Genomic DNA, 121896 nt, shown 5'->3' with positions numbered 1-121896 from the left:
GAATTATAGAGAAGCTGCAATTATCCTTATAATAAAGTAACAGGAAGTCTATCTGTTTTTCTATTTGTACCAAAGGATCTCGCTAACCACTAAACCGATTTGGTTCTCCTTTACATGGTAGCATCTCATAAGTCCTGGGAAGGTATATAAATTTTTGGGGAAGGGTAACACCATCATTAAAAGAGAAATCGGCCCTAGATGAATTGACCACCCCCCCACCCCAAAAAAAAAAATTAGGGGCGTAACCGCTAGTAAAAGACAATTTATTATTTAAGAGGGAGGGACAAAAAAGGGTGTTTAAATTCTACATACAAATTTGAGGGTGCCATTTTTTGGTAAAAAAACATTTTTATAAAAAAATCAGGAAAATTTTGGACATAAAACACCCAAAATGTTGGTTTTACTCCGCCAAATAAAAATTTCACCAGACATTAATGTTATACGTCTGACAAACCAGCAGTATGAACCATTTTAATCGTAATTAGCTTCAGTGTTGTGCCCCGGTTCGAAATCATCACTTACCCGACAACAGGCGGATCATGCGCTACAGTTTTCTTTTCGGGTTTACCTTTGAATATGTAAATATTGATTTGATGAGTCTTGCAAATGTCTTCATAATGCCATTAACCAATCCTTTAACACTAAACACAACAAGAATTAATACGTTCATGGGTGGCGCAGCAAAAATAAGCTCAACTAAAGCGTGTTTGAGGGGGTGTAACTGGTGCTCACATTTCCCCTTGGGGGTAAATTTACTCCCAAAGGGGTGTATACTTATACGTATACGCTACCTTAATAACTAATTTCAATTTGAAACCAACTTGGATTTTGCACACCCCCTTAACACATAAAATACACCCCTTTCCTCCTCTTAAAAATGTGGTTTTCAAACACCTATGACATAAAATTACATGAAAGCTTTTTTAAAAATAATAGTTATTTCTCGCATCGTATTATAAAAGGAACGGTCTAAAAAACTGGATATAATACGATGCTAGACATTTTGTATGAATGAGAACCGGTTCTAATCCACCGGATATACCATCGGTTTCGAATAAATACGAGAAAATGAATGTATATTTTTATATGCGTAGAAAACTGGATATAATACGATGCTAGACATAGTTTTTTTTGTATGAATGAGAACCTGTTCTATTTCACCGGATATCAATCGGTTTCAAATGAATACGAGAAAAAATCTTATTTGAAATATGAAATCTAAACTTTGAAAACCAGTTAAAATATTCTAATATATTATTGCATGCATTTAGAAAAAGTATGATGTACGCGATTCTTTAAAAAAACATATGTAAAATGACAATAATACCCTAAAAACACCGAACTTAACTATTGTTATCGGACGGTCAAACGACCCTACATACTTGGTACATAGAGTGACTGGAATGGATATGGGATATATGTGGATAATGATATATTGACAGAATAAAAATTGTAGTCTATTTAGCTTCATAATATGAACCTCATTTATTGATCAGTTCGTTCAACCACCAGGAGAGTGGGATGGGATAAAGAGGAAGGATCGTTAATTTAGCCAGCTGCAAGCATTACTTTATCAGAGTAAACGAAAATCTGGTGCAACTTCCAAATATCGATTGTGGTTGCGCTACTTACGTTACGTTGCAGACAATGACCCCAATGGAAACATATTCTTGGGAGGGGGGAGCAGCCATCCCAGCAGATATCAGCTCACTTCTCACCAGCTAGATACATAGATTAAATTAAAAACTTACATAAGTATTAAAATATTAATTTAGATTGGCATTAAAAATTGTTCCTTAGACCAAAATGTGCATTCGTCAAATGCCAAATGTTAATTTAACCCTCTTAACTAGACAGACATGTAAAAAGTTTGAAGTATTTACTGAACTGATAGAGTTCTCCATTCTAGGTCCCCAAATGGTTTTAAGCTATTTAATTTTTAGATGTAAGTCATGGGATGTTTTTAAGATATGTTTTTGTTCCCCTCCCCCTTGAATAGAGTGCCCTTAGTTGCTAGGGGTGCATCCACTAGTTATCAATAGAAAGATAGAAATGAACATATACGGATAGAAAGACTAGATGGATAGATACATATAATACCTTCTTTCTTAGATCATTTTCTTCCAGTGTTATATTTCTATAATTCTGTTTTATCTAAAAAGCATAAATTTATATATTATAAAAAGGTATCTAAAGGGATACAATTAAACAATGGCCTATAAATTGATGTATATTTCCAATGATGATACACAAAATTACTCCTCTTCTGGAAGGAGTAACTAGCGGTTGAAACGTTTGGACACTCAACTTAACGAGTAAAAAAATTAAGGGCTCTATTTTTAAAAATAGATTTGAAATCTTAATTTGTTGTTCAAGGCATTTATTTATTCCGTAGAGTTTACCCCTTACTTTTATAAATCTTTTCATTAGGGTAGTTTTTTTTCTATGTCTATCCCGCGCGGGACTCTAACCCTACAGAGCCTTTACTTTCGGTGCCATAAACCGGTGCAGGGCTACCCAGTACTCAATGTAACCTAACTTTAACAAACCTAAGTTAATAAACAAACTATTTAAAACTGCCCTTTCTTAGGGGGATGGGGTGAAGTTTCTTTGCTTTTTAGACGCCCAGCTGTTTAATATCATGGAATTGACCCCCCCCCCTTCCGGTATAGGGTTAACTTGCTGCAATATTACCTGATTTTCAAAGTCTATGTTTTTCGTGGAAGCTTCATTATTGTATTCAATATTTTGACAAGTTTCCCTCAAACATGTTTCATTTTCTTTGGGTTTTACAGATAATATTGCGTTAAATGATAAAATAATTGAGAAAATAAACAAGTTTATATACATTCTCATTTTTTACATCTAAATTATTGATCTCATTAGTTTAATGATTTATGTGTGTTGTTATAAAATCAACATAAGATTTTAGTTTTAGTATCATTAGAATGGATTTATTATTACTTGGATCTTAAACCAAATTATCATGTACTCTATTAAAGTGAAACTTGTAGTGGGTTAAAATGACGATACCCTCATCCCCTCACCTTTACCCCATCCCCTCCACTATTACTGGATAAACGAACTGACCAATGAATAATATGGGAAATAGTAACCTAAATTGATGACAATTTTCCCCCTCTGTCATAATATCCAAGTATATCCTACATCCATTATTATTAGAATAATTTTATATTGGTAATATGTCAGCAGCAAAGACGTAAAGGATTTTTTTCTGGGGAAGGAGCGCGGGGGTATGGATGGGCACCAATTTTCAATAAGGGGGATAATTTAAATTCGAGGGGATAATATGGTGCGCAATAATTCTAATCCCTCCCCCCAACCCCTAAAAAACCCCAGTAATATTTTTTATTTGGGGGCCGGGGGGGGGGGGGAGGAAAAAATGCATAAGAAATGTAAAAAATCCCGGTCAATAAATCCCCCCTCTCCATATAAAAAACAAATGGAATCTCTTTACAGTTCCTATAAAAATGTCATATTATATTTAATAGTCCATTAAATCTACACACTTTTGGCCCAAAAATTCCGAATTACGTAATATTATAATAATGGACTACTGTAATATGACGTCAATTTCTATAGGCACTAAAAGAGCTTCATTTAAGTGTAAATTTTGTTTGGACTCTGAATAGTGGGGTAAGGTTATCACCCCCATCATAAAACTAAATTGACATAAACCAGTTGCAAATTTATACAACCAAATTTTTGACAAGGAAGAATTTTTAGAAGCGAAGCTACTCTATCAGTGTCCATGTCTGGACTGACCTTCTGTCTGCTTTTTCTTACCAGCCTTTTTACAAATAAACATTTCAAAAAAATTTTGCTGATAATTTTAAATTGTTTGGCTGTTATTGAAGAAATCAACAACTCTGGATAATAATGGTGAGGTTAATACCAGCTCATACCAATAACGAAATTAATTCGGAAGAAAATCACAAAACCTATACATGTTTTTCAGCTGTCATTGGGGGGCAACACATCGTAAAATTGACGACCTCTCCATAAACTTTTGTGCTATATTTTACATGAATTATTTTTCCAGTATGGCTTCGATGGGATGGGATGGGAGACCAGTTACGTGCACGCCGTCCATCCTGCACCGTGCATCAATGATCCTAGGAGCTACACCAGAAGAGCCCTACTGTGCTGGAAAGGTCCTAGGGTAGATGCCAGACTGAATTCTGGTCACTTCCCCCAGTTCAGGGGGTTTGGGTGGGGCTAACAATCCTTCCCTAGAAAAAAACCTGCTCACGTTCAATCTGCACAAAGTAAAGACCAATTTAACTTTGGGCTCGGGAACGAAGTAGAGGTTGGAAACAACAATATGATGTTTGGCTGGGAAACCTCTAAAGGACTAGTCAGGCGGATGATTCTGAATTCCCGCAGACCAGCAAAAATTTGCACCTGGAATGTTCGGACAATGTTTCAGTCAGGCCAGACAGAAAACATTTGCCGAGAAATGCTTAAAGCCAGGGTTGATATCCTGGCTATCACCGAATCAAGGTGGACAAATAATGGAGAGTTTAAACATCATTCTGGCTTGAAAATACTTTACTCAGGCCATATGAATGAGGATCTAGGCCATAATCAAGGGGTGGCTCTTATACTGACCAAGCAAGCAGAGCAGGCCATGATCAGTTGGCAACCCCATGGTCCAAGAATAATGGAGGCTTACTTCAAATCCTCAGATAAAAACATCAATCTGAGAATAATAGTAGCATATGCTCCTACAGAACAAGCAGATACAGAGGTCAAAAACGAATTTTATGACCAGTTTGACTCTGTATTTAAGAATGGTCATAAAGAGAAGGACCTGACCATGCTCCTAGGAGATTTCAATGCTCAAGTGGGGAGTAATAATGAGAATTTAGAAGAAGTCATGGGCAGATATGGCCTAGGCTTAAGTAATGGCAAGGAAAATGACAATGGTGATAGACTTGTAAGTTTTTGTACTGAAAACAAACTTGTCATTGGTGGAACCACCTTTAAACACAAGAAGATTCATACTGCCACCTGGAGATCAGCAGATCAAAGAACCTTTAATCAGATAGACCACATCTGTATATCTAGACGTTTTAAAGGGTCTCTCCTTGATGTCAGGGTTGAAAGAGGACCTGATGTTAATTCAGACCATTATCTTCTATCTTCTTAAGTTCGGCTTAGATTTAAAAAGCAGGACACAAAGCCTAACCCCAGGAAAAAAAATATAACTTAACAACCCTTCAAAACTCTGAAAAGCTACAAGAGTTTAAGCTCACTCTAAAGAACAGATTTGAGTTGTTGACTCTTCAAGAGGATGATGGAGTTGAAGATATTTGGCAAGGTATCAAAAAAGTTTATAATGATACTAGCCAAGAAAAATTAGGTTTCAAAAAGGCTAACCAAAAGCCGTGGATCACTCAAAGATCCATTGATCTCATGGATCAAAGAAGAGAGGTAAGACAAAAGACACTCTCTAGAAACTCTCCAGAAGATAAAGACCTGTATAAGATGCTTAGCAGGGAAATCCAAAGAAGTGTCAGAATTGACAAAAAAGAACACTTGGAAAACCTTGCTATGCAAGCAGAAAATGCTGCTAATCAAAATAGAATGAAAGATGTCTATGAGATTACTAAGAGAATTGCAGGTAAAGTACACAAATCAGGATCACACATCAGGGACAAGGATGGTTCACTCCTTAAAACTGATGAAGATATTCTAAATAGATGGGCAGAGCACTTCACTGAACTGCTGAATCTTCCAGTTCCAGAGGAAGAAACTGAGATTCCACCCTCAGATGCACTTGACATTGACTGTCGAGCGCCAAATCTATTGGAAATCAAGGAGGCCATTAAAAGTTTGAAAAATAACAAGGCCGCTGGACCTGATAACATCCCAGCTGAGGTCATAAAAGCAGACCTAGATACTTCTGCTGAGGCATTCCTACCTTTGATCACAAAGATATGGAATTATGAGTTATGCCCAGAGGACTGGAAGAATGGACATATCTCAATACTAGCCAAAAAAGGAGACTTGACCCAATGTGGAAACTACAGAGGGATAATGCTCCTTTCAGTACCTGGCCGTATCCTTAGTAAGATTCTTCTTAATAGAATAAAGAAGAAGGTCAATGAAAAGCTAAGACCTAATCAGGCTGGATTTAGACCAAACCTTTCCACTATTGATCAGATAACCTCTCTAAGAATCATCATAGAGCAATCCAAGGAATGGAACTCTGAGCTTTTTGTAAACTTCATTGATTACAAAAAAGCATTTGATTCTTTAGACAGAAGATCTCTCTGGAAAATCTGCCGACACTATGGCATTCCAGAAAAGATAATCAATAACATTAAAGCTATCTATCATAAAGGAGGTGGAAATGTATAAAGGTAAACTATCAACCTTTTTTGAGATTGTAACAGGCGTCAGACAAGGATGCCTTCTTTCTCCCTTCCTTTTCCTCCTTGCCATTGACTGGATCATGAAGAACTGTGAAAGTAATGATGGCATTCGCTGGGAGCTATTTGGCAATCCCAAATATTTAGGAGATCTGGACTTTGCTGATGATATTGCTTTGTTAACAAGCAACAGAAGTCAAATGCAAAGAAGGACTAACAGGATAGCTGAAACTTCCAAGAAAATTGGACTAGAAATAAATGTTCCTAAAACCAAAATACTCAGATTAAATGCAAATTCCCAAGAACCAATTACTATTGGAGACAAATTCTTGAGGATGTAGATTGTTTTGAGTATCTTGGAAGTAAAATTGATGAAGCTGGAGGCACTTTAACAGATGTTAAAGCTAGAATTAACAAATCTAGGACAGCCTTTGCCAGCCTGAACAAAATTTGGAATTCCAACAACATCTCCATAAAGACTAAGTTAAGACTGTTCAAGTCAAATGTTCTCTCTGTTTTGCTGTATGGGGCTGAAACTTGGTTCCTAAACACAGCAGTGGTCTCCAAGCTACAGACATATGTCAATAAATGTCTCAGGAGAATCCACAAGATCTTTTGGCCAAATAAGATCACAAATGCTGAGCTTCTAGAGCGCAGTGATATGTCAGACATTAAACTGACAATAAAACAGAGAAAATGGAGATGGTTGGGGCACACTCTAAGGAAAGGGCATGATGATATAACCAATCAAGCCTTGACTTGGAACCCCCACATAGGAAAGAGGAAACCAGGTAGACCAAAAACAACCTGGAGGAGGGAACTCTTAAGTGAACTGAAAGAAAAGAAAATTCCATCTTTCAGCAATGCCTCAAAACGTGCCGAAACAAAGGAAGATTGGAGAACCATTGTGCATGGCCTACGTTCTGCCGAGAACTAAAAGGCAATGATGATGATGGCTTCGATTATATCCGCTAGATTAGAACCAGTTCAAATCCATACTAAAAAATCATATATCGTATCGTATTATATCCAGTTTTCTACAAATATAAAAATGTACAATCATAAGATTAAAACCGTGCCTTCAGTATCTCGAGGCCAACAAAACTGGTTTTAATCTTATAATTGTTATATCCGCAGAAAGCTGTTTATATAACGATAAATAACTATTCTGAATTAAGTAACATAGACTTTTTATAAAACTAGCGGCTTCGCCCCTAGCCTCTAGGGGATTTTTTTCCCCCAAGAGGTAATTTTTAAAAAAAAATTGGAGATGCATCCACTTATTTTGAACTTATTCTAAAAAAATAACATATTTTGGTGCTGCGAACCATAATTTATGGGTTCCCCATAACGCTTTCTTTTCAATCTTTTAATAATTTTCGGTTCAGTGGTTACCGAGATCGTAAGGGACAGACGGACAGACGGACGGAAGGACGGACGGACGGACAGATAGACAGACAGAAACACAGACAGACATCATTCTACTTTGTATTATAGATTTACTTTTAATATATCACTAAAAATATATTTTTTTAAATTTTATCAATTAACACTTTTTACTAAAAAAAAAAAAAACTAAAGCTTTGTCACTTTCTAAAAATAAAAAAACTTTCTCTTAACAACTGCTAATTTTATCCATGTAATACCAGGTCAAATTTTTGTGAACTGTTTCTTCCCATCGTATCGTAGACCCCTATGAGTATAATTGAGTAGAATAAGTTTCCGACAACTAGATTACTAGGACGAGTTTACACATGTGTAGCGGAGATGTTCGAAATTGTAAGCTAATCAGAGAAAAAAAAGGGAAAGAAAAAGTGACAGAGGGAGAAAGAAAGAAAGAGAGAGAGAGAGAGAGAGAGAGAGAGATATGAGATATATAGATAGATAGATAGCTAGATAGATAGACAGATAGATATATATATAGATAGATAGATAGATAGATAGATAGAGATAGATAGATATATAGATACACTGTTAAAAATAATTTTTTTTTAGCATCAGATAAACTATATATTCTTCACATTAATGTATAGTATCAATCCATACGTTATAGGAAAAAAACCTTATTACGATACAAGGAAGATTCCAATACTGTATTGAGTAATACTTAGTGTTCTATGGAGTTACATGTAGTACTAAATAATGTATTTGTCTGTATATTATTATCCAATACGCTCTTTGGAATAATATTCAATACGGTAGAAGTAAGTTTTTAATACTCTCCTTTGCAATTTTTGATACTCTGTAGAGTATGAAACTATTTTACTTTGGATGAAAGATCAGTTTATAATATATGATTATTATATGTACATATACATTTTGTTATATCAACAAACATACCAAGCAGAGCAATAAAACATTAATTTAAATGTAAATTTAGTAAAAAAAATGACTTTAAAGATGTTTAGGACTAAACATGATCCTTAAAAATAAAAACTATGGTCAGTCATAATTACAAAAATCAAAACTATAAATCTGAGCATAAATAGTAACATTTCATCTTTGTCCAAAACGACCAAGCAGAAACACTTCCATGAGAGGTGTGCATGAATGGTGTCTGTTTCAATTATTCTTTACAGTACAGATTCGTAGCCTAGAAGGTATGAATAGTTACTATTTTAATAAACCATTCTCTTGCGTATTGTCTGATACTCTACAGCGTATGAAATAGTACTAAATTAAAAAACATTTCTACAGCGTTTTTTCCAGTACACTAGAGTGTATCAAATAGTACTATTTTAATAAACATTTCTGTAGCGTATTTTCCAGTATTCTAGAGCGTATCAATCGATACTAAAAAAATGTATGGGTTCTGTATAGTAATAATTATTGTGTTATATAGTACTACATAGTGTTATATATTAATTATATAGTTGTAGCGTACTTACAGTTCCAATACTCTCCAGAGTATCAATTGATACTAAATAAAAAAATTATTTTTAACAGTGTAGATATATACATAGACGTCCAAGGGGGGGGGGGGGTAATGGGGCGATTACCCCCCCCCCCCCCCCATTTAAAATTTACCCCCCCCAAACAATTTTCGTGGGGTAAATACCCCCCAAAACAAAAAATCTCTAATAAAAAAAATTTTTGCGCGCTTTGTGCGCATTTTTAATACTATATACTCGGTGTTTAAAAAAAAAACTGCGTTTTCCGGTTTTGAGAAACAACCAGAAGGAATATGAAAAAAAGGATAATAGGTCCATATTCTATGTAAAAATGTACATCAGATTTACTTAAGGTGTTTTTTGATATCTCTAAAAATGCGGCTGTACTGATTGGTACATGTAGGGGAAAAATGCTTGATGTTGAATATGAGATATCAATTAGATTGAAATAACTTGTATATTTTGCAACATATTGTTTCAAAAGTACAACATCAAAGTAGTAAAAGCTTAAATCAATGTCCCCATATGAAATTTTTTTACATATTTTCTTTTTTGGCTCCATGCAAAGACCTTTTTAGGTTCTTCAGAATTTAGTTTTTTCTATTTCCCTATGACAAAGTTATTTTTAGAAAAAAAATCTCTATTTATACTGTGTGCATTGACAAATAAAACAAGTCACTTTTTTTTTCATTTCAATATCTTTAAAAATAAGCAAGTTATCATGGTTTGAAATTGTTCGTAAAAAGTGCGTTTTCATTAATTACTCATGTTTTATAAGATGATCTCTTATAATCTGTCAATCAAATTAAGATATTAAGAGATTAAGGGGGGAGGGGCGAGGAACGAATATGAACAATTTTAATACTAAGAATTAAAATCCAAGCAAAAAGAATATTGATTTTTTATTTTAAAAAAGGCATTTTAAATTAAGTTTTAAATGTAATTATTAGATTATTTTGAAGTTTATGTTATAATGTTGTTTTCAAGTAAAAAAAAGGATTAAATTCAACGTTATAGCATAAAATTATTAAGAATACAATAACACACACACATTTCTAATTCTTTGGGCTCTAAAATGCGCTGTTGTTTTAAGAGATATTAAAAAACGCCTGTAACAAATTCGATGCATATTTTTATAGAGAATATGGACATATAATTATTTTTTTTTGTACTCCTAATGGTTGTTTCCCAAATCTGGAAAACGCAGTTTTTTTTTAAACGCCCTGTATTTAATAAAATTTAAATTACCCCCCCCAAAAATTTTACCCCGGGGGTAAATTTTGGGGGGGTAAACTAAATTTACCCCTGCCAACAGATTTTAGGGGGGGGTAATTACCCCCCCAAAGCAATTTTTACCCCCGGGGTAAAAATTTTGGGGGGGGTAAAAAAAATTTGCGGCGCGCTTCGCGCGCCATTTTACCCCCCCCCCCTTAAAATTTTTTTACCCCACCCAAAATAAAAAGCTTGGTCGCCCCTGGATATATAGATAGATAGATAGAGAGAGAGAGAGAAAGAGAGAGAGAATGAGAGAGAAAAAGAGAGAGTGATAAAAATGAAAGAAAGAGAGACAGAGAGAGGAAGAAATAACGAAAAAAGAGTAAGAAAGAAAGATATAGAGAGAGATTTAAAGAGCGAAAGAAAAGGAAAAGACTTGAAAAGAGAAAGACAGAGAGAGAGAGAGAGAGAAAGAGAGAGAGAGAGAGAGAGAGAGAGAGAGAGAGAGAGAGAGAGAGAGAGAGAGAGAGAGAGAAAGATAGAGAGAGAGAGAGAGAGAAAGATAGAGAGAGAGAGAGAGAGAGTCATATGAAGAAAGAAATATATAAATGAAGGGAAAAGAGAAAAAGATAGAGAAAAAGAGAAAAAAAGAAAGATAATTTGGTGATAAAAAGCACAAGTAACTTAAGGGAAAAGACAATGGACGATAAATTGACATACTTACACAATAAGGAGTCCGTTTTTTTCAATTTTCAACTCCTCAAGAAAGTTACCCGAAGGTTATTGGTTGAAAAGTTTGGACACTCTTAGTTTAGTTCCAACCAATCAAATTCAATAAAAGTACCCAAAGTTTTTAAGCCAATGAATACGATAAAGTAGTTATAAAACTTTGGGTGGAAATGTAATTAACAGCCCAATGTCCCCACCCTCCCTGAAATAAACCAGAATATTACTGCTAAGTAAATGAAGGAAACTCATGTGACTTTTCTTACGTACGCAAATATTTGTGTTGATTTTATCCTGGATTTTTTGGACATAATTTAAAGAAGATTAGTTTTTATGATAACTTATGCCTCTTTGAAATGAAAAAAAGATAACTGTTATTTCTGTATCTATTATAAATCGTTTAATTTCTGGTGGAATAGAACTGGTTTTCAGCCAAACTAAAAAATATGTCTATTGTCTAGCATTGTATAATATCCATTTGAATATGAATATTTAAAATATACAGTCATAAGATTTAAACCATTTTTATCTTAAGATTTAAACCCGTTTTTATCTTATAATTGTACATTTTATAACCATGGAAAGCTGTTCATTAAGTGCAGTCAATTTTCACTAAAACCAATAAAATTTTTGAAATATAAGTGCAGCTGTAACCTTTTATAATATAAATAAGGATTTTGATTGCCTTTTATCTGAAAAGTGTATTTTCTACATAGGAAACGTCTAACGTCGGGTTTTTAAAACTAATAATTTTTGTAATAAGTTGTACTGAACAGTAGCTTTTAGTCTTATTAGAATACAAATGACGAAAAACTGCAACAAATCTACGGTTAAAGACATAAAACAGGAAAAAGTGTTTGAATAAATTTTATGTCTCAACAGACATTATCGTCAATAAAGAAAAAAATGTTTAAAAAAAAAATAAAGGTAAAAAAGTGTCTTAATTTCTTCTCATATTCAACAACTTTCATAAAAATGATAATAAATACAAAAAAATAATACGCAAAAAATAGTATTAAATATTGAATATTGTTTATGGATGAACCAGGAATAAAGACTGATTAAATCTAAAAAAAAATTTAATTTAGTGATTTTGTAGTATGAATTAGCTTTCCTTAAATATTGTAATCTTACAGAAATATATTTTAATTCTTTTTTCTTCATACATTTATTCCTGTTATTTTATATTTTATTCTATTATTTACCAAAGTAGCAGACAAAAAGAAAAATACTTTCCTTTTTAAGTTGAATTATTCTTTCTTATTTGGGGAAGAAAAGATGAAAAAGAAAGTGCGATTCCTATCAATTTAATATGATAAGATGATTTTTTAATTATGAATTATTATTTAGCTATCTTTTATAAAGTAACTACAATATCATTAAAAGGAAAAAAAAATATTGACTGCACTTACTGTTCATAATACAATACAAGAAATAACTACTACGCCATGAAATTCAACAAAATCGAAGCTTATTATAGTGCCTATAAAAAATGATGTTATAATGGCCTACCATTGGTCAAAATAATGTATACTAGCCTACTATCAGTACATTAGACTGTGTATTTGCCTAACATTGGTCAGTTGTATTGTATGATAACATTTTTTTTTATAGCTACTATAGAAGCTTCAATATGAAACATTAGAGTAAAACACTAGAGGGAGAAAGGGTTAAGTAACTGTATCTCCCCATCGCAACCACCTTGTGCAACCTTTCTATTGGGTAATTTAAAATCAACCAATTGTGTCGCTTATTATCAAATGTCCTTCCCTTGATGTTAAAAGTATTTTGAATATCAAGACTTGTAAACTAGCATTGATGCTTTAAAAATCCTAGATTAAAGCAAACAAAAATATCAGTATTGAGAATACCTTAGTTTTTATGACAATAAAACCATTTAAGACGCAGTCGACCTATAGTTCTTATATTAACAAGGAACTTAGTAAGGATCTGGTATAGTTCACGATAATATGTTACTGGGGACGATTATCTTTAAAATGGCTGCTAGCGACAATATGACGAATGAGCGTATATGTTATGTTAGCACATGAAACAGTGATAGTGATCAATAAAATAATGAAGTCATACAATACAAATAACCAATGATAGGCCAGTATACATTGTAAATGCCAAATTGTAAATTGTTAACTGGCCTTTGTTGGTCGTTTGTATTGAATGACGTCTTTTTTTATTTGACACTATATGCTGTTTTATTAGCACATCTTACAAAAGAAGGCCTACAAATAATCTAAAATAACAATTACTTAATAATGTTTTCTCGCAGCGCACATAAATGCGCAAAAAGACATGCTTTAAGCATATTTACTTTAGTCAAGCACTATCCTAGACTATTTATATGCTTTGTAATGCCGCTTTTTTAGACGTGCTGGCATTACATGTACGTTCAGCCGTTTGGCAGCTAAAATCCAAAATAAAAAATGGTATAAGTCAATATTTTATATTTTTTAGAAAATACAAAAATGAGAAGAGCTGTTTTTACGCTTTTGGGGCCGAGGTACGCATTTTATTTTTTGTCCTTTTTTTGCAATAAAAAATCATTTGTTGTTTATTTTTTGTTAAAAATTTTGTGAATTTTCGTTATCAACTTCTAAACATCCGCTCTATAACTCACTTTGTACGTTTGTCAATCAATGATTATTGTTTGCTTTTCTTCTTATTTATATTGTCATCCCTGTTTTTTTTCTAATATAGATCCTCTACTAAACAATTGGTGAAATCTGTCGCTTCCCTTCAATCAAGAACAGTTTCTACCAAAGTTAAGGTAAGTTTTATGTATCATGTTTGGTGCGCAATTTTAAGGGTTTATGTCGTCGACTTTTGTGAAGAAAGGTCCTAGGTGACATAATAAAGATTAGTTATTTATTGTATCGTATTATAGACAGCTTTCCACGGATATTAAAAATAGATTATACAATTAAAAACTTTGCATCCTCGGGTCTAACAAAACTGGTTTTAATCTTATGTTTTTTGTTTTAAAATTTTAAGAAAATTTTCTGTAATACAATGCTGAACATGATTTTTGAGAATTGCTAAGATTAAATTCCCAAGGTTATGGGGGGGGGGGGGCTATCCTCACCAAAAACTTGTTTGGGAGCTATATAAAGCTTCCTAGTAAAATCTTAGCTGGACACTACTTTTATTTTATATGTATCCTAGGAGGGAGGGGACATTCGACTGTGAATAACACTCGTACCCAAAGTTTTAAACCATCTTATTCCTTTGGGTACTTTAATTAAGTTTTACTTTTTCGATCAATGATTTTAACTAACAGAAGGGATAATTTTGTTTATAGTCCATTGTCTTATCCCTTAAGAATCCCTGGCCATATCTACCTAGGACGAGATAAAGAGATGGGATGTGAGTATCCCCGTTGAGAGGGCGAGTACTCCACCCTCCTCCTGGTTCCTGGACCCAGAAATTTATCAGCTGGAGCGTAGTGCCGTTTTTGCCAAGTAAGATTTGTTATAAAGGGTTGCTTCCACTTTACCACTTGCAAAAATACAGCCACTGTGTTTTTGACAAAAGTACATTACATCTCACTACTGTCATAAACACTGTTTTACTCTCATTTTTACACCCATGAAATTCAATGAGATTGTCAAATTCACGTTATTATTATTTACCTATTACCTAATTAGGGCGGGATTCTCCTTCGATTTCGAGTGATCATTTAGAGAACCCAAGGGCGTCATCCACTTTTAATCCGCTGCAGATATTAGGTTAAGTAACATCCAACAGACAACAAACCCTTTGAATGCACTACCTTTATCTGAGAAGTTCTAACTGTGCATGGTAATGCGTTGCGCCTGTTTATGGGCCAAGGCATTATCCCTACTCTAAACTATTTATGTCGCGCAACTGACATAGCCAAAGTAGAAACCATTTTTATCGTCTTTAGTTATGACGCTGTGTCGGGCGGAGATTCGAACCTATCACCTTTCCGACGATTTTTTTATATTTTATACGGACGTACGGACTTTGTGGCAACTATTATAGAGTTGCTACGCTTTCTAATTCGTACCTAACTGTTATAGGAATCATTATGCAAAGTTAGGACAATTATAACATGTCCAAATTAACGAAAAGAGCTAATTAAAGAGAAGCCATCGCTTTTAAAAATATTGATGGTAATATTATTTAAGTTTTAAAAAAAATAGGAATTGGATTTGTGTCGGACGTAAGGACCAGGTTGCACAAAATGGCCAATATTTTTCAGGTATATACTTCTTTTTTAAGGAGCCGGCTCCGAGAGCCAGTTTGCTCCGAAAAAATAAAAACATAGTGAGTGTACTATTGTAAACTTTATCCTGTTATATAAAGCAGTAAGCTTTTATTTTGTCTGTAGTGAAAGATCTCGACATCCGCAGAACCAATATGGTTCTTCTTTACAGTGAAGCTTCTTATAGCTGTTAGGTATGGATTTAGGCCCTTCAATATCATTCCGAATATAGAGCCTCTAGATGCTAGGGGCACATCTGTAGTTTAATAATTAATTAAACCATGTTTTCAATCATATGCTTTTAGTTTTTGTCAGAGCCAGCTTGGAAAAAAAAAGAATTTTGGCTAAATCTGCACTATGATTTAAAGTAATTGGAATTTAGGGATTTTCATATGTTTTGTTCTATGTCAAATATTTTATGCTTTTATTAAGGGGATATTTTTTATTTCTTTAGGTCAGGTTTGGTTATATTCATAAAGCACCATTCATTTTTAAAAGCGAAGCTTTTCTATAATTAGGGTCGGCCCGTCCGTCCGTCCGTAACGGATAGCTTTTTTCGTTAATTTAGGCATGTTAGAATTGTCCTATTGATTTCAAATTTTGCATAGGGATTCCTTTATTAGTTAGGTACGATTTAGAGAGCGTAGCAACTCTATAATCATTACCAGAATGTCCGTACGTCCGTTTTAAACATGTCGATTTTTTTACTTTTTTAACAACAAATTTTCATGTGATCTAATCATCCGATTGGTCTGATTTTTGGTATATTAATTCCTGGGACAACAAAGTATAATGTTATAAGCGAAGCAACTCTATAATCAAGTCCCAAAAATGTAAGTATGTCCATAAACAATATCCTGTCTCCAGCAGTTTTTCAACAAATTAACTTTCAATTTTGGTTCGACTCTTATACATTTATATTCTGATTATTCAGTTCTGACAATATACAAATGTTAATGTTCGTTTGTCCTACCGTTTCAGTGCTTCGCTTTTATGGATATTGTCTTCCTTGTTTTTGTAGGAATGGTGGCAGGAGAACCTTACATAGTTGTTCGTGACGGAGATACTCTCAGGTTTGTTCATGGAATAGCTTTACTCCTTTTACTTTTTGACTGAGTGTCTGTTAAAGTGACCACCCTTCAATTACCTCTGGCAGGGAGACTGCTGTCCATGACACTTTTACGCCATGCAGGTCCTGCACAAACAACCGGGATATTTGGTTAAGTAACACTAACATCTAACAAGGCATTAAGAGGAATCGTTTGTAACTCTTTTGAGACGTAATAAGAACCCATAACCTCTTCGACTAATAAACAACAAGGATAATACCCAATAGGGATAAAGACCTGTAGGGTTAGTTAAAGTTTAGATTTGAAAAAAATGGTGTGAGGGGGGGGGGATTCAGAAGAAGGTTTTAGTGAAAACCCCGAGAATGGATATTTTACATTTATTTAAATTTTAGGGGATTTTTCAATGTTTGTCGTCACCATGCCGCTCAATTAACTCCTTTATGTGGTCAGGGCTGTACAGATAAGTAGGTTTAGATAGATAGATAGATAGATTGGCCATTTAACACCTGTCTGATTAACGTTAGATTGATATATTGTATGATAAATGAGAGAATAATAAACGAGTAAAAATTTAAAAAATAGAAAGATTATTTTTTTTTGATAGATAGGCGATTAAAGTAATGTTTTTCAATGTTTCTCAATGTTTTTTTTTTTAATATTTTAAAAACAGTGAAGGTTAAAAAATCTTCAAACTGAAAAACTTTGAGGAAAAATCCTCCAATAATGTATATGCAAATATTTCTAGTGCTCTGTGTAAAAATGCTTAATTTATGGATAAGTAGATTGAAATATAATGACCATTGTTAGGTTTGTCTGTCCTTATCATGGATGGACTTATGCTCTAAATGGACGATTGACAAAGGTAAGAAGTTTTAAATTATTAAAGTTTTTAATATACTTAAAGAATTTTTTTTCTTCATATAAGTTATAATTATTCTTTAAAAGCATCTTAAAGTCCCAAAAATGTGAGTATGTTCCTTGTAATCAAGCACTTTTAAATCAAATTCGTATGCAATTTTAAGTAGACTTTTATATAAATCAATATTCTGCTTATTAAGTTATGACACTCTACAAGTGTTTATGCTTATATGTCTTTTCATCTCATTTTAGAGCTTCGCTTTTATGGATGTTGTCATTCTTGTTTTCATATAAGTTATAAGTAATATTATAAGCAAAGCATCTTTAAGTCCTAAAAAAGTGAGTATTTCCCTAAACAGTATCCTGTAATTAAACATTTTTGCAACAAATTCATATACAGTTTACTATAGACTTATATATTAATCAATGTCCTACTTATAAGTTCTGACACTCTACAAGTGTTGTTGTTCGTTGGTCTTGCCGTCTGATTATAGGGCTTCGCTTTTATGGATGTTGTCGTCCTTGTTTTCATATAAGTTATATGTAATATTATAAGCAAAGCATCTTTAAGTCCTATAAATGTGAGTATGTCTCTTAACAGTTTCCTGTAATTAAGCACTTTTGCAACAAAATCATATACAGTTTACTATAGACTTTTATATTAATCATGTACTCTTAATCTTATGTTCTGACACTACAAGTGTTGATGTTTGTTTGTCTTGCCGTCTGATTATAGGGCTTCGCTTTAATGGATGTTGTCATCCTCGTTTTCATATAAGTTATAAGAAATATTATAAGCAAAGCATCTTTAAATCCTAAAAATGTAAATATGTCCTTAAACAGTATCCTGTAATTAAGCACTTTTGCAAAAAATTCATATACAATTTATTATTGACTTTTATATTATTGTAAATGTTCGTTTGTCTTACCATCTTTTAGATTTCAGAGCTTCGCTTTCATGGATGTTGTTATTTTTGATTCGCCATTTTTTGGGGGAAGGGATAGTTAGTTTTTTACTTATGAATTTAAAATTTTATTAAGGCAATGAGACTAAAAGGAATCCAAGATTTCAAGGCAAAAGACTTTGGTCTCAAACCCATCCAGGTAATTATTCTACAATGGAAAAGTTATTTATTGCTTCGTATTATAGATAGCTTTCCGCGGATATTAAAATAAAAAAAGGCAGGGCTAGCAAAAGTTATATTAATTTTATAGTTAAAATGGCATAAACCAGGCACAATTCATTACTATGCACAATTTTTACTCCCAGACAAATGACGTGCAATAAAATGGTTGGTTGTCTGAAGGGTGTTTTACCATATAATGATGCACATCATTAAGCAAGATCTCTATATCAGAAATAACAAGAACATGTTTGGTTTAGGTTGGCGAGCTAGGACCTCTAATATTTATCAATCTATCAGGTAATCATCAAATTTATAGGGGTTTTATCTCTAAGTGCCTGTCGATCCCAAATAACCTTTCCCCCCATTTTTTCACATGAAATAAAGATATAGGGGGAATGGTGTTTAAATTTTGTTTTTTGTTTATTAAATTAGATTAGGTTAGGGTTTGGGCTGTGTACGCAGGGGTTAAGCTTAGGGGGGAAATTAACCCATTTATTTCCAAAATAATTTTCTGGTTATTTTAAATAGAAGAATGGGTTTTTCAGTGCTTAACTAGTGAGAGAGCACCAACATAATAACTAACTGTAAAGATAAAAAAAAATGGTGCTACATAAATACTTGGTAGGGATAGAGCAACTAATATTAAAAAAGCTACTATTAAAAGCTGATTTTCTATCGCAAAAAACTAAAAGAAAATTTCTATATATGTACATTATATAATTACAAAAGCATGCTGCAATTAAAGCAAATAATCTTATTAATTTAGATCTCGGACGGACGTACGGACGGACCGACCCTAATTATAGAAAACCTTTGCTTTTAAAAAGATTGTATATACAATAGCTTCGCTTCCAAATGAATATATTTTAGAAGATACAGTAGACGGCGTAGAGACTGTGTTTCAAACTCCCCATGTCAGGCTACAAGAGAAGGGATATTTGGTAAGTACAAAAGAGGGAGAGAGAGAGAGAGAGAGAGAGAGAGAGAGAGAGAGAGAGAGAGAGAGAGAGAGAGAGAGAGAGAGAGAAGAGAGAGAGAGAGAGAGAGAGAGAGATAAAGAGAGAAGAGAGAGAGAGAGAGAGAGAGAGAGAGAGAGAGAGAGAGAGAGAGAGAGAGATTTTTGTGTTTCCTACATTTACATCTACATTAACCACTATATTTAGCAACTTATGTCTTTGGTTAAATTACTTTTTTCTTAAACAAGGATTACAACATCCATAAAAGCTCTGAAACGGTAGGAAAAACGGACATTAACACTTGTATAGTGTCAGAACTGAATAATCAGAATATAAATGATTAAAAGTCAAAGCAAAATTGTACTTTGTTGTCTCAGGAATCAGTATACCAAAAATCAAAACAATCAGATTATTAGATCACACAAAAAAATTGTTGTTTAAAAAGTAAAAAATCAACATGTTTTGTTTAAAATGGACGTACGGACATTGCTGCGTTTTCTAAATCGTACCTAACTACTACAGGATTCATCGTGCAAATTGTGAAATCGATAGGATAATTCTAACATGCCTAAATTAACGAAAAAAGCTATCCCTCTCGGACGGACGGACGTACTGACGGACCGACCCTAATTATAGAAAAGCTTCGCTTTTAAAACTAAAATCAGCTTGTGATGGTTTATATGTTTTTTTTTCTGACGCCTATTTCCTTGAATACAGAACTACTACATAGATGCCAGGGGCGCAGACACTAGCAGTCTATTGCTGTACTAGTAAAAATTTCAATTTAGAATTTTTTAGGATCTATCATGGGTGAAAAGAGTAGAATATCCAATGAAATGTAATTGGAAGGTTTTTGTTGACAACTACTTGGATGGAGGGTGAGTTGATTTTTTTTGGCATGAAACGCCTCTTTTAAAAGCATAGCTTTTTCAAGTTAGAAACTTAATTTATATCTTATTAATCATTACAAAAAACAAGGATGACATCATACATAAGTAGCGAAGCATAAAATATCGTGGATGAAAATACGGACAAAGCAATTTAAACAGCATAAATCAAGAATAAATTCATTGGGCAAAAATCACAAAACCTTTCACATTTGTTTAATACATATTTAGATATTTTAATATTAAAATTTTTATATCCTTTTTTATATACTATTTAGTTGCTAAATGGTGTAGCAAATCTTTACAAAAAAAATTATGCATTCTATTTAGAATAGTAGCCAAGAAAATTACATTTATCCATAGCGTTCAGGACGTATGGATAGACGACCATATAAAGTGAAATATAGACTCTCTAATATAACCGAACATTATGAAAGCTTATTAAAACAAAATAAAGTTTTAATTGACATGATGAAAATAGGCAGTTTCCCTCGTAGTTCCTATTTGAGCACATATGTTTGTATTTTACTTTAGATTAGGTTAGGTTATATTGTGTACAGGACACTAGGTTAGGGTCCCCTGCAGGGGTTAAGCACAGAGAAAAAACTACCCCATCTTATCTTAGTTTTATGTAAAAAATAAATTGGGTGTTCATTAAGGTACTTGAGGGAAAGCACCTATTTTTCAAAGCAATGAAATATTTTTGCAGTTATCATGTAGAGTATCTACATCCAGCCCTGACTTCTAACCTAGACATCAGCACATACAAGACTACAGTCACTGATATGTACAGCATCCAGGTACAGTACACCAGGTAATATGTAAAGTACCTACATCCAGCCCTCACCTCTAACCTGGACATCAGCACACACAAAACTAGAGTCACTGATATGTACAGTATCCAGGTATAAAACACCAGGTACACTACACCAGGTATCATGTAGAGTATCTACATCCAGCCCTGAACTCTAACCTGGACACCAGCACATACAAGACTAAAGTCACTGACATGTACAGCATCCAGGTATGTAGGACACCAGATAAAGTACATCCAGGTTTAGTCATAAGAAAAAAGAATAAGAGGTTTAACACTCACTCCCATTTCAATTTGAAATATTACATCCCCATCTTAAATCTTAGAAGCAGACTAGGTATAGTACACCCAGGTACAGTACACAAGGTATAGTACACCAGGTTTTATAAAAAGAAATTTCATTGAAAAAGTAAAAATACTAAATCTATGTTTTATTTTTGATCCTGTATATGGTTTAATTTTCTTATCCGCTGACAATTACAATACTAATACTAAATACCAATGCAATAAATTAAACCAGATGTGATAAGTGTAAATATGAATTTAATATTCTAGGAAGCAAAGGGTAATGATCAGAGTGATAAGAGGATTGGTCAAAGTTCCCTGTATATCTACATGTATCCATCTGTTATGATTAACAAGTATGGACCTTGGATGGACACTAATATGGTTATTCCAACAGGTTTGTATGTCTATCTGTATATTAACATGTATCCATCTGATATGATTAACAAGTATGGACCTTGGATGGACACTAATATGGTTATTCCAACAGGTGTGTATGTCTATCTATGTAATTCAGTGAATGGACAATATTTGGACAAAGTGATGTACATAAAGTTTCATTTGTGTTTTTAAATTGATTTTTTTTGTAGTCTTACAAAAGACAGTAAATTATATACTAGTGGATACTACTTAGTTTAGAGAATCATCAACAAAAATTTTGATTTCTAACTTGAATAGCAGCTTAGAAATTAAAGTTACCCCCATTTTGTTTCCTACAGAATGGGAAGATCTTTAATTTCAACGGATCAACATTTAGAATTATAGAGTAGCTTCGCTACTAAAATTTTACAACAGGAAATGGATTACTCATATCTAGAACAACCGTCCATAATGATATCAAAATGGATATATTATTACTTGGGTGTTATATCAGATTTTCATGTTCTTCAATAAGTTGAAACTCGACGTTGGCTAAAATAACTATATCCCCCATCCACAAAAATTTACCCCATCCCCTTCCCTACTACTGGATGAACAAACTGACAAATAAATGAGTACCATGTTAACTACCAAAACTGACGACAATCGTTTCCTCTGTTACTACAATATCCACGTATATTCTATATCCAATAATATTAATGGTAGGAGCTAACAGTTGTACAGTTGTGTACGACTACTTCCTGGAGAATGAGATGATAAACAACATGTCAGATGCTGACCTACAGCTCTTCATCACTGAAAGTTTGAAAGCCAGTGATCAGGTTTTTCTTAATAAATAAATTTGAATTTTAAATTTTCTAATGGGATCTAAAGGGATAAGACAATGGCTAATGAATTGATGTATAATTATAACCATAATATTGGTACATATTATAATTAACCCGTGCTGTTGGTTACAATTAGTGGTTAAAACGTTTGGACACTTTAATTAATAAAACTACTAATCAAAATTCATTACAAGTCCCCAAAGTTGTTAAGCAAATGAAGAAGTAAACGTTATTATAAAACTTTGGTGTCTAAGGGGGGAGGGGTCATTTTACGCTCCCCCTTTTTCTAAAGTCCCCATGGAGACCTTTAGTGGCGTAGCCACCAGAAATTCATATTTCCAAGCTCTTCATAGTACCTATAAAAAATACAATACAAGTGACCCATTATAGGCCAATACTCAGACCAATGGCAGCAGGCCAGTAAACATATTGATTAACCAATTGTAGGCCATTATGACGTCATTTTTTAAAGGCACTATAAAAGCATCTCATATTTTGAAGGTACAACAAGAGGACAACATGATCTGCGAGTCCGTACAAACTGGTTTGGAAAGTTCTGCTTATGATGTCGGAAGGTTATTATTGTGTTTTTTAATCTTAAGATTGTACAATTTTTATATTCGTAGAAAACTGGATATACAAGATGCTACGCATATTTTTTTCATATGGATGAGAAACGGTTCTAATCCACCGGATATCAATAGGTTTCGAATAAATCATAAATTGATTATATCTTCAGCACTTGTTAGATTTGCCGCTAAAATGAACCAATAACGTGTCTCCTGTTCAAAAGAACAACCAATAATTCGCTAGCATTATGAGAAGGAGAAACGTGATTGGTTTCTGGTAGCGGCAAGTTTAGAATTTCAAAGTTTTGTCTTTGTAAGCCTGTGTGTATTATTGAGTGTTTGAATATGGTAAAGAATGCATGTGCTAAGAATGACTGCATAGAAACTATATTTATAGTGACCCTAAATGAACTAAATAAATGAATGAATGTGTGGTAAGACTCAAGATAATAGAGTATCTGCTCTACTTCTGCATTTATTGATAATTTTAGGATTAGAGTAAAACAATACAGAAGGAAGGGGTTAAATTACTATTTCACCTGTGTCGACTTTCAATTGGGTCTTTAGAAAATCAACCAATTGGGAATATTAACACAGCCAAATCACTACAAAAGAGTAGAAAGCAATTTGCTAGCAGACGAATAAGGTTATCAACAGGGGAATTCCCAGATAGTTGTCTGGTTATTCATTAGGGCGGGTTCATATCGGAATTAGACAAAGAGGGGATATGCAACAGATAAAATTAACCTTAAAAACATTTCTGACCGAAAAAGAATTTTAAAAAATTTTGTTTTAGAACGCGACCACTAAAAAATATATTTAATTACTTATTAATATACAAAGACGACATTCAAAAAAATTTTTTGAATCAGAACTATGGCTTCATGGTGCTCCCTGGAAAGGCCTTGAGGAGCTGAATTAGGAACTTTTGTCTGTTTCAAAATATCTCGTTCCTAGCCTTAGAAATCACTAAAAACCACAATTTTTTAAGGTTTATTGAGAATTGTCTAATTTGTAGAGGTTTTTTAGATTTTCTCATGCTAGGAATGAGATTTTTTGAAAGGGTCAAAAGTTCCTGATTCCACTCCTCAATGCCTTTCCTGGGAGCACCATGAAGCCATAGTGCTGATTCAAAAAAAATTTGACTCCCATTTACAAATAGCTATACAATTGAATGTCTGGTCGCCAGCGGTTTTAAGACTTAGGATAAATTTTAAATCATCTAGAGGTGTATTATACTCATACAAATTATTTGCAGATCCCCGCTTTGGCCTCAGAAAAAAATGTCCAAAATCAACCCACCCTATTATTCATCTATACTTATAGGTTTATTATTTTAGATACGCCCCTGGAGTAGAAATGGCTGATCATGCCTTCCATAGAACTCTTGCGAAGCAGCTTCAAGCTCATGTTTAACCCTATTTATCTGCGAAGGGTGAGGGGGTTGATACACCCCCATTCCTCCATAAAGTTAAATAAATTGTATTTAATCATATTATTTATTAAGCGAATTAGTCAAATATTTATAATAGAATCTGAATATCAATAAAGAAAACCTAAAAAATTATTTGAGCATTTCTCTGAAAAAATCACCCAACCTTTTCATTATAATATTTTGCAAATCTTCGAAAATATATTTTATAATTTATATTGCAATATTTTCCATTGGAATCCAGCCGATTTTCCACAATATTATAGACAGTTATCAGCGGTTACAAAAATAAACAAGGGTAATTACTTCCCATAGCAGAGAAGCTTTTAGAATAGACATAATAATGAAGAATTGAAAATGAAAGAAGGAAAGGGGATGAAAGAAAAAGAAATTGTTAGAAAATAAAAACGTTCCATTACTGAAGGTGGGTAGTCACAAACACTTTTAGATTAGCTTTGCCACTAAAAGATGACACTTTTCGTTGGCTTATAATTAGATATTGATTAATAAGGTGTTTCATCTTTTTGAGATTTCTTAAAAAGGAGAGTCATATTTTTTCCAGGGGTTATAGAACTGTTATATAGCTTCCATGAAAAGCTACATTGTGAAACAGAACCATATCGGTTCATATCGGTTTGTGAGATGGCTCCTAAATAACATACAATCATACAAAGAAAAAGTTGTCAGTAAAAATGTTTGTAGAATATACGAGGATATTATGACAGGGGGGGAAATTGTCGTTAATTTAGCTAGCTAACATAGAAATCTCTTGTTGGCCAGTTCGTTCACCCAGTAGGAGAGAAGGGGATGGGATAGGGGTTATTGTTATTTTAGCCCGCTGTAGGTTTTAATTATTAGAAAACATGAAGATCTGGTGTAAGATCTAAGTAATAATACATGCATTTCTGTCTTAATGATCAGATTATGTTTATACCGCTATTTCAAATATTAGCTAAGATGCAGAAACATCCCATGCTAAGGGCAGGTGCAAATTACGGTGTTTCTTCATCTTTACAAACTAAAGTAATAATAATAGCTAAATAATAAGGAGTTAAAATCCTTTCTTTTATTGATGTTATGAAAACATATCAATAGTATATGCAGAATATTTTTTGCATAACAGAAAAAATATTTTGCATGGGTCATTTTTTTTGCATGAATCAACCATATTTTGGTTGGGGGCCAAATTTTCTAATCCGGGACACTATAATGTATATACACATACAGATAACTAACTGCCTCTCTTACAATGACCTTTTTCGTCTGCTAGCAAATTGTTTTCTGCTCCTTGGCTGTATTAATATTCCCGACACCATTGATTGATTTTCAAATACCCAATTGAGAGTAGGCACAAGGTCCTTGAGGAACCTAGTTATAGTGTCTAACTTTTTATCTTTGTGACGTAACAAAAATCCATCTCTTTTTTAAGGGTTTCCTTTCCCTCCTCCCCTCTCATCCTTCGATTTTTGTTACGTCACAAAGATAAAAAGTTAGACACTATTACTAGGTTCGTCCTTGAGATGTGGACATACAGTTATTTAACTCTTTATCCCTTTAGTGTTTTACTCTAATGTTATGAAGCTAATAAAATATTTCAAGCCACTTGCATGCAATTTGTTCTAATCCTGTGTGAAACTGTATCAATACAAAATAATTATTTTATTCTTTGAATTGGGCATTTTATATCCGCGGAAAGCTGTTTATAATACGATGCGTGAAACAACTATTCCAGTATAACTTCTAATAAACTGATAAATATCCGCTGAATTAAAACCGGTTCTTAGCTAAACTAAAAATCATGTTTAACGTCATATTACAGACAATTTTTTACGAATAATAAGATAAAATTCGTAAAACTAATACCAGCTAGTTAGACGAACCTTTGGAGCTATCAAATCTGTTTTTAATCTTATATTTTTTTATTTAAATATCCGCGGAAAGCTTTCTATAATACGATGCGATAAATAATTATTAGGATTACAATCACTGGTTTAAGAATTTTTGTTTTTCTTCAATTTTAAAATGTGTAATATTTTTGCTAAATTTCAGCGCATTTGTACGAATACTATTGGTCGCTATGCAACGCGACGCAGCTACGACGTAAGCGCGCCGCGCTAATAGCAAATACGCTGATCAACAATGCTCAGTTCAACCATGGCTTTTAGTAAGGTAACACGAACATATTTCATACAGAAATTAAGGGCGGTGAATGGTGAAGAAATTAGCCTTTGATTTGCCAATATTGTAAGAAATATTGGTTTGCAAATAATTCACATGTCTTGTTAAATCCTGTTAAGATATTAGTTTTTTTTTATGTGTAGTGAGTCAAAAAAAATTAAGCAACATTAGATCAGAATATTACCCAAAAATGTTGAGCTGGTGATTTCGTATACAGACAGTTTTCCGTGGATAATAGAATTATCCTAGCTTTGTCGGTCCCAAGAGGTCTAAGGCCTATGTTCAAAGAGCTTAATTTTATATTTTGTATGGAAATATGTCTATGAAATACGAAACGATACAGTATGGCCCGGAACCAGTTTCAGCACGGCGGAAATAAATTGGATTCAGAGCCTTACTGAAAAAAAATATTCCATATTAAATAGAAAATCTTCAAAATTAAGTAATGTATTTGAAATCTTTGTTTTAGTTTTATCATAAGTTATTTTTGATTATTAAAGTAAAGAAAATTACATCCAAGAAGTTAGGTGTATTTAAAGATAGGTATATAGTTCCCGCAGGTTTTTTTAGTTAGATTAAGGTTATCTTATGTTGTAGTACTAATGTTTCCAAATAGAAAACACTTATTACTGTATTACCGTTTATTGTTATAGCTTAATCCTACTTAAAATGGAATATGCTTTTTTGTGAATCACTCTTAAATTTTAAAATCAAGCTTAAATTAATTATAATGAAATGATGATTATTAAAATGAGACAATTATTGACATAATAAATGTTTAACTATAGATGTATAATCCAGACAACTATCTGAGACCCTTCTCGTCTGCTAGCATATTGATTTTTGTTCTTTGATATGACTCGCAGTTTTTTGTTTCTGACGCTATTAGCTGATTTCAAAGACCCATTACTAAATCGGGACAGGATTTCCGCCCCGTGGATAGAGTTACATATGTTTAGCTCTGTTGTTTTACTTTAATTTAAACATGCTATTTTATTCTATGTTTAGATTTGTTTTAAATTTTATGTATGTCTGTATGGCTGTCTGTCCTTGTCTTTGTCTGTATGTATATCGACATACATTAATATATTTATCAGTCGGTAAGTCTGTTTGTCCGTAGATTTGTCTGTTTTGATGTCTTTTTAAAAAATATCTATAAGTACAAAAATTGCTGTGAATTTTTGGCTTGAAAAAAAAAATAGATGAATAGGTTAGAAAAAGTAAAAGCCCTCCAAGGTTATTGCCTCTCAGGTACTTAGAGTTTATATAAAGTAAAGGGGGGGGGGGGTCAGAGGGTCCAGATGTCTGTTAGAAGAAATATACCATTGAATTTTTTTTCTCGCTTAATCAATAATTGACAGACATTAAGCTAAAGACCTAAATAACAAATAAGATAAAGGAATTATGACTAACAAATTTTCTTAAAAATAGTTTTTTAAAAATCTTCAATGATTCTAAAAATGGATGTAGAATCAATTTAGGTTGCTATTTTCCCAGTCATTTATTGATCAGTTCGTTAATCAAGTATGAGTGGAGGGGATGGGGTAAAGGGGGGGTATGGGGTTGATTGGTATTTTAGCCCGCTACAAGTAATTTACTTTATTAGAGTACATGATAATCTGGTGTAAGATCCAATAAACCTATTATTATAAAGATCATCTAACATTCTAAAATTTTGATTTATTTTTTCTCATTTGTACTATCCCTGACAATTCAGGGGCGTCCAAGCTTTTTTATTTGGGGGGGGGGGGGTAATCTACGGCACCCCCAAGCTCATTTTTTTTTTGGGGGGGGGGTAATCTTTATTTCATAGAGGTATTTTTTTTATTTGGGGGGTTAAAAATTTAAAATCCCTAGATTCATTTGGGGGGGGGGGGGGGAATTACCCCTTTACCCCCCCCCCCTTGGACGTCTATGCCTGACATCCGTGATTTTAAACAAATTCTAAAGAGGTTTCCTATCCCTGTATCCTTGACTATGAATGGGGTTTCTCCAGGGATCTAAAGGGATAAGACAATGGCCGATAAATTGATGTATATCCCAATGATGATACACAACAAAATTATCCTTTCTGTAGATTACAGTTAATGGTTGACCCATTTGAACACTCAACCTTATAATCAAACCAATTAAAATTCAATAAAAGTCCCCAAACCTTAGTATAGAACTTTGGGGACTACTGCATTAAACAGTCCAATCTCCCCCTCCTCCCTGGGTTTTTCCACTCCCTATTCCATTAAAAAAAAGCATGACTAAAAGGGGGTGCGTATTCAACTCCGCATTTTGTTATAAATGTAAGTGTATCAAAATCGCACATAAGGGATAAGGCCTTGCAGTGTTTGAGTCCCTACAATGTTAGATACTTGTATTTTTATCATTATGAATAGATAAAGTGTTTCGTTTGGCCCATATTTAATTTTGAGTGATTGTACCAAAAAAACATAAAGTCATAATATGTCATTATTAGAATACTGTTCAAGAAATAAAAGTTCAAGGTGTCGTCAACATATTTACACTGAAAAAATTTTAAATTGTGGTAATCGATATATTATTACTTGGATGTTGCACCAGATTATCATGTACTTTAATAAAGTGATACTTTTAGCTGGCTAGCCGCTAAATAACGATACAATTAACCACCCCCTTTATCCCATCCCTCCCTTCTACTATATGAACTAACAGATGTTTAAATTAGGTCCATGTGAGCAACCTAAACTGACGACAAATTTCCCTCTGTCTATATATCCAAGTATATTATGTATTTCTGATTTTTAACAGTAATACCCTTGCATGGACAAAATCGTCTTTTAAAATTGCAATTTTCATTGTAGTTAAAAAAAATCATAACAAAGATAATTATGTATAGAAGAAGCGAAGTTTTTAGATAAATTACTTCCATAGGAAGTTAAATAAGTATATATAATAGTTAATTATCTCTTCGTATTATAGACAGCTTTACGCGGATATTAAAATGAAAAAAATTAAGATTAAATCAGTTTTGTTAGACCAAAAGGGACCAAAGGCACGAGTTCAAGAAGAACTGGTATTACTTTTATAATTTGTATTCGCGGAATATTGTCTGTAATATGATGTTAAACATGGTTTAGAATGTTGCGGTTCTGATCCAGCCGACATTAATCGGTTTCGAAGCCATAGTGGAATATCTTTATAACCACTGCACTGTTTTAAATAAGTACAAAAAAACGATAATAGACAATGGGGACAAGACAGGGAGGGAGGGGACATTGGACTGTAAATTATACTAGTACCCAATATTCATTAGCCTCGTTATCTTATTAGTTTAAGTGCTTTTATTGAATTACAATTGGTTGGTTCCCTATATGAGTGTCCAAACTTTTTAACCATTAAGATATGAAAAAATGGTACAGGCAAAGGGGGATAGGGTAAGGAAGATGGACTGAAGTGCAGGACGGACACACAAACAGACCAAGTATTATTTATAGAGTAGCTTTGCTACTAAAAATTAAAATAATGCACCACGACATGGGATCTTAAGGGATAAGACAATGGCCGATAAATTGATGTACAATGTACATCCCCAATAATGATACACAAAAATCCCTTCTGTAGATTACAAATAGTTGTTGAGACGTTTGAACACTCATCTTAATGTATCAACCAATCAAAAATACAATACAGTCCCCAATGTTGTTAAGCAGAAGAAAAAGATATTATTAAACTTTGTGGACTAGCGTCATAAACAGCCCATTGTCCTTTCCCTCCCCGAGAATGCACCACGACATGGGATGTTTTGTTTAATCCATCTTATTTTAATAGCTTTGGGAAGTTACTTAACATCATAAAAAAAGAAATACAATTTTTATATGACAAGGAAAACATTTAGTACAGTAATAATAATGTAAATCATCCAATTATATAAAGTAGAAAGCTTTTTTCGTATGTAGCAAAGAATCTCGCTTACAGCTGAACTGGTATGGTTCTCCTTCACAGTGAAGCTTCTTATAGGTTCAGGGAAGGTTATTAAACTATTTTTGGGTAGGTTATCTCCCTCCTCTTTTTAAAAATTTCCTTCCCACCCAGATTTTTTTCTTCTTAAAACTTAAATTAAAAATGGGGGTGGTGGGTTTCACCCCTCCCACCCCATCCCTTCCTCCTAACTTTATTTGCCCCTAGATGCTTCTAAAGGCATAGCGTTGAAAAAAAAAACAGTTTTATATTTTAGAATATTTACAAAATTTGCACTTTCCTTCACAGCGCTTTTACAAACAATTCGATTTATAGCAATCGTAACACTTATAGTAATAATTCTTATAAAATTACATATAATAACAAAGTTGTATCGCAGCGAATCAACCATCCGTTTGTGTTAATTTGTCTGTCCGTAATTGTTGTGATTTTCTCTGCTGATAAGTATTTAAGATAGATGGTTGTTTTTTGTGAAGATTCCCTATGTCAATGAGCATACTTTTTTCAATATACTCGGTCCGTTAGTCTGTAAGTCCTGCTTCAAAAATATAAACGTTGAAACAATATTAAACATATGAAAGGTTACATAATTTTCTTTAAAATTATATAAGATTTCTGATCATTGCCGATATCTGAGGTGGGTTCTTAAAAAGAATTAAGAACCCACCTCTGCTCTATAACTCACTTTGTCCGTTTATCCATTCTTAATCTTTTGTGCTTCGCTACTTATGAATGATGTCATCCTTGTTTAATTAAAGAGCTGATGAGTTTAAATTAAATAAATTGGTGTTCGTTTTGCTTCATAATTCTTATGTATACTTTTTTATTAGCGAAGCTACTTAATTATTTGATATGTGCGTCGGTCTTTCCATCTGTAAGAAAAGATATGGGGGATACTTGATTTTCTCGGCTGCCATTCAATAAAGACAACTCATTTTCGTGGTTATATACTCTACTTGATCCGCCGAATTTTCAGTTATGCAAAAAGGTTTTGTGATTATGTTTTTAACGGCGGAAAAGTGTGCGGTATGGGACATAATCGTGCTTATTTTAAACCTGTTTAATTTTGAATGATGCTAATAATGCTCTTTTTGAACTGGCAATGCGTAAAATCGGCGCACCCTTACTTTTTTTTTACTCGGATAAGAGATAAATAGTCTTAAAAATTGGAGTTACTATTTGAACATATTTATGTTGTCATAATGTCATTAAAATATTGTTCTGTCGATAGTATGTTAGTCATGGCCAATTTTATATGATTCTAATTGAATAATATTAATCCTTATAATAAAGTAACAGGATGTGTGTTTGTGTGTTTGTTTGTACCGAAGGATCTCGCTAACCGCTGACCGATCGGGTTCTCCGTAACAGGGTAGCTTCTCATTGGTCCTGGGAAGGTTTATAACTATTTTCTTTGAGGGTGGGACACCCCCAACTTCCCCAAAAAATGAAAAATCCCCCCCCTAAAATTTTTTTTTTTCATTTTTTAAACTAAAATTTAAAATGAGGAAGGGGGCATCCCCTCCCCCCCCAAAAAAAATTTTTTTTTTACTTTTTCTTTTAAAACCTAAAATAAGAAGTTGAATTATTAAATTTGACTTTCTTCTTCTCAAGTGCCCCTAGAGGCTTATAGGGGCGTAGCTGCTAGTAACAAATATAGGACCATTATATCATTGTTATATCATAAATGTACTAGGAATCACAATGTCAAAAATTAAGGTATCAGAATAAAATTCATCATACAATAATAGGAATGAAATAGTCCCTTTCGTGGCAACTCCTCTTCAGGGACCTTTCGTCGTATTTTGACAGACGCTTTACAGATAGGTTGGGTTAGGTCAAGTTGGGTTAGGTGATTCCCAGGAGGGTTAGGCCCCCCCGTATGGGCTAGTAATAGGGAAAAGGCTATTGTGAAAATACAACGAAAAGTCCCTTAAGAGGCGTTGCCACGAAAGGGAATATACTCGAAAATAAATCAACATGGAATTGTAGACTTACGGTAATGGCTATAGAGCTGCTACTAATTACAACAATGTTCAAATTAATAGAAGCATATTAGCCTTCTTAAGTACCGTCAACAAGCACACCGTAATTGTAGAAAAGTTTACCGAAATAAAACGTACATTATGCTGGTTTGTTATAGATTTACGGATAGATATATATTTTTTGAAGTGTATAAACTCATAAGATGTTGATTTAAAAAATAGTCCATTCATAAAAAATAATTTTATAAACATGTATTTTAAACTATGGCCTTTTTTATTTAAAAGAGTTTTCATAAACAGTTGAATTGTTGTTATATATTCAAACAAATTCCACTAAGGTTTAAAATCACTTTTCCCCTGATATAATGCAGTTTAGCATTGCAAAATGTCCAAAGTGTTTTCTACAAACAACATAAAAAATATTAAAATTAAATTATGAAATGTTCGTTACTATAAAACTAATGAATAAAAACTTAATTAATGGAATTTAATCATGAAGCTTTAAATTAATATACCCCACCTAAAAATAGCCTTAAACTTTTCATTTTTTTTGTTAAAAGCTTTATACAAGAATCTCTTGCAAATGACCAATGCCAAATACACAGACTAAATTACCAATGGCCAGTAATTGACCAATGGTGGGCCAGTATGACGTCATTTCTTATATGCTTAAAAAGCTTCTTTATACAGGCCATGACAAGGTTTTGAGCTATTTTAAAATAAAATAGTGATGCATCCTCTTGTAGAATATAAACTTATCGTTTTTTCCCCCAACAATTATGTTGGAATGTATAAACATATGCGTAATCATAATTTGCAGAGTGACAATGAGTATAAGGTCTTGAGCATGGTAATTAAGCTCACGAATTTCTAGGGATGTGCCCCTCAAAGTTTGGAGTAATGCGCAGATTTTGTTGAATGCCGCACTAAATTATATTTCCTTTAACAATCAATCAATTAATCAATTTGCTAATAATTTGCAGAGTGACAATGAGTATAAGGTCTTGAGCAGGGTAATTAAGCACACGAACTGCTAGGGGTTGTGCCCCTCAAAGTTTGGAGTATACGCAGAATTTGTTGAATGCCGCACTAAATTATTTTTCCTTAAACAATCAATCAATTAATCAATTTGATTAATAATTTGCAGAGTGACAATGAGTATAAGGTCTTGAGCAGGTTAATTAAGCAAACTTATAGGGGATGTGCCCCTCAAAGTTTTAAACCCGCGACTGTGGCGTAACACATAGCGTATCCACACCAGAAGGTGATAGGTTCAAATCTCGGCCTGACACCGTGTCATAACTAAAGAAGTTAAAAATTGTTCCTACTGCTGCTATGTCAGGTATGCAACATAAATAGTTGATGCCACAGTTAGGACTTCTCAGACAAAGGTCATGCAATCAAAGGGTTGCTTGTCTTTAGGTCGTTTGGCCGCATAATCATTCACTTCAAAAGCAAGATTTGGTAAGTAATGCGCAGATTTTGTTGAATGCAGAAAAAAATTTTCTTTTCTTAAACAATCAATCAATAAATTAATTATATAAGTTTACCAGGTCATATGGAAAAGCATTTTGCTGACATTAAATGATTTTGTCGACTCCAGGTCACTTATTGAATGTTATCGACACTAAGTTAGTAAAATTAATGCTACATTCTTTAAATAACACAATAGCAGCACATTAAGAATATTCTGATCGTAACTTTACTAAGGAATATGCAATCAATCAATCAACCCGCAGTATGATATCCTTTGTATCACTAATTAGCACGGGCATGCAATCAAAGGTGTCATCTTGGGTATTTGCTCGCCCCTTTCGCTCTAGGGTCTACAAATGTGCTATTTTGTGTCCCCCCATCCCTTTTCCCTTCTTGCAATACTAAAGTAACCCAAGATGCCTCCACTTAAATTTCAGGAAGGGGGGAGGGGAACAAAGTTCTTTACACGCCCATGCTAATTATTTAATTATTCATATAAATTATGTCTTACATTATTCTTTCAACTTAATTGTGCTGTTTCAAGCAAAAAAGGATAAACTTTTGATAAAAATATATATGTAACAAGGATGACAACATTCATAAAAGCGAAGCACTGAAACGGTAGGACAAACGGAAATTAACACTTGTATAGTGTCTAAACTGAATAATCAGAATATAAAAGTATAAGAGTTGAAGCAAAATTGTAAGTAAATTTGTTGAAAAACTGCTTGATACAGGATAATGCTTATGGACATACTTACATTTTTAGGACTTGATTATAGAGTGGCTTCGCTTATAATATTGTTCTTTGTTGTCCCAGGAATCAATATACTAAAAATCAGATCAATCGGATAATTAAATCACATAAAAATTTGTTGTTAAATAAGTATAAAAATCAACATGTTTAAAATGGACATACGGACATTATGGTAATGATTACCTATAGAGTTGCTACGCTTTCTAAATCGTACCTAACTACTACAGGAATCATCATGCAAAGTTTGAAATCGATAGGACTATTCTAACATGCCTAAATTAACGAATAAAAGCTATCTATCTCGGACGGACGTACGGACGGACGGACCTACCCTAATTATAGAAAAGCTTTGCTTTTAAAAATTATTCCAGTATGAATTCGAAACCAGTTTTTATCCACTGGATTAGAACCTGTTCTCTACCCTACTAAAAAATCATTTATAGCATCGTATTACAGACAATTTTCTACAAACAACAAAAAATACTAGTTTTTTAGCCTGGGACTTAAGCCCGACGAAACAAAACTTGTTTTATTCTTATAATTTTGCATTTAATATCTGTGGAAAGCTGTCTATAATATTATGCGATTAATAATTAATAAGCATACCATGTCCAGAGTGTATCAGATTTAACAAGGTTGGTCTTGGTTATTGCTACTAGAACCCTATATCAACCATGTAATAATAATCTATATTCTGACTAGGGTCTTGTGTTTATTTAATATTGCAAATTGTCCACTCAGACAGCAGGTTTTTGGCTAGGATTGTCAAATTCCTAAAGCTTTTAGTAAAGTAATACTGTGGTATAGAAGATTTGCTGCTAAAGATGCATAATATGAATTAAACATCCCATTGTATGTTTAAAACAATGTATAAGATATCAGGGAGGTAGGGGACATTAGACTGTAAATTTTACTGGTGACTTAGGTTTTATATAAACACAATATCTCATTCGTTGGTTCAAAAACTTTGGGTATATTTAGGAAATGTTAAGGTTTGAAGGGCCTTCGGCATCTCGGGGCTTAAAAACTGGTTTTAATCTTATAATTGTACATTTTATATCCGTGGAAAGCTGTTTATAATACGATGCAAGAAATAACTATTCTTAAAAGATCAAAGTCTATAAATGGCACATATTAAAAACGTTTTAAATTTCAATTGATCCTAAGTACCTTAAATTTGACCCAAGAGCCTTAAAGTGATTTTTTTTACATTTGTTACAGCGAAGCATGTGTTAAATAATATTATTTCTCGTATTCATTCGAATCCGGTGGATAGGAACCGGTTCTCATCCATACGAAAAAACTATGTCTAGCATCGTATATCTACGAATATAAAAATGTACAATCATAAGATTAAAACCAGTTTTTTTAGCCGGTGCCTTCGGCACCACGGGGCTAAAAAAACTAGTTTTAATCTCATAATTGTACATTCTATATCCGCGGAAAGCCGTTTATAATACGATGCGAGAAATAACTATTTTGATTTATTGTTCATAACAAAAATTTAGTCATATTATTAGAATAATGCAATGTCGATTTTATGTCAACTTATAACCTTTGATGCCATATAGTTGATATTTATCTTTCATTTATAGAATGACGCATCATTATGACCACTATATCTTAAATCTTCTAAAATATTGTTTGAGGTTGTTATTGCTGCGCTGCACATGGAAATAATTATTCTTGTTAAAAACATAATATTAAAGGGTTGGTTGGTATTTCATTAATACCGCAATTTCGAACTTAATTAAAATGAACCATTTGTTGCGGAAAAGATGTTTTGTTAATGAAACAGATCTATAGTACAGATGTATATACAGACAACTACCTCCACTCCCTTTTCAAAGACCTCTTTCGTCTGCTTCTAAATTATTTTCTGCTACTTGGCTGTGTTAATATAAGCGACACTATTGGTTGATTTTCAATGACCCAATAGAAAGGTTGCACACGGCGGTTGCGATGGAGAGATACAGTTATTTAACCCATTCTCCCTCTATAATGTTAATGATATCATGCCTGAACGTCCTATGAATTATTATACACAATTTTACTTGATATAATAATACTTCTATTGTGGCGACTTCTCTTTGGAAGTTGGTGGATGGTACACTCCCATAAAATAGCTATAACCTTCTAAGGACTTAAGATAAGCTATATTGTAAAGGAGAGCCATATCGATTCAGCAGCGGCTAGCGAGATACTTCAGTACAGACATACAGACACAGACATCCCTTTTTTTGTATAAGGATACATCTCAATGCAATGATTACCAAAGATTATGAAATGAGAGGGGGAATCTTAATGTTCATTTGAAGCGTTAAGGATTCACTTTTAAAATATTTATTTACGGTCTATCAGCAATTAGGTAGTGTCAAAAAAAATTCAATATTCGTTTATTCATTTTCGTCCAATCATACTTTCTTTTGTAATACACTAGTTGATGCGCCTCTAGCCTCTAATGGTGGTTAGATGTTTTCTTTTATCCCCCCCCCCCCCCCCACCGCAAAATACTACAAAAAGCAGGGATATAAAGCAGTGAGAGAGAGATGGAACAATGGGCTGTTTATTACACTAGTCTCCAAAGTTTTACAATAACGTTTTCTTCTTCATTGGCTTACCAACTTTGGGGACTTTAGTGAATTTTCATTTGTTGATTCAACCACTAATTTTAATCTACGAAGGGGTAATTTTGTATATCATCATAAGGGATGTAAATCAATTTATCAGCCATTGTCTTATCCCTGGATATCAAGGGATTAGACAATGGATGACAATTTATGTAAACCCTAATTGATGATAAAAAATTTCCCTTGCAGAGATCCAAAATTATTGGTTAAAAAGTTTGGACGCTGCTAGTTTGTGCTACTTTAGTAAAATCCAACTTTTGAAGCCAGCAAATGATGAGATTGTGTGTTCATAAAACTTTGGGGATCAGTATAATTTACAGTCCATTTTCTTCGCCTACCCTCATTAAATAGAAGACAATTGAATTTACTCAGCTTATACCAACAATGAAATTAATTCGGAAAAAATCACGAAACCTATACGTGTTTTTCAGCTGTCGTTGGGGGGCAACACATCGTAAAATTGCCCTCTAAATATTATTTTATATTTATTTCGGTTGTTGGTTATACTTTATACCTGGAATTTAATTAATGTTTTAATGAACGCAAGAAAAAAATGTTAATTCAAACCTATATTTAGAATGATAGAAAAAATCATTTTTGTTACTTAAAAAAAAGTGGGGAGGGGGGGGGTAGTAGATCTTCTTTTGGAAGGAAAGACAATTACCCATTAGAAACAGCAAACAGTTAGGCCGTTTCCGAGATCTTATTAAACAGCAGTCCAATTAAAGCATATGAATTATTAAATAATTTGTTACAAAATGCAATACCTACATCGATTTTTAATATTTCAGAAATAAGTAACCATACCATAAAGATTAAAGACCCTATTTAGATTTCTAAAACAGGAGAGGAAAGCTACTCAATGTATAATCTTTATTCTTTTGCTATGTTTAGCGCCTTTTTGCAGAATCTTTATTTGTAATAATCCATTTTACAAGTATTTAAATATGAAGTTTATTTTGCATTACAAATTGTTTCATGTACATTGTACAATGTACAAGTACATATATGTTAAAATGAACTCAATTATTTGTTGATGATATTGTTATCCTTGTTTTTGTCAAACCAAACGTGTTAATCATCTAGTCCACTTTTTAGTAGCGAATCCACTCTTAGACTAACTATTTCATTCCGTCTCTCTGTCCGTAATACTTAGATTTGTTTAGAATTTAATAAATATTCTAGTATTGCTTTAAAATCAATTAATATCCGCAGGATTTGATCTGGTTTTAAGCCATTCTGTATATCCTTAAATTATAGACAATTTTCCATGAATGTTAAAAATCTTTAACTAACACTAGTTTTCTTAGACGGAGCCTTTGGCCCCCAGGACTAACAAATCTGGTTTTAATCCTATTTTTTAAAATTCAACACCCTCGGAAAGCTGTCTATAATACGATGCTATAAATAACTACAGTGTGTTTTTTATGAGAACTTTTTTGAAAGCAATTTTACCCTACTTATAGTTATCAGAATTTAATGATTAATAGCTTATTTTCTTCGTTTTTTAATGCAATTAATAGAACAACAAAAAAATATTTCAGTTTATATTTAAAAGGCACAGTGAAATCTAAAATTCAAAACTTAGGTATCAACATCTAAAAATGGTTTAAGAGCATTTTTCTTATGCTCAAATATGATGCTGTGAGTATCGGTGCAAAAAATATGACGTAACAAAAAAAATTAGCCAATGAGAGGCCGTTATTGACCAATGGTAAAATTTATAGTGGCCTCTCATTGGCTAATTTTTTTTGTTACGTCATATTTTTTGCACCAATACTCACAGCATCTCAAATATTCAACCTTTTGCAAGAATGGCTAATAAACACTTTAAAGTTGAGATATAGAGCTAAAATTGATACAGATACTATTGGGGACGTGTACTAGGATATATCAAAGTTTGAAGGTCATATCTCAACCAGGGAGGGGGTACAGCCCACCCAAAGTCGACTACAGAAAATCCAATTTTTTTCTTGCAAAGGGTAGAAGATTTAGGCATAAGAAAAATGCGCTAAAACCATTTTTAGATGTTGACACCTAAATTTTGAATTTTAGATTTTACTGTACTTTTAAAATAAAATCAGAAATATTTTTTTGGTGTTCTATTAATTGCATTAAAAAACGAAGAAAATAAGCCATTAATCATTAAATTCTGATAACTATAAGTTGGGTAAAATTGCTTTCAAAAAAGTTCTCATAAAAAAAACACACTGTATTATTGCCTCTGGAACACACACAAAATAATATATCATGTATGCTTATTTTAGGTTAGGTTAGGTCACGTAAGGTTATAACGAGCCCTTCATGGATAGTACTTAGTAAAATAAGTGTGTGGGGTTTGGTGGTAAAGAAATAGGTTCAAGCAACAATTGTTTCTGTATTTAACTGATTATGGATGTTGTCATTCTTGTTATAGAAATAAAACTTACAAGTCATTATTTTAAATTCAAATAATCAAAGTAAAACATTTTAACATTAAAAAAATATTGCTAGAAAAATTGACAGTACAAAAACGTCTAAAAAATAAACTTTAGTTTAAGTGTTTCAGTTAGGTTGTAGAGATCTACTGAGACACGTATGCACATCATAATGTAAAACAAGGTGCACTTGAGGAGGGGGGAGTCGAATTTGATAACCCAATTTCTTATTTTAGATTTTAAAAAAACAATTTTTTTTTTTGGGGGGGGGTATTTTTCTTTTTTGGGGGGGTTGGGGGTGTCCCACCCCCCAAAAAAATAGTTATAAACTTTCCCGGGACTTATGTTAAGCTACCCTGTTAAGGAGAACCCGATCGGTTCAGCGGTTAGCGAGATCCTTCGGTACAGACACACAGACAGACAAACATCCTGTTACTTTAGTATAAGGATAATATAAAGTAGTAAGATTTTTGTCTTAATCTTAAGATCTCGAAAATTGTTGGTCCAAATATGTTGTATTCTTCCGGGAAGCTTTACACAGGACTTATATTTGTTTTATGCTATTATATTACCTTACACGCCCTCCCAAAGAGGCAAGGGGCGAAGTTTCTAATAACTTTGTTAATCAGCGGCTTTTTGAATATTATTTTTATTTCAGAACTTGGTTGTGCTGCTAGTCAGCGTATCATCTTGCGTTAGCGCCCAACAAGTAGCTGGGTTATTTCCCAGGTAAGTTAGATAGATAGACTGATAGTCAGAGTATCTTCTTGTGTTAGCATCCAACAAGTAGCTGGGTTATTTCCCAGGTAAGTTAGATAGATAGACTGATAGTCAGAGTATCTTCTTGTGTTAGCGCCCAACAAGTAGCTGGGGTTTTTCCCAGGTAAGTTAGATAGATAGACTGATAGTCAGAGTATCTTCTTGTGTTAGCTCCCAACAAGTAGCTGGCTATTTCCAAGGTAATATAGATAGATAGACTGATAGTCAGAGTATCTTCTTGTGTTAGCACCCAACAAGTAGCTGGCTATTTCCAAGGTAAGATAGATAGATAGACTGATAGTCAGAGTATCTTCTTGTGTTAGCTCCCAACAAGTAGCTGGCTATTTCCAAGGTAATATAGATAGATAGACTGATAGTCAGAGTATCTTCTTGTTTTAGCTCCCAACAAGTAGCTGGTTTTTTTTCCCAGGTAAGTTAGATAGATAGACTGATAGTCAGAGTATCTTCTTGTTTTAGCTCCCAACAAGTAGCTGGCTATTTCCAAGGTAAGATAGATAGATAGACTGATAGTCAGAATTTCTTCTTGTGTTAGCACCCAACAAGTAGCTGGGTTATTTCCCAGGTAAGTTAGATAGATAGACTGATAGTCAGAGTATCTTTCTGTGTTAGCACCCAACAAGTAGCTGGGTTTTTTCCCAGGTAAGTTAGATAGATAGACCTATAGTAAGAGTAACTTCTTGTGTTAGCGGCCAACAAGTAGCTGGTTTTTTCCCCAGGTAAGTTAGATAGATAGACTGATAGTCAGAGTATCTTCTTGTTTTAGCTCCCAACAAGTAGCTGGCTATTTCCAAGGTAAGATAGATAGATAGACCTATAGTAAGAGTAACTTCTTGTGTTAGCTCCCAACAAGTAGCTGGTTTTTTCCCCCAGGTAAGTTAGATAGATAGACTGATAGTCAGAGTATCTTCTTGTTTTAGCTCCCAACAAGTAGCTGGCTATTTCCAAGGTAAGATAGATAGATAGACTGATAGTTAGAGTATCTTCTTGTGTTAGCTCCCAACAAGTAGATGGTTTTTTTCCCCAGGTAAGTTAGATAGATAGACCTATTGTAAGAGTAACTTCTTGTGCTAGTGCTCAACTTAAACAATCTCCAACAAGTCCAAATTTCTTAAAATAAAAGGTAGCTATAATTTCCCGATTTTACCTCATTGATACAGAAATCTTAATATAAGAACATGAATCAGAAGAATGAACCTAACATGCCTAAATTAAATTTTCAATATTGTTTAGGACTTCGCGGGGCTTCAGCTTCAGTCACCAACTATCTCCATCACACAATGTACAAAATACCCTCCAACCCTTTAACCATCTACAAAATGTTGTCCAGTATTCTTTCCCCCTCCAGGAAAATTGATAAGCTTTATAAGTTCAAAGCTCTTAGATTTTAGAAAATGTAGACGTGTAAGGAATGGGGGGGGGGTGTAAAGGGGTGTATTGTTTACCCACATCAAAGTTTAAAACCCCTCATTTTACCAGACTCAACATTTTACAATAGGTTACCTCCTTTAAACCCCTTCATTTTACCCCTCTCAAAATAAAAATCTTGGACATCTTTGATTTTACCCTCACCCCAATAATCATAACTAGAGACTAAACCCTTAAAGCCTTTAGGGGTACTTGAGTTAATTGAAATTGAGTTACTTTAATACACGGATTTTGTTTTATAATCATGTCTAAAGCTTAATACTTTATGAAAAAGCAGAATGGAACTCAATTAATTTCTCCTAGCTGGCCTTTTTCTACACCTTATTTTCAGGTAAATTGTTTAAATCTTTCTAGGTAGAAAAGCTATTTTACAGCTACATATGTCCGTTTTTCCATTAGTATTCATAATGATTTTCTTATTTGCTATTTAAAATTATGATCTTAAGGGATAAGACAATGGGTATAAATTGATGATTAATCCTTATTATAGAGTAGTAGGATCTATACCTGTATGTATCGAAGGAACTCGTAATAATAATAATATCTGGGGCTCTAAGGGAATGGGTGATCATGACATTATACTTTTTTTTCAAAATTCTTATTAGCTTATTTCAAATTAAAATCTAATAAAATTCATACCTTTATCACAAGTTTTGTCAACCTATCTATAGTATAGATGTATATACAGTTAACTACCCCCCGTCTTTCAAATGACCTTTTTCATCTACTAGCAAATTGTTTTATTATACTTGGCTGTGTTAATATTCTCTACTCCATTAGTTGATTTTCAAAGATACAATTGAGAGTCGGCACAAGGTCTTGGGATTGGGAAATACAGTTACTTAACCCCTTCCCAATTTAGGGGTTTACTTCAATGGTTTCCCAATAAAACCCTAAAGGGGAATTACTAAGGCTATTCAGGGAAGCATTTTGAATATCATGGTTACTTATTTTTAGTCTGGAAACTTATTCAATCCATCATTACCAGTTCTTCAGGAATACATTCAATTTTAAATCAAAATACTGATAATAATTCATTGTTCTTTATATTAATTAAAATTGCCCCTTATGTAGATTATAGGTTAGGTTATTTTGAGTAAAGGGAAGTCCCCCAGTTTGAGGTCCTACTCCGATCCCCCCAAGTGATAGGCATAGAAAGAAGACTACCCTTTAAACAATAAATAAAACATATTTTGTGAATTGAATGATAAAAAAAGGCAACTGACAATTTATTTGTCTCTCCACCGTCCCAGCAAACTGTACCTGCGGCTGCTGCAGAAACCAACGTAAATGTTGAACAAGCGAGAAGCTTTGCTCCTCAACCAAAGCAAACTCAAGGTAAACTGTACTTTTTGTTTATATTTTTATTAGTTACGAAGCTATGTGATTTTCTCGCCTGTTATTTATATTAAACTGCTTATTTATTTGGTAAGGGTTTCTATTATCTAAGAGCATCCAATAAACAATTTATTTTGTCTGTCTGCCTGTCGGTCATGCTTTAAAAGATATCTTTTAGAAGAAGTTCTTGATAACAATCTCATATTCTATCTCTTTTTTTGAGCACTGAAAATATGGTAATATAACCCACTTTGTCAGATTTAAACATTATTGGTTTTAGGAAATGGATTTTTCAACATTATCCCTGCAGATTTATTCGCTCCCGCGACTACACAACGTCCGTTTGTAGCCAGGTATACAGGTTCACTTGGATATTCTCCACAGCACTTCCTAGACCTAACCTTGTTTAATATCATGTTTGTGGGGTTAAAAGCAGGATTCAAAGGGATAAGTCAATTTTCGATAAATTTATGTATATCCCCAATGATGATGCACAAATTATCCCTTCTCTGGAATACAATTAGTGGTTGACACTCAACTTAATTAACCAACCAATCAAAATTCAATAAAAGATTCCAAAGTTGTCAAGCTAAACGATAAGAAAACGTTATTATAAAACTTTGGGGACTAGTGTAATAAACAGCTCAATGTCCCCATCCTCCCTGGGTTAAACGTCCTACAAACTAACATCTACAAAATCCTATACCCTTTGTCTGTAAGTTCTAACTGTGCCTTACCTAGCTATTTAGTCATCTCATTTAATAGAAATTTGGTCCAAAAGATAAATTGATTATCTAATACTAACTGGATATAATACGATTCTATACAAGATTTTTCCGTATGGCTGAGAAACGGATCTAATCTAGCGGATATTAATTGGTTTTGAAGCCATACTGGAAACACATTCTCTATTGTTAGACCTTTTGAAGCTCCACCTGCTAACAGACCGACCCTGGCACCTGCCTTTAGAAACAGACAGGAAACAATTTTTAATCATTTTTTAACAAATTATTTTTAAAATAAAATTTTACGACCTACTGGTCCTTTGGGGATCTTAAACTATTTCCTAAGGGGTTGAGACACCTCTAACCCCCCAAAATATTAAAACATATCTTCTCTTCCCCCCAAAAAAGTTATTGCTGAAACGATTTGGCTCTACTCTTCAGGGAATATGCTTACTGGTCCTATATGGCGAATCCCCTAGAGGCTTGGGTCGAAGCTGCTAGTTTCTTTTAAAAAGTAACAAAACTTGCATCAATATTTAAAAGCTTTTATCATTATTTTAGGGATATAGGTATCGTCCTAATAAAATCAAAATTTCCAGGATGATTCTTTTGACATTAAAGCATAATCAGCAAGTCTTTGTGTACATTTTGATTATGGTATATTTTTTTTAATGATGTCATTCCATTTAATAGTTCTATAAACTTGATTTTTAGAATGGTTAGTCCTATGAAGATTTGGCACCTTTGAATGATCAAAACTTCTTCTAATATAATACTTTTTACCGCCAAAATTTAATTTTACAAAGAACCATCAATCTAAGTTTGTTAATGTTCGTTTGTACGTTTGATTGGTTAAGCTTCGCTTTTGTTATATAACTAGAGTTGGCTCAATATAACTATATCGCTATTGGCTAGTTTTCTATAAGTACATATCTATTTATCTATTTCTCAATAAATCAATTTCCCGCCCCCCCCCCCCTCCATTACTATCTAGAAGAAAGAAGTAAATATTTATTAATTTAAATGATTTTAAAAAGATTTTTTCAATTAAAGGGTTAATATGATTAAAATTTTAGTTTTAATATTTTAACACAAAGGAAGTGTCGCCACAATCAAATTCTTTTAAAATAAAGTTTTCTTAGATTTACTCTATTATAAAAGTAATTTTTTTATTTATAAAAAAAAGGATTAAATACTTCAATGTAATTCAAATATCAACATGAAGTGAAAAACTTAATTCATTCCATAAACAATTAGAATAAAGGTCTTATCGCTTTGGTCAATGAGAGTTTAATGAGGATTATTGGAGCACTATGGGTTTTAAACACTTTACCATTGGAAGACTCGAGCTCATTTATAGACGTTTATTTCCTATATAGATATGTCATGGATCTTGATGCAATAAAGCAGGCCGTTTTGTAAATGTTAAAAATTGGAAGATTTCATTAAATAAAAGTAAGGATCTACTGCAGTTTACGGTAAAATATTGCTGGTAACGAATATTGCCAAAAATCTATGAATTTTAAAGGCTGCTAGCTGCCAAACGGCTGAATTACAGATCATGCTCGCACACTGTTTTAAGCGGCATAAGAAGGCCTACAAATAATCTGGAATAGCCATAAATCAATAATGCCTAATTATCTCGCAGTGCAGAGAAATGCGCGAAAAAGGCCTATTTTACGCGTTTTTTCTTTAGTGAAACTTTCCCTGTGCATCATTGGATCTTGGCTATTCCAGATTATTTGTAGGCCTTCTTATACCGCTGATAATGGTGTGCGGGCAAGATCTGTACGTTCAGCCGTTTGGCAGCTAGCAGCCTTTAAAATTCATAGATTTTTGGCAATATTCGTTAGCGGCAATATTTTACCGTGTACTGCAGTAGATCCAAAAGTAATCGCAAATATACTTAGTAAATGATGTCATCCTTGTTTTATAATATGAGCAAGAGTTTTTAAAATCTATTCTATATACAAACCCTTTGATTAATACGATCTACAGTTAGAGATGTGTAACAGATTTAGTTTTTTTAGTGACATAAGTGCTTTTTACTATTACTTTTCAATTTAAATTAGGAATTGTATTTTTTTGGTTAGTAATTATGACCCATCCATTCCCCTTCTAGTATAGAGCATATTGTTGTTTGATCAAACGAAAGTTATTTTTTGCTTTATCAAGGCAATTTCTTTATTTATGATGCCAGTCCTACAAAGTCAAAATTGTTCTGACTGCATACAGGCTCCTGTGGTCCAATCAACTCCTTCACAATATTCAACTGTTAACAACATCGATGAAACACCTATCTTGAGGTAGAAATTATTTTATAATATTTAAATGTGGAAAAATAGAAAACTTTGTGACACATTAACAAAATGAAAATGATAACATATCAATAAATATAAACATCAGCATCATATTTAGATATTTTAAAGACTCCTTCAACATTCAAGCTATTTTTCTGGCACATTTTGTTTGTTAGCACCACTGTGTGAAAGTCTTCACATTTTAGTTGGTTAATATTTTTGCTACATTAAATCTATGTTATAAAGTTTTAATTTAAAATTATTGAAAAGATAGACAATAAGACATTCCCATATAATAAAGTGGCTATATGGCAATACTGTCTTGCATACATTTGTAATTTTTCTAGGTATGTTAATGAACAGAACAATGATGGTAGCTACACTTATGGTTTTGAGGTAAAATTGTAACTTTTTTAAATAGTTCAATTACTCTACAGTTCATTGAATAGGTTAATATTTGAATTGGTAAGTTTTTGGGATTACTCAGTTGTCTGTTAAAACAAATCTGAAAATAATATCCAGGCAAAGGAAAATGAGTTAACCTTAATTAAAGTATTATTTTTCCTCATTTTACTTATAATTATCTCCCTCCTCAATAAAATGTATCAACACTAAGAATATTGCCCAAATCCATCTAAAATATAATCAAAACAAACTTTAGTATTTTCCTTAAAAGGAGTTGTTGACTTTTTTACTGACAATTTTATGATACTGTAAAAAACAAACACCTTATATTTGTGTAATAGGATAGATAAGTAAATAACATCAACACAAGGTTATATTTTTAAAAAGCAAATCATTTTCATTTTATGATTATGTTTAATTTGAAATTGCGACAGTAGCACAGCATGTAAGTTATTTGCTGTTTAATTCAACATAATGCAACTTACTACCATGCATGGGTAGGACTTCCAGACAAAGGACATGTCGGTTCAGAGGTTAGCAAGATCCTTTGGAACAGATAAACAGACACATACACAGAGATCCTGCAACTCTTATAATAATATATCATATTTTAGTCTGCCGATGGCACATACAAAATTGAGACAAGATTAAGTACAGGTCAGAATATAAGATTTATAAATTTTGAGAATATTTATTTGGGTTAATTTTTTACTGTTTATTTGTTTCAGTTTCCTAACTGATTAAGTTAGGATATTTTATTATGATCAATATAAGGAATAATTATTTGTACAGCTTGTTTAATTAACAAATATTTTAATGTAAGGACCTATCTAGATACCAATATTAAGACTTATATAGAAGGGAGGGAGGGGACATTGGACTATAATTTAAACTGTTACCTAAAGTTTTAAAAACAAGGTTTCTCATTAGTTGGCTTAAAAACTTAGGATGCCTTAATTTAATCTTGATAAATTGTTCAACAGAGTCCAAACTTTTAAACCAACAATTTAAATCTACAGATGGAAATTTGTTTATCCTATTCTATTATTTGTTGTCTTCTGTGCACGTTATGATCCCTTAGTTTATGGGGATTATAGAACAAAATTCAAGCATTATACAAAACACTAACACCAACTAATGATCATGAGTTTTTTAGGGGAAGTGGTTGGAAAATATGGTTACCACGATTCCTACGGCCAATTGAAGGAAGTCACCTACGGGGCTGGCACTGGTAAGTTCAATATTTTTGGAATAAAAGTATGAGCATAAATGTGTAATTCAGACAACTTCCAGGCCCAAGTGATGGAGACCCTTTTATTTGGAGGGACTCGGCTATTAGATTTTAAAGATCCAATACAAAATCAAGACAGGGTCCCTGCCCAATGGTTAGAGTTACATAACTCATTCCCCCTCTATTATTTTACTTTAATACGTTTAGCAATGGGGCTACTATAACATATATAAACATATGGTAATATTTTCGATTAGATAGATTCTGCGAAAAGTTCATTTTTGACAATTTGAAATCATAACAGTTCTAATATAATGTTGTGCAACCATTAAATATAGTTTTTAACTTTTTATTCCGTAATTTTTTCTCTCGAGGATATATTATTGTATTACTGTACTCTATAAGCTATAGGAAATGCAATAACATCCATCTTAAAGATAAGAAAAAAGAATATTTTTTTTTATTTTTATGGCACAATGCTTTCCAAATTTTAGATGATTTTTTTTCATGTTAAAAAAAGTTTTAACCTCCACAACTTTTTTGGATAGGACTGTCAAGTTAACTGACATGGAATGCATATAAAATAACTGAAATGAAAAATAGCAAAAAACTAATTGAACAATAAACATTGAAAAAACTTAAAACTATTATGTTACCCTTAAAAAAGTGTTATTTATTAAGATAGTATTGAAGATTTGCAGTATTTTTTCCCTATTTTAGAGAAGATTCACATAGCTTCCATGAGAATTTATTGCTATTTTATTTTGGATTTAAGTCTTATGATTATTGTAGGCTATTTTTATGTCCTACCCTACCCCTATGAATACATATCCTCTTATGGAAGGGGCACAGTCACTAGTTGAGACATTATTTTTTGAAATTTAAAACTCTTTATATTTTTATTCTTAACCCAGTATTATATTTTGTTAGATTTATGCTAAAAAACTTAAGGTTTAATCAGCTTTTTGTCTGAACATAAAAATGACATATACATGCATGTCACAACAACCCGCACTGTTTCTGGATTTAATAGTCACTAGATGCACAAATTCACATGAAAACCACACTCAGTATCAAGCTCATTAAATCCCCAAAGTATGTTGTAATTTTAAGTTTGTTTGTATGTCACAAAAATTAAGCATATATGCAGTCAAAGATGAAAAATCACTTCCACATAAAGCCCAATTGCAAAATGCCAAAAACTTTGCAAATTTACATTTTAGCAAACTGTCGACCCTTCTAATTTATTACAATCATATGATTCATAAAGTTTCTATATTTTTTAGTTATTTTGTTTTTCTTATAAAAACTCTCTTTTTTCATTGCACACATTATTTAACATTATTTCATCTCTAAAAGCGTGAAAAATATTTGTGCAGGCTTATAGTTCTTTGCATTTTCCTTAACTTTTTATAAAAGTAACTTGTCTTGCTGTGTACATGGAGCAATATTATTTGTCTTGGCATTGGAGCTTCTTACAGGTTCAGGAAGATGGAACCCTCCTCAAAAATATTTATAAACCTTCCAAAGAACTATGAGAAGTTACATTGTAAAGGAGGACCATATCAGTTTAGCAGATAGATAGAACCTTCAGTACAGAGACACATACACACAACCTGTTTCTTGTTTGTTTGTTTGTGAATAATGTTGCCTGTATAATAAGTAAAGGTCACAAAGCGAGTTTCTCACCCTTAAATAAGCCATTTAATTCACATTTACAACAAGGATAACAAGTCACCAATAAAAGCGAAGATCAACAAATTAACAAAAATAGTGAACACTTAGCTTTTAAAGCCTTAAAACTAGTTAAATGTAAATTTATTATTTTGCACCATTGTTATATTGACAGCCTTTAAAACGGACGTTACATAAAGACGTTTTGCTTATATTGTTCGTTTTTTTTATCAGAATTGATTAGACATAACAGTAAGGTAAATGTGTTGGAGGCAAAAGTTTTCCTTTGATTAGATATTCCAACCAAACGAAAAAATAAGTTTTTCATGTTTTGAATAAAATGCGCGGTGGTTTTTCTAAGTTAAAGGCTTGAACCCCTTGATTATGAAGAATAACTGCTAGAGATTTAAAGATATGTAAATTAGTGTAAAAAAAAGGACAATCAATATCGAGTTTTATAAAAAAAAAGAGAGCTAAGCTATAATAAAAAAGGGTAGTTTTGAAAGATGTCATAAATACATCAAACACTGACAGAAAAAAACAACATTATTAAACATGTGTTAAAAATACATACAACACTGGCAAATACTTTTCTACGTCACATTTCGAAGGCAATTTAGCTTTCTTTCTATTTCTGAGAGTTTAAAATTTAAAGTATAACCACTAAATTAGCTATTGACGCCCAGAACTAATTTTAGAACATTGCATTTTTCACAAATAAATTTGCATGCAGTAATGCAACTTTATGCTTCTTGTATGTACGACTGTTTGTATGTCACTAAAACTTAGATATTTTAGCAAATAGACATTAGTTATTTCTCGCATTGTATTATAAACAGCTTTCCGCGGATAAAAATAAACATCGACATCTCGGTGCATCTAGAGGTTAAAAAACAGGTTTTAATCTTATGATTGTACATTTTTATATTCGTAGAAAACTGGACATACGATGCTGGACATAGTTTCTTCGTATGTTTGAGAACCGGTTCCAAATCTTAAGACTTTTTCGAAATTATCAAAACAATTACAATTCCTATACCTTTCTTTGCTGTATGAGCTAAACCGTCCGAAACCTTTTCTAGTCGTCTTCCTCCCCCCCACACCCTAATAATCATAGTAAAGGTTTTTTTTTATGAATTACTAATTTTTTGTTGCGCTATTTAAAAATTTCTTGTTTTGTTAAATTGATTTTGATGCATCGCTTATTGTACACTTTTGCAATAATTAGAATTGATCATTAAAAAAATTACAACAAGAACGATTATGTTCAATTGTAAGAAGGGATCTAAAGGGATAAGACAATTGCAGATAAATTGGTGTACATCCTCAATGTTGATACACAAAATCACCTCTTGTGTAGATATAATTAGTGTATGAAACGTTTAGACACTTAAGTTATTAAACCAACCAATAAAAATTTAGGAAAGTCTTAAAAGTTATTATAAAACTTTTGGGACAAGTGTAATACGCAGCCAAATGTCCTCACCCACTATGAATTGTAGCAAAATTTTAAGAAAAAGTAATAACAAGCTCAATCATCTATAAACATTCTGTTGATATATAATTACAACAGTCAGTTTATGCCAACTATATGACAATAAAATGTCGGTGACTGCAATATTATCGGCATGCCTTTACTTTTGTGACATATGGTCTACTTTCTTATGAAATAATAATACATTTATAAGATTATATCAAACTTAAAAATTTTATCACTTGTGAGATTTATCTATTTAGTTAATACAGAGTTCTAAGGGATAAGACAATGAACGATGAATTGATGTACACCCTCAATTATGTTAAATAAAATCACTCTTTATGAACAATGCTATTTTTTACTAACCAATCAATACTAAAGCCCCTAAAGTTTTGAGAACCTGTTCAGAATCTTTGGGTACCAGTATAATTTACAGTGCAAAATCCCCTCCCTCCCTGAGTTAATAATTGATTTATAATGGTTACTGATAGTTTTTTTTTATATATATTTTAAATGCCATTTTTTACAAGATTTATAGTTTTTTTAGGACGGAAATTTTGGTTTTTAGTAATTGCCACTTCAAAAGCTATATCTTATTTATTTTTCTTCAAATCTATTTAAAATTTATGGTATAACTTTACGTTCGCAATATTTACTTCTATAGAGGTTTGATAGAATAGTCCTATTGATATCAACTCTTAATTGAGGATTCAAGCATTACTAAGAGAAAACTTTGAAAGAGTGGCAACTCTTTAGTTTTACCAAAGTTCGAATGTTTTTTTTAATATTCTTTATTTGCTTCGATGACAACTTCATTCGCAAATGATAATAATGTAAAACCTAAAATTGTAATCTTTTTATTGGTGATTTACACTACATTTATCAATTGTATCTTTTTTATTGAATTCTTGATTTATGTTTTTAAAGTTAGATTATGTTTTTGTCTTGATTTTTGTCTAAAGCTTAAGAGTTCTTTGTTTAAGGGTCAAAGCCAGAGAGAAAGGGGACAATGGGCTGTGTATTAAATAAGTTCCCAAAGTCTTTAGAATAAAGTTTTTTATTCGTTGGTTTAACAGCTTTAGGGACTAAAGTGAACTTTGATTGGTTGATTTATTAAGTTGAGTGTTCAAACGTATTAACCGCTATTTTATTTCTACAAAAGGGGCAATCATTATTGGAGACATTGTCTTTTCCCAATAGATCCCTATACAAAAGCAGTGACATGTGATATGAGAAAACAGTGGCCCTAGCATTATTAACCAGTTGGCCCAATAGCCTAAAACCTTCCCATGTCCAAAACTAAGCTTTCTTAGATTTTTCAGCTCAGTTGTTTCTAAGATCTTCTTGGACATGAATAGTTTTCATTCGCCCATAGAAAAGGATAGAAAAATAGCATAAACCATTCCCAGACTTTTTTATAAAATAAAATAGCCTAAAACCACCCAGGAAACTATAGGTTATTCGTTACAGACAAAAACTTACTTTATATAGGATTTATATATTTACAACATTCTATTCTTAAAAATATACAGGAAAAACAATAGATTTTATTTCAATAATGATTCCTATCCATGGGTCATAAGGTTGAGAAATAATGATGTACAATGTACGTCTACATATTTCAGGAGCGTAGCTTCACTTGAATTCACTCTGTCAAGAGTTCAGTTTGTCCCATACTTTAGTAGATGATGGCAGACAACCAGTAGACCGAGCAAATATCTATAATACAAAGTAGAACGATGTCTATCTGTCTGTTTGTTTGTAACGAAGGATCTCGCTAACCGCTGAACCGATCAGGTTCTCCTCAACAGGGTAGCTTCTCATAGGTCCCGGGAAGGTTTATATCTATTTTGGAAAAGGGTATCACCAACCTCCCAAAATAAGTCGCCCCTAGAAAAAAATTACCCCCCCCCCGCCAAAAACAAATAAACTAAAATTTAAAAGAAAATGGGAGGGACGACCACCCACCTTCTCAATTGCCCCTAGAGGACTCTAGGGACGAAGCCGCTAGTGTAATTTATAAAGTACAAGGCCATATTAAATACAGCCTCTAAGATTGTAATTGGAATTGGTGATATATTTTGCAAAATATATACTGCACAAAAGATCCAATCCATAATAGACCAAAACCTGCAAACAGCCCATATGAAGCTGCAATATAAAGGAGATTTAATTAGGAAAATGTTATAGATCTTTATATCGATATTATTATTATTAAAGCTAATCTTTGGTTTTTATTCTTTAATGTTTTACACAAAATTAAGATGTCTAATTTTTATGATTTATGCGTACAAATGTTCTGTATATAATTCATATAAAGGCCTATGGAAAGAAACAAGAATTTGACAATTGTACATTTCTGACGGCTTTCAGAGGAATAATCCGTAGCACCTGAGGCTATCCAACGTCAAAAGTATTGCGGTGCTTTGCTGCTTTAGCTGCGGATATTTAATAATCTGCTGCGATTTCATTAAAAATTTGCAGTCGTAAATCCAGGAAAAAAGTTAAGTTGAACTATTTCATTTAAAATGCTTTATCCATCAAAGCTTCAAATCCGATTCTTAGACACAAACCTTTGGTTCATAACGAAAAAATATTTTGTAGAGTATCATAGAAATCGTTATAGATTTTTGTGTTTAAATGAAGTTTTGGACCATGGAAAAAAACTAAATATTTTCGTCGTATTTTCACAGTAGCTCTTGATAGGTTATTTTAGGTTAGGTTAAATAAATTTTAAAGATTTCCCCGCAGTGTTAGAGCCTCCGCAGTGGCTAGAAATACGAGAAAAGCTACTGTAAAAATACGACGAAACCTGCTGCTTAGTTTTCTTTCCATGATCCAACGTTTTTTTTTGCTATTTTTTTGTTTAAAAAGTTTTGACATGTTTTGATTCTTGTTAATTAAAATGTGTGTAAATTTTAAATAGGTTCACACACATTATAAAATATTTTTTGAAATAATTTTGCAATATTCATGTTAGTTTATACTCAGAACATAATTAAAATCACAAAATTGCTTGAATACTATATACTTACTTAGCGGCTACGCTCCTTGAGGCCTCTAGGGCATTATGAGGGGGGGGGGGGGGGTTAATTAGATAACCCAATATTTATTTAGATCTAAAAAGAAAGAAAAAAATAGGGGTGTTTTAACATCCAACTAAACTCAAGACTGATGAGGGTGCAATGTCCACCGAAATATATTTCAATAAATAGCTGGGAAGTATCAAAGACTTTTTCACTCAGTGAATTTATCGTGTCCTACACAATTTTTCATTTTAGTTACAAAAATTAATTTAATATTCCTTTAATCTCCCCTAAAATAATTATAAACCTTCCCAGGAATTATGACAAGCTTCACTGTAAAGGAGAACCTATCGGTTCAGCGGTTAGCGAGATACTTCGGTACAAAATACACACAGACAAACAGATAGACATTTTGTTACAATATTATAAGGATATGTTTGGACTTACATTTATATCGAAACTTTAATGTTAAAGATATAGTAAAGACTTTAAAAGTTTGTCTTACAATTCTAGAAATCGATATTTATAAAAAAGTAATAAATAATGGACTAAACGACCTTTCTGATATGTTTATAAAATTTCTTCGTATTTAAACAAAGATGACAACATCCATAAAAGCAAAGCACTGAAACGGTGGGACAAACGGACATTAACACTTATATAGTGTCAGAACTGAATAATCAAAATATAAATGTATAAGAATCGGAGCTAAATTGTAAGTGAATTTGATACAGGATAATGTTTATGGACATACTTACATTTTTAGGACTTGATTATAGAGTTGTTATAACATTACACTTTGTTGTCCCAGGAATCAACATACCAAAACTCAGATCAATCGGATGATTAAATCACATTTGTTGTTAAAAAAGTAAGAAAATCAACATGATTAAAATGGACGTACGGACACTCTTGTTATTAGTATAGAGTTGCTACGCTTTCTAAATCGTACCTAACTACTAAAGGAATCACCATACAAAGTATGAAATCGCTTTTAAAAAGTATATTTATTAAATATGTGGCCTACGAATTTACTAACCAAATGAAGAAATTGAGATGATTGTCTTTTTTAATAACTTTCTATCAAATAATCAGGAAAGGGGGGGGGGGGCTTGGGCTGTTTAATAACTAGTCCCCAAAGTAGAATAATATCGTTTTCATATTCGTTGGCTCAACAACATTGGGACTTTCATTGCATTTTGATTGGTTGGTTTATTAAATTGAGTGTTAAAACGTTTCAACCAATTATTGTAATCTACAGAATGGGTATTTTTTTGTATAGTCATTGTGGATGTAAATCAAATTATTGGCCGTTGTCTTATCCCTTGAGATTCCTGAAACTTCTATTATAATGTTACATGATAATGAAACAAAACAATGGCGTCCTCATTTTAGGGGACCAGGGGGGAATACCCCCTCCCCTTCCCTTATAAATATTTTTTACAGAAAAGCTAGAAATGTTTTAACAATTTTTGCTATTGTGCACCGCACCCTCCCTTATTAATATTTGACGCTATTAACCCCCCCCCCCCTTAACAAAATCGTGCACGCCCTTGTACAAAACAAACAAAGACCAAAGATTCCCAAGCGTTTTGGTCAATTCTATCTAATATACAGTGTTAACTTAAGTCATGTCATTAAAAGGACCAACCAACTAGTTTGGTTTATTAACACAATAAATGTCGATAAAACATTACTACCTTGTTAAACTGAGTAGCAATTACTAACTTAAATTTGCGATGGTGTATTATGTTGATTGATATCAAAATGATTAAAAAAGATATTTCATAATCACTTTAACAAACTAGTGTTTCTAGTCCTACCTATCAATTGGGTCTTTGAATATCAGTCAATAGTGTCGGGAATATAAGCACAGCCAAGTCGCTACAAAAGAGAAGAAATCAATTTGCTAGCACACGAAAAAGGTCCTAATCACTTGGGCCAAGTATTTGTTTGGGTTATATATATCTATACTTAACATTCATAAATAAAAATATAAAAAGTGTCTTTTTAAAAGTCCAACTTTAACACATGTCATGCATGGAATAATTTAGTCATTATAAAATTAAACATAGCATTCATAAATGAGATTTTATTTAAATTATAGCGGCACAGCTGCTCTTTGATTTTGTCGTTCTTTTCAGAGAGATTTAGGGGACAATGGGCTGTTTATAATAACGTTTTCTTATTTGTTGATTTAACATCTTTGGGGAATTTTGATTTGAATATTGAATGGTTGCTTCATTAAGTTGAGTGGTCAAACATTTTAACCACTTATTTTAATCTACAGAAGGAGTAATTTTGTGTATTTTCATTGGGGATGTACATCTATTTATCGGCCATTGTCTTTTCCCTTTAGATCCCTGCGATCTTTTTCATTATCCTAGAGGCTTCGCCCTTTGCATCTAAGGCCTCTGTATTAAAAAAAATAGGAAGGGGACAGAAAAAGAACTAAAACTATCCAAAGACTTGAATCTCAATATAAAAAAGCCAAAAACCATCCTGGGACCAGTTTAAAAATCCTTAAAAAGGAAACTTAATCGGGTTAACATCTATTAAATATTAAATTTTAAACAAAATAATTTACAACCTTATTTTTTACATTTAGCAGTCATTCCGCCCCTTGCTTCTAGATCACTACCTTTACCTACTTATTTGTAAAGCTTTTTCTTTAAAGAATTTTAAAAATGGACGTTTAATTTGATCTTGACCTGTAAATTGATGGGTTAAGCGCGAAATTTTTTCACAGAGATTTAGATTAGAGTTTTGTATCAGAATAACAAAAATAGTCGAAATAGAAACCTATTTCTGTAAGAACAGACATTAACCAAAGAAAAGATTCGCTGTGAAAAACAGACACAATTTTGCTTGGTTGTTATTATTTCTTATTGTCCACACAAAAAAAAAGATCTACTAAATTTAATGATTGCCATGAAAGTTTGCCAAATGATATAATTATTTACATTACACTGTAAAAAATAATAACAAAATATTCAAAGTTACCAATTAAGGAAAAAATTTATTAATTATAACTATTTTTATTTTTTTTACAGTGTCCCTTCAAGAGTTGACAAAATAATCATTATTTTTTAATGCTCTTTTCTTTGAGTGGCTCCAATTAAGTTCACCAATTATTTATCATCTCACATAAGATAACTAAAAAATAATAATTGTTTTCATATTTATTTTTTACAGTGTCCCCACCAAAGTTGACAAAATAATTATGATTATTATAAGTACTCTTTTTTATGTATTTTTTAAAGTGGTATCAGATAAAATAACCAAAAAATCATAATTATTTTCTAATTTTTTTTACAGTGTCCCAACGAAAGTTGACAAAATAATTATCATTATTTTCTGCACTGTTTATGCAATACCCAGGGCTTCAGGGAGTAAGAATAGTTATTTCTCGTATTGTATTATAAGCAGTTTTCCGCGGATATAAAATATACAATAAACGATTAAAAACAGTTTTTTTAGCCCCGAGATGCCGAAGGCACGGGCCAAAAAACTGGTTTTATTTTTATGATTGTACATTTTTATATTCGTACAAAACTGGATATAATACGATGCTAGGCATAATTTTTTCATATGGATGAGAACCGGTTCTAATCCACAGGATATTAATGAGTTTACAAAATCAATTACAATGATGTCCAATCGCAACAGTATATGTATGGATGCCTGCCTAAAAGAACTTTTCAGGAAGGCTTTATTTAGATCATTGTCATGTTAATGTGACTCGGTCAATCTTCCTAAGAAAAATAGTTTTAATAAATATAAAACCCCGCTAGAGTTTTACCTAATTAAAAAGATATAAAGTAGGGATGAATCTTTCTTGTAGCTAAAGGTTTCTAAGTTGTTCATAACCTATCCCTTTACCCTTGGATATAAATATATGGAAGACTGATTTCCAAATGGACCAGAAAAAAAATAAAGTAAAAGTGTTTCTGTTGCCATAAAACAAGGGAGACAGTGTCCATTACAATCGAAACCATTTTTCAGGGAAGTAGGGGACATTGGGTTGTTTATTACACTTGTCCCCAAAGTTTTATAGTTATTTTTTTTATTCGTTGGCTCAACAATTTTGGTGACTTCTGTGAATTCTGAATGGTTGATACATTAAGTTAATTGTCCTAACGTTTCAAACACTAGTTGGAATCTACATAAGAATTAATTTTGTTTTTGAATATGGGGATGTACACCAATTTATCGGCCACTATCTTATCCCTTTAGATCCCTGCTATAATAACCAGTAATATGGAGTAAGGTGTTTTTTTTTGTCTGAAGCTAAAGATCTTGGAGAAAACTGGTTTGAATTTGTTGAACTTTTCAAGGAAAGCTTTATAAATTTCTTGGGATGTTTTATGTTATTTTACTGGCGTTACCCAGTCCATCTGTAGAGGCTTGGTAAATTATGCATAAAAGAAGAGTATTTCTTCAATCGTCAAGTTTAAAAGCTGCTCGGCTGCAGCTGTTAAAAAAGGCGGCTTTTTGACAGCTGCTGCTCTTCCTATTGCTTTTTGGCAATTGGCCAAGTAGATGGTAATGATAATGGGATTCAAAATGACTGCGATTGCCGAGCCTTGCAATTATGCTTAAATTAAGTTTTACACAATTTGATATGTTACATCTAATTAATACTATAACCTTTAATACCTAAAGTAATCTTTTTAATCCATCAAAAACTTAAAATCAAAGTATTTTTACATTTTTAATTTTAATAATCTATATTCCCCCCCTCCCAAAAAAAATTACCCCAAAAGAACATCCAAAATCTTTTTTTAGTAAATTGGTCTGTTTGTTAATTTTAAAATTTGATATAGGTCATGATTTTCTATATAAGGTTAATAGTCCAAATTTATTCAAGCATAATAACCTATTAATAATCTAATAATTAAAAAAACAAGGATGACATTGTCCATACAAGCAATGCTCGATAAATTATAATTTAACGGAATTCTGACTTTCTGGCAATTATTATATTGTTAATACTAGGGAATGGGATAGCATTCAGAATCCAAAAATCCGCAATCTGAAATCCGCGATACTGATTTTAAAAACTCTTCATTGAGTTTTACCAGAAGATTGTAAAAAATAATTAAACCACTCCTATTCATTCAAAAAGCTGCAAATTGTGGGGTTTGTATTTTAAATAGAAATGATCGAACATGACAACAACAAAAATAAATTAAATTTATTGTAAGTATAATGTGATAAGAAATAGTTATTAATCGCATCATATCAAATACATCTTTCCACGAATATAGTTCTTGGCTAATCTTATTATTTCAATATACTTGAGAAGGTGTCTGAAATATGATGTGATTTCAATCAAGTTTTAGTCTATAACTTCAATCTTCAAAAATTACATAAAATTAAATAAACGATGGATGTATTTCATTCTACATCCATTAATGCTTTAATGTATAAAACTTCAGTCTCAGCCGCTTTTTTATTTATTTCTTTGGTAACAAAAATGCTTCTATATATCCGTAATTAAAAGAACGTAGAGTGATTTTTTTAATGCTGCTCTTTGGGATTGATTGGTTATTTCATTGTGAAGATTCTTATGGCAAATAGGTAACTACTCTATTTTATGGCCTAATTAAATTTGCAAATTATATAATAAAAATCCATGAAACTGCTTAGGTAGCCCTAACTTAAATTAGCTAGTTACAAGATCTGTTTTGAAATCAAATATTAGTTGTGCCAAAAATTCAAAACAAAGCGTATCAAGCTTGTTAAATGGCAGGTTTATTTTAAGACTTTATATCCTTACTAGCGGCTTCGCCCAAAGCCTCTAGGGGCTTTTTTCCCCAAGAGTTAATTAAAATAAATTATGTACGTGCCTATCGTGGGAAACATTACATCTTCTATTACCTACCCAGCTGAAAAAATTGCAAATGGGTGGCTAAATTTCGTGCCTACCCTGCTGAAAAAATGCGAATGGGTCGCCATTTTTGCATTAAATTGCGTATTCACAAAACATATGCAACAAAAATCTTTTTAAAAAATTGGGGGAAATTTTTTGTTTGTTTTAGGGGGGGTTGGGGTTGTCCCACCCCCAAGAAAATAGCCTAAAACCACCACAGGACCAGCAGGTATATTCCCTGAAGAGTAGAATCCAATCGGTTCAGTGGTTACCAAGATCTTAGATGGACAAATAGACAGACAGACAGATGGACAGACAGATGGACATACAGATGGACAGACAGATGGACAGACAGATGGACAGACAGATGGACAGACAGATGGACAGACAGATGGACAGACAGATGGACAGACAGATGAACAGACAGATGGAAAGACATCATTCTACTTTGTATTATAGATATAAATGTAGCAGGATATCTGTGTACCAAAGGATCTTGCTATGGTTCTCTTTTATAATGTAGCTTTTCATTTTCTTTTGAAAACTAAAATTTAAATGGGGGTGGATGACTCTTCCCCTCTATTTTTTTTACTTTTTCTCTTTAAAACTCAAAAAAAAAATGGTAGATAGGGGTCTAATTCAGATTGAATTGTAAGAGCGCCGCGACATAGTATAACTAGTCTGTCCGTACGACTTTATAACTTACGTAATTTTTGTACAATTAGGTATGAATTTTTAAAATGTAATTTAACCTTTAATTTAATAACCTTGTATTTTGTGTGCCTATCCCATATAATGCAAAAGTAAGAAAGTTAATAAAGGTACAAAATTGTAGAGGGTCAATTATTTTTTTCTTATTCTTTTTTTGAATTTACATTTTACATCAGGATGACATTTTTAGTTCAAACTTATCTTTTATCCTTTCAGTCATTTTATTTCCATCAATATCGGACTTTAAAAAAGACTGTTTAAATAATGTTTGCATTTTAAGAAAATGTGATTTCAACCATCTAACAATGATTAATTTTATTTTAACATGTATAATGACAACCAAAGGTTTGATATACAATTTGTGTTTGGGGTTTATTTTCCTCTATTAAATCAATATTTTCAAACTATTTCTCATCATTTCAGTCATTTTATTTCTATCGATATCTGATTTAGAAAAAGACTTTTAAACAAAATTATAATTTACAGAAAATATGATTTTGGCCATCTATAATGAGTAATTTTATTTTAACATGTATAATGACAACCAATGGTTTGATATACAATTTGTGGTTGGGGAAAAAACAAAAGTTAGTCTCTTGCCATGATATAAATAATTTAGAGTAGACATTTTATATTTTTTTTGCCAAATAATTCTTTGTTTTGTTTGTCTGAAAGGGAGATAATGTTGATTATTTTAATGTTGTATGTAAAATATAAATGTGCTATCAAATCAGATCCTGTAAAATTCTCCTATCAGGGTTTTAGTAATTGCATTCTTGTGTTCTAAATTTACTTAACCCATTAGTGCAGAGCGCCACTTTTATGGGCCGATCGAGCTGAAAGTTTCAGGGAAGCTTTATAATGGTCAAAACGGAATTCGTATTTTTTTGTTTTGCTCTAGTGGCGTGCACAGGAAAGTTGCAATAAAACCCGGTTCGGCGTGAGTAAAAAACCTTGCGGCATTAATAACCGTTTTTGGCCCTTTTTGGTGCTTTCCCCCGGCATTAAAGCCCGTTTGCGACCTAAATACCCGGTTTTTTGGCGCGAAAAGTTAAAAATGTAATTTTTGAACGCCCAAAGTGAGATGAACACTTTTTAAAACTACGATACGATCCGTAATTGAAAACTACATAACCTCATGTAATTGATAGAGCTACAACTAACATACAAAACAATTTATATCACATTTAAGATTTTGGCTATAGGTGCCGCCGTTTTCGGTTAAAAAAGCCCATTTCGAAGAAGTTTTAAAACTTTTGCTAATATTTGTATTGATAATAATGGGAGGGATATTGATAATGTAATTTTTGAACGTCCAAAGTGAATTATAGAGTAGCAACTATTCTAGTAGTATCAGTAATTGACAAATATATAAAAAAATATAATTTTTATTGATAGAGGAAAGACTAGAAAAGACTTATCACATATCTTTGGCCTAAAGTATTTAAAAAATATCACAAACAAAAGAATAGAATAATACAGTAATATCAAGATAACAAAAATGGCCTAAAACCATCAAATTTGCATATCCCCCCCCCACCCCTTAAAAATATTTATGTAGTAAAGTCTAAACCAAGATATATCTATCTATCTGTCCATCCATCCTTTTATCTATCTATCTAACAATTGTTGATTATCATTGGGAATCTACAAAAATTTATCGGCCATTGTTGTCAATTTTATACTCCTAAAAATTTAAAATAGTATTGTTTTTTTTTAGAGAAAAAAACATATCCCCCCCCCCCCACCCCTTAAAAATATTTATGTAATAAAGTCTAAACCAAGATATATCCATCCATCCTTTTATTCATCTATCTAACAATTGTTGATTATCATTGGGAATCTACATAAATTTATCGGCCATTGTCTTATCCCTATATATCAGTCTATCTATCTATCTATCGATCCTTTTATTTATCTATCTATCAATTATAATTATCATTGGGAAATAAAGAAATTTTTACATTTGAAGAGAATAATAAATGATAAAAAATATCTAATAGATCTAATGGTTGAAAAGTTAACCCATTAGTGCCGAACCAGGCAATAAAACTTTCGGGTATTTTTACTCACGCCGAACCGGAGTTATATAGAACATAATTAAACGATAAAAAAATCATATAAAAAATAATAATTTGAATAAAACGATTTCACAAATGAATGTAGTTGCCAATAAACTTTAAATTTCACGAAAAAAATCACTAACTTTACTTCATAAACAAAAAAGTTAGAAGGGGTATTTTAAATCACCTTGTTTTTCTCGGTTCACCCATTTTTGATGAAAGATTGTGGCCGACCGAATAGATAGAAACGCTTTTCTCTGGGGGGAATTGAAAAACAGCGCAGTAAAGGTTAGGCTCATGCGAGCATGATGCAATCCTGAAACTGAAAACCGGTTTTTTTTGGCATTTTCTGGAACCGGGCGTTAAAAGCCGGTTCGTCACTAATGGGTTAAGATTGCATTCACAAACTGCTTCTTGTCAATTAGCTACCTAAACCTAATAATTATAAACCTTATCTAGGTAAACTTAGCCAAACCTATTTTATCGCTATTCTGTATTTATGCATTTTTAAATTAATAATTATAAACTTAGAGAAGTTACTCTTGGGTCATAAACCCAAACCAAATGCTTTGCATATTGCTTATCTTGCAATACAGTCTTGAATATGTAAAATTTCATACATAACAACAAAAATTATGTTCACAGTTTTTATGTTTTACCGTAATCATTAACACAATGCCATCGAAGGTGATTTGAATTTTGTGTCAGAACCTGAATTGGGACATAGTGCATTTCATTACCCTAGGTTAGGTAACTTCATTTCACTTTTCAATAAAATCTAAAATGCAGCCGTTTTTGCAGGAGGTACCATTTTCTGTGAAAATTTTAGAGGAAAATTAAACAGTTTTTAGTTAATTTCTACTTCTATTTTCAACTGAAGAAAAAATCCTTTTGTGTATATACAGAATCATTGCTGTTACTTAATCTTATCAAAAAAAATTATTTAAAAACTAACCCATAATAGCCGATTTTTCATTTTGTTCAATATGGGTAAAATAAAAATATTACCATCTCCAAAGGGTTAAAATCAAAATTTCAAAGCTTTAAAATTTTGTTCTTCGAAAATAAATAGCAGTTTATAAGGACTTTTTGCATCCATCTTCTCATTTAACAGGAAAAAAAAACAAAAATAGAATCTATTTTTTAGTGTTGACATAAAAAAAGCATTTGATTAAAAATATAAATAATATTCTTTTAAAAAGTGCTAAAAAGTAATACAGACTATTCAACTTTACCTCTGACATTTAATTAGATGTAAAAAAATCTATTTATTATAGCAGACAATTATGATAATTTGTTCACAAAATTTTCACCAAAGCATTACTGATAAACCAAGGACTTATTAGATAACATACTAAATGCTCCTTTGTAAAAAGATTATATGTATTCTGTATTCTATAAGAAAATCATGTTTTCAAATGGACATTTCAAATTTAGAGTAGCTTTTAAAAAGTAGAATCTATTTAATCTTTAAAGAATAAAAAAGTTTTTGAATTTTATCTTGACATATATATGACTAGCATGGCAGTATATAATTAGAAATGTCGATTATTTTATAAATAATTCTTGTTTAAACTCTCAAACTTGAAAAGTGACGCTTAATTTAAACTATGTTATTCAAAAGTTGGATTCGGTAGAAAATGTGATGGAAGGTTTTATTCCACTAACCTTTCACTAACTGCTTTTACCTGGTCCCGGAATGATTTTAGGAATTTCTCCATCCCTTTGAATTAAAAGCTTCTAGATGCTAGTGGCGCATCCCCTAGTTTTACATAATATGATTAAAAACAATGTTTTTCTATCCGACTTAATCCCAAATAAACATAATTTAGAAATAGTCACAATTTTAATAATGGATGTAGAACATACATGAATATTGTGACAGGGGGAAATTGTCATCAAATAAGCTTGCTAACATGAAACCCATGTATTGGTCAGTTTGTTCATCCAGAAAGAGGGGAGGATTTAAATGTGGTAGAGGGGGAAATGTTAATTTAGCCTTATTAGAGAACATGAAAATCCAAATAATAATATATCCATTATTAGTAGCGAAGCTACTCTATAATTCCAATGTCCGTTTATCTTTTTTATATTTTTTAAAACTGGTTTACTTTAGCAATGTATATAGAATACATGTATATATTAACAAGGGAAAATTTGTCGCCAATTTAGCTAGCTAATATGTACCTCGTTTATTATAGTTTGTTCATCCAGGGGGTGGATTGGGGTATTGTAACTTTAGCTGGCTATGAGAATTACTTTATTAGAGTACACGAATATCTGGTGCAACATCCAAGTAATATTAATATTTCTATAGCATTCAGCAAATCTACACATGGTAGAGAAAGGTACGAACGAATCTTAGCCTAAACAAATTTCATAAATAAAGACAAAATAAAGACCTACTGCTGCTATGTCAGATGAGCGGTATTTATAGTAAAAGTAGGGGAAATGCCTTCTCTCAAAAACAAGTGCAACCCAATTAACATGATCATTTTGGAAAAAGGGTATGTTACAATATAGTCTGCAATATTTTGGATCATAAGCATGAAGAAGGGGATGAATATAACCCCATGAAACAACATTTTATGAAGAACTGCATTTCCCTTTTATCACCCTTGAATAGAGAGAGAAAGAGACATAGAAACAAAGAGAGAGAGAAGGAGATTGATTGAGAGAGAGAGGGAGCATAAGAGAGCGTAAGTTAGAAAGACAATTTTACCTATAAAATAGACATTAAACATTCAATCTTGTCATTCTAATATACATACAGTACTAAGGTTTTTGTCTGTATGCAAAATTCTCGGAAATCGCTGGTCCAACTTGGTTTCACTTTTATTTTGGTGTGGTTTTAGACTATTTTCAAGATCAATATCGCCCTAAAGTCAAAGGGTAGAACAATTCATGGATCTAAAGGGATAAGACAAAGGCCAATAATTTGATGTACATCCCCAATATTGAAACACAAAACTACCTTCTTTGGAGCTTAAGATTAGTTAAACCAACGAATAAGAAACATAATTGTAAAACTTTAAGGACTAGTGTAATAAACATTGGTATCTCTCACTCTGGGAACAGCTAGTCACTTGAAGCTACACTTTAATTTGAAATGTCCGTTTCAAACCATGATTTTTTCATAGAATACAAATTCTTAAAGGAGCATTTAGTATGTTATCCAATAAGACCTTGGTTTATCAGTAATGCTCTGATGAGAATTTCCATAAGAAAATTTATTTTAATTGGCTGCTATACTAAATTGACTTTATTTACATCTATTTCAATGTCAGAGGTAAAGACTGAATAGTCTGTATTAGTTTTTAGCACTTAAAAAAATATTTTTTTTACAGTTTTTCATCAAATGCTTTTTTTATGTCAACACTGAAAAAATAGATTCTATTTTTGTTTTTTTTCCCTGTTAAATGAGAAGATGGATGCAAAAAGTCCTTATAAACTGCTATTTATTTTCGATGAACAACATTTTAGAGCTTTGAAATTTTTTATTTTAACCCTCTGGAGATGGTAATATTTTTATTTTACCCATATTGAACAAAATGAAAAATCGGCTATTATGGGTTAGTTTTTAAATTATTTTTTTTGATAAGATTAAGTAACAGCAATGATTCTGTATATACACAAAAGGATTTTTTCTTCAGTTGAAAATAGAAGTAGAAATTAACTAAAAACTGTTTAATTTTCCTCTAAAATTTTCACAGAAAATGGTACCTCCTGCAAAAACGGCTGCATTTTAGATTTTATTGAAAAGTGAAATGAAGTTACCTAACCTAGGGTAATGAAATGCACTATGTCCCAATTCAGGTTCTGACACAAAAGTCAAATCACCTTCGATGGCATTGTGTTAAGATATTAATAAGTGTCTGGAAAAAAATATTTAACTTTAAATAAAATATTAAAAACTGAAACTTCAATGGCACCAATTTGATTCTGAAATCTCACAATTCTTTATGATTACCACTATGTGTCTGTTATATCAGAAACATGTAATATCAGCAAAAAATTCAACATTTTAGACTTTAAAGTAGAGTCGTAAATTCAAAGCATCAATATTTTGATATAAATTTTGCTCTTCTAGATTTCCTCAGTATGCTATTTTGTTACAATTTATGCATGATTGTAGGATCTGAAAGTCAAAGGATCAACAATATAATATGGAAAAGGTGCAAAAATTAGCTGACCTTCACACACCAATTTAAAACTTCACTTTGTACATCAGTACGTCTGTCATTGATATTTCAGGTTGTGCACCTTTCATTTTTGTTTTTATTACAGCCTAGTACAGATTTTTTTTGAAAATTTTAACATTTGATGTCAGTTAGTCATAAACTAATTTTAAAGCTGTATTACATAGACATAGAACCAGCTAATATTTACTTTTAAATATCAAGTGTCCAATGATAGGCCTGTATGTTTAGATCATGTTTTATTATAGATCAATTCAAATGTATACTGGCCTATCATTTGTCATTTGTATTGTATTTGTATTTGTATCATTTTTTATAAGGCACTTTAATCTACTGGAAATCTTCTGTTAGTCATGTTGTTATGTGCAGATCAGCGAAGCTGATCTATAATTTGAGGTCATAATACGTCTGTCTACCAAGCTTGTGGTCACGAACCCCTGAAGGATCAACAGGGAACGTACCACACTCCTTCATAGACATGTAAATTGCACACTGCATAGTAAATTCAACCTTAACAAGAAAAAATGTGTGTTTTAACTCCATGCCTAAACTTTAAGATTCTTAGAATTCAAACTTTTGGGTAGCTGAACCATTTGAAGAAAATTATAATATTATGAATAAATATAATTCTCAAAATATCTAAGGAAACAGTTTTTGATTTAAATATGTGCTCAAAAAATAGCCATTTGCCTCAGTATTTTTCAATTTTATGTAATTAAAATAGAATTTTTACATAAATAATTTCAAAATGTAATATAGTGTTATTTTTACTATTAAACAATATATAATGCAGTTTGATGATTGATTGAGAAAATTTAACCATAATTCATGACAATTTGCTATAAAATATTCAACAACACAGATATTAGGAAGAGGTTGAAATAAGTTTTACATGAAGTAAAAAGAATTGTTGAAATATTGGAATAAAAGGGGGTCTAAAAAACAATAGGAGATGGTTATTTTGTGAAAAGAAAATTATTTTGTTTAGATATTTTTATCATTCTCTTTAGTTTAGTCTATTGAGATTACGCTGAGTTTTCAATTGTAGGGAAGCTTTTAGTTTTTCCTATGATTGTACTAGGCTATTCAATTTTCAAATTGTAGTTTTTAGATGATTTTAGACAATTTTACTGCCCCGGCCCTATAGATAGTTGCTGCTATTTATTTTACAGATCCTCGAATTTCCCTTCTTTGATACTTATTGGTTTTTCCTCTAAATCTTGTAGTTTAATTATATAAAAGTATTGCCATTCTCGTAAACAATTGACAGGGCCAGATTCTCACACGTTTTTGCCACCACACAACGATTAACATTTATTCATGTTAATGGATTTACATGGGTATAGTCCTTTCCATGACATCGCTCCATATGGAGCGATGATTTTCTATAGCTCCTTCAAGGAGCTATAGCATAGCCTCTTATCATATGGAGCGATGTGATAGCCCCTTTTAAGGAGCGTTCATATCGCCCCTTATGATAAGAGGCTATGCTATAGCTCCTTCATGGCCTCTTAATAGCTCCTTTAAAGGGGCGTTCATATCGCCTCTTATGATAAGAGGCTATGCTATAGCCCCATGATGGCTCCTTTATAGCCTCTCCATCGCCCCTCCGTTGTCCCTTACCTTAATTTATATAACAACCCACTTGATGGCCCCTACATCGCTCCTCCATCGCCCCTTCTCCAAATTTATATTACATTGTACTTTAATGGCCCCTACATCGCTCCTACATCGCCCCTTCATCGCTCCTACATCGCTCCTTCATCGCTCCTTCTCCAAATTTATATTAAATTGTACTGTGATGGCCCCTACATCGCTCCTACATCGCTCCTTCATCGCTCCTACATCGCCCCTTCATCGCTCCTTCTCCAAATTTATATTACATTGCAACTTGATGGCCCCTACATCGCTGCTACATCGCTCTTTCATCGCTCCTACATCGCCCCTCCATCGCTCCTACATCGCTCCTTCTCCAAATTTATATTACATTGTAACTTGATGGCCCCTACATCGCTCCTACATTGCTCCTTCACTGCTCCTACATCGCCCCTTCATCGCTCCTTCTCCAAATTTATATTACATTGTACTTTGATGGCCCCTACATCGCCCCTCCATCGCTCCTACATCGCCCCTCCATCGCTCCTTCATCGCTCCTTCTCCAAATTTATATTACATTGTACTTTGATGGCCCCTACATCGCCCCTCCATCGCTCCTACATCGCCCCTCCATCGCTCCTACATCGCTCCTTCATCGCTCCTTCTCCAAATTTATATTAAATTGTACTGTGATGGCCCCTACATCGCTCCTACATCGCTCCTTCATCGCTACTACATCGCCCCTTCATCGCCCCTTCATCGCCCCTTCATCGCCCCTTCATCGCTCCTTCTCCAAATTTATATTACATTGTACTTTGATGGCCCCTACATCGCCCCTCCATCGCTCCTACATCGCCCCTCCATCGCTCCTACATCGCTCCTTCATCGCTCCTTCTCCAAATTTATATTAAATTGTACTGTGATGGCCCCTACATCGCTCCTACATCGCTCCTTCATCGCTCCTACATCGCCCCTTAATCGCTCCTTCTCCAAATTTATATTACATTGCAACTTGATGGCCCCTACATCGCTGCTACATCGCTCCTTCATCGCTCCTACATCGCCCCTTCATCGCTCCTTCTCCAAATTTATATTAAATTGTACTGTGATGGCCCCTACATCGCTCCTACATCGCTCCTTCATCGCTCCTACATCGCCCCTTCATCGCTCCTTCTCCAAATTTATATTACATTGCAACTTGATGGCCCCTACATCGCTCCTACATCGCTCCTCCATCGCTCCTTCATCGCTCCTACATCGCCCCTTCATCTCTCCTTCTCCAAATTTATATTACATTGTAACTTGATGGCCCCTACATCGCTCCTCCATCGCCCCTTAATAGCCCCTTACCTTAATTTATATAACAAAGCTCCTATATGGCCTCTCTATCGCCCCTTAATAGCCACTTAATTTAATTATATAACATTGCCCCTACATAGCCTCTCCATCGCCCCTTAATAGCCCCTTACCTAAATTTATATAACAAAGCTCCTATATAGCCTCTCCATCGCCCCTTAATAGCCCCTTACCTTAATTTATACAACATAGCCCCTACATAGCCTCCCAATCGCCCCTTAATAGCCTCTTACCTTAATTTATATAACATAGCCCCTATATAGCCTCTCCATCGCCTCTTAATAGCCCCTTACCCTAATCTATATAACATAGCCCCTACAAAGCCTCTCCATCGCCCCTTAATAGCCCCTTACCTTAATCTATATAACAAATCTCCTACATAGCCTCTCCATCGCCCCATAATAGCCTCTTACCTTAATTTATATAACATAGCCCCTAAATAGCCTCTCCATCGCCCCTTAATAGCCCCTTACCTTAATTTATATAAAATAGCCCCTACATAGCCTCTCCATCGCCCCTTAATAGTCCTTTACCTTAATTTATATAAAATAGCCCCTATATAGCCTCTCCATCGCCCCTTAATAGCCAATTTATATAACATAGCCGCTACATAGCCTCTCCATCGCCCCTTAATAGCTCCTTACCTTAATTTATATAACATAGCCTCTCCATCGCCCCTTAATAGCCCTCCATCGCCACTTAAAAGCCCCTTACCTTAATTTATAAAACATAGCCTCTACATAGCCTCTCCATCGCCCCTTAATAGCCCCTTATATCCTCCTTCAAAACAGTTATACACCTTCCCAGGATCTATTGGAAGCTACCCTATAAAGGAGAACCATATCGGTTCTGCAGTTAGCGATCTTCTTTGATACATACAGACAATGATCCTGTTACTTTTTATAAGGATTAAAAATAAAATGGCCTAAAGCCATCTCATTACCCATAGGAAGCTTCACTGTAAAGGAGAACCATGTCGGTTTAGTTGTTAGCAAGGTACAGACAGACATACATACAGACAAAGATCCTGTTACTTTATTATAAGGATTAAAATAAAATAGTTATTAACCTCCCCAGGACCTATGAGAAGCTACCCTATTAAGGAGAACGATCTAAGGACCTATAGGAATCTTCACTGTAAAGGAGAACCATATTGGTTCAGCGGTTAGCAAGATCCTTCGGTACAGACAGACATTCATACATACAGACAAAGATTCTGTTAATTTATTTTAAGAAATACAGATAAAATTGTTATAAACCTTTCCAGGCCTAAAACCATCTCAGGACCTAATTTCTGCCGTTGACAACTCGAGTTAAGTTACTATATTATTTTTACAATGTTTAACTTATCTGTTATTATTGGCTGACGAAAAGTTTGGGCAAAAAAAAAGATTTATTCTTCAATGAAATATCTCTCCAGTATAATTTTGGCAAGTGCTAATTTATTAAGAATAAAGTTTGCCACAAATTTACCAAAAAATCTCATTGTCATTTCGCCAGGGAGGATTGGGATAGTTCCCAAAGTGTTATAAGTTGGCTTATCCAAGAGTGCTGTCTAGTCTCCAAAGTTTTATAATACCGTTTTCTTATTCGTTAGATTAACAACCTTGGGGACTTTTTATTGTTTTGTGATTGTTTAGTTCATTAAGTTGAGTGTCTAAATGTTTCAACTTCTAATTCTAAACTAAAGAAGGGGTAATTTTGTGAATCATCAATGGGAATAATTAATATATAAACATACATATATATACAGTGTTTTTTTTTATGAGAACATTTTTGAAAGCAATTTTACCCTACTTATAGTTATCAGAATTTAATGATTAATGGCTTATTCTCTTCGTTTTTTATAACCATTAACAGAAAAGCAAAAAAATATTTCAGTTTTTATTTAAAAAGTACAGTAAATTCAAAATTTCAAAACATGGGTGTCAACATCTAAAATAGTTATTTCTCGCATCGTATTATAAACGGCTTTCCGCGGATATAGAAAGTACAATTATGAGATTAAAACTAGTTTTTTTAGCCCCGAGGTGCCGAAGGCACCGGCTAAAAAAACTGGGTTTAATCTTATGATTGTACATATCTATATTCGTAGAAAGCTGGATATAATACGATGCTAGACATAGTTTTTTCGTATGGATGAGAACCGGTTCCTATCCACCGGATTCAAATGAATACGAGAAATGGTTTTAGCGCATTTTTCTTATGCTCAAATCTTCTACCCTTTCCAAGAATGGAGGGAGTACATTGGGGGGCCAGTATTCCCTCCCTGGTTGAGATATGGCCTGCAAATTTCAAAATGTTCTAGTACATGTCACAAATAGTATCTATATAAATTTTTAGCTCTATATCTCAACTTTGAAGCGTTTTGCAGCCATTCTTGCAAAGGTAGATTATAAGAAAAATGCACTAAAACCATTTTTAGATGTTGACACCTAAGTTTTAAATTTTTTAATTTACTGTACTTTTTGAATAAAAACTGAAATATTTTTTGCTTTTCTATTAAAGGTTATAAAAAAAGAAGAGAATAAGCCATTAATCATTAAATTCTGATAACTATAAGTAAGGTAAAATTGCTTTCAAAAAAGTTCTCATAAAAAAAAACCTGTAAATATGTATATATATCATTTTATCGACAATCGTCTTATCCCTGTAGATCTCTGATTATCAGAGCATTTTTGAAATATTTGCTGCTTATTTTTTGGCTGCCTTTGGCAAAATAATTTTTTTTCATAAAAAATGTATACAAAATTTTCGTATTAATTTGGTAAATATATCATTGCACTTGAATTATTTTTAAGTCACTAACGGCTAATCCCATAGATGACCCTAGGAGTACTTTAATGAATAGATGTGGTGGAGAGGGGGGGGGGGAGGGGGAAGGTTAAGAATTTAAGGGAAGTGATACCTTCCGGGGGCTGAAAGTGTTGGTCCCCTCCCCAAAATGAAAACTTTTCCTGCGAGTAAAATAAGCTTCAATGTAAAGGAGAAGCATATCGGTTCAGTTGATACTGATAAACATCCTGTTACTTTAATGTAAATATTAGTTTAAGGATAGTCTGTATAATCTCAGGGAGAAAGGAAACATTAGGCAATTTTTACAATAGTCTCCAAAGTTTTATAATGAAGTTTTCTTATTCGTTGGCTCAAAACTTTGGGGACTTTTGTCATATTTTGGTTGTAGTGTTGCAATTTTGTGTATCGTTATTAGGGATGGATAAAAATTTATCGGCCATTGTCTTATTCCTTTAGATCCTTGGTATAATCAACTGAATAACAGTTCCAACAACAAAAATTAAGATATTGCTTCGCTTTTTATGGACAAATATCCTGTTATTTTATTACTAGAGTTGGCTCGATATAATTATCTCCCTATTGGCTAGTTTTCTATATGCATATCTATTTCTCAATAAATCTATTTTCCTCACCCGGCATTACTATCTAAAAGAAAGTAAATATTTAATAATTTAAATGATTTTTAAAAGATTTTTTTTAAATTATATTTTTTTCTTTACATTACCATCACCAAAGGGTTAATGATGATGATTACAATTTTAGTTTAATATTTGAACACACAAAATGTCGCCACAATCGAATTCTTTTAAAACATAGTTTTCTTAAATTTATCATATTATAAATTTAAATTTTCTTTTTTATGATTAGAAATTAAATACATCAATATAAGGTAAATAGCAACATGAAATGAAAAAAATGAATTTATTTTTAATAAAGTAAAATAATGGGTCTTATCGTTCTGGGCAATGAGAGTTTATTATGGATTATTGGAGCACTATGAGTTTTAATAATATATTCCTTGGAAAACTTGAGCTCGTTTATAGACATTTATTTCCTATATAGATCTGACATGGATCTTGAAGCAATTAAGCAGGCCGTTTTGTACATGTTAAAAATTGGAAGATTTCATTAAATAAAAGTAATTGCAAATATACTTAGTAAATAAGGAAAAAAAATAAACTATCTTAAAATCATCTCAGGACTCAGCGGTTAGCAAGATCCTACGGTATAGACAGACAGACATACATCATATCGGTTTAGCAGCAAATGAGATCCTTTGCTACAGACAAAAAAAAACTTTGTATATCGACTAGCGGCTACGCCCCCAGCATCTATTGGCTCTGTATTCAAAGGGGAATGAATAAAAGCCTAAAACCTTCCCAGGACTTAAAATAGAAAAGCCTAAAACCATCCCTCGACTTAAAATAAAATAGCCTAAAGCCATTACAAGACAAATATTAAGCTTACCTGAAATAGAAAGCCCAATCTGTTTAGTAGTTATTGAGATCTTAAGTTTCAGAACAGAAAGCCTTACTAACGTGGACAAACGCAGGATATTTCGGACAAATGTCGGAGTGGACATTATATAAGTAAAACGCAGAAGTGTCTATAATATCTTAAAAATTAGGTTTCATCAACATTTGTTTAGTTATTTCTACACAGGTTAGGTTAGGTTAAGATATAAATATACAAATAAGCATATAAAAAAACATATTTGACAGTTGTAAACAATGTGAGAAAAAAATATGTTTTAGTTTAATGAAATGTTCTATCTGTTTCAAACCTTTGCCTTTCGATAGAACTTACCTACTTTGGAAAACTGTCAGACTGATTTTAAAATTTCAGTCTGTGAGAAAAGATATTCAAGATTTTTTTTTTGTTTTGAAAGATTTTTATCTGATAAATAAAATAAAAGACACTCCTGCGTTTTACATAAGCAATGTCCACTCCGACGATTGTCCCATTCCTAGGTTTGTCCACTCCAACGTTTGTTTATGTTTTACTACTTTATATAATAGGATAATATGTATTCTCCTTTTATATTTCTCTTTTCTTATTCACTTGCAGCTGCGCTCTTTTTAATGTAAGGAGGCAGAAAAATAGCCTAAACCAATTAGGGGCTTAAATCTGAAAATGAAAAAGCAAAAAACCATCCCATGACCTATGTGAAGCTTCCCTTAAATGGAGAATTTAGTCAGTTTATGAAATTTTTAAGCTTCAGACCAAAAAAATACTTTTTTTGTTAAAAGAGAAACTTTTCTACAATTAGGGTTAGTCCTTTCGTCATTGCTCTTCTCATTAAGTTAAGCATGTGGTTTTCTCTGCTATTGTTAAAGATAGACTGTTGAGATTTTTAGTGAATATTCCCATGACATATGTATATCCAGTCTATAAATTATTTTGTCTGTCTCTCAATTATGCTTCAAAAGACTTAGGTTTCGTGATAATCTTTGAGTAATAGCATATTCTCTTAAAGTCTGCTCTATAACTTACTTTGTCTGTTTGTCCATTATATGATCCTTATTCAATATTCTATTTAACTAAAAAATTTCATTCTCTTAGTTTATTTTTTTTCTTTATTTCATTATGTTATTATATTATTTATATCTATTTTATTAATTCATTATATTTTCATTATAATTTTCCTTTTTAAATGCGAAACTTTTCTATAGTAAGGATTGGTTTGTCCGTACGTCCAAACGGTTAGACGACATTTTCTTTAATTTAGACATGTTATAAATATCCTATCGATTTCAAACTTTGCAGAATGATTTCTATAACAGTTGGGTACAATACTATATTCATTACTAGAAAGTATGTACGTCCATTTTTTTTGTATAATATCATTGTCCCATTCATCTGGGTTTTGGAGTAATGTTTCTTAGGACAACAAGGTTTAGTATTATAATCAAATACTAAAAATAAAATTATGCCCTTTTACTATATTCTATACTAGCAGATTCGCCCCTAGCCTCTAGGGGCTTTGCCCCAAGAGGTGATAAAATTTTTTTTTGGCGAAATTCGTAATAGGACCAAGAAAATCTTCAGCAAAAAAAAAAATGGGGGGGGATTTTTTTGTTTTTGGGGGGGTTGGGGGTATCCCACCCCCCAAGAAAATAGCCTAAAACCACCACAGGACCAGTAGGTATATTCCCTGAATAGTAGAATATAATCGGTTCAGTGGTTACCGCGATCTTAAGGGACTGACAGACGGACAGACAGACGGACAGACAGACAGACGGATGGACAGACATCATTCTACTTTGTATTATAGATTTACGCTAATTTTAACAAAATTTATGTTTGACCTCCTGATTTTAGAGCTTTGCTTTTGTGAATGTTGTTATCCTTGTTATCTTGCTTTTTTTTTCTTTTTCATAACCTATTATATAAAGTAGTAATCTTTTTTTGTCTGTAGAAAAGCTAACCGCTGAACCTATATGGTTCTCCTTTACAGTGAAGCTTCTTTTAAGTTCATAGAGGGTTTATAATTATTTCGAGGGAGGGTATCTCCACCCTCCCAGAAAATTCACCCCAAGAAAAATATTACCCCATCCCCTCAAAAAATCTTTTTAACTTTTTAAAAGCAAAGCTTTTCTATATTAAGGATCAGTCCGTACGTCCGTAACGGTTAGCTATTTTCGTTAATTTAGGCATGTGATTCCTGTAGTAGAAAGGTACGATTTAGAAAGTCTATAATCATTATCAGAATATCCGTACGTCCATTTTAAGCATACTAATTATTAACTTACAACAAATTTTTATGTATCAAAATTATCCGATTAATCTGATTTCTGGGATACTGATTCCTAGGACAACAAAATAGAATGTTATAAGCGAATCATATCTATAATCAAGTCCAAAAAATGTGAGTACGTCCTCAAGCATTTTCCTGCATGTAAGCAATTTCTCAATAAATTTACTTACAATTTTGTTTCGAATTTTAAATTTATGTTCTGACTATTCAGTTCTGACACTCTACATTATTAATGTTCATTAAACTTTTTTCTACCGTTTCAGAGCTTTGCTTTTATAAATGTTGTCATCCTTGTCATCCTTTTAAAACTTAAATTTAAAACTGTAGAGGGTCACATTCCTTCCTTACCTTAATGCCCTACCTTCTATAATGAAGGGGCAATACAATTACAGAGGCTGTACAGGAGCCATAAAGGGCCTATGTTATATAAATTAAGGTAAGGGGCGATGAAAAGGCTATGAAGGGGCTATGTTATATAAATTAAGGTAAGAGGCTATTAAGGGGCGATGGAGAGGCTATGTAGGGGCTATGTTATATAATTAAGGTAAGGGGCTATTAAGGGGCGATGGAGATGCTTTGTAGGGCCTATGTTATATAAATTAAGGTAAGAGGCTATTAAGGGGCGATGGAGAGGCTATGTAGGGGCTATGTTATATAAATTAGGGTAAGGGGCTATTTAGGGGCGATGGAGAGGCTATGTAGGGGCTATGTTATATATATTAAGGTAAGGATTATATAAATTAAGGTAAGAGGCTATTAAGGGGCGATGGAGAGGCTATGTAGGGGCTATGCTATATAAATTAAGGTAAGGGGCTATTAAGGGGCGATGGAGAGGCTATGTAGGGCTATGTTATATAAATTAAGGTAAGAGGCTATTAAGGGGCGATGGAGAGGCTATGTAGGGGCTATGTTATATAATTAAGGTAAGGGGCTATTAAGGGGCGATGGAGATGCTTTGTAGGGCCTATGTTATATAAATTAAGGTAAGAGGCTATTAAGGGGCGATGGAGAGGCTATGTAGGGGCTATGTTATATAAATTGGGGTAAGGGGCTATTTAGGGGCGATGGAGAGGCTATGCAGGGGCTATGTTATATAAATTAAGGTAAGGGGCTATTAAGGGGCGATGGAGAGGCTATGTAGGGGCTATGTTATATAAATTAAGGTAAGGAGCTATTAAGGGGCGATGGAGAGGCTATGTAGGGGCTATGTTATATAAATTAAGGTAAGGGGCGATGGAGAGGCTATGTAGGGGCTATGCTATATAAATTAAGGTAAGGGGCTATTAAGGGGCGATGGAGAGGCTATGTAGGGCTATGTTATATAAATTAAGGTAAGGGGCTATTAAGGGGCGATGGAGAGGCTATGTAGAGGCTATGTTATATAAATTAAGGTAAGGGGCTATTAAGGGGCGATGGAGAGGCTATGTAGGGGCTATGTTATATAAATTAAGGTAAGGAGCTATTAAGGGGCGATGGAGAGGCTATGTAGGGGCTATGTTATATAAATTAAGGTAAGGGGCGATGGAGAGGCTATGTAGGGCTATGTTATATAAATTAAGGTAAGGGGCTATTAAGGGGCGATGGAGAGGCTATGTTATATAAATTAAGGTAAGGGGCTATTAAGGGGCGATGGAGAGGCTATGTAGGGGCTATGTTATATAAATTAAGGTAAGGAGCTATTAAGGGGCGATGGAGAGGCTATGTAGGGGCTATGTTATATAAATTAAGGTAAGGGGCGATGGAGAGGCTATGTAGGGGCTATGTTATATAAATTAAGGTAATGGGCTTTTAAGGGGCGATGGAGAGGCTATGTAGGGGCTATGTTATATAAATTAAGGTAAGGGACTATTAAGGGGCGATGGAGAGGCTATGTAAGAGCTTTGTTATATAAATAAAGGTAAGGGGCTATTAGGGGCGATGGAGAGGCTATGTAGGGGCTTTGTTATATAAATTAAGGTAAGGGGCTATTAAGGGGCGATGGAGAGGCTATGTAGGGGCTATGTTATATAAATTAAGGTAAGAAGCTATTAAGGGGCGATGGAGAGGCTATGTAGGGGCTATGTTATATAAATTAAGGTAAGGGGCGATGGAGAGGCTATGTAGGGGCTATGCTATATAAATTAAGGTAAGGGGCTATTAAGGGGCGATGGAGAGGCTATGTAGGGCTATGTTATATAAATTAAGGTAAGGGGCTATTAAGGGGCGATGGAGAGGCTATGTAGAGGCTATGTTATATAAATTAAGGTAAGGGGCTATTAAGGGGCGATGGAGAGGCTATGTAGGGGCTATGTTATATAAATTAAGGTAAGGAGCTATTAAGGGGCGATGGAGAGGCTATGTAGGGGCTATGTTATATAAATTAAGGTAAGGGGCGATGGAGAGGCTATGTAGGGGCTATGTTATATAAATTAAGGTAATGGGCTTTTAAGGGGCGATGGAGAGGCTATGTAGGGGCTATGTTATATAAATTAAGGTAAGGGACTATTAAGGGGCGATGGAGAGGCTATATAGGAGCTTTGTTATATAAATAAAGGTAAGGGGCTATTAGGGGCGATGGAGAGGCTATGTAGGGGCTTTGTTATATAAATTAAGGTAAGGGGCTATTAAGGGGCGATGGAGAGGCTATGTAGGGGCTATGTTATATAAATTAAGGTAAGCAGCTATTAAGGGGCGATGGAGAGGCTATGTAGGGGCTTTTTTATATAAATTAAGGTAAGGGGCTATTAAGGGGCGATGGGGCGATGGAGGAGCGATGGAGGAGAGATGTAGGGGCCATCAAAGTACAATGTAATATAAATTTGTGGAAGGAGCGATGAAGGGGCGATGTAGGAGCGATGGAGGAGCGATGTAGCAGCGATGTAGGGGCCATCAAGTTGCAATGTTATATAAATTTGGAGAAGGAGCAATGAAGGGGCGATGGAGGAGCGATGTAGGAGCGATGTAGGGGCCATCAAGTTGCAATGTAATATAAATTTGGAGAAGGAGCGATGATGGGGCGATGTAGGAGCGATGTAGGGGCCATCAAGTTGCAATTTAATATAAATTTGGAGAAGGAGCGATGAAGGGGCGATGTAGGAGCGATGAAGGAGCGATGTAGCAGCGATGTAGGGGCCATCAAGTTGCAATGTAATATAAATTTGGAGAAGGAGCGATGAAGGGGCAATGGAGGAGCGATGTAGGAGCGATGTAGGAGCGATGTAGGGGCCATCAAGTTGCAATGTAATTTAAATTTGGAGAAGGAGCGATGAAGGAGCGATGTAGCAGCGATGTAGGGGCCATCAAATTGCAATGTAATATAAATTTGTAGAAGGAGCGATGAAGGGGCGATGTAGGAGCGATGTAGGGGCGATGTAGGAGCGATGTAGGGGCCATCACAGTACAATTTAATATAAATTTGGAGAAGGAGCGATGAAGGAGCGATGAAGGAGCGATGTAGGAGCGATGAAGGAGCGATGTAGCAGCGATGTAGGGGCCATCAAGTTGCAATGTAATATAAATTTGGAGAAGGAGCGATGAAGGGGCGATGTAGGAGCGATGAAGGAGCGATGTAGGAGCGATGTAGGGGCCATCACAGTACAATGTAATATAAATTTGAAGAAGGAGCGATGAAGGGGCGATGTAGGAGCGATGGAGGGGCGATGTAGGAGCGATGGAGGGGCGATGTAGGGGCCATCAAAGTACAATGTAATATAAATTTGAAGAAGGAGCGATGAAGGGGCGATGTAGGAGCGATGGAGGGGCGATGTAGGGGCCATCAAAGTACAATGTAATATAAATTTGGAGAAGGAGCGATGGAGGAGCGATGAAGGGGCGATGTAGGAGCGATGTAGGGGCCATCAAGGGACTAAGATATATATAATAGTGAAGGGGCCATGAAGAGGCGATATTTAATTAAATAGCCCCTTGGGATAAGAGGACATATCATCTCCTCTTTAGAAGGGGCGATTATGGAGCGATAAAGGATCATTTAATCGCCTCTTAGGGCAAGGGGCTATCAAATCGCTCCTTTCAAGGAGTCATAACATCGCCTCTTATTATATGGGGCTATTAAATCGCCCCTTTCAAGGAGCCAATACATCGCCCCTTGTCATAAGAGGCGATCAATTAAAATCATCGCCCCATATGGAGCGATGTCATGGAAAGGACTATACCCGATTTATTATTACTTGGATCTTACAACAGACTTTCACGTTCTCTAATAAAATTAATCTTCTAGCGTGCTAAAATAACGACCCACACACCCCAAATTATTTCATACCCTTCTTCTCTTACTGGATGAACGAACTGACCAATAAATAACAGAGGAAATAGCAAGGTAAATTGAGGTCAATTTTTTCAGTCATAATATCCACTTACAGGGTGCGTCACATAAATCGGGACATTTTGTAATTTTTAAAGAAATGAACATAAAATCGTCAATTTTAAAGATTTTATTGAATTTTAAAAACTGGGAAGCAAAATAGGTATATGACTAGTAGATTATTCAATAAAATCGCCGCCAGCCTCAATCACCGTCTCTACCCGCCTCCTCAACCGCCGGCAGGTCCAGGTTGAAATGTACCTGTCCAAGCTGGCGTAGTTCTCCTTGATAGTGGCAATGAGGGAGGTCTTTGTGGTATGGGCACGTCTATTGGTGCATGCTTCAAAGTAGCCCCAGGCCCAAAAGTCCATTGAATTAAGATCGGGATACTGGGAGGCCACATTTCCTTAGGATCATGAGTAACCGCCAAATTGACAAAATCCATGTTTTTGCTCTCATTTGGGCTAGGATTTAACTACAGTGGACTTTAAGTACTCAAAATGCGTGTCTCGATGAGTTTAAGACACACACAAAATTTTGGGTCAAATTTCCAACTCCTTCCCTGTCGGGCCCTACTGTTTGTGATTTCTTAAGGCTAAAAATCTTGAAAAATCTACCTCATTTCGGCTAGGATTGAGCTAAAATGGATTTAAACACGGCAAAATGTGTGTCTCAATGAGCCTAAGACACCCACAAAATTTGGGGTCAAGATTCCAACTCCCTTCTCCTTGCGTCTACGTTTTGTGATTTTGCGCACTTAACCACCGGCGCATTTGGAATCTGCCTTTTGAACATATACGCATCCAGCTCGGTGTACACGTCCATCTTCGTCCAAAGATTTTTTTGTGCTAAAAGGTCATTACCTAAGCTTTCTAAAGTGGGGTCAAACGTCCTGATTGGTCAAGTAATTTTCGCGCTATGGCCGTTTAAAAATGTCCCGATTTATGTGACGCACCCTGTATATACTACATCCATTTGTATATTAAACGCAAAAAATATGTAGTTTTATAATAACGTTTTCTCATTTGTTGGTTTAACAACATATTTGGGGACTTTTGAATTGTGATTGGTTGGTTCATTAAGTTAATTGTTCAAACATTTTAACCACTAATTGTAATCTACAGAAGGGGAATTTTTGTGTATTATTATTAGGGTTATACATCAATTTATCAGCCCTTGTCTTATCCCTTTAAAACCCTGGGAAACAAGACAGTAATAGATATGTGAGGGTACTAAAACAAGTTTGGTTGTCAATAACTTCAGCCACTAGAGCAAACAAAAAATAATCGAATCTCTGATTATTTATTTACTTATCCGCGGGCAACTGTCTGTAGAACCATGCCAGAAACATTTTAATGTTAGACTTTTAAACTTTCCCACAGACACGACGTAAAAGCAAGGAAAATAGCAAATAAAATTATTGTTTACCAGTTTTAATTATATTTTCATTTTATTATACCCTCAAGTTAAGGAATGGATTTTTAAGCAACAATGATCTGTGGTAAATTTTTTTGTTAGTCAAAAAAATAAGGGATAACATTTAAAAAAATGTATTTCTACATTTATTTTTTATAGTATAGAGAGCGATATTAAGTATAGCAATAAAAGCAAAATTATGTGTGACGTCTAAAGCTTAAGATCTCGGTAACCATTTTTTACATTTCCTAGCACCTTTCTGTGCGACGACTTAAAAAAAACGACTTAAAGACTAGCTAATTAGAAATGCTTGTTATGTTTTGTTAATTGTTTATAAAACTGCAAATTGTGTCTTTTATTAAGCGAGGCTGTATGCAATTTATTTTAACGCTTAGAAGATAAGTGTTCGCAGGTATCTTAAGCGATAATACAATGGGCGATTGATTTAAGCGCATCCCCAATGATGATATACAGAGAGAGAGGAGACAATTAGCTGTTTATTAAACTAATCCACATACTTTTGAAATAACATTTTCTTATTCGATGGCGATAGACGATGAATTAAGATTCTCCCCTAATTTAACATTATGTAGATTTGTAATGGTCAAAAAGTTTAGACTCTTCTACTTTGTACAATTCAATGAACATTGCCCTTCGGATTATATAACCTAATATCAAATAGCAGAATGAGTTTATAAACTTTTGGGGCATCATAATTTGCAGTCCATTACCCCCCTTCCCTCCATAAAAATAAATTAATAGTTAGTATGTGGAGAATGTCTTGGTCCATAAGCAGGCATACTAAATTATTCTGCACAGTCTAGACTTCACAACTAAACAATTAAAGATTTTTAAAATCTACTTTTTCTATGAATTCATAATAAATTCACGTCTTGATGGTTATTATCGTTTTTTTAATTCTCGTTAACAATAGACGACAAATTAAGTTTTTGCGAGTGATTCAAATTAAAAATTAAATATTTCTTAGAATTCTTTAATTTCTAATTGTTAACAAGTTTATGTTTAATTAGTTTTGTTAACTTTCAGAGAGAAAGGGGACATTGGGATAATTATTAAATAGTCCCCAAAGTTTTATGATATTATTTTCTTAATCGTTGGCATAACAATTTTTCTTAGTTGGTTCATTCAGTTGAGTGTCCAAACGTTTCAATCACTAATTGTAATCCACAGAAGGGATATTTTGTTTATTTCATTGGGGACGTATATTAATTGAACGACCATTGTCTCATCCCTTAACAACCCTGGTTAACTTTGCATTATGTTATTTTTCTACTGCTTACATCGCCCCTAGCATCTAAGGAATGTGTATCCAAAGGAGTTCAAAGGGGAGAGAAAGGTAGAATAAAAATAGATTAAAACCATAGCAAAGCAGTATTTTGAATATTTAACTAGCCTAAAATTACATCGGGAGCTAAATATATAAATCTTTTCCAAAACTGAGAACTCAATTTTTGGAGTGGTTGGTACTTTTCGAGATCTTAACGGACAAACATAAAACCTTACTTCTTTATATTATAGGATCAACTAAAAAAACTTTTACATTTTTTATTTGTATACTTGATTATACGCAGATTTTCAATAACATTTTGATTGCACGACAAAATATGATACTTTATACTTTAGTATGACGAGGTGCGGTCCAGAATCGAACAAAAAAAATTTAATTTCACTTCACAGATTTTAATGGACAAGTAACATTTTAAACATTTTGTAGACCCAACTTTTTTTTCACACGGCTGGGAAATTTTGACTTTATTCATTTCTCAAAATTGTTATTTTATTCTTAACTGGTCAGTCAGTGCCAGGGATATAAGGGATAAGACAATGGACGATAAATTGGTGTACATCCCCAATGATTTAAATAAAATTACCCCTTCTGTAGATTAAAATTAGTAGATGAAACGTTCGAACACTCAACTAAACAAACAAACCAATCAAAGTTAATAAAAGACCCTAAGGTTGTTAAGCCAACAAATAAGAAAACGTTATTATAAGACTTTGGGGTAATAAACAGCCCATGCAATGTTCACTCCCTCTCTGGAAAATACATTAGTAGACCAAAGAAAATACAAAATGATTTTATGTCCAAAAGGATGTGAACGCATCACAGGCAGACAAACAGACATATAAACAGACAGACGAACAGACAGACTTGGAAATATAAGAGACAGGTGGTTAATAATAAATAATTGTATAATAAGGCAACAAATCACACTGTAAAAATTATGATAAATCTTTTTTTTTTAATTTTTAATATCAATTATATTGGTTTATGTCGACAATATAGCTTGTATAAAAAGTGGTACTTACTAACCTAATATTTCAATTTTAACCTATAACTAAATAATAGAGTATTAAATAAAAAATGGTCATTGAGCGAGAGAGAGAGAGACAGACAGACAGACATACAGACAGACAGAGACAGATACAGACAAACAGACAGAGACAGGGAGAAAGAACAATGCGAATATATTTTTAAAAGTGTATGTAATGTATTTCATGGTTTTAAGTCTATACAAATTTCTAGCAACATATCAAAGATATTTATACAGGTTGAACACATTTTAATTTTCTTTATTTATATAAAAATACCATCATAATGTCATTAGACATTTTTTTCCAGTATGGCTTTGAAACCTATTGATATCCACTAGATTAGAACCGGTTGTCAGCCATACTGGAAAAAAATCATGCATAGCATCGAATTACAGACAATTTTTCACGAATATTTGAATAAAAATTATAAGATTAATATCTTTTTTGTTAGCCCAGCTTCGGCCCCTTTGGACTAAGAAACCTGTTTTTAATCTTATATTTTTTTTATTTTAATATCCGAGAGAGCTGTCTATAATACGATACGATGAATAATATTAAAACCTACCTCAATTTAGAACCTTGATTATAATAGACAAACATTTTCTTGCTGCTGTTAAGAAATTAAAGATTGCATTGTTTTGTACAATAAAATTTCAGACATGGCTAAACTGTGTGAATTTTTACACAATTCATGGATCTAGAGGAATGAGACAATGGCCAATAAATTTACACACATCCTCAATGATAAGACATAATAATATCTAATGTATTTAGATACAATTAGTGGTTAAAACGTTTAGACACTCAACTGTGAACAAACCTATCATAATTAATTAAGAGTCGCCAAAGTTGTTAAGGCAACAGATATGAAAACGTTATTATAAAACTTTGGGGAAATGAATGAATTGTGTAAAGATCTAATGCCCATATAAAAAGGGTAGGTTGTCTTTATGTGTGATGATTTTGTCTGTCTATCCATTAAAGTAAGATAAACGATTATAGAATTTCTATGCTAGTCAGCGTATTTGAAAATGAAAAATTATAAGATTAAAACCAGTTTTGTTTGTCTCGAGGGGCCGAAGGGCTAACAAAATTGGTTTTTAATTTTTTTATTGTTATTTTAATAGCTTTGAAAATTGTCTGTAATACAATGCCTTACATGATTTTTCAATATGGCTGAGAACCGGTTATTATAATCGGTTTAGAAATCATCTTTTAAAATAATTTTAAAGAACGGCAACAATTTCTATAATAATTGAAAATTAAATGCTTTTGATTTTATTTCCCTTGAAGGCAACAATTTTTATATAAAAATGATTTATCATAAAAATATTCTCATGTAAGTGATTCATTCACATTTTTTAGTAGCAAAGCTACTCTAAAATTCACTTTGTCTGTCCGTCCGTCAGTCTGTAACGCTATGGTGGAAACGTAATATTCTCGGCTCCTATTCAAGAAAGACAGCTGAAATTTTTAGAGGTAAAAAAGTTCATATTCTACATATTTCAACCAAGTCATCAAGATTCTTAGGTATTTGTGCTTTTCTCAATTCTTATCGATTGCCGGCTGAATTTTTTAGGGATTGAATAAGTTAAATATTCTATATATCAAGTTTCATTTGAATTTGTTTATTATTGCAGTGCTAGATCGACTCCTAGATTAGTAAACTTTTAAGGTTTGTGATTTATTTATCAAGTTTTATGATTTTTTTATGACACTGCTCTATATTTATCTTTTTCCAGTATCCATCCATAATTTCTTCAAAAGCTTTACTACTTATGGATGTTGTCATCCTTATTTTGTTACTAATCTATAATACAAAGTAGCTTGATGTCTGTACGTCTGTCCGTCTGAAGCTTAAGATCTCAGTAACCGCTGAACCGATTGGGCCTTACTCTTCAGGGATTATACCTACTGGTCCTGTGATGGTTTTAAGCTATTTTCCTGGAAGGTGGGACACCCCCAACCCCCCAAAAAACTAAAAAAAACCACCCCCACAATTTTTTTTTTACATTTTTTGTAAAATCTCAGTAACTGCTGAACAAATTGGGCTCTACTCTTCTGGGAATATACCTACTGGTCCTTAGGCTATTTTCTTGGGGGGTGGGACACCCCCAACCCCCCCAAAAACAAAAAAATCCCCCACCTTTTTTTTTTGCAGGAGATTTCGTTGGTCCTTTTTTTGCAGAAGATTTCCTTGGTTCTTTTTTTTTCTTTTTTGCAGAAGATTTCCTTGGTCCTTTGTTTTTCTTTTTTGCAGAAGATTTCCTTGGTCCTTTTTTTTTGCTGAAGATTTCCCTAGTCCTTTTACGAATTTCACCTTATTTTTTTTATGATCACCTCTTGGGGCAAAGCCCCTAGAGGCTAGAGGCAAAGCCGCTAGTGCTTCTATAATTTAAGCAATGATAATTAAGTATTATCAATTAACGGGTATCATAGTTTGATACAAATAAGTCAAAATAAATGAAAATTTTAGTTTTCAATACAAAAAATTACTAAATAATAAATATATTACAATAATTCTAAGTAATAATAAATATTAGTAATTTGTTACAATGAAAGTACAAATATTAGACTGATTTGTAGTGGATCGTATGCAGCTTAAATTCTCACAAACTGTTGCTTATAAATGATACTCTTTATAGTTGGTTCTACCATGTTTTTTTTGTAATTTTCCTTAAGGAATAAGGTATAACCAACAAGCGAAATAATTCTAAAATAAAATTTGGGGGGAATATGAAGGTCGTCAATTCTACTTATGTGTTGCTCCCCAACAGCAGCTGAAATCACGTATAGGTTTCGATTGTAATATAAGCTGGTTTTACTCCCTAAAATTTTAGTCAATTAAAATTAATTGATTTTTAAAAACTTTTGAAATAACCAAATAAAAGGTTCTTTGGGTATAGTCCCTTTCGTGGCAACGCACCTTAAGGGGCGATTCTTCGTATTTTTTGCAGTAGCATTTCTCATATTTCTAGCCCCTGCGTTGGGCTCTAACCCTGCAGGGCCAATTGCCTAACCCTGTGGGGAAATCACCTAACCCAATATAACCTAACCTAACCTAAAATAACCTCTAAAAAGCCATTTTAAAAATACGACAAATCGCTCCTTGAGGGGCATTGCCATGAAAGGGACTATTCCCGGTTCTTTTTAGACCAGATATGAATTTATTTTTATTTTTTTTGACTTTTTTGTAAACCATAAGACAAGACTTTCTTATAGTTACAAAAATAAGCAAACCGTAACATGATTGAAGACTGATTGACAACAAAATCATTTTTGATTAATATCATGATTTTTCTTAGTATTTCTTCAAAACTAAAAATAATTTGTATCATTTGGGTATTTCATCGTTGGACAAACGTTGTTTGAAGAATTACTTTTACTCGAAAATATTCTTCAGGGAGGGAGGGGAGTGTTTATTACAAAACTATGAAACCTTTTTTCGGTTAGGTTAGGTTATAGGCTAGGGGGCCGAGCGCCCGCGGCTAGGCAGGCTAGGGGGCCGAGCGCCACGTTGAAGCAGCATATGACGTCATACAATACAAATGACCAATGATAGGCCAGTATACCAATTGACCAATAGTAAATTGTATACTGGCCTAGCATTTGTCATTTGTATTGTATGAAGTCATTTTTTTTTTAACACTATACATTGTTTCATAAAAATTTCCTAACTTTTAAATTTAGCTTTTTTATATGAGATTCATCTTAATAAATCTTATCATGGCATTTTCTCTATTTTTGTGTAATACACTAATTATTGCATATTTATTAACCACAAGTATTTTGATTTAGAAGTTAATGATCTAAGTAGCAAAGCTACTCTCTAAATGATCATGTTTGTCCCTCTGTCTATTGGACCAAAACATTTGAAAGTGGCTTTCCCTTAACTTTTGCAAAAAAAATAATGGAACTAATTAAACCTTGCAATACACTTTCATAATCTTTATTTAAAAATAGCAGATACTATGTCTGTGTGTGTGTGGGGGGGTATGTGTGTCTGTACCAATGGATCTCTGTAACGGCTAAACCGATATGATTCTCCTTTACAGTGTAGATTTCCATAGGTCCTAGAAAGGTTTATATTTATTTTAGGGTAGGGTACAATTATCCTCCGAAGAGAATTCGCCTCTATAATAAATGATCCCATAAACATTTACAAACATTTAAAACTACAATTGCGGGATCGACTTTTCGGCTTTTTGATTCTATGCTATTGACATATAAATTTAATGCATTTTCTATTTCAGATGCTGGATTCGTACCAAGTGTGTCATCTTCTGATACTATCCCAGATGATGTTGGAATTGAAATACCTCCAGTCAACAACTTCCAGAGGATCCCAGTTCCAGAAACATCCAGGTAGAGCTTCAAATCCGATTAATATCCGGTGGATTAGAACCGGTTCTCAGTCATACTGAATAATTATTTACAGCATCGTATTATCAATAATACAAAGTAGTACGATGTCTGTCTGTCTGTCCCTTAAGATCTCGGTAACCACTGAACCGATCGGATTCTACTCTTCAGGGTATATACCTATTGGTCCTGTGGTGGTTTTAAGCTATTTTTTTGGGGGGTGGGACACCCTTAACCCCCCCAAAAACAAAAAAATCCCCCCCTTATTTTTTATTTTGCTCTGCTACAGGCTGCCGCAGGCTGCCCTTTATTATTTTTTATTCCAGCATTTATTTTGAATGAAAGAATAGCAACACTATCTCACTAAAAACAATAAATATTAAATTTTTTATCACCTAGAGGCTAGGGGCGAAGCCGCTATAGTATCCATAAAAAGCACAATATATCGGAAAGCTGTTTAAAATATGATGCGATAAATAACTATTATTCCTGTCAAATATTTGCATTACTATTATTTAATACCTATATTTGCGACAACTTGTACTGTATGAAAACCACCAATTTTGAACAATTACCAAAGATTCTATGAATGAGTTTTAAGAGGTATCGGGTATCATTACATAAAAATGATAGGGTTGATAATATTACAGTTCTGTTAACTACTTTTCATTTTATTAGATTTTGTCCAAGATCTAAAAAACTGAATGCACAATTAAAATTCTTTACTAAGTTATTACAACACAAAAATCAAAATATTCAAATTAGATTGAGCTTTAATATTTTCAGGGGCCAGCAATTGAATGAACAGGATCCAGCTTTTGCTCCAGAATTTGATTCCCAGGTATGACAATCATTATTTATACTTTGCTTTAATGAGAAATAATCTTTCCAGTATGGCTTCGAATCCGATAAATATCCGCTGAAATAGAACCGGTTCTCAGCCCTACTGACAAATTATGTACAGCATCGTATTACAGACAATATTCCACAAATATTAAATAAAAATCATAAATTTAAAATCAGTTTTGTTAGACCAGGACTCCGACCTCTCAGGCATAAGAAAACTGTTTTAATCTTACAATTTTTAATTCTAAAATCCGCGGAAAGCTGTCTATAATACAATGCGATATATGAATATTCTATCTTTTTCTCCTCTCTTTTTTGTGACCCTTGTACATTTGCTTGATAATTCACTCTGACCGTTTGTCAATCTATGATAGTATTGTCTTGCATATGGATGGTGTCATTAAAAGTAATATTTATAAAAATGAAAAGCAAGGATGACAACATCCATAAAAGCGAAGCTTTGAAACAAAGGACAAACAAACATTAACACTTGTAGAGTGTTACAACTGAAAAAGCAGAATATAGATATGTATATAATTAATGTATAATGTAATTTGTTACCCTTTAAAAATAATTTGGTAATATGTGGAATGGTCCCAAATTGATATAAATTTTAGGAAGGAGAGGTTTTGTCTGCGTTTTCAAGTTTGATGGAAGTTGCCCGGGGATTCAAACCATCAACAAATTCTCAAGGATTGTTTATGAATATGTTGTTGTAATTTAGTATCCTTAATGTCCACTCTATCCTATGTCTAAAGTCTAGAGTCTAGCATAAAGATATAATGCCCTTTAACTTTAAAGATTAATAAACATGTTCTCTCATTGGATGGCTTAAAAACTTTGGGTATTTCATTTAAAAATTGGTTAGTTAAAACCAACATTATTTTTCTACCAATAATAAATAATTTCGATCTTAAGAATGGGTAATTTTGTTTATCATCATCAGGAATGTATACCAATGTATTGTTCACCTCTATAGGCCTCTAGGGGCACCTGAAATGGGGGGGGAGTTGAATCCCAAAACCCATTTATTTTAGATTTTGAAAAACAAAAAACAAACAAAAATTTAGGGGGGCCGGGTCGACCTTCTCAGACCTATGAGCATCTACCGTTTTAAGGATAATCCGATCGGTGCAGCAGTTAGCGAGATCCTTGGGTACAAACATACAGACATCCTGTTACTTTATCATAAGGATTGTCTTATCTATACTAGGCGTATATTTAATAAACATAACTGTATAAAACAGGATTCCAACCGACCATCCCAACTACCCAGAGACCATTTTTAAGAAGTCAGCCCAGACCTTCTCCCCAGTCTACTACAGGTACTATAGAAAATATACATTGAATACTGGGATTAAACAGTAATTAAGGACGGGATTCACAACAGGATTTAACACCTGCAAAAAAATTATGTTACCCATATCCCTTTCAGTGCCTTGTGTACTTTAGGACAGGTTAGGTTAGGTCATATACAGTGCTGGGTAGCCCCGTAGGTATAAGACTCGCAGAGTTAGGGTCCCCTATATCGGCCAGGCTTATAAAATCTTGTTAAAATCTTGAAAAAAATAAATTTTCTACAGGGAGGGAGGGGACATTGGGCTATTTATTACCAGGTCCCCAAAGTTATATAATAATGTTTTCTTATTCGTTGACTTAATTAACAACTCTGGGGACTATTTTTAATTTTTGAATGGTTGATTCATTAAGTTAACTGTATATATTCTGACCCTAGGAGCCAAACTGCCGAACAAGATCCGAAATAACCCAAAGGCGCGAGGCTTTAGTCTGAGTCAAGCAGTTGAGGAAATAAGCAACACCATAGACCAAGATTTAACTACTGATAATAAAGTCAGGGTGAGTAAAACAGACAATAATTAATAATAATTTTCCAGTATTTATTTAAAACCGATTAATATCTGTTGAATTATAACAGATTTTTAGGCATACTGAAAAAATAATGTATAGAATCGTATTATAGAGAATTTTCCGCGAATATCAAAATGACAATCATAAAGATAATACCAGTTTCATAGATCGAAACTTCGGCCTCTTGTGTCTAACAAAACTGATTTTAATATTCTATTTTTTATTTTAATATCCGCGGAAAACTGTCTATAATACGATGCAATAAGTAACTATTATAGTATCTGGGTGCTAGTTCAAATAATTCCTTTCCTTTTTACTCACATCCTTTAGTTTATGTAAAAAGAAAAAAAGATATTGGTTTACACTTTCTAAGATCTTTTTATTGTTATAAAGAGAGGGTTAATGCTATTTTTTAACCTTCTCCAGGGAAATTACTCTCTTGGAATTTTAGATATCTTAAACAGCTAAACTGGTATAGAGAAGTCTCCAGTTTTTTATAATGTATTTTTTTTTATTTTGTATTAGGTTGTTAATGGAAAGAGACTGTTAATGAAAAGAAGAAGGTATGGTAATTGAATATATTTTTACAACTTGTTTAAAATACATTGAAAATTTATTTCCATTTTACCTTTAAGATATGCATAAGAAAAGCGATATTCTTTTAGTTTAAAAAAAATATAGAGTAGATATTAAAAAAACATTTATTCAACAAATTAGTGAATTAATTGATGTATTGGGGGTAAAAAGATTAAATGTAAAATAAATTTTAGTTCATATGAGCATTACAGACCTAGAGACACAAGGAAACACAGAACAATTCTGACTTATAAAGTAGCAATGCTTCTCATTGTTACAGAGATGACAACACCCATTAAAGCGAAGTTCTAAAACGTTGGACAAACGCACATAACCACTTGTAGAGTGAATAATTAGAATATAAATGTATAAGAGTTTAAACAAAATTATAAGTATATAACATTGTACTTTGTTGTCCTAGGAATCAGTATTAAAAAATTCAGATCACTTGTATACCTACTATAGGAATTATCATGCAAAGGATAAGTTCGATAGAACAATTTTAATGTGACTAAGTTAACGAAAAGAGCTAACAGTTACAATTACAGAGCTAACTGTTCCGGAAGGACCGAACTTAATAATAAGAAAAAGCTTCGCTCTAAAAAACATAACTTTTAGAAAACCCTCTGAGCAAAGCAGCATCTCTGAAACAACAACTACCACCTTACCTCAAGTTGATAACCAACAATTCAACACAATTCAAACAGGAAAATTGATTTTTATAATAACACAAGGATCAAAACATCCATAAGTACAGAAGCAAAAAAAATTATGGAATGAACAAACAGACAAAGCAGATGTTCAGTTTTCATACTAAAGAAAAAAAGAGAGAATATGCAAAAACTCCAAGAAAATCACTAAACCTTAAAAGAATAATGTTTACATCTTTTGAAACATAACGAAAAGACAGACAAACAAAACAATGTAATGATTAGATGTGCATACATCATAGGATTCTTCACTAAAAATATCAGCTGTATATATTTAATAGCAGCCGAGAAATTCACATTTTCTCCATAGAGCTATACAAAGCTGACTAGCAGATTGACGGACGGACAGACATAGTGACAGACATAGCTTAAAGGATTCTTTAAGATACTGTAAAGGGCATGCATTAAGAGAGATAGGTAAATTTGTATTTAGACAACCATACAAAAAATACATAATCAATTATAGATTAGCTTCGCCATTCAGACTGAAAGTTATTGCAATAATTAAGGCTATAAATTTGTTATTAGTGCAATTTATCTCTCTCCCATAAAATGATAAAAAATTAAATAAGAAGCTTCACTGCACTGAATTTTCCTGACTTAAAAAAATATTCTAAAAATCTATTTCTGCACAGAATCAGAAGACAGTACTCAGTTACAGAAGGCTGAGGAGCGAAGACGACAATTACTAGAAACTGAGAGTAGACGACGACTTTCGTTTCCCCCGCGGGATTTTATGCAGAGATTGAGCACAGACAACAGTAAGAGGGATTCCAAAGCTTTGGATAGAAAAAGGTAATTTTGACGGATTTTTTTGGGTCTTGGTACGTTGGTCTTGAAATGTGTGATAAAAAAAATCTTTTTTTGGGGTTGGAACAAACCACGTCTTACCTTTTTTTTACTAGAGAAAGGGTAATTTTGTTTATAATTGGGGAAAGATTAAAGCATCATTTATTTTCCAGTAATACCAGTTTTGTTAGCCCTGGGTTTCCGACCACTCGGGTATAACAAAACTGGGTTTAATCTTTAGAATTTGCATTTTAATATTCGCGGAAAGCTGTCTTTAATACGATGCGATAAAGAACTTTGAGTTACAATTAAAATTGTATTGTTTCGCGCTGCCGTAGAATCATTTAATACTTGTAATAGAGTAATATGATATCTTAGTGTTTTATAAATCTATTTGCGATTACTAAATTGGCATCTATCTTATAAATCTATATTCGAAGGGTAATGATATAAGAAAAATAGCCTTAAACCTTTCTAAAACAAATTGTCTAGGCCATGGGACCTTTGTGAAGCTTAAATAAAATGAAGAACTCAATCGGTTAACTAAATTCTTTAAGACGGCAGGATTGTTTTAGACTCCCCTTTCGAATAAAGAGCTCCTATAAGCTAGGAGCAAAGCACAATATTTTAACAAATTTTATTAATTAATTTGTTAAGATTTGTTGTGAGAAGAAAGAAACAAAGTTCAGAAACAAATGAAGCTCAAAAACTAAGGTAAAATCAAAATCAAATCAAATATTTTTTTTTGAGAAAATGCAGTTCAACATCATCATCATCCTTAAAAAAAAACAGTGTGTACTGAAGGATCTTGCTAACCGCTGAACCGATATTTAAAATGCTGCCGAACTCATAGATCCAAAGATGGTTTTTAACTATTTTGGAGGTGAGTGCAACACTGAACACTCCTCCCAAGAGTAATCTTATCTAGAAAAAAATTAACCAACTCCAAATTATCTTTTTAAAAAATGAAAATTGGGGGGATGTTGACTTGCCAATCCCCACTTTAAGTACGGCCAGCTCGTTATACTCGTCCATCTACGCCCAAAGATTTTTTTTTGCTAAAAGGTCATTACCTAAGCTTTTTATATTGTGGTCAAACGTCCTGATTGGTCAAGTAGTTTTAGCGCTATGGCTGTTTAAAGTTTGTCCGGTCTTATTTGCCCCACCCTGTATATTAAAGGCCTCTAGTAGCGTAGCCGTTAGAATTTACAGAAATATTAGACATATTTTAAGCATATGAGGATTTTTTACAGTTATTGTCAATAAATCCCTGTTTAGATCGTCTGGGGGAAGATCTGTGACATTTAGGAGCGAAGCTGCTCCATTACAACATCATACAAATGCTCATCAGGACCCATATCCGTTTGTTTCTGGTACATAGATGGATAGATAACTAAACAGATTAATAGATAGATGAATTATATATAAATAGATAGATAGATAGATAGATAGATAGATAGATAAAGAGATTGACAGATAGGATGATATAGACAGAAAGACAGATAGAAAGAAAGACAGATAGCCAGATAGCAAGATAGACAGACAGACTGATAGACAGAAAGACAGATAAACAAAAAGACAGATAGACAGAAATGTATATATAAACACTAAGACAGATAGACAGAAATACATATGAACAGAAAGAAAGATAGAAAGAAATGCAGATTTACAAAAAGACAGATAGACAAAAATATACATAAATATATAAACAGAAAGACATATAGACAGACAGACAAAAATACAAATTGACATATATACAGAAAGACAGAGAGAGATAATGACAGATAGACAGAAATACAAATAGACAGAAATATAGAAAGACAGTAAGACATATAGACAGAAAGACTGATATACATATGGACAGAATGACAGATAGACAGAAAGACAGAAAGACAGATATACAGAAAGACAGTAAGACAAATAGACAGAAAGACAGATATACATATGGCCAGAATGACAGATGGACAGAAATACAGATTAGCAGATAGACTGAAATACAGAAAGAAATATAGGCAGATAGACAGATATAAAGCTAGAAAGATAGACAGAAATATGTATGGATAGTAAGACAGATAGACAGAAAGCAAGATATAGAGATATAGAGAAACGGACAGACTTATATATATATAAAAAAAAATAATGTATTACATAAAACGTACAAACTTGCGTAATCAAGACAACTCTGTATATAGAAATATGTCAATAAATCCCATATTTTCAGATATTGACATGTCTACTGGCTCATACTCAATCAGCTATGGAAGATAAGAGATAGAATAAGAACATGAGGTGGATTCTTTTAAAAATTAGGATTGCTGCATTGTTGCATCACCAAATTTGTTTTTGTGAAAAATCCTCCAAAATGACATAAAAATCTACAACTTTTTTTTTAAGAATCCAACTCTGAAGAAAAAATGCACAATATGTACCTTCTTACTTTTCTGTATAAATAACCAGGGACAGGACAATGGATTATAAATAATCTTTTCCCAATTATGATAAACAAAATAGTCACCATAGTTTTATTATTATGTTTTCTTATGTCTAAACAAATTTGTGGACTTTTATTGAATTTTGATTGCTTGGTTCATTAAGTTAAGTTTCCAAATGTTTCAACCACTAATTTTAATTTACAGAAGGAGTAATTTTGTGATTCTTTATTGGGGATGTCACCATTTTATCGGTTATTGTCTTATCTCTTTAGATTCCTGGTTCTTTGTATATTTTATATGAAATAATAAGTTTTAAAAGACCAAATAGACAGAAGAAATTAAGAAAGATTTTCTTAGACCAAAGACCTTTTTGCATTCAAAAAAAGATTACTTTTTTTAGTAAAACTATTTCATTCAAATAAGATATCTTATTTTATCTTTAATGCAAATTTTAAGTATGTTGTCAAATATGTATTGTATTATGTGATGGAAATAAAATCAATTAATTATTAAAAATTGTCTTAATTTCAGCAGTGAACCTGCTCTATAAGTTTGTCTATCTGTCGTTCTGGTAAAGTTTCTCCTATTCTTTGCGGTTCTTTCCCTCAAGTCCCTGTCAAGCACTGAAACCCATTCCCTTATTTTTAAAAAATAAAGGGAATATTTCTATACGTTTTAGTTCCTTAAAACCAACATATTTTTTTTTAAATTTAAACTACTTCAAAAATAAGGGGCCTTCAAAACTGATTGCATATCTAAATTCTATGGATAGATTTTACATTTTTTACAAGGAAAATTTGAATAAAATGTAAACGTGTTGTTAGATAATATGTAAACAAAGATGGCAACATCCACAAAAGCGAAGCTTTAAGTTCGGACGGAAGGATTTATTAACGCTTGTAGAGTGTCAGAAGCTTCAGACCTTAAAAAGCTGAATAAAAGTATTTTTATACCCCATGTAGTCCTAGGAATCATTGCCTAAAAAATCAGGAGAATAGGATAATTATATCATATAATAGTTTTGTCAAAAAAGTTAAAATTAGCATCTTTAAAATGGACTTTTTGGTACGATTATAGCGTTGCTGTGTTTTAATTAGTTTTAAACTCTTGCTGGGATTATCATTAAAAGTTTAAAATCGATTAGGACCATTCTAACATGCCTAAATTGAGGATAATAGCTCTCTGTTACGGACGGACGGACCGACAGTAAAAGTATAAAAGCTTCGCCTTAAAACATGTCAATTTTCTTAATTAGAAATTACATATATGTACTACTCGATATACTAATACTTGGATGTTGCACCAGATTTTCATGTACTCTGATAAAGTGATGCTCACAGCTGGCTAAAATAACGATGACCCCTATACATCCCCTTTAACTATTCCCCTACCCTTTAACCGTAAGAACGAACTGATCAATAAAGAAACAAGGTAAATTGACGACTGATTTTCTCCTGTCAATATATCCACATATTTATCCATTTATGTGTACTGTGGATAAGTGCTATTCAATAATACCCACATAGTAGACAGGATGTCTTAATCTACAAGGGATCTAAAGGGATAAGACAATGGCCGATAAATTGATGTATATCCACAATGATGATACACAAAATTATCTCTTCTGAAGATTACATTCAGTGGTTGAATGGTTTGGACACTCAACATAATAAACCAACCAATCAAAGTAATTAAAGTCACCAAAGTTGTTAATGTTGAGCCAACCAATAATAAAAAGTTATTCTAAAACTTTGAAGACTAGTGTAATAGACAGCCCAATGTCCCCTCCCTCCCTACAATCATACCCACATAGTAAGGCGAGTGTCCCACAACATAAAAGCATTGGTTATCTTGGGTTAGATCATTTTAGACAGCATTTTAGTCATCGGGGTTTGTGGTGATGGGTTCGAACCTCAAACCCAAACTGCGTGGTACTAAAATCGTGGAAAGTTTTGCAAGATACTGCTGCCATGTCTGATGCATGACATCAAAAGTAAAAGCAGGGGAATGTCATGGCTAAAACATTCACAACTAGCTTTTTACAGATCACAAATGTCTCCTCTCTTAATAAGATTATTTTACCAAGCTTTCAAACAAAAATGCTTCAGTCCTCTAGGAGCCCAACTTCTTGTAATAAAAAAAGGGGAAAGCTTTACTAAATAGATTTTAGAACACACTATGATATAATTACATAAGTTAAAAAAAGAATTTATGTAATTTAACGGTCAGTTAATAGAAAAATAGATCTATAAAATACTCTTTAAAGATTATTTTCTATCTAAAGTTCCATAATTAATGCTCACAGACACTAAAATATAGATTTTAGAGAAGAAAATTTTTTTTCCTTTTTTAGAGGTTGGGTGGTACAATATGAAATTGTCGGCTGCTACTCTAAAGAGATATGACCGTTATTCAAATGACATTATGACAATAAATGTAGTAAGTATAGATGTATAACCCAGACAACTACTTGGCCCTTGTCTTGGGGACCTTTTTCGTCTGATTGCCAACTGCTTTTTGCTCTTTTGTAGCTACTTGGCTGTGTTAATATTTACGACACTATTGGCTGATAATCAATTGAAAGTATGCACAGGGGGTATGTACTATGTATATACAGTTATTTAACCCCTTTCCGATTTATTGTTTTGCTCTAATATTATTTAGTTGATATATTGACAAAACAAAACTTGACTGGGTTAGTGGAAAAAATCAACAGAAAGACATACATGATACATCCTACCACTTTTACATAATTGGATATTATTTCTAATAAGCAAGACATTTTAATCTTTAGGTAAAATACATTCTAAGTAATATTTCTGTGTTCTGTACTTCTGTTGCATATTTCAAAGCTTTTTGTATTTTAACAATATAAAATTTACTCTTTTGTTAAATTGTACGGTAAAACAACACAATTATAAGAAGTAATATAACAAATCTTAAAGTAGTTGAAATCGAGAATTAAACATTTTTGGGTTATATCCTTTTAGAATTTTTTTCCAATTTTGAAAATATTGGAGTTAAAAATTACCAACACAATGTTGACAAGAAGTTTCAGCCTTTAAGTTTTTCCAAAAAAAACATTCTAGACATACAGACGGGCATTTCGAATTATAGAGTAGCTTAACTAATCACATTCAATCAGTACACTTTTAACATATTAGTAAGTTTACTTTTGGTGACCTAATTTGATAGAGATAATAATCTAAACACAGTATAAATGTTCAGTTTTCGGAAAGCCTCCAAAAAAATAAGTTATAAAATATTAGATTTAATGCAAAGACTATCAAAGATAAAAACACAAAGAGTAAGTATAAAATATTTTTGATAAGTTAAATGTTTTCAAGACCTGAAATGGTACACTTAGAGCTGCCGCTAGTTAAAATAGGGAAGTTACAGTCAAAGTTATTTTAATATTTAATTTAAAAAGTTACAAATTTATTTATTAGTTAAATAAGTATGCTGAAATCAAAGTGCATCTGCTATTTTTGTAATTTAATTATAGTTTACTTTTTTTAAAAATTTATTTGAATTATGGGAAATTTTCTTATTCTATTGTTTGAAATTGTTTTAGGGCTTAAAATAAACTTTCTAAAACAAAAATTTATACTTTTACAATTTACTTTTCATGTGATTTTCTTTCCTATTCTAGTAAAAAAAACAAAAAAACATGTAATGCATATTTTTTCAGGATGTCATTAAGATTATATGTTTATCTGTTACTTGTGAGTTCAGTTGCTATAAAAAGTATGCCTAAACCACAAGCTAATGATGAGGTAGGTTACTTTTGGCAATTTTAAAAATGTTTAAGGAGAATAAATTAGGAAACCTACTAATTTAAGCAAAAGTCTAAATTTAAACAATAAAAAAATTTTACTCAGTTGGAGTCTGGAAAAAAAATCGCTGAATCGGCTATGGTCGCTGTATCCCTTAAATTATTCTTATAAAAAATCTTTTAAAATGATATTATGAATCTAAAAAAAAACGGATATAATCATATGCTTGAGACCCTTCTTGGATTTTAGAACACTTCTAAATTAAAATAAGATTTTTGAAAATTTTTACAAAATAAAAGTTATTGATCTGGATACCTTAGCCATTTCGGCAACCCTTTTTTTTAAGAATCCATCTCAGTTTAAATTTCATTTTGACCCTATTATAACATATTTTTAGATTGTTTCTTTTCATAACAACCTAAGAAAAATATTTTTTACAGATTGCTTTTCTTTAGCTAAATATATAGTCTTTTTTGAAGCCGGTAAAATTTTATTAATATTTATTTATCGCATTGTATTATAAACATCGTTTTGCGAATATAAAAATGAACAATTATAAGATTACAACCAGATTTGTTAGCCCCGAGATGGCGATGGTAGGGCCTAACAAAACTGGTTTTAATATCATGATTTTCATTTCAATATTTTTAAAAAACTGAATATAATAGAATGTGATAGATGATTTTTCAGTATGGTTTAGAACTGGTTTTAATCCAACGGATATTTTCAGTTTCGGAGCCATACTGGAAATAGTCAATACATGATTTTTATCTTAACCAGTTATATAATGTTGATTAGAACTTTCTTTCAAAAGTGTTTTATTTTCTCTTTTATTGACAATTTACAATCTCTAAAAAAGTCTCATTTAATTAGGATGATATAAGAAATTATGAAAAAAATACTTTTTAAAAAAAATTCTAATAAATGTCATCATCATTTAAATCATATTTATTTCATTTACATAAATTAATCTTTTTTATCATACATCATAATCATTATATTTTGATATGCCTACGGAGGTGTAGTAAGAATCTTTAAAAAATCAGTTAATCTGAGGTAACATTTTCTCGTATTCATTCGAATCCGGTGGATAGGAACCGGTTCTCATCCATACGAAAAAACTATGTCTAGCATCGTATTATATCCAGTTTTCTACGAATATAGAAATGTACAATCATAAGATTAAAACCAGTTTTTTTAGCCGGTGCCTCCGGCACCTCGGGGCTAAAAAAACTAGTTTTAATCTTATAATTGTACATTCTATATCCGCGGAAAGCCGTTTATAATACGATACGAGAAATAACTATTATATCATTATTATTGTCATTATCATATTCAATCCTTATAATAAAGTAACAGGGTGTCTATCTGTTTTCTGTTTGTCTGTACCAAAGAATCTTGCTAACCACTGAATGATATGGTTCTACTTTACAGGATAGTTCTCACAGGTCCTGGGAAGGTTCATAGTTATTTTGGGGGAGAGTACCATCACCCTCCCAAGAAATATTACAAAAAAACCTAAGAAATATAACTAACCTAATCTAGAGGTCAAAAAATATTTTTGGGTGAACAGCTGATCTTAACGTAAAAAGAAAAAAACATTTTATGTGCCCCTAGAGGCCTCTAGGGGGTATAGCGGCTAGTATTCAATAGATATATTTATACATCATTTCTATTTCTAAATTAAAAGAGTTTTTTCTTTATATTTAAGAAACATAAAAAAATTCTTTTTATATCATAAAAATTGTTGTTTCTTCAATGTCTAAAGTTAATATTTTAAAGAATGATACAAGTATGAACACATCAAGTAGAGAAGCACAATTTATGGTGAGCATTTTTAAATAGATAGCCTTTTTTTATCTGATAAGATAAATTATAAGAAAAATGATTGGAAAAAAACTCAACTTTTTCTTAGCAATCAATCATTTTTGCTGAGTTTTATCCAATATCCTACCAATCTAAAATATTTTATTGAATGATTTAATAAAATGTTTTTTTTTATTTAAACATTAATTTGTTTGATACTTTTACCTTTTCTTTAATATTTTGTGTCAGGCTAAAGGTATTACAGTGATGAACCAGCATCATGCCTGTATTATATTAGCAGTGAAGCCAATCTATACAGCTGTAACCAACAACTGAATTAATTCGAAATGTATTTGGTAATTTTAGCCAAATTTTTTCCAAGTTTGCGGGGCAATTTCAGCTTTAAAATAAATTTGGGGGGGGGGGTGGTATTTTTTTCTTGGGAAGGTGTTGGTACCCTACCCCAAAATAGTTTGAAAACTTCCCAGGTCCTATGAAAAGCTACCACTAGTTTATTGCTATAGTAAGATGACTGAGGGTGAAATGTCCTTTGATGAAGTGAAATGGCCGGTTTTTTTGTTGAATCAAAATTTCAGCCTTATATCCCTCACAAATATGTGTGTTACAAATCTTATATAAAATTATTGACCTATGATAGAAGGAATATACTACATATGACCCTAATGTAAGTTGAAGTGTCGATGAATTATCAATATCTAACTCCAATTCAAGTATCTTTTATTTTTAGTCACAACTGGACTTCTTGCTCTCCACCTACCCCGAGCATGAGAGGGAACAGAGACGGACACAGTTGATCCTACGCTTGCTCCAGCTCAGTGAGAGAATGAGGGCTATATTGGACCGCAGGTAAGCTGAATTGACTGACATTTGCGTCCATTAACCAAAAAAAGTTACGATTTAATAATGTTCTGAATGACTAAAGTTTTTTAAAAAGTAATAATCCTGACATTACTTGCAGCATTCTCTTCGTAACTTTAATAGTTTATATATAAGATAATTGGATTAAATAAGTTTGGGCAATCAACTTTATGAAGCAACCAATCAAAATTATGTAATATTCCCCAAAATTGTTAGGGCAACAAAGAAGAAAATGCTATTATAAAACTTTGGGGACTAGCGTAATATACATTCAAATGCCCTTTTTCTTGCTGGCTTTTACTGAAAATCTTACCCCTCCCCCATAAGGGGGAAAGGGTAGTTTTTTTCCACCAAAGCCCAACCACTTTGGGTATATAACTATGCACTACCTTCTACCCAATAAATCCTAACATAAGCTGACCTAAAGTAATACAAGTAAACAAACGACCCCCCCCCCCCCTATTATCAATTTAGATAAAAAGTACTCTACAAGTTTGAAGACATTTTGTATAAAATGCTTGTAAATAACAATATTTTTTTTAATAAGGAACGCGATAGAAGAGCTAGAATATTGAAGTAGCCACGATTTCTACCATGTTAGACGCGTGAATAGAGACAAAGAAAGAAGGTGTCAAGACAGAGGAAAGATTAATTTTAATACTTGCTGTAGATATAACTTATAGTTTTATATATAGTTTAAGTGTAAGTCTCACTAAAATAGTCATATCCTAACTGTATAATTTAGCTGGATATAACATATTCATAAAAAGACAATCCGTAATTTTTTTGCACACAAGCTGCGCGGCTTAGGTTCGGCTGTCGAGTCCTGGTCGTGGCAAACAAAAAAGGAATTAATTCTCTGATTTTATTAACATTTTGGTGAAAAATTAATATTCCAACTTTGTGTATGTAAAAAAAAATGTTTTCAAATACAGAAATCCTTATACTAAAGTAACAGGATGTCTATGTGTGTGTCTGTTTGTTTGTACCGATGGATCTCGCTAACCGCTAAACCGATCGTGTTCTCCTTAACAGAGTAGCTTCTAATAGGTCCCGGGAAGGGTTATAACTGTTTTGGGGGAGGGTACCACCACCCTCCCAAGAGAAATCACAATAAATTGAATTTTTTTCCTCGAAAAGAGACGTAACATTGCAAAGTATCGTACCAATTTGATGGAGACTCCTTCGCAACATTGCAAGGTATCGTATTATTTTTTTTAAAACACCAAACATTTAAAGTGCCACCGCACTTATATTACCGCGTAACCGCTGGTAATATATATTTGACAGTGGAAATTAATCTGATTAAAAGCCATTTTAGAATATTTTTTTCTACAAATTTTTCCACGGATAGTAACCTGAAAAAAAACGTTTTCAGTTTTGTTTGCCCTTATGGGCCCAAGGAACGAACCAATAAAATAGGGATACCTTAATAAATGTATTATTGTTCGTGGACAATTTTTTGTAATACGATACAATAAATGATTAAACCGGTTTTGATCTAGTGGAAAGTATTCGGTTTCAGAGTCATGTATCATGAATAGCATCGCATTATAGCAAATATTAGAATAAAAAATAAGATTAAAACGAACTTTGTCAGTCCTTAGGGGGCTCAAGCCCCGGGCTATCAAAACTGGTATTCATATTATGATGATTATTATTATTTTCACGGTATATTATCTGTAATACATTATTATACATAATTTTTCAGTATTGCTGGTGTCTAAGCCATACTAGACAATTTACTGTAACAACCCATTACCTCATACGTAACCCAAACGACAAAAATAATGATTTTAGAAACTGTTTGTAATTATTTTTCTTTGTTTTTCAAAGTATTATTTTTGTTCTTGTTTGCTCAATGTTTTAGTTTACTGGTATTTTCACGTAAAGAGCCTAGTTAGCACAGGAATCACCCCTCCTCTTTTTAAAATTAAAGTTCTAATCCGTGAACCCTCTGTACCCAATTTAACCTAACCTAAAGTAAAACAAACTACCCCTCCCCCCCCCCCGCTTATTTTCAATTTATCTAAAAATATGAGGGAAAACAGTAAAAGTGTCTGACTATGACGTCAGAAAAAATTAACAATTAACCAATGAGAGGCCGCTATATATTTTACCACAGTGAATACTGGCTTCTTATTGGTTAATTGTTAATTTTTTTCTGACGTCATAGTCAGACACTTTTACTGTTTTCATATGAGGGGGATGGGGATTTCTGTGTTCGTTAGGCAATTAAAGTATGTTGTTTAAATAAGTATGAATTAACCGAATATCACATTAGTTTGTACCACAGCTTCTATATAACCAAGGTATGTCCGTACGTCTGACATGTAAATAATAGAATTTTAACAAGTGCCTTAAAAATGTTATTTTATGACCATAAGTGAATCCTAGTTATAAATCAATCAATCTAACCAAACCCTTTTTAAAATTACTCAATTATCCTTTTCTTGATTTTTTTAAGTAGTCATTCCTTTAACGATATAGCACAATTTTATAATGTCCTTCTGATGAATTCTTTAATCAAGCAACTTATTGAGCATCGAACTTTTGTACAAGCTACTAAATAATTTTATATTTCATTATAATTTCTATTGAAATGATCGTTAGTCCAGCTGTATAAATTTTGAGCTTTGCTTTGTTTGATATTGTTATCCTTGTCGTATTAAAAATTGAAATGTGTTATAATAAATGTAAGTAAATAAATGAAACATAATAATTTCTTTGTCAAGAAATTTACATTTGTTCAACATGTACATATAGTTTTTTTTATCTTTATAAAAATAAATATTTTATCATAATGTTTGAAATTTCTATGTGACAAAATTTATATTTTATAAATATTTTTACATTTTTAGATGTTGTATATTTGCCAAGTGGACCACTTTTCTGTACTACCTCTCCGATTTTTGTAAGACTCTATATCTAGCTATCCATAAAAGTAGGTCCCGAAAACAAAAACACCATTTTGTGACATTTTGTATTCAATCTTTTTCAAACCTATACATCTCGGGGCTAGAAAAAAAACTTGTTTCAATCTTATAATTCTACATTCTATGCATATTTTTAGGATTTGATTACAGAGATGCCTCGCTTATAATATTATACTTTGTTTTTCTTGGAATCAATATTATAAATATCAGATGAAAAGGATAATTATATCATATGAAACCTTGGTTTCAAAAAAAGGTAAATTGTACCTAATTGTACCAATTCTAATATCTGAATTAACAAAATGATCTAACCGTTGACGCATAGACGTCCAAGCTTTTTTTTTGGGGGGGGGTAAAATTTTTTGAGGGGGGGGGGGTAATTCGTGTTTGGGGGGGTAAAATGAAAATTTTTTAAATTGTTTGGGGGGGGGGGTAATGGGGCGATTACCCCCCTTGGACGTCTATGCGTTGACGTATAGACGGACCTACCCTAATTAAAGAAAAACTTCGCCTTTAAAAATTTTGATTAAAAAACTACTTTATTTCCCAAACATATCTAATAAAAAAATAATTTATATACTTTAAAATTATGATCAAGATTAAAATGTCAATTATGTCCTGAAGAAGCTTTAAGTTTTAAAGATATTTAAATACAGACATTGTCAATAAATCATAGATGAATAATATGAAACATTTTGCCAAAAAATAGAATTTTATATCTAACAGAATTCATATCTTGTAAAATTGTTTAAATAAAACTAAAACGTTTGTTAGTGAAAGCTTATAATTAGGTGTTAAGAAAATGCTTATCTACATAAATTGATATAATTATTTTTAAGCTGCTTTAATTATATCAACTTTCATTGTTGAATACTTCATTTTTTTCGTTGTTCCAAAAAGTTTTTTTCTTCTCAAAACTCCAAAAGACATTAAACCTAATTACATAATTTTAGATTTTAAACGAAATATAATTGTAAGTGTTTGTGAATGAATATAGCAGCTAGATGGGGTTAGTTATGTTTTTTTTTTGTGATTTCTCTTGGTAGATTTGTGGTACAGGATCTACGAGAAGCTATAATGTAAAGGAGAACCATATCGGTTCAGGGGTTAGCAAGATCCTTTGGTATTAACAGACACACAGACAGAGATCCTGTCACTTTATTATAAGGATAGCGGTTGAACCCTAGAGGCCACTAGGGGCACTTGAGGATGGGGGAGTTGAATTTAATAAACTAAATTAATTATTTATATTTAAAAAGAAAAAGTAAAAATAAAGGGGGGGGGGGGGGAAATCCCAAAAATCTACTTGATGTGTCAAACAATCTCAAAAATCTACATGTTTATTGTTTATTATTGACAAAGAAATTATGTTGTAATGAGTGCAGAGATTTTGCACTTTTTATGCAGGGTTCTTCATAAAACCAGCCTCCCAGCTTTTGATTAAATTTTGCTTAAGAGTGTTGATTATACCTGTTCATTTGCAATGATTAAATCTTTTTCAATGACATTTATTTCCTCATGAACATCAACTTGCTCAGTAACCTAAAAAAGTTTTGTAGTATCAAATATATAATCCTAATATATCTGGGTTTTTAATTATCAGTGTTAATGAAACTTATGTGAAAGCAAATCTAATGAAATAGACAAAACCTGATTATTGTTTGTTAAGAGTGCTTTTTTTTCATCCATATCTCTATCTCTGACATCTGCTATCTGATTATAATGAAGATATTAAATAAAAAAATATTTATATAACAGATTATAATGTTATATATCTGTAAAAAAAAATTTTATGTAATATAATTTTTAATCAGTAACATAAAATGTTTGTAAAGGAATGTTGATTATACCTGTTCATCACGTTGAACATTTAAATCCTTGTCAACAACATTTATTTCCTCATTATCATCAACTTGCTCAGTAACCTAAAAAAGTTTTATACCATTCAAAATCAAAATCAAATCAATATACGTAAAAATATATAATCCTAATATACCTGGGGTTTTAATTATCAGAGTTAATGAAACTTATGTTAAAGCAAATCTAATGAAATAAACCAAAACCTGATTGTTGTTTGTCAAGAGTGGTTCATTTTCATCCATACATCTATCTGGGACACTTGCAATCTGATAATAATAAAGATATTAAAAAGAAAAGTAAGATACAGATGTATATGACAGATTATAATGTTAAAAATCTGTAAAAAAAAAACAAGGATGACAACATCCAATAATAGCGAAGCTAAAAAATTATGAATAAATATCAGGGGAAAATTAACTATAGTGCAGTGTCATCCAATATATTTGATGATATAGGGAAATTACAAAAACTTTAAAATCACGCAACCTTTAAATCACAAAAATTAAAAATCTAGGAATCGATCTAGCACCACAATTAATAGACAAATCTTAATGAAACTTGATGAAAATATGTATAATATGAGCATATTCAATCCCTGATGATTTCAGTCATCAATCCTGAATAGGAATATAGAGAACCATGAAAACTTAAAAATCTATGAATTGATCAAGCACCCCAATTAATAGAGAAATATTAATAAAACTCGGTGAAAATATGTAGAATGTAAAATTGATGAATCCCTAAAAATTTCAGTCCTCTATCTTGAAAAGGTATTGAGAAATTCACGAAAACTTAAAAATCTAGGAATCGATCTAGCACCCCCAACAACAGACAGATGGATAGAACAATGTATAGATTAGATGGGTATATGTTATAGGAATCTACACTAAAAATTTCTATCTAGAATAGGAACCGAGAAAATCATGTTTCCCCAAAAACATTTCAGACATACAGACACACAGACAGACATACGGACTTATGGACATACGGACATTTCAATTTATAGAGTAGCTTTGCTACAAAAATGATCTATGTGTGATATAACTTTTAATCAGTAACAAAGAATGATTCTACATGAATGTTGATTATACCTGTACATTATCTTGAACATTTAAATTCTTGTCAACATTTATTTCCTCATAAATATCAACTGCAGTAACACTTCCCTTTAGAAAAAATTGAAATATTTTGACGAATATTTCAAAAGGAAAAGATCTATTATTTTTGTCAATGACTAATTAAAATAAGGTTAAGGTTAATTAAATCTACTAGAATGTAACAAAACCTGATTGCTGTTTGTCAAGAAGAAATCATTTTCATCCATATTTTCATTGCTCATTCTTGCACTCTGATATAAAAAAATATCATAGCTAGTAAGTGACATAAATAGATATATCTTATGAAAAATTAGTGGTTTCAATATGGTAATATGGTTACAAACAATGAAATTCTTTTTGATGTATAATATGATGTTCTTTCTTAATATGTAACATCAAATGTTGCTACATAATTATCATCATACCTGTTTGACTTTGATTTTTGATTTCTTGTCAAAAGCATTTCTTTCATCATGAATTTCTACTGCAATATCAACCTGAAGAGATTAAGATTTTAAAACTAAATTTAGAATATAACTGGGCTATGTAATTCAAATGTCATGTAGTGTCAATGCAGTAGCAAATTTATTGTAATATATTAAAACCTGATTGGATTTTGTCAAGAGAGGTCCATCATCATCCATTTGTTCACCTTTGACACTTGCAATCTAATAAATTGTTTTTTATGAATATGAGTTATTGAATCCGACTTTTTTAAAATGGAAAAGACTTTAAACTAAGTAAGTGACATGAGTAGTGAAGAGAATGATTATAGGAATAAATTATTAAATTGAATATGACCTTTTATGTACTAGAGGCTAGTTTTAACTTGATGAAAATAAATTATCAAATGTAATGTTGTGAAAAGTAGATTTAAAACATATTCAAAACCTGATTTGTGTTCATCAAGGAAAGCTCATTTTTTTCCATATATTCATCTCTGACACTTGCACTCTGGTATAGAAGTAGTATTAAATAGTGTTAAATATAAAGGACATTCATATTCAACTGATATTTTTTCTTCTCAGAAATATGAATATATTGAATCAGACTTTAAAAAATACTAAAGACTAGTTGGTTACTGTTTTCCACATTTGATTTTTACCTACCCAAAATTATTTTTAGTGTGAATGTCTATGAAAATTTAAATGTAATAAAATAGTCATTCTAGAGTTTAGGAAATAAGGGTAATATCCTCTTAGAAAATTTTAAAACCTAACCTAACCTAAAATAGTTGTTCATCATTGTCAGGGGTGTACTCAAATTTTCAAAAGAATAACGCCAAAATAGAAAACTGATTAAAAAGATAAAAATGAGTACTAGAAACATAAAAGTTTTTTAAAATTGTCATGTTGCTGACAATATTTTATTTTGTTATTTCAAAGTTTAAAGCAATTCCATCTTTAGTAGTAGTTTACCCAAAAAAAATAAGTATAGGAATAATTACTAAATGAATACCTAAAGTCATTTTGATTCTGTAAACTTTGCTTTTAATAATACAGTGTGTATTTTATGAGAACTTTTTTGAAAGCAATTTTACCTCACTTATAGTTATCAGAATTTAATGATTAATAGCTTATTTTCTTCGTTTTTTGTAACCATTTATAGAACATCAAAAAAATATTACAGTTTTTATTTAAAAAGTACAGTAAAATAAAAAAATTCAAAACTTAGGTGTCAACATCTAAAAATGGTTTTAGCGCATTTTTCTTAGGCTCAAATCTTTGCAAGAAAAAAATTGGATTTTCAGTAGTCGAATTTGGAAGCCAGTACTCCCTCCCTGGTTGAGATATGGCCTTCAAACTTCGATATGTCTAGTACATGTCCCCAAAAGTATCTGTATCAATCAAAGAAGATAAAGTATAGAATAGAATCCAGGTAGAAGATTCTGCCTGGCTAGCCTGAATTTAAATTGGAACATTTGAAAGACCAAAACGGCTATAAGGCTGTTAGTAAATCACATGATTTAAGTAATTATTCTGAAAAAATATTCAAAATAAATTCCTTTTGCAATAATTTACTAAAAGCCTTGTAGCCAAGCCTCGAACTTTCTCTTCCCTATTCACGATGGATTAAAATCGAATTTTATGTCCAAAGCCTTAAAAATTTTAATCAAAGTAAGCAAAATTATTGGTCTCAGCATTTATATTATAGGTTTCGCTCCTATGCTGTTTTCAAACAGCTGATTGTACATACTAGCAACTACATCCATACATGAACTTGAGGTAGGGGAGGGGGGGGGAGAGGGGTTGTACCCATTTAGCTGACCCTTAAAAATTATAAATGTGGTCAATTGTACTTATCAAAACAAGGTGTACAAACACAAGTAACTTTTCATCTTTGTTTAAAACGACCAAGCATCTAATGCTATTATAACCTCCACATGAGGTGTGTCATGGTGGTGGTTTTCTTAGTAAGACACCAATATCTGTAGGGTTTAAGAGTACCTCCTATCAACTGTAAATATAAGCAAATTATTCAAAGACAAATTTTACAAAACACAGTATAAACTAAATTTTAAAGGCTTAAAACAAATGTTTAACAGTGTATATAAGATTTTGATACAAATTAAACTTTTTTAATTTTGTCCAACTAGTCAGTGTGATTTGTACTTTAACATTATTGTCTTTACTGCGCAAGTCAAAGATTCCTTCAAATTTCCCAGAAATATTTAGGGTTTTCACTTCTATTCCTCCTTATTCTATGGTATCAATTGTTAACTCTGTATCTCAACTTTTGCAGCCATTCTTGCAAAGGGTAGAAGATTTGAGCATGAGAAAAATGCGCTAAAACCATTTTTAGATGTTGACAACTAGGATTTGAATTTTTGATTTTACTGCACTTTTTAAATAAAAGCTGAAATATTTTTTTGATGTTCCATAAATGGTTATAAAAAATGAAGAAAATAAGCCAATAATCATTAAATTCTGATAACTTTAAGTGGGGTAAAATTGCTTTCTAAAAAGTTCTCATAAAAAAACACATAGTAGACAATCAAACTGAACAGCCTAAGATGCGTTAATACAAATCCTATTGATGAAAGAGATTATGTATCTAAGACCACCTGAAGAAAAACTGTTTCCTCGATCTCTTGATCATTCAACTCTTTTGACTCAGTATTCTCTTCATTGATGAATGGATTCTCAACCCCTGTTTGATATAATAAATAAAAGCCTGTTTATAATTATTTTCTAATACAAAGTAGCTTGATGTCTGTCTGTGTACATCCTTTATGATCTTAGTAAACACAGAACTGATTGGATTCTACCCTTCAGGGAATATACCTACTGGTCCTGTGTTATTTTTAGGCTATTTCTTGGGGGGTTGGGACAACCCACATCCCCCCAAAAATAAAAAAAATCCTCCCCATTTTTTTTAGATAAGTACCTATTTTTTTAGGTAGGTACCTACCAATATTTTTCTATTTTTGCAACAAGAACACTGGATTACCACATACAATTTGTATGTAGGAGGGTTGACTTCCCCTTAACTAATAGAGAATTAGCAACGGCGTTGCTACAAAAGACCAACTCTACAAAAGACCAACGCCTACAAAAGACCAACTAGTCGGTTCTACAAAAGACCAACGCCTACAAAAGACCAACCCTACAAAAGACCAACGCCTACAAAAGACAAACGACTACAAAAAATCGTAGAGCTGGAAGGTCTATAGCTGCAACTGGTGAAGCATCATATTTGTATTTATCAAATTAATAAATATAATGAATATAATGTATGCTTTAAATAGATTTTAAGCGATACAATTACAAGAAAAAAGTTGTAATTATTTTTTTGTATCAATGTAATCAAATAATGGCTTCAAAATCTTCTAAATTTTAAAGAAAAAATCTTCCAATTTTAATGATATCCAATATGGCGATTAAAACACAAGGACAAAATTCAAAACCGAAATTTCTTTCTTGAATAACTTTGTCCACAGGCTGAATTTTAAAATTCCGTCCGACAGTTTGTCCAAAGTCTGTGTTTGCTACGTAACGGAATAGTTTCGAACCCGATACAACCTTGCTTTTAAAAAATTGACCCTTTTGTAGTTGTTGGTCTTATGTAAGTGTTGGTCTTTTGTAGGCGTTGGTCTTTTGAAGGCGTTGGTCTTTTGTAGGCGTTGGTCTTTTGTAGAGTTGGTCTTTTGTAGGCGTTGGTCTTTTGTAGAGTTGGTCTTTTGTAGGCGTTGGTCTTTTGTAGAGTTGGTCTTTTGTAGCAACGCCTTAGCAACAATTATATTAACTTTGTTCTTATATTGAATATATAATTAGAAAGTTTACCTAAATAATCCTCTGTTCTGAAAGTACATGGAATGGCCCAGAAGATTTGTTGTATATTTTTTTTCCTGATAAACCTGATAAAAACATGACTTTAATAATTTGTAATATTCAGTCAAGCACAAATTCAGCAGAGGAGAAGAGGAGTGTAGGGGTGGTGTATCCGCTCCCTGATAAAATTAAGGGGGTAGGAAATTTGAAAGAGTTATGGGAAATTTTCAGCTATGTGCAACTTCTGGTAAAACCTATAATTTGTTTAAATTGGGTATAATATGAAATAGTTGCTTGGTGGTATGTTGCATGTATGGAAAATCATATTGCCAATTGTCATTGTTTATTGCATTATTTGTGTGCGTGGACTCTAAGGGGACTAGCAAATACTGATTCAATTTTGATAAGTGAATAAGACAGAATAATATCAAATGCATTATTCCTCTAAAGCTTGCAAGTAATGGAAATACATGATAAAAACATGTTTGTTTACATACATAAATTAGACGTGATTCTCAAAATACACTTTTTTTAGTTAGATTCTTTTGCTGAAAGCAGTTAAAAAACTCCAATTTTTTAATTATCATTGCAAACATAACTAAACCTATACTACTTAGAATTTACCTTGTTTTGAAGGTGTATTCTCCTTTCTTGGTTTTCTTGATTCCCAATATCTGGTTCCAAACATGAAACTTGGTGTAATATACTACCTAATAAAGATAATACTTTAATAATATAATTGTGCAGCTAATTTTATTAAAAAAAAGTGACTACAAGAAATAAGATGGAGTTGTCACTCCCTCCCTCCCTTTCTAATTTTAGGTGCATTATCTGCTTGAAGTTTGGTGGTCCACCATAATAGGTATAAATATTTCCAAGACCTATGAGAAGCTTCATTGAAAAGGATATTCATACTGGTTCAGTGGGTAGCAAGATCTTTTGGTAAAACAGACAGAAACAAAGACTCTTGGACATCCTGTTACTTTTATGTAAGATTTATGATTTTCATCAAAAAAAGTTTAAAATAGATTTATAATTACCTCTAATGTAACACTTATAATCCAGAAAGAAACTGCAATAGCAAGGTTTCTACAAAATGAGTGTTCATTTCCATCCTTGTAGAGTCCAGGTAAAATGAAAGGGAGAGTATTCAGTAGTAAATTCTCACAAAATACCAACACAAAAAACAGGGCTTGACTTAATACATTATATTTTGGGTAGTGGTGTCGGGATGATTGAAAATGGATGTTATTTGATAAGAATGTTGAAGATACACAGCTGATGAAGATCAATATTGGTCTCTTTATTTTATAAAACAAAATCGAAAGTCCATTAATTATTCTGTTCAGACAAGGATATGATTTTAGCATGCAGTCTTCCAATATGCGCTTGAGCCATTTAATTTTTATCTGCTTTAAAACATTCTCATAGTTCTGTACGGATAAACCTTGAGTGTTCCTTTTAGTTTTCATCTTTGTTCTGGTCTCTACCATTACTTTGATAACAATGCACAGAATTGTGTGGATGCCAAGAAATAAACCATATTTAATCAATCCACTTCCATCCATCAACATTAAGTTCCATAAAGAAAGAAGTCTAGCTACAGTTTGGCAAAGGGCACTTGGAAGTAAAAAAAATAATGACTTTAATTTACTGCTAAATTTCAAGCCTGGTTTTTTCAATCTCAACATACTGCTACCAAAACTAATTGACAACACAGCAAAGAAAATCTTTCCACAGCTAATTGCCACATATCCAGGTTTATATAAATTGAAGGAGATAATATTTGCCATCCCCTGTAATCCTTTTAAACCAAACTTAGACCATCCAAGTTCCGGCATACAAGAAATGAATGGAAGAAGTGTCCAGACCATAAGTACAAGCTGTAGTGTGTTTTCTACTGAACTTTCAATGAATTTTAACCCCATCCAAAGGTTGTCTGACTTGTATTTTCCTTTGTTGAATTCTATTGGATTTTTTGATGACAAGTAAAAATATTGATTTGGCAGTAAGATGAAGATAGGCCAGAAAAGCTTTGCAAATATTCTTAATAACCTATAGAATATAAGTTTCTTTTTCATACCAGGAACCTTTGTTTCTAGATCCTCACATCTTTTCTTTTCATCCTCAGTAATGTTAAATTTATTAGCTATCCAATTTTCCAATCTAGCATACTCCTGTAAATCTCTAGTTATAATATCTACTCTCACATCAATCCAAGTTGGAGAACATAGGAAACAGCCAATTAGATATACGAATAAATTTGCCAAAAGAATCCATTTCAAAATTTGACTGACATATTCATGTTGTCTGTTTATTGTATTTTCTTTAGATAGAACACAGTCAAAGTTTATTTCTTCATTCATGAGTTCACTGACATTAAATGAGCTGAGGGAATACATCAAATTTGTATCAGAGACCTGAGAGTGAACAATTAGCTTTAAAGGAACCCTGTAAGAAATACACAAATTAACTGCTGAAGGACTGCCATAAATAGACCCAATACCCCAAAGAAGCTTTCTGCTTTAATAACATGAGGCTTTTTAAAATGACATTTAAGTATGTGAAAATGTTTTAGTTTTTCCATTGCTCATGAAAGAATTTTTGAAGCTAAATTACACACCCTAAAAACAAAATTATATGCTTATTTTCATCAACAAGTTTAAAAAATCATTTGTAAAAATTTATTTTATCTTAGATTGAACTGGGTATTTCCAGCCAATCAGGAGGCTGCATATGCTCTACAACCAATCACAGCAGAGCGTCTGTATTACTTGTATGGGATTCATTTATTTAGGCTTTATGATATTATGCTTACAAATGTTTTTGCCAAAAATTAGCTAATAATTTTGTTCCTAGCCAACTTACTTTAATATCTAAATTTCTATCATGAGTAATAAAAAACTCAAAATTTTCATATACCTAAAATGTCATTTTAAAATGCCTATAACTCTTTTGTCATTGAAGCTAAAGGCTTACAATATAAGATATTGGTTCTACTTATAACAGTCTTTCAGCAGTTGAAGCGGTGTATTTCTTGCAGACTTCCTTTACTATGAATTCAGAGATTTATAGAATTGTACCTATCATGTACAATACAAGAATTGACTGAAATATCATAATAATTCAGATTTCAAATACCTAAAGGTAGTAATTGTCTTTCCTCAAAAGGTTGTATTTTAATAGCCCCCCCCCCCCCCCCACATCCCCCATTTTAACTTTACAAATTAAGGAAGAGGCTCCAGATAAACCCTCTTTTGTAATATATCTTAAACTTGTTTAAGCTTTTTGTCATTCCTGGTCCATGGCATATGGTAGAATAGATAAAAGAATGGATCCCACAATTATTGAAATCCACATTTTGATCTTCTTATTGATTCCTATCTTAGCAAGAAAATCACTATCATTTTCTTTATTGATTTTTCTCACATTCTTTAGTTGTAGCTCTTCTTTTTTTAGGTGCAACCTTGTGCATTCCAACAAAGATAATTGATTTTCTAGATGAACTTTATTTTCATACTCCATAATTAAATTAGCTGACACTTGATCATTGTTTTGGTTTGCAATATCCAAGAGAGTTTGGTACACAATCTTTCGTTCCTGCTTTTTCTTGTGGATAATTTTATATACATCTGATCTTGAAATCAATTTACTTGAGGTAGACTCATCCAGCTTCAGTAAAAAATACTCTAACATCTGATGGTTCCTATATTTTGTAGCCATACTTAGATGGGAGTCAAGATAACTAATCAAGGCTTCCTTTGATTTTGGTGGCCTTTCATCAAATGATGGGATTTTTGTTGTGTCCAAATTGTTGATGTAATTTTCTAAATAAGATAAAATGTAATTAATGTCTTGATGCCATTACTGAATGCAGCACAAATTTAGATATTTGATTTGATTCAGCTGTGATTGTTGATCTGATTCAGCCCTATGATTGGCTGGAAAGATTACTATTGGTACAATGCAAAGTTAAACTGAAATTAAAAAATGGATTTAGACCATGCAAATCAGTGTTATATTGTAAAAACTGCAAAATATAAGCTTAAATTTTTAAGTATAGGCAACCCAATTTAGTTTCTTTAAGTTTTTTGTACTTAAAATTTTAATTTAAGTGCCTATTTCTTTTTGTTAATTAATCTGAAGGATTTCAATTGGGTGTATTGGATACATTTATGTCAATCTTTCAGCATTTAAATTGGTGTATTTCTTGCAGGCTTCCTACAAATACTAATTAACAACATCACTAATGGCTTTCAGTTGTGTCAGTTCTTGCCTTATTTCATTTTCATAGAATTGATTTAGAGGTGTCATCCCTGTCATCTAAGATGATAATTGATGAAAAAAATCACTCAATACTGTTCATGCCCCCCCCCCCCCCAAGAAAAATATAAGAATTATCCCCCCCCCCCTCTCTTCAAATTTATTTTATTTACACCTTCTGTAAATCACAATTTCTTTCTGTCAAATCTTGGCATTAAAAAAAGATTTGTAATTGTGACTATAGTTGAAAAGAGCAAAAACCTACATTTTATGCACATTTGTGTACAAAGCAATAGTTTATAAAATATGGTCAAAATCTTGAAGCTGAATGAACTGTCAAGAACAAAAAAAAATAGTTGAAAAGTAGAACACAATCACAGACCTTTTATGTAATTTGCATTTACTTCAGGCATATTTTGCTTAATTGCAAATTGATTAAATGATTAAACATTTACCTGAATCATAAATTCCATCAGGTCTAGAACCTAAGAACAACAAAAGTTCCAAACATTCTGATTGAACTCTACGGTAAGAAGCATTATAGACTGCAGTGTGCCCTATACAAATTATGAAAATTATTAATAACTGAGGATTGAAATTTTTTGAAAGCCCCATCCTGAAAAACACAGGATACAAACAAACCAGGCAGGATCATCCAGATAGTCAAAAAATAGTTTTATAATCAAACAGAACATTTATAGAGCCAGCTTGCCAAAAAAAATCTTTAGTACAATTTTTGACTGAGAGACTTAAACATATCATACATTGATATTGGTAGTTGAATTAAGTAATTTATGTCCGCTATGAAAGTGGCTTTGTCATTTGGGAAGGGAGTTGTCCATAAAACTTATTCATTTATTACTTTAACTGTTCTGAGATCTTAAATTCTTTCTCATCAAGGATCTACAAAAAAATTTTGCCATCTAGCTCTAATTTTATTACGAGCTTAGAAAATAAGGAGGGTGGCAGGGCTTATAATCTTCGTGCCACCCTTCTTTTTTACCTTCATTAGTTTTATCCTCCAGGGGAGCTCCATTTGTTACAAGAAAGCTAATCAGTGAAGGATGGTTGTGCTCTGCTGCCTGCATCAATGCAGTTTCTCCTATAAAATAAGGTATGTGTTAATATATAGGATTGCTCATCTTTAGGGAGGTTCAAATCTCACCGTGTCATAACTAAAGCCAATAAAAATGGTACCCATAGGCGTCCAAGGAGGGGGGGTAATGGGGCGATTACCCCCCCCCATTTAAAATTTTCCCCTACCCTGGGGGTGCCGTAGGCACCCCTAACCATTTTGGAGGGGGTATTTACCCCCCCCCAAACAATTTGGGGGGGAGGGGTAAATACCCCCCCCCCCAAAATAAAAATCTCTAATAAAAAAAATTTTTGTGCGCTTCGCGCGCATTTTTAATACTATATATTTAATAAAATTTTAATTACCCCCCCAAAATATTTTACCCCGGGGGTAAATTTTTTTGGGGGGGGAAACTAAATTTACCCCTGCCAACAGATTTCAGGGGGGGTAATTACCCCCCCAAGCAAATTTTACCCCCGGGGTAAAAATTTTGGGGGGGGGGGGGGGGGTAAAAAAAATTCTCGGCGAGCTTCGCGCGCCATTTTACCCCCCCCCCCCCAAAACGAATTACCCCCCCTTAAAAAAATTTTACCCCCCCCAAAATAAAAAGCTTGGACGCCCCTGATGGTACCTACTGATACTATGTCAGGTGTGCAACATTATTAGTTAGTGTAGGGAGAATGCTTCAGCCCAAAACAGGTGCAACTCTTTACCATGCACAGTTAGGACTTCTCAGATAAAGGTGTGCAATCAAAGGGTTGGTTGTCTGAGGGGCGAATGAACTCTTTACACCACAATCATAAGCGGAGTATGTTTCAAGGTGCATGAAGGGGTCTAGAACTCGAAGCAACACCAAGTCCCCTTGAGTCTTAACTCTTAACCCATTTGTGCTGAGCGCCACTTTTATGGACGTATCAAGCTGAAAATTTCAGGGAAGCTTTATTATGGTAAAAGCGGAATTCTAATTTTTTTTTGCTCTAGTGGCATCCACAGGAAAGTTGTTGCAAATAAACTCAGTCAAGCGCGAGTAAAGAAACTTTTCGGCATAGGTACCCGTTTTGGGCGGTTTCCCCCGGAATTAAAACCCGTTTTTTGTTTTAAATACCCAGTTTTTTGGCCCAAAAAATTTAAAATGTAATATTTGAACGTCCAAAGTGAGTTGTAAAGTAGCTAATACTACGATACAATCCGTAATTGAAAACTACATAACCTCATGTAATTTAGAGAGCTACAAGTAATATACGAAACGATTTATATCACATTTAGTGTTTTGGCTATAGGTGCCACCCTTTTCGGTTTAAAAAGCCCGTTTCTAGAGTTTTTATACTTTCTGATAATAATTGTATTGATAATAATAGGAGGGATATTGATAATGTAATTTTTGAACATCCAAAGTGAATTATAGAGTAGCAAATATTATATTCTTATCTTAATTGACAAATATATAACAAAATGTAACTAACTATCTATCTATTGTATTATCATTGAGGACCAACATCAATTTATCGGGGAGACTGCCATTTACACATCCAGCAAATTTACAGTGGATGTGTTTTTGCCAGTGCTATGGATGTATTTATGACAAACTGAATTTTTACTGTATAAATGACAGTAAAATCGATTCTCTTGCCATAAATACATCCAACACTGGCATTTACACATCCATACTTTTTCAATTATATGTCATAAATACATCCGACACAGGCATATATACATCCATAGAAAATTTAATGTAAAGTGATAAGAAAACAACACACTTGTATATTATTTGAGATATAATATATTTGTCAGGTTAAAATAAATAGCATTATAAAGATTTAAATTATAATATATTTGTCAGGTTAAAAAGCATTATGTGATGATCTTGATCTTGTCACAATTCTATATATAGGTTGACCAAAATCACCACTCAATAAGTCGGACATATCCCCACTTTCATTTTAATTGTGGGGTCTTTGAGGTCCTGTCTCTTGAATCCCTGTACTGGGTATCCATAATACTTCTTTCGAGAAAAAAAAATCATCTTGTATTTGAGAATAAGTTATTTCTACATCTGGATTTTCATTTAAATCAAAACATGAAATTTCAGTATCAAACAATGGAGCTTCTACATTTGACTGCTATGTGACTGGTGCCAATGGACAAATGGCCATATGTCTCTTAAGATACGCATTACTGTTGTACTATAAACTAATAATAAATATCTAAATTATCATTTTATAAAGAAATAATTTGACAACTTGCTCAAAGGTATTGATGTTTTGTAGGGAGCAACTTGAGAAAAAGGGAAGGAAGTAAATAGGTGGAGAGTAACTAAAATAGGGCAAAAATTTTTAAACCTATACATACTGTACAAAATCTAATTGATTGTGAATAAATATTCATATGAATTAATCTAGATGTGTATTTGCCAGTGTTGGATGTATTTATGACATATAATTGAAAAAGTATGGATGTGTAAATGCCAGTGTCAGATGTATTTTTGGCATGAGAAAAAGGAAGAAAACATTTTGCCAAAAATACATCAACTGTAAATTTGCTGGATGTGTAAGTGCTATAGCCCCATTTATCGTCCATTGTCTTATCCCTATAGATCAGTGTATCTATCTATCTATCCATCCTTTTATTTATCTATCTATCAATTGTATTATCATTGGGAATCTACATAAATTTATTGCTTATTGTCTTATCCCTATAGATCTATCTATCTATCTATCCATCCTTTTATTTATCTATCTATCAATTGTATTATCATGGAAATCATTGTACATGAATTTGTTACAAAACTAGTAAACACAGGATACTGTTTAACGGAAATACTTACATTTTAGAGATTATAAAGATGCTTTGCTTATAATATTGGAATTTGTTGTCCTAGGAATCAGTATTCCAAAAATTAGATATGAGATAATTATATCAAATAAAAAATTTTTGTAAAAATGTTTAAAATCAACATGATTTTAATTAACATATGGACACTCTGGTAACGATTATAAAGTTCCTATGCATTCTAAATTGTAGTTGTCTGTTATGGGATCATCACGCAAAGTTTAAAATTGATAGTACAATTCTATCATGTCTAAATTAATGAAATTAGCTTACTGTTACCTAACCCTTATGGACGAACGGATGGACTAACCCTAATTATAGAAAAGCTTTGCCCAAAATATTACCCAATTCTAGCCCCACTCTATACATCCCATTACATAAGTCCATTCATTGGAAATTAGACTTATGTATAAATTAATGTTCTCCTTATTAGGATTATTAGGAGTTGTTGTTCCTTTGTTCCTTCCTTTGCTTTTATGGATGTTGTCATCTTTGTTTTGTTTTGATAGTAGATACTACTAAATATTAAAACTTACCAATATTATCTCTTTCACTAATATCTGCCCCATCTTTCAATAGATATTGTATCACAGGGATGTGTCCTTCTTGTGAGGCACACAATAATGATGTATTACCTGAAAATAATCATAATTACTAATATTCATA

General features: G+C 32.6%; 5 protein-coding genes and 2 long non-coding RNA genes across 8 annotated transcripts in view; 2 read left to right on the top strand and 5 right to left on the bottom strand.

Moving 5' to 3' along the window:
• Positions 1-568: 568 nt before the first annotated feature.
• LOC145333951 (uncharacterized) lies at positions 569-2156 on the bottom strand. Its single transcript, XR_013884658.1, has 3 exons — positions 2101-2156; positions 1633-1721; positions 569-641 (listed from the first exon to the last, which is right to left on the bottom strand). It is a non-coding gene; the product is annotated as an uncharacterized LOC145333951 (long non-coding RNA).
• Positions 2157-13703: 11547 nt separating this feature from the next.
• On the top strand, positions 13704-24833 carry LOC145333950 (uncharacterized). Of its 2 annotated transcripts, none has more exons than XM_080179209.1 (16): positions 13704-13745; positions 13943-14012; positions 14588-14703; positions 15409-15467; positions 16492-16543; positions 16933-17004; positions 17348-17402; positions 18440-18502; positions 18783-18822; positions 19396-19466; positions 20280-20359; positions 21302-21392; positions 21738-21864; positions 22554-22669; positions 23177-23250; positions 24585-24833. In XM_080179209.1, exons 1-16 carry the CDS (start codon positions 13711-13713, stop codon positions 24658-24660), a joined length of 1197 nt encoding a protein of 398 aa, XP_080035335.1. In that variant the 5' UTR covers positions 13704-13710; the 3' UTR covers positions 24661-24833. The 2 variants fall into 2 exon arrangements, with proteins under 2 accessions (XP_080035335.1, XP_080035336.1); XM_080179210.1 differs by lacking the exon at positions 21302-21392 and adding an exon at positions 21078-21168.
• A 1959-nt stretch (positions 24834-26792) lies between these two features.
• LOC145333949 (uncharacterized) lies at positions 26793-96295 on the top strand. Its single transcript, XM_080179207.1, has 23 exons — positions 26793-26845; positions 40726-40796; positions 42078-42192; positions 42550-42603; positions 43230-43269; positions 43491-43610; positions 43891-43963; positions 44529-44590; positions 46572-46641; positions 46983-47031; positions 47655-47697; positions 48197-48271; positions 89108-89219; positions 90003-90057; positions 90680-90759; positions 91314-91387; positions 91798-91919; positions 92457-92494; positions 93126-93214; positions 93853-94012; positions 94664-94720; positions 95285-95379; positions 96228-96295. The coding sequence occupies exons 1-23, from the start codon at positions 26816-26818 to the stop codon at positions 96272-96274; spliced, it is 1731 nt and encodes a 576-aa protein (XP_080035333.1). The 5' UTR covers positions 26793-26815; the 3' UTR covers positions 96275-96295.
• A 10903-nt stretch (positions 96296-107198) lies between these two features.
• Positions 107199-107762, bottom strand: LOC145334340 (uncharacterized). The gene is made up of 3 exons (XR_013884812.1): positions 107686-107762; positions 107486-107548; positions 107199-107377 (listed from the first exon to the last, which is right to left on the bottom strand). It is a non-coding gene; the product is annotated as an uncharacterized LOC145334340 (long non-coding RNA).
• A 100-nt stretch (positions 107763-107862) lies between these two features.
• Positions 107863-109476, bottom strand: LOC145333197 (uncharacterized). Its single transcript, XM_080178345.1, has 5 exons — positions 109398-109476; positions 109218-109289; positions 108981-109043; positions 108787-108861; positions 107863-107961 (listed from the first exon to the last, which is right to left on the bottom strand). The coding sequence occupies exons 1-5, from the start codon at positions 109434-109436 to the stop codon at positions 107863-107865; spliced, it is 348 nt and encodes a 115-aa protein (XP_080034471.1). The 5' UTR covers positions 109437-109476.
• Positions 109477-111838: 2362 nt separating this feature from the next.
• On the bottom strand, positions 111839-115503 carry LOC145333196 (uncharacterized). Its single transcript, XM_080178344.1, has 4 exons — positions 114104-115503; positions 113688-113773; positions 113076-113149; positions 111839-111942 (listed from the first exon to the last, which is right to left on the bottom strand). Exons 1-4 carry the CDS (start codon positions 115463-115465, stop codon positions 111839-111841), a joined length of 1626 nt encoding a protein of 541 aa, XP_080034470.1. The 5' UTR covers positions 115466-115503.
• Positions 115504-116354: 851 nt separating this feature from the next.
• Positions 116355-121896, bottom strand: part of LOC145333195 (uncharacterized) — a 6399-nt gene continuing 857 nt past the window's right edge. The window contains exons 4-7 of the mRNA XM_080178343.1: positions 121767-121865; positions 118330-118428; positions 117782-117811; positions 116355-116890 (exon numbers count right to left, since the gene is read on the bottom strand). Of these exons, the coding sequence (XP_080034469.1) occupies positions 116355-116890; positions 117782-117811; positions 118330-118428; positions 121767-121865 (764 nt within the window). The remainder of the gene's footprint in view (positions 116891-117781; positions 117812-118329; positions 118429-121766; positions 121866-121896) is intronic.

This window comes from Acartia tonsa, chromosome 12 (genome assembly GCF_053477335.1).
Source record: "Acartia tonsa isolate MP-2025a chromosome 12, ASM5347733v1, whole genome shotgun sequence".
In the NCBI taxonomy this organism is placed as follows: Eukaryota; Metazoa; Arthropoda; class Copepoda; order Calanoida; family Acartiidae; genus Acartia; species Acartia tonsa.
Note: the sequence above shows the minus strand (reverse complement) of the source record. Positions and strands in the feature narration are given on the sequence as shown.

Bases quoted from the DNA above. Each gene is read 5' to 3' on its own strand.
- LOC145333196 (XM_080178344.1), bottom strand. From the start codon at position 115,465: ATGTATTCCCTCAGCTCATTTAATGTCAGTGAACTCATGAATGAAGAA. The intron at 113,774-114,103 runs GTAATTATAAAT...TATCTTTATTAG, and splicing joins TTATAAGTGTTACATTAGAG to GTAGTATATTACACCAAGTT. The intron at 111,943-113,075 runs GTAAACTTTCTA...TATATCAAACAG, and splicing joins CAGAACAGAGGATTATTTAG to GGGTTGAGAATCCATTCATC.
- LOC145333197 (XM_080178345.1), bottom strand. From the start codon at position 109,436: ATGGATGATGATGGACCTCTCTTGACAAAATCCAATCAG. The intron at 109,290-109,397 runs GTTTTAATATAT...TAATCTCTTCAG, and splicing joins TCTTGACAAAATCCAATCAG to GTTGATATTGCAGTAGAAAT. The intron at 109,044-109,217 runs GTATGATGATAA...TTTTTATATCAG, and splicing joins CAAAAATCAAAGTCAAACAG to AGTGCAAGAATGAGCAATGA.
- LOC145333949 (XM_080179207.1), top strand. From the start codon at position 26,816: ATGCTCAGTTCAACCATGGCTTTTAGTAAG. The intron at 89,220-90,002 runs GTAGAGCTTCAA...TAATATTTTCAG, and splicing joins CCAGTTCCAGAAACATCCAG to GGGCCAGCAATTGAATGAAC. The intron at 90,058-90,679 runs GTATGACAATCA...TATAAATTTTAG, and splicing joins CTCCAGAATTTGATTCCCAG to GAAGGAGAGGTTTTGTCTGC.
- LOC145333950 (XM_080179209.1), top strand. From the start codon at position 13,711: ATGAGAAGAGCTGTTTTTACGCTTTTGGGGCCGAG. The intron at 13,746-13,942 runs GTACGCATTTTA...TTTCTAATATAG, and splicing joins TTTACGCTTTTGGGGCCGAG to ATCCTCTACTAAACAATTGG. The intron at 16,544-16,932 runs GTTTGTTCATGG...TTTAAATTTTAG, and splicing joins CGTGACGGAGATACTCTCAG to GGGATTTTTCAATGTTTGTC.